Source organism: Neovison vison, chromosome 11, assembly GCF_020171115.1.
Source record: "Neovison vison isolate M4711 chromosome 11, ASM_NN_V1, whole genome shotgun sequence".
In the NCBI taxonomy this organism is placed as follows: domain Eukaryota; kingdom Metazoa; phylum Chordata; class Mammalia; order Carnivora; family Mustelidae; genus Neogale; species Neogale vison.
The window spans coordinates 134,916,523-135,060,701 of record NC_058101.1 but is presented as its reverse complement, the minus strand read 5'-3'; the positions used below and the strand labels follow the sequence as shown (position 1 = coordinate 135,060,701).

Sequence of the window (144,179 nt, the reverse complement as noted above, 5' to 3'; positions counted from 1 at the left end):
CAGCATCCAGGATATCACAGAGTCTTTACCCTGAGTCCTCTACAGAGCAGGAGCCAATGTCTAGTGAGACATTCAACCAATTAGTCATGGGTTAGAGACTTTCCCCTGAAACTACACAGGTCACAGCTCATGCCAGAATCTAGACACACAACTCATTCTAAGACCTGCAGTTAGGTCTAGACTGAGACACATGACCCACAACCACGTTAAAGAAGAGCTCAACCCTTTCTTCTATCCCTAAATGCCAATAATTATGAAAACATCTGACACAGGACAGTTAAATCTAGTCAGTTAAGCATCTGCCTTCCCCTCGGGTCATGATCTTAGGGTCCTGGGGATGAACCTCACATCTGGCTCACAGCACAGCCCTGAGAGCTCCTCCTCTTCCTGCCAATCAGTCGCATCTTGTCCATGCTTGGAGCGCCACACAGCACAATCTCTCTGTTTACCATGAGCTCTGAATCTGGCTCCCTTTATACTCATAATCCTATAGGGTGTTTCCTTTCCTTTGTCCTATTGGACAGACTCCAGATGCAATCAGCATCAGGGAACGACAGGCCCCTGATAATGTTTCCCATCTTCCTCTCGGCATCTTCTGCACAGGGGTGGGGGCAGGGCATGAGGGGTGGGGAAAGATTTGACTCACTGTCCCGTTGCCACTTCCAACTACTTCTCCAGTGAAACTCCTCTAATTTAATCAGAGGTCTGATTGCTGGGTCCCTGGAATACTTTGAAGAGAATGCGTCTTGTCTTTCTCAAGCGCTCAGATGCCGGGCTGGGTGACTAGCTTCAGCTTGTTCTTTCTCAGGCAGTTTTAATTTCTTTCTCAGGCAGCTTTTAATTGCTTCTGCCCTTTAAAGAAGGTGTTCCAGAATAAGTCCTTGCCTGTCTTCTGGATTCACAAGCTCATTCTTTTTTTTTTTTTTAAGATTTTATTTATTTATTTGACAGAGAGAGATCACAAGTAGGCAGAGAGGCAGGCAGAGAGAGAGGAAGGGAAGCAGGCCCCCTGCTGAGCAGAGAGCCGGATGCGGGACTCGATCCCAGAACCCTGAGATCATGACGCGAGTGGAAGACAGCGGCTTAACCCATTGAGCCACCCAGGCGCCCTCACAAGCTCATTCTATCCTCCCACCTAGGAGATAAGCTTCCAGGAGCAGCAGCATCTCCTTCCCCTGCTCCTTCTGGAGCTGGGGGCTTTGGAGGGGGTGTTGGGAAGGTGGGGGAGGGGCTGATGCTCGGGTGGTGCCAAAGCAGCTGTAGGACTAGGCTTCCCTGGGTGGACTGTATCAGGATTTTGCTTTGAAAGGCTTGGGCATTGAGTTTCAATAAGTCTCCTCGGTGACTCTGGCATTTCTGTAATATCCGTGGTAATCTCATTCACACCACATTTTTCCACCCTTTGTTTACCTCCAAACAACAGTAACCTATGTGTTCTAGTCTACAATTGACCATTTGTCATTTATTTTTGTCCTATATCACCATATATACTGATGCTACTTTAAAACATGTTGCCAAGGGGAGCGACTTGGGTTGCTCAGTTGTTTAAGTGTCTGCCTTCAGTTCAGGTCATTATCCCGGAGTCCTGGGATCGAGCCCTGCATTGGGCTCCTTGCTCAGAGGGGAGCCTGCTTACTCCCTTCCCCTTCTTGTGCTCTTTCTCTCTGTTGAATAAATTATAAAAATCTTAAAAAATTAAAAAAGAAATGTTCTCAAATTTAAGGAAGTCTGAATGGGAAATACTAAAACTAAGGTGGGTATTTTTTGAAGAACCTGTGAGCTCTCCATTCCTTTTTTTTTTTTTTTAAGATTTTTTTTTTTATTCATTTATTTGACAGACAGATCATAAGTAGGCAGAGAGGCAGGCAGAGAGAGAGAGAGAGAGAGAGAAAGCAGGCTCCCCACCTCAATCCCAGGACTCTGAGATCATGACCTTAGCCAAAGACAGAGACTTAACCCACTGAACCACCCAGGCGCCCATAAGCTCTCCATTCTTAAAGATTAGTGTTTCCCACAGTATATTTGGTCCTCTGGTTTGTTCCTCAAGAATAGATCTTGGAGTGGCTGGGTGGCTCAGTTGTTAAATGTCTGCCTTCAGCTCAGGTCATTATCTCAGGGTCCTGGGATCAAGCCCTGCATGGGGCTCTTTGCTCAGTGGAGAGACTGCTTCCCCCTCTCTCTCTGCCTGTCTCCCTGCCTGCTTGTGATCTCTTTCTCTCTCTGTCAAATAAATAAATAAAATCTTAAAAAAAAAAAAGAATAGCTTTCATTTGTGTAATTATTAACCATGTGATATGCACTGTGTGAAGTTCATCTAAACGTCTAATTGAATTTCCTCTTCACATCTGAGAGATCGTGATGATTACTTCCCATTTAAAGATCACATCAGTGTGTAATGGGAAAATGAGCGCTAGTATGAGTAATTCATCCAAAGGCACAGAATCCCTCCTTTGCATTCCCACAGCACCTTTTATATTGTTCATACAGTGATTGGGATTTTTCATTTTGGAATTTTTTTTTTAAAAGATTTTATTTATTTATTTGACAGACAGAGATCACAAGTAGGCTGAGAGGCAGGCAGAGAGAGAGAAGGAGGAAGCAGGCTCCCTGCCAAGCAGAGAGCCCGACGCGGGGCTCGATCCCAGGACCCTAGGATCACGACCTGAGCCAAAGGCAGAGGCTTTAACCCACTGAGCCACCCAGGTGCCCCACATTTTGGAATTTTTTAATGGTATTGGCAACTAAATTGGCAATTTTATATTTAAGATTATACCCCAAATTAATATTGTAATTCTGTTAGATTTTTTCAAATAGTACATGACTTTTGTATTTAAGAAATGACTTCAGGCTGGGGCGCCTGGGTGGCTCAGTGGATTAAGCTGCTGCCTTCGGCTCAGGTCATGATCTCAGTGTTCTGGGATCGAGCCCCGCATCGGGCTCTTTGCTTGGCGGGAGCCTGCTTCTCTCTCTCTCTCTCTCTCTCTGCCTGACTCACCGCCTGCTTGTGATCTCTCTCTCTCTGTCAAATAAATAAATAAAATCTTTAAAAAAAAAAAAAAGAAATGACTTCAGGCTGTATTTAAATTTTTTAATTTTTAAAATTTATTTTTATTATGGTAAAAAACCATAACATTAAATTTATCATTGTAAACATTTTAAAATGTACCGTTCAGTAGTATTAAATATATTCACATAACTGTGCAACAGGTCTCTAGTAATTTTTTTCACTTTGCAATATTGAAATTCTACATCTGTTAAACACTAATTCCCCAACCCTCTTTCCCTTAGCCCTTGGTAACCACCTTTCTACCTTCTGTTTCTATGATTCTATGATTTTGACTCTATATTCCATTTAAGTCGAACCATAAAATATTTGTTGTCTGTAACTGACTTCCTTTGTTTTGGCCCGACATCCTTGAGATTCATCCATACTGTAGTATGCGCTGGGATTTCTGTTTTGGACCTGTGCATCTGGAGACGCATTCGAAATCCAGATGGATGGTTCCATTAGATGTTGCATACAGAACGATGGTCCAGAAACGGGACAATCTACAGAAAAATTTTGAGCCATCAGCACAAAGATGTCTTAAATAGTGCTAAGAAGGGATGATACCTAGGGAAAGAAGTTAAAAATATAAAAAGAGTACTCTCTGCACAATCCCCTAGGTAGTACAAAGTAATGCGTGGACAGATACTGACACTTAGTGGCGAACATGGAAAACAGCTAATTCAAATGCACATTTCTTCCATCAGAGTAACAAAAATTAAACAGAACCTAAAAATCCAATTGGCGAGAACTGTGAGAAAAATCATACAGTCAGTAGAAATGCTAGGGGTTCAGACTTTCTTCTTTATGCTTTTTAAAAACAGAGGTAAAATGTACTTGCCCTTAACGGTTTACTGTGGTTACATGCAACATGACGGACTTAATATACAGAGATTGTCAATATTCCTCAGCGGAAATTCTCAGGACGTTTGACTCAGTAATTCAATTTCTAAGATTTATAGAAATGCTACAGAGAGGATTGTAGAAGCTGCCATTAATAACATAGTTAGAGGCTGGCTCTGTTTGTGGAGTATGGAACTCTTGATCTCAGGGTTATGAGTTTGAGTTCCATGTTGGGTATAGAGATTACTTAAAAATAAAGTCTTTTAAAAAATAACAGACTGTTTAAGTTACAGCGCATGACATCTTATAGGAGTGTTTAAAATGAAAGAGCTACTACGTAATGCACTTACAATGGTAACTTGATTGGAAACCTGGAGGCAGCTAATTTAGTCTTACTCTTTAGTTCAGACTACATTATCATCATTTCATGCAAGGCCACACTCTTGTTGTTTTTTTTGGGCTTTTTAAAAATTTTAGATATTATTTATTTATTTGAGAGAGAGGGGTGAGGAGCAGAGGGAGAAGCAGAATCCCCGTGAGCAGGGAGTCTGATGAGATGTGGGGCTCGATCCTGAGACTTGGGGATCATGACCTGAGCCAAAGGCAGGTGTTTGACTGAGCCACCCAGGCGCCCCTCTTAATTTTTTGTTTGTTTGTTTTTAAATTTCTCTCCTCTTTCTCTATCCTCACTCTTATTCTCCACACCCCCACTGAGGACCCACTTGATGCGTGTCATTTTTCCTTAAGTATGGATGTATTCTTGTAAAATATTAAGTACTGCTTTGTGTGTGTGTCTGTTTACTTTACTGATTACATATATCTTATCTGCATACAGCTGACCCTTGAAAAATATATGGATAGGGGCGCTGACCCCCGAGCAGTTGAAAATCCATGTATAACTTTTGCCTCCCCTAAAACTTAACTACTAATAGACTACTGTTGACCAGAAGCCTTTCTGATAACATAAACAGTAGATTAATGCAGATTTTGTAAATTATATGTATTATATACCATATTCTTATAATAAAGTAAACGAGAAAATGTTAAGAAAATCATAAGGAAGAGAAAATACATTTAGAGTACCTTACTGTATTTATTGAAAAAAAATTCATATGTGAGTATAGCTTAATATATAGACTTGTCAAATCGCTGTGCGGTACACCTGAAATTAATGTGTCAACTATACTTAAATCCAAAAAAAGAAACAAAATCCATGTATAAGTGGATGCATGAGTTCAAATTCATGCTGTTCAAGAGTCAACTGTATACAGCATAGAAATTGATTTAAATTTATTTTATATTGGCCCCTGATTTTTACTTACTGGTCTTCACTTATTTATTTTAGATTTTTAAAAAGATTTACTTATTCAATTCAGAGACAGAGAGAGAGAGAGCAGAGGGAGGGGCATAGGGAAAGGGAAAGGGAAGGGATCTTGAGCAGACGCCTCGCTGAGCTTGGAACCTTATGCAGGGCTTGATCTTGCAACCCCGAGATCACAGCCTGAGTCGAAATCAGAAGTCAGATGCTCAACTGACTGAGCCACCCGGGCACCCCACTGGTCTTACTTATATACAGCATTGGTATTATATATATATAATATTGGTATTATATATATATAATATATATAATTGGTATTATATATAAAATATATAATATAATTGGTTATATATAATATATATAATATAATTGGTTTTATATATATAATATATATATATAATATGGACATTCTAGAAAATGCTACATATATTTATATGTAATATATGTAGCATTTTCTAGAATGTCCCATACTTAGAATCATATAGTATGTGGCCTTCTCAGAATGATGGCCTTCACTTAGTAATATGCATTTAAGCTTCTTCCCCGTCTTGTCTTTTTTTTTTCCCCAAGATTTTATTTATTTATTTGACAGACAGAGATCACAAGTAGGCAGAGAGGCAGGCAGAGAGAGAGAGGAGGAAGCACAGCAGAGAGCCCGATGTGGGGCTTGATCCTAGGACCCTGAGATCATGACCTGAGCTGAAGGCAGAGACTTAACCTACTGAGACACCCAGGAACCCCTCCCCTGTCTTTTCATAGCTCGATAGCTCACTTCTTCTCAGCACTGAATAATATTCCATTTTCCAGATATTTCACAGTTTATTTACCTATGTACCCACTGAAGGATATCTTGGTTACTTCCAAGTATTAGCAACTGTGAATAAAGCTGCTGTAGACATGTGTGTCCAGGTTTTTGTGTGGACATCAGTTTTCAACTCCTTTGGGTAAAATACCAAAGAGCATGCTTGCTGGACTGTTATGTTAAAAGTAGGTTTAATTTTGTAAAAAGGCAGAAGTCTTAAAATTTGAGATCAGAACAAATGACAGTTTTACTTTAATGTACTAAGAACACTGGATATGAGGTCTATCTCCTTAACCAATTGTTGGGTGCACAATACTGTTTTGATAGCTATGACGTTGTACAGCAGATCTCTAGGACTTACTCATTTTGCATAGCTGAAGCTTTATACCCACTGAGGAGCAGCTGCACATTCTCCCGCCCCCCAGCCCCAGCAACCACCATTCTACTCTCCGCCTTTATGAGGTTGCCTATTTTAGATACTTCTTATACAGGGAATCATGTAGGACTTGTCCTTTTGCGACTGGCTTATTTCACTTAGTCTGACATCCTCAAGGTTCATCCTGTTGTCAAATATGGCAGAATCCTCCCCCCTTTTTAAAGGTCCAATAATATTCCACTGTGTGTACATGTTTTCTGTACCCATCCATCCACTGATAGTTATTTCCACATCTTGGGTACTACTACGAACAATCCTGTAATGAACATAGGAATGCTACTATCTCCTTGAGATCCTGATGTAAATGTTTAAAAATAAATACCCAGAAGTGGGGTTTTCAGGCCATGCAATAGTTTTGGTTTTAGTTTTTGAGGAATGTCCGTACTGTTTTCCATAATGGCTGCAACAAACTGATTTTTAAGGTGATTCTCAGAGTAGACTAAAAGCACAGTTCCAAGGATAAATTTGAGTGAAGCCAACACGACTTTGGGGATTGAGAGGTGTTGGAGAAGGTTACCTGAAGAGAGTGAAATGAAACAGATCAAGCCCATTTTGGAAGCACTTTGTAATAGGTGATACAGCTCAGAGGTTCAGGATCTGGATTCTGGCACCAGACTGTCTCTACCACTTATTGGCAATATAACTCTGGAACCTTTCCCATTCTGTACTTAGTTTTCTAAGCTCTAAGGTATGAGGCAAACGAGCATTTAACTCACAGGAGTTGACATGAGGATTACGTTAAATAAGAGAGCACAGACACAACAGTATTTTTATTACCCAAGGATAAGACCCTGAATATCTGCATTGACACTTCCCAGTGACTTGTTTGGCATCTCCAGGGGCCCTGTGGTATTGTTGGGGTGTTACGTATCATTTAAGTGTACTGTCCTTTACATCCAGAAATCCTGAGAGAGATGGATATAGATACATGTTTGATGAGGTACAGGTGTTGGTAATGGTACAGACGTAGGTATAGGTAGATATATAGATGTACATGTACTTGAAGGAACTCCAAGAGTATGTGGAAAGAGCTTGCCAGAGGTTAGAATTGATCAGATGAGGAGGCCCATGAGATAGCTGCTTAGGTTTCAAGTCAGCCTGATCTTTTTTTCTTTTCTAGAGAGTCTTTTTTTTTTTTTTTAAGATTTTATTTATTTATTTGACAGACAGAGATCACAAGTAGGCAGAGAGGCAGGCAGAGAGAGAGGAGGAAGCAGACTCCTGCTGAGCAGAGAGCCTGATGCAGGGCTTGATCCCAGGACCCTGGGATCACAACCTGAGCTGAAGGCAGAGGCTTTAACCCACTGAGCCACCCAGGTGCCCTTTTTTTTTTTTTTTTTAATTTAAAGATTTTGTTTATTTGTCAGGGAAAGAGAGAGAAAGAGAGAGAGCACAAGCAGTGGGGAGTGGCAGGCAGAGGGAGAAGCAGACTCCCCACTGAGCAGGGAGCCCGATGCAAGACTCGATCCCAGGATCCTGAGATCATGACCTGAGCTGAAGATAGACACTTGATGGACTGAGCCACCCAGACGTCCCCAAGCCAGCCTAATCCTCAGAAGCCACGGTGGCCTTTGAGACAATTGTGCGGTGGAATTTGAGTTGAATGGTGGCTGCACCGAAGTGCCAAAAGGTCCTTGTCCTAAAGGAGAAACAAAGAATGAGTTCACTCTTAGCCATGGTCACCACAAATGGCAGTCTTGAGCTCGAGAGGGTCAGAAGTCCCAAGTGAATATTTAAATTTGATGTGCTTCTAATCAAAAGTTTCCAAGAACTCCGATGAACTGATACTACAGTGTCTGTGGGAGAGTAATTGTCTAAGAAACATCAAGAGAATTCTAAACAAAAAAGACCAGGGACAGATGGTAGACTTCCTGTAGTTCATATCAGCTTATAAAGTCTTATTATTGACCTAAGAATAGATACACTATTGAAACAAAAAGCTCAGAGAACACATCTATTATTATTCAGGACACAAACACACCATTTCCACTGTTATGTCTTTGGTACAAGCCACCTAATTTGTTGCTTAAAATACTGCACGAACTTCCCGTTGGTCTCCTCACTTCCATTTCTGCATTCTTACCATCTGTCCCACACGCTACAAGAATGATCTTTTGCAAAAAGCTTATCAAATCATGTCATTTTTCTACTTCAAACTCTGATGGTTGCTAAGTGCACAAATGTTCAGTTTTACTTGGCATTGCCAAGTTTTAAAACAAAACTGTTCTTTTTACAGATTTATTTATTATTTTAGAGAAAGAGAGAACGTGGAGGGAACGGCAGAGGGAGAAGGAGGGAGAGACTCTCAGGCAGACTCTGGGGTGAGCCTGGAGCCTTACTTTGGGCTCAGTCCCATGACGGTGAGATCATGACCTGAGCTGAAATCAAGAGTCAGCTGTTTGCTGACTGAACCACCTAAGGGCCCCTAAAACAAAAGTTACTAAGTTGTTGAACCAATTTGCTCTTTCTTTATCTGGTTACATTGCCTCTTTTCCCTGTTCTCAGAGAAACTGCCTTTCTCTTAACTGTATCAAAACACCTATGGAGGGCACCTGGGTGACTCAGTCGGTTAAGCTGCTGCCTTTGGCTCAGGCCATGATCCCAGGGTCCTGGGATGGAGCTCTGCATTGGGTTCCTTGCTCAGCAGGAAGCCTGCTTCTCCCTCTCCCCCTCCCTCTGCTTGTGTTCTCTCTGTGCGTCTCTCTCTGCCAAATAAATACATAAATCTTAAAGAAACAAACAACAAGAACAACAACAACAAAACACCTATGGATCTAGATACTGATGACATTTTTTTCTGTGACTCTACATTTGAAAGTATATTCCAGTATTACATCAAGAAAAGGAATAAATGAGTGATACTCTCTCCTTTTAAAGGTGATGTTTATTTTTCCTTTTTAATAAATTAAACAGGTATTTTAAAAATGCAGTCATAACTTTTTAAAGATTTTATTTGAGAGAGAGAGAGAGAGTGTGTGTGCCCATGAGTGGGGGGAGGGGCAGAGAGGGAGGGAGAGGCAGACTCCCCACTGATGAGGGAGCCCAACGTGGGGCTCAATCCCAGGACGCCAGGATCATGACCTGAGTCAAAGGCAGCAAGGCAGCCAATTAACTGAACCACCCAGGCACCCATTTGATTAAGTATCATAAAGACAACATTCTCCTTGTAACCATTCCCCTATTAAAAAATACCATCTCTGGACCCCAGAAACCCCCCCCCCCGTGGCTATTCTCAATCACTACACTCCTTCCCAAAGAAAACCAACTGTTCTAACTTCTCATACTACAGATTAATTTAGCATATTTTGACCTTGATTCAATGAAAATTTACGCATTATCTTCTTGCTTCTATGCTCATTATGTGTGGGAAATTCTTATAGATTTTGTGTTTAGCAGTTCACTTTTCTTGCTGAATGGTAGTGCATTATCTAGACACACATTTGGGTTGTTTCTCTGCTTGTCAATTAAGAGTAATATTATTACAGGGGCACCTGGTGTCTCCGTCGGGAAGCACCTGACTCTTGGTTTCAGCTCAGGTCATGATCTCAAGGTCTTGGGATTGAGTCCCATGTTAGGCTCTGTACTCGGCTTGGATTTTTTCTCCCTCTCCCTCTGCCTCTCCCTGCCCCTCTCTAAAAATAAAATAAATAAATCTAAAAAAGTACTATTACCAAAAAAATTAATAATATTACTGCAACAATTCTTGTACATGTATTTTGGTAGACATGAGTATCCGTTTCCATTGGCTGAACACCTAGGAGTAGACTTGCTGAGTCATAGGGTATGTCCACATCCAACTTACCAGGTTGCACCAAAAAGGTTTTGAAGGTAGTTATACCAGTATCTATTACTAACTGCAAGGAAGGTTCTGTTTTTGACAAAGCTTCCCAGAAGATTCTTTTCTGAAGACCAATTTGAGAAACGTGGCTCTCACTGTTCTTTACCGGTAGTGTGGGGTGGGGCCATAGGGAGAAGATTAGAGCTAGCAAGGGCCTTCTTCTTATCTAGCATCTAGGTTAGTCCTCACCGTAATCTGCCACTTGCTGATAAGCAGACTGAAGGTCAAAGACACTAAGTTAACCCAACATTAAATGCCTAAAAAACACATCCCCGGAATGCAGCAGTTTAAACTACAAAGACATTCAACACCTGTTTAGTGAGGACCTACTGTGAGGTATATTGTGACAATGTACAAAGAAATGGGAAATGCCACCTGGGTTAAGTGTCACCACCTCCAAGTATAAACATGGAGAATTGAATATTCAGGAATGTCGGAGAAGACTTCCCATGGGAAGTGTAACCTGACAAGGGCAGGGTGGTGATACAGGCAGGTTTATATTTTGGCTAGAGAATGGGGAACAGATTAGCAGGCTTGGGTCAACTTTTATAGGAGATCTGTGGTTGTAGTGAGATCTGAGAAAAGAAAGGGGTTCCTAGGCTGGTGTATGTGCAGTAAAGAACTAAGCTTGCCTGAAGAAAGCCCTCTGCTTCTGGCTCCTGGGAGGCAAACTTTAAACCCTTCCAGTATTCTGCCTGAAAGTCCTATCTTTGCATAGCTGGGGGCCTTGTGCCAAGCCACAGAACCCAGGATAACAATGTCATTTATGATGTGATTCTGGGGCCATCTAGTATCACCTTGACCTCTGGAGGGGCTGGAGACCAAGGGTGAGTACGGAGGGCGGTTATCTGTGTCTTGTGAACAACCCGAGTAAAAACTCCAAACCCTGAGGCTCGGGGGAACCTCCCGGGTTGGTAAAAGTCATTGCAGGGAGAGCTAAGCACTGTTTACACAATTCGACGTGGAAAGGCTCAATGAATTCTCCCGGCCTGGTTCTTCCTCACACTGACCTCCTGTCACAGGTTTCATCCATGTCCTCTTGCTGTAATAAATGTACTGGTTAGTATAACACTCATGGTGGGTTTTGTGAGTCTGACTAAGCAAATGACTAAAACTAAGGGTGATCTTAAGGACTTCCTAAACCTGTAGGAGTGATTAGAAAGCCAGAGTTTTCTGGGGCGCCTGGGTGGCTCAGTAGTGTCGCTCTCGACCTGCAAGAACCACACGTAGCCTGGTCTCTTGTTAATGTTGCTTTTTTTAAATTCTCATACTACACTTGCTTATATGCAGTAAGGCACCCTATCAGAAGACAGATATTCTCAAGACATCCAATCACAGACCTGCTGCTAGGCTTCCCCTAGTTAGTCTATCCAGGGTCTGCTTTTCCTCCCCCACATGGGCTGCCGCTGATATTGACTTGTTTACGTGGAGGTCTGTTTTGGCACCTGGCCAGGCACCATCTTGCAATGGTGGGAACTTCCTTGGCCACAGGTGGTCCCCAACACAGTAGTTTGAGCGCTGCCTTCAGCTCAGGTCATGATCTCAGAGTCCTGGGATGGGGTCTTGCATTGGGCTCTCTGCTCAGCAAAGAGCCTGCTTCTCCCTCCCTCTCTGCTGGCCTCTCTGCCTACTTGTAATCTCTCTCTCTCTGTCAAATAAATAAACAAAATCTTAAAAAAAAAAAAAAAAAAAAGAAGTCCTGATTGACTGACTTGGGGCCTTAACCTAAGTGATGATATTTTAGGCCTGTGGTTTTCTTTTTTTTTTTTTAAAGATTTTATTTATTTGTCAGAGAGAGAGAGGGAGAGAGAGCGAGCACAGGCAGACAGAATGGCAGGCAGAGGCAGAGGGAGGAGCAGGCTCCCCGCCAAGCAAGGAGCCCGATGTGGGACTCGATCCCAGGACGCTGGGATCATGACCTGAGCCGAAGGCAGCTGCTTAACCAACTGAGCCACCCAGGCGTCCCAGGCCTGTGGTTTTCTTTTTAACACAGGTAATTAGAATCTCTTTTAAGATATCATTTTAAGTTTGTATCACATTCCAAGAGTGGACATACAGTAAATGTTGAGTTGGTAAGATATTTACACTTTTTTGCTATTGTATGTAATGATATGGTGAACGAGATGGCAGATAAAGCTTTTTACTTAAAAAAGATTATGTCTTGGGCACCTGGGTGGCTCAGTCGGTTAAGCCTCTGCCTTTGGCTCAGGTCAGGATCCCAGGGTCCTTGGATGGAGCCCCATGTTGGGCTCCCTGCTCAGTGGGGAGTTTGCTTCTCCCTCTCCCTCTGCCCCTCTCCCCCAGGGCTTGCTCTCTCTCACTCTCTCTCAAATAAATAAAATCTTAAAAAAAAAAAGATTATGTCTTTAGGAGAGAATTCTAAAACACAAGAAGAAATGTAATAGTTTGATTCATGCTTCCATATAATTCCCAGCGGGGTATGCTCACACCTTTCTTTTTTTTTTTTTAATATTTTATTTATTTATTTGACAGAGAGAGATCACAAGTAGCAGAGAGGCAGGCAGAGAGAGAGAGGGAAGCAGGCTCCCTGCTGAGCAGAGAGCCCGATGCGGGACTCGATCCCAGGACCCCGAGATCACAGCCCGAGACGAAGGCAGTGGCTTAACCCACTGAGCCACCCAGGCGCCCATGCTCACACCTTTCATCAGAGCTTATACCCTAAGGCGTCACCAGCTTCAGAATGTTCATCAGAAATAAAACCTAGCTAATTTAATTCAGCAAAATCAACAAAATGTCACTTCATTTTGCATTTTTTCCTTTACTGGAGGAGTTGGCAACTATTTTTCAGTTTTATTTCTCTTTTGGGAGCTGTTGAGTCACGGTTGTTGGTACCCTACCCCTTTTTTGGAGAAAAGGCTCCCTTTGTATGCACCCTTTAAAGTTGGAAAATATTATTTGTGGAAAATAGGATTCCTCCTCTGTCTTGTAAACTTGTAGGAGGTTTAAGTTTGGAGATAAGATTTTTGATCTTTCCCATTGTGATTTCTTTGTCTTCAGAGATGATCAGGAAATGATATTTTAAGCCACGTCTAAACCTTCAAGCCTCTGCCCACAGTCCAGTCCTCGATCCACCCTTTTCAATGAGGGAACGGCCACATGTGACCTCCATTGTACCACAGTCTTCAGCTCTAGGTCTCTGAGATTAGTGCAACTTCCCTCCTGAGTGGCAGAGCTTCAGATGGGGAACGGCTTCATTGCTGGACTGGAAAAGGCATTTGGCAGAGAAGCCAATCATTGGATAGTAACATGTTTGTGCACAAAACAGAGTGAAAATAGCGAATAAAGTGTTGGACTGATTACACGGGTGTAATTTTTAGAACTGGTTTCTTCTTGTTAAAATCTATAACCTTCCTCTCCTATAAAGTTGTTGTAATTTGAACCCCCCAGCCTCCATCCACGTTTCCTATGGTTAGGCTTCAAGGCTGGCCTTCACTCTGCATATCGGTGCCATCAGACTAGCAATTGTGGCTCTTTGGATTTCTCCTATGCGGTGACAAGGAGCAGAGAGACAGTATTTGTCCTTTATGTTTAACCTTCATTTCTAATAAAGATACACATGAAGATAAACCTTCCATTTTTCTGCTAGGCTTATTACAAACAACAGGTCTATGACTCCTGTAATCATTGCTAGTTTCTTTCTTTTTTTTTTTTTTTTAGAATAACAAAAAATATTTTACTAAAACATAAGATTTACAGAAGTTTCCAGACAAGCCATACAAAATGGTCACAAGCTTTTTCTTGAAGGAAGGATTCTACACTTGACAGCAAAGTCACAATGTTATTAGTGAGGGCTGTGATGTTTGTTTAATGTTCCCATTTTGGTTCAAACAATCAAACTTGTCCATCTACAGTGTCTAAATAAAGTTAGACTTGGCTAGAGAGCATATTCTAAAGAACTGGTTAGCTGCTTTTAACCAATGCAATTAGATCACCATAAAAAGGGGGAAAGGAGCCCATAAAATTAAAATAAAACTACCTCTCCCCCTCAAAAAAGTAATAAAGAAAAACACCCAAACCCCTGCAGCTAACCCTGACAACTACCTTCATTCATAGTGCTTAACCATGATGGGGGAAATGAATAAAAGCAGAGAAGAGCCGCTGCTTTTAAATGTTTCACAAGGGCACCTGGGTGGCTCAGTGGGTTAAGCCACTGCCTTCGGTTCAGGTCATGATCTCAGGGTCCTGGGATCGAGTCCCGCATCGGGCTCTCTGCTCAGCGGGGAGCCTGCTTCCTCCTCTGTCTCTGCCTGCCTCTCTGCCTACTTGTGATCTCTATGTGTCAAATAAATAAATAAAATCTTTAAAAAAAAAATAAATGTTTCACAATAATCCAGATGGTACTTCTAGCCTCTGCTCATGCTTTACAACAGTGAATCAGGACAAGACATAGATTTGCTAATGTGCATTTAATCACCAAAGGACTGAAGATGTCTGGGCTTTTATTCTGTAATGTTTCTAAGACTGTGTCCATTAAATGCGAACAAAAAAGGAAGAAGTCTTGGCAGAACAGGATAAGTGATGCACACTTGATGATCAGATCGATTTTAAATATTATTCATGGCATATAGCCTAGTCCATGCTCTAGCTGTTTCTATGGCTTGGGCCTTGTTGGTCTTCCACTGCTCTGCTACATCGTTTGCTAATGGATCATCCGGATTGGGAGCATTTAACAAAGCCTGGATCGATAGTAGAACTGTGCAGATCTGCAGTGCTGGGGACCACTTATCTTTCAAAATATCTAAACATATTCTTCCCAACTTGTCTACTTTAGGATGATAAATTTTGGTCATGAAACATACTTTAGGGGCTGCCATCGGGTATTCTTCTGGTAGGAATAGTTCAAGCTTAAAAGTCCCTCCCTCAAAGGGGGAATCCTGAGGGCCAGCAATGACCACATGAAAATAACGGGCGTTGCTCTCATCTGGTTCTGCTTTAATGCCAGGAACTGGTTCTGCCAGCAAACGCTGGGTTTCCTTGATAATCCTGTGGGGCAGCCCGGCCATCTTGTCAGATCCCGAGTTCCGCCTCTGGCCCCAACTCTGGCTCCGTTCGCCTCACGCACGAGTCTAGTTTCTTTTTTTGTTTGTTTATTTTTTATTTTTTAAATTAACATATAATGTGTTATTTGTTTCAGGGGGTACAGGTCTGTGACTCATCAGTCTTACATAATACTCAGTGCTCATTGCAACACATGCCCTCCCCAGTTTCCCCATCCCCCTCCTCCCCTCCCCTCCAGACACTCTCAGTTTGTTTCCTAAGATTAAGACTCTCTTATGGTTTGTCTCCCTCTCTGGTTTCATCTTGTTTCATTTTTTCCTCTCTTCCCCTATGGTCCTCTCCCTTGTTTCTTAAATTCCACATATGAGTGAGATTATATGGTAATTGTCCTTCTCTGACTGACTTATTTTCCATCCATGCAAGATTTCTTCTTCTTCTTTTTCTTCTTCTTTTTTTTTGGGGGGGTGGCTGCTTAATATGCCACTGTGTGTATATTTACCACATTTTCTTTTTTAAGATTTTATTTATTTATTTGACAGAGAGAAATCACAAGTAGACAGAGAGGCAGGCAGAGAGAGAGAGAGAGGGAAGCAGGCTCCCTGTTGAGCAGAGAGCCTGTTTCGGGTCTTGATCCCAGGACCCTGGGATCATGACCTGAGCTGAAGGCAGCGGCTTAACCCACTGAGCCACCCAGGCACCCCTATATACCACATTTTCTTTATCCATTCATCTGTTGATGGACATCTAGGTTCTTTCCACAGTTTGGCTATTGTGAACATTGCTGATATAAACATTCAGGCGCACGTGCCTCTTCAGATCACTACATTTGTATCTTTAGGGTAAATACCCAGTAGTGCGATTGTTGGGTCATAGGGTAGCTCTATTTTCAACCTTTTGAGGAACCTCCATGCTGTTTTTCAGAGTGGCTGCACCAGCTTGCATTCCCATCATTGCTAGTTTCCAAGAAGCAACCACTCTCCTGGTCTTCCTTTTCTTTCTCCCCTTCTTTCCTTCCTTGTGTTTATATTATTCCTAAACTATATCCAAAATTGTCTGGACACTCCCTTAATTCATTCACACACACCTGGCCTTCTAGTACTTGGGTCTTGCAGGAGCCCCATGGGGAGCCTCTGACCTGCTCTGATCCAGAGGAGCTGCTCCCTGGGCTGCTGCCCAGAGGTCATCTCGAAGAGTCCTTCGGTGTCTCCCTTGAGGTGCTTTCCCTTCCCCAGCTTCTCAGGTGCTTTTCCTTCAGAGGCCAGTCCCTTGCCCTAGTGGATTATATTTTTCAGCAGCTTCCAGGGGAATGAAGTGTGGTATAGAAAAGTTTGGAGTTCTTGCATGAATGCAAGTCTTCAGTCTATCCCTATGTTTAATGAAAAATTTGTGGAGATTAATTTAGAAGAATAACAGCAGTTTTTACAGTGGAGAGTCCTCTGGCAGGCATCGTCTTCACAAAGTGACCCCAGCTTCTGTTTCCTGTAGTGATGGTCACCAACAGCACGTGTCTTTTGATGTGGTTCACTAAGTATTTAGCATCACTTCTCTGCTAATCCTGCTAAGAGGCAGACCTGAACCAAATCGTGAGGGAACATCAGACAAACCTATCTGAAGGACAATCTACAAAATAACTACCCTCTGCTCTTCAAAGAGATCAATGTTATGAAACAGACAGATGGACTCGAAACTCTTCGAGATCAAAAGTGACTAAGGAGATGTGAAATACACTACTTGCTCTGGCTTTTCCAGCATTATAATCAAGGTTTTAGGGGCCACTGCCTGGCTCAGTCGGTGGAGCATGTGACTCCTGATGTCAGGGCCATGAGTTCAAGCCCCATGTTGGGTATAGAGCTTACTTAAAAAAAAATTAAAGAGAGGGGCACCTGGATGGCCCAGCCAGTTAAGCATCTGCCTTTGGCTCAGGTCATGATCTCAGGGTCCTGGGATCAAGTCCCACATGGGGCCCCCTGCTCAGCGGGGAGTCTGCTTCTCCCTCTGGCTCTGCTCCCCTGCTTGTACTCTCTCTCTCTCTTTCAAAAAAATAAATAAAATCTTTTTAAAAAATTAAAGAGAAATTACATTTTTAAAAAGTTCCTTCGGGGCTCCTGGGTGGCTCAGTGGGTTAAGCCACTGCCTTCCCAGGGTCCTGGGATTGAGCTCCTTGTCGGGCTCTCTGAGCAGCAGGGAGCCTGCTTCCTCCTCTCTCTCTGCCTGCCTCTCTGCCTGCCCGTGATCTCTCTCTGTCAAATAAATAAAATTAAAGAAAAAAAAAGAATTTATTTATTTATTTGACAGAGAGAGATCACAGGGCAGGCAGAGAAGGGCGGGAGGGGGGGGGAAGCAGGCCCCCTGCTGAGCAGAGAGCCCGATGCGGGGCTCGATCCCAAGACTCCAAGATCATGACCTGAGCGGAAGGCAGTGGCTTAACCCACTGAGCCCCACAGGCGTCCCAATAAATAAATTCTTTTTTTTTTTTTAAAGATTTTATTTATTTATTTGACAGACAGAGGTCACAAGTAGGTAGAGAGGCAGGCAGAGAGAGAGAGGGGGAAGCAGGCTCCTGCAGAGCAGAGAGCTTGAAGCGGGGCTCGATCCCAGGACCCTGGGGTCATGACCTGAGCCGAAGGCAGAGGCTTTAACCCATTGAGCCACCCAGGTGCCCCCCCAATAAATAAGTTCTTAAAAAAAAAAAATTTCCTTCAGTATTCCTCCACCAGTGTCTTTTGCATACATAAATAATACAAATAATCAAACGCTTTTTAGTTTGTATTTACACCAATGGAAGCAAGTTTGTACAGTATTCTGCATGTCACTTTTTTCACTGAACTATATCTGAAATTTTAAAATATCCATCTACATAGATTGATCTCATCTATTTTTCAAGCTCTCACTAGATCTTCCATCAAAAGCCTGAATGAGATTTAGATTTATGGTAGGTGTTCTTTGTGTTGTGTGGTTGTTGTTGAGTCTGAGTAATTATTTTAGAATTGCAAGATAGGGGTGCCTGGGTGGCTCAGTGGGTTAAGCCTCTGCCTTCGGCTCAGGTCATGATCCCAGGGTCCTGGGATCAAGCCCTGCATCGGGCTTTCTGCCCAGCAGGGAGCCTGCTTCCTCTTCTCTCTCTGCCTGCATCTCTGCCTTCTTGTGATTGCTCTCTCTCTCTGTCAAAAAAATAAATAAAATATTAAAAAAAAGAATCTAATAGAATTGCAAGATAATTTGTGTTGATTTCCAAACCTTCCTTATAAAATAGGCACAGTAAATACCATATTACAGTTATTTTTCTAGAAACAGAGTGATAAAAAGACTGTCTTCTGGTACTTGGGAAAAAATAACAAAAATTCCTTAGTGTTTAAACTGAGATTATACAACATCCTAAGTACGATTATAGCCAACACACTCAAGCTTTGGGCAAAATCCACCACATTACTGGTCCAAAGGTCAAGACCAATAATGTCACACAAACTAGGCTTGGAAAGGTTCCTTACTCACATAAGGAGACTTTGTGGAAGCAAGATGGCCACCTGGAAAGGCCCAAGTTGATTTCACAAAACAGGGAAAGAAGCATGGTGGCTAGAGGGTGGGGCTGTACTGTGGGTTCTAGGAGGACAAGTTTTGTTTTGTTTGAACCTCCCACCATGTCAAGGGAGGGAGCACCAAGGGTTACCTAACCAGCTTGCCCAGATATTGGAGGCTACGGCATGGTTGGAGTTGTGAATCAAACCAGGCCCTGACTTGTGTCTCCTTTAAAGTCCAGACGCCTTGATAAGGGGTTAAGAACAGGAAAGTTGAGTAACACTGAGGAAGGGTCTGTGCTCTGTATCGTGCACTCACCTATGTGACTTCCCACACGCTCTCCCTACAGAAGGGAACAATGTGGTCAGGGTCATGAATTCTTAGTTGGTCCTTGTTGTTCCTGTACTTCCCATAACCGGCTCCCTGGCTGATTGTAACTTCTTGTATCAATAGTAGCTAATGGCATTAGCAGAGACTACCTGGCATCACGACGTTTGCTTGTAGGTAATTGTTATAGAAATTTGCAGTCATCTGACTAGATATTGATGTATTACTCCTCCTATTGTGGTCTGCCTTATAAATGCTTGTAAGATGTAGAATAAAATTGGCACTCTTGGACCTCCTCCTCAGTGCTCTTCCTGCCCCCATCTCTTGGTCTCTTAATTTCTTTTCACCATCCTCTTACCCTCACGTTCCTGGTCGATTTGTCGCGAAGGGCCATGACACCCAGATGTGAGGCAAAGGAAGAAGAGAGGGGCGTGAGGTTTAAAGCTTAGCAGCACTCCAACATCAAAATGGAGTTGTACTTTTTATCAGAAGTACTATGAATGTAGGATTTATCTCTGGCTACATGGACTGCAACAGACTTCCAAGGAGATCCAATATGGAAGTAAGGCATAAGACTTCTGTAAACATATTACTGAGTGTAAACAAATATAATTTACCATTCAAATTATAAAATGCAAACTCTTCCATCTCATAATCCAGACAGCTCAGTCCATTTGCCTGGTGGCAGATCCTGTATACTGCCTGCATGAGTGATGATGGAATTGCCAACACCCATTCCTTGGGAATAGTGCTGTAGTAGCATTTCCAGGCAAAGATTCCTTACATATGCCAAAGGTCCATACACCTGTGCCTATTACAACCATCTGTCCGAAATGCCTGCAAGCCTCATATCCCTCAGAACCTAGGACTGTACTGAAAATTAAATGGACTGAAATTAGGAGGACAGTTTGTGTAAAGTTTTTTTCTGGTGAGATAAACACAACACCAGGCAAAGTGGGTGCAAGAAACACTCTCTGGCAAAGTTTCAGGGCTCAGGAGAAGGGGAGCCAGGAAAGTTGCACCAGGAGGAGGTGGGCACCCTCGGGCGAGGTTCCGCGACTCTGGAAAGCAGAGTGGCGAAAGTCGTGCCCAAGGCAGGGAGAAGGGGGCTTTTAAGGGGTCTTGAGGGGAGCTCAGGGGTCTTTTGGCAAGTTTCCCTTATTTGGATATTTCGCCTGCTCGTCGGGGTCCCATTGGTCCACTGGAGCCCGGGGCGGGAGGGTCTCAGATTCCTGCTTGGGCCTTTGTTCTCCTGTCCGAGCTCAGGTCTTGTGGCGGGAACTTTCGCCATCTTAAGTAGCCCTTTCTGCCAGCCCAACAGTTTGGTTTCCTCATATCAAATATCACACTTTTTCTACTTCTGGAACAGTAAGTTTGTGGTGGGCAGTTTTAGGATCTAGGGTCAAAATGCCTGAAATGTGCCAAACATTTTTTGCTGGTCTAAATATTGTAGAGGGAGACTGCAACTCTCTGTCTTTAATTCATGTAGAAAAGACCGGTGGGTTTTTCAAAAACTCTACTAAAAATTCAGCCATGTTTCCCTAACACAAAAGTAAAAGAAAAGAAAGTATAGAGGAATTCAGGGATTAAAGTAGATTTGAAAGCCATACTAAACCATTATTGTGTATTGACCTAATTTGGTAAATTTCAAAATAGATCATAATTCAATTTCAGATGTTGGATGTCTAATGATTAAAAAACATTAATGATAAATTATACTTGAATTTAAAAAATAAACTTAAAACGTAATAAAAAATAAACACTATTAAAAAATTAATGATGGGATGCTTGGGTGGCTCAGTGGGTTAAACATCTACCTTTGGCTCAGGTCATGATCCTGGGGTCCAGGGATCCTGCCTCAGCCGGGAGCCTGGTTCTCCCTCTCTCTCTGCCCCTCCCCCTCAGGCTCTCTCTCTCAAATAAATAAATAAAATCTTTAAGAAAAGTAATGATAATTATTTTATTTCTTTATAGTTAAGTAGGCTTCATGCCCAGTTTGGAGCCCAATGTGGGGCTTGAACTCACAACCCTGAGATCAAGACCTGAGTTGAAATCAAGAATTGAATGATTTTTTTTTTTTTTTAAGAGCTGGATGATTAACCAACTGTACCACCTAGGTCCCTAATGATAATTATTTAAAGTAGAGATAATTAATGGTACTAGAGATACATAAATTAAAAGAGTCTCTTTTAAAATACATAATAAAATGTTTACAAGTGAAATCATCATGTCTGAGCACTTCCTTCAAAATAATGGCAAGAAGAGGGCGCCTGGGTGGCTCAGTGAGTTAGGCCTCTGCCTTTGGCTCTGCTCGTGGTCTAGGGGTCCTGGGATCAACCCCTCATCGGGCTCTCTGCTCGGCGGGGAGCCTGCTTCCCCCTCCTCCTCTGCCTGCCTCTCTGGCAGCTTGTGATCTCTTTCTCTCTGTCAAATGAATAAATAAAATGTTTAAAAAAAATAATGGCAAGAAGAACGATAAAACTCCCAGTAAAGACTGGCAAAAATGTTACAATTATAGTGATTGGATTCTTGGTATAGTGGGGATGATTTTAATATTCTATTATTATGTATGACTTAAATATTTCATAATCTGAAAGAGACCTACTGTTGCAGGATTGCTTTTCCTTTAGTGCCCAAGGTTCTTGGTCACACCGCTTCAAAGAATAAAGAGGTAGACTGGATGAATGAAGAGTGGTAGACATCAAAGCAAGGTTTGTTGAGAGTAATATAGCTGGCAAGGAAATCTGGTTATTTCTGTGACACATGACACTTCAAGAGTCAGAACATCAAGTGGCGGCCTCATATCAAAACATATTAAAACTTTAGGAATTGCATATAACCTCTAGAATAGTTACAGAATTTATCAAAAAAAACTGAAGGTTTATTTAACAGTGTTTCCAGAGTAACTTAACATAACAAATCAAAAAGACTTCATTTACAATTTAAATCTTGGGGAAATTTGTTAAAGACCTCAGAGAATTATAAAGCACATGCCTAAATAGGATTACAGATCATTACAAATTTTTTTTTTTAAAGATTTTATTTATTTATTTGACAGAGAGAAATCACAAGTAGATGGAGAGGCAGGCAGAGAGAGAGAGGGAAGCAGGCTCCCTGCTGAGCAGAGAGCCCGATGCGGGACTCGATCCCAGGACTCTGAGATCATGACCTGAGCCGAAGGCAGCGGCTTAACCCACTGAGCCACTCAGGCGCCTGATCATTACAAAATTTAAAGCTTATTTATTTAACCAGTGTGGCAGTATGAGATTCCAAGGGCAAATATGCAGGGTTATATTATTGTTAGCAAAGCTTAGCTCCTTAGTATTGAGAAGTTTTAACTATCTTAAATAATCAAAGACCCGATAAAGACAAAACACAGAAACTTTGGTGTTCTGGGCAGACGAAAGAGAAAAAAAACCCTTGTTTACATTTTCTTCTCAAGAGCATACCAATAATCCAAGAAAACTTTGTTTTTCTTTGAAGAGAGAAAAAGAGAATTTCAATCTTATACTAGTGTACTTTTAAAATTCTTTCGTTTGGGGCACCTGAGTGGCTCAGCTGGTTAACCTTTGACTTGATTTCAGCTCGGGTCATGACTTTAGGATTGTGAGATGGAGTCTGGGTTGGGCTCCAAGCTAGGCATGAGGCCTGTTTGAGATGCTCTTTCTCTTTCTCTGCCCCTCCCTTCCTTCTCCCTCTACCTCTCTAAAACAAATAAACAAACAAATAAATCCTACTCATTTCAACTTTAGTCCTGACCACATATGAAATTCCTTTCCAAAGATTTCCCTTTACAAACCTTCTGCAACCTTTTAAATTCAGAGTTGCTTCCCTTATTTCCAGTCTTAATTACATTTAGCAGAAGAATTTTAACTCTTAGAAATCTTTGTCTCCAGTGAAAACTAAATAGCAACCAATTATGAGCTATCTTTTACACCAGAATTCTTTTTTTTTTTTTTAAAGGATTTTATTTGCTTACTTGAGAGAGACAGTGAGAGGGAGCATGAGAGGGGAGAAGGTCAGAGGGAGAAGCTGACTCCCCATGGAGCTGGGAGACTGATGCGAGACTCAGTCCTGGGACTCTGGGATCATGACCTGAGCTGAAGGCAGTTGCTTAACCAACTGAGCCATGCAGGCACCCCACCATAATTCTATTTTTTTTTTTTTAATTTTATTTATTTGACAAAGATCACAAGTAGGCAGAGAGGCAGGCAGAGAGAGAGAGAGGAGGAAGCAGGCTCTCCGCTGAGCAGAGAAAACCTGATGTGCGGCTCGATCCTAGGATTCTGGGATCGTGACCCGAGCCGAAAGCACAGGCTTTAACCCACTGAGCCACCCAAGTGCCCCCCCACCACAATTCTTTAGATGGTAATTTATGAATACATTTCATAATTTAAAAAAATCTATGTTTTTTATCAATAGTACACTCAAAGCACAAAGCACGTTTGCCAAGAGACCCAAGTATCCTCAGCTTCTCTACAATAGGAAACCAAAAGCACAAACCTATGTTTAGTAATCAATGCTTCAGAATTTTATCTCAGTTGGAAAAGACTTAGGTGTTCAATGAATTCAATCCAATCCATCATCCAAGTGAACCTTTAAAGTTCTAGGATACCAAAGACTTTGAACAATATCTTAACAATTACCCATGAAACTTTGAGACAGACAAAATTAACTGACCATTTTAAGTCACCTTTTTGCTGACAAACTACAACAGAGGTAACGTGAGCTTATTTATATATTTGTATAAAAATTTATATAAAAACCCCCCTGTAGTAAACCTTGGTAGGATAAAAGTTTTATATTTAATGCTGATAACTCTGAAGACATCTCTATCTTAATTAAACCAACAAACTTAAATTCATTTAAATACCAAATGTGTTCCACCTGGGTCCACTTAAAAGTCAGTCAATTTGTTCCTCATTGTCAGCTTTTGCCTGAGGAACTGGTGGGGAAGTCTGAAGTGGGTGGTATAAGTCCGGGTGTTTCAGCATTTATTTTCCTTTAGTGCCTGATGTTCTTGGTCACGTGGCTTTGAATAATGAAGAAGTAGACCAGAGAAGAGTGGGGGGCAGCAAAGCAAAGTTTATTGGATGATAGTACAAAGCTCCCAAAGAGGGAGGGGACCCAGGTTTGCCCTGGGAGTTTCTAAGTCTAGGAGTTTCTATGAGGTTGTTAGCAGCTCTTTTAATCTGATCAACCCTCCATGCGCCTGTCACCCAATCAGGTTTCTGTCCACGTGCTCATCTACCTATCAGGCAGTTGTTCATGTGGGAAAAGGTGAAGGGCTCCTTCTAGGGTGGTGTGAAATCCTCTTAGGTTGGGGCCCCCTGCCCCTGCCTACCTTTCTTCTGACTATCTTCCATTACAAGGGGGTGCTCTTTGCTCCTTGATAGCAAGTGTAGAAGAAAGGACCAATGGTGCTGGAAACACCAAGGATGACACAGGAGCCAGTCATGCAAGCCATGCCCAAGGTGGTGCGGAAATAGGAGTTGGGGGAGGGGAAGGCAGAAGAGGTGAGGCAGCACCACGTGAGGGAGCAGTTAAAAATCGGGTGGGCAGAGAAAGGGGACTCCTGGTCCTAAAGCTCATCAGCTCAGATAGAGGAAAAGATAGGTTTTCTCTCCACCAACAAATGAAATTAGGCAGTCATGCTTGGCCAGAGAAGATAGGGAGCTTTCCCGAAGCCAAAGGAGTTTCAGTAGCTGCTTGGGAATATTCCTTAAACAGACTAACTAGAGATAGACTAAACAGAGACAATGGCTTCAGTTATCATAGCTGTTAACTGGGAAATGAATGAGCGAGAAGTCCCCACATATGGCTAGAGTAACTTGGGTCTATTAGGAGGACCAGTGAGAGACTCAGGTATGGCCTGTTTCCTCAGTGATCTGGGTTTATCCAGAGGAAGCCTGTTTAGACAATCATCCAATATATCAGGAGGGGGTTACTAGACTGATTAGCAGCCAAACACATTCTACAGGAGGTCCTTAGGTTGGGGTCCTGATACAGGACCATGCAGGCCTGGACATAGGGTATCGCTCTCCATTTGCCCTGTTTCCTGCAGAAGACATCTAACTGATAGATCATACTGAAGCTTAATGTCCCATTAAGGGGCTGTTTTTCCTAGTCTCCTAAGGAGTACTGAGGCCATGCAGTGTTACAAAGGAAGATCAGCTTCCCCCCACCCCCTCAAATCTTACAATCTGAATTGTTTTTAGTGAGTTAAAAGGCATCCCATGAGAGAATCCCTGGGGACTGAAGAAGAGCCCATGCTTCTAGAAAAGTAGATAAGGCCCATTACCCAAAAAATCCCCCCAACTCCTGGATGGCATCCCACTTAGGATATGTCAGAGCTTCCTGGTGTCAAAGTGAAATGAGGTATCCCTCGAACAAAATTGCTATGATCACTGCCCTGCCCTAATAGTAGGGATGCTGGTGTCCCTCCACTGCCCCATTACATTCTAGACCACAAATGGGTGCCAGCATATGGACCAAGATAATGTGCCTTGCCTTGCCATGAAGAATCAGCCATTTTTAACCCATGGAAAACACTAGAAAAGTTTTACAAGGGGGAATTACACAATTTTATAACTGAAGTATTTAGTGGGGGATATTGACAGAAGACAGTGAAAACAAATCCATCATGATCTAACCAACATTCCAGCACATAGTCCTTACAGCCAACTTCTCTAGGAAATGGTCTCTGGTTGGGTTTGGTTCAACTGGATGCTGGTTTAGTCTGGTTCCAGATAGAGGTCTCACAGCCAGTAGTGGTTAGAAAAGGGATGTGGAGGAGATCACATTAGACCAATGAGGAGGAGACCTCACATGGGAGTTTTGAGATTGGCAGCCTCCTAGTGACTTAGATGACTGCCCTGTGCCGAAGAAGGACAACTTTGCATAAGAATAGGAATAAAGAGAGGACATTAACTTTTTGGGTCTTATTACCATCCCAGCCCAGGTAATAGCTTCTAGCCAAAAGGCAGGCTTTTACTTCCTTCCCTTGGGCCAGCCATGGGCTGGAGGAAGGCAGCCTGAGCAACTGACATGAAAGTGTTCCAATAAGGCCATACTCCTTGGAAAGTAATGTAAGTAAAGGAAGAGAAGAGGAAGTACTCAGGAAGTTTGCACCAAGTCTCAAGGTTCAGATGAGAAGACTTGGGTCTTATTATGCTAGGCACCAAATGATGTGATTTGATGTGAGGTTCAGAAGCCAATGGTTGGGGCACCTGGGTGGCTCAGTTGGTTATGCATCTGCCTTCGGCTCAGGTCATGACCCAGGTTCCTGGGATCGAGTACCTCATTGGGCTCCCTGCTCAAAAAATCTTTTTTTTTTTTAAAGATTTTATTTATTTATTTGACAGAGAGACATCACAAGTAGGCGTAGAGGCAGGCAGAGAGAGAGAGAGAGAGGAGGAAGCAGGCTCCCTGCCGAGCAGAGAGCCCGATGCGGGACTCGATCCCAGGACCCTGAGATCATGACCTGAGCTGAAGGCAGTGGCTTAACCCACTGAGCCACCCAGGTGCCCTAAATAAATAAAATCTTAAAAAAGAAGAAGAAGAAGAAGAAGCCAATGGTCAAGAAATGATCAAAAGGGGTGGTTTTATTAAAATGGGACCCACAGGCAGGAAGAGCTGCACTGGGATTATGAGGAGTAATTGATTATATATTTTTAAGTTGGGAGGGGAAGAAACAAAGGGAGTTTCTAAAATGATTTTGGGGGGTGGAGGGAGAGGGAGAAACACCCATCAAACCATCAAACCTTTAGTGTACTCAGTGTCCACGGACTCGGACAAGCAGGCGGGAACACAGGGCTAATAGTGCTCTCCCCACCAGCAGGCAGCCCCAGGGCAGATGGGAGAGGCATAAGGCACAGAATGAAGGCTTGGACCTTTGCATGAAGACATCCGTAAAGGCTTTCTTGAATCAGGAACACAAATGCCTGCACTCCAGAACGATCTTCCATAGAAGTTTTTCAGAGTAAAGTGATAACACTATTTTATAGAAGAACTTCCCCTGGTATGTCGGGGACCGCCTCCGGCTGGGAAAGTCCCTGCCATTACAAGATGGTGCTTGGCTCACTGCCAGCAAAATACGCTGCAAGTAAACAACCAACGTTCTGGTGAAGCCCGCCTAGAGGAGGACATAGTCATTGGCTGTTTCAAATTTAATCAGCATAGTAACAGGACTCTCATTGGCTCTCCCCATTGCTTGACCCCTTATTGGTCACCCTGCTCGCTGATTGGTCATGTAAACGTATATAAGTGTATAGACTTGCGGAAATAAAAAGAGGAGAGAAGATATATCTGAACCGGGGCTTCTTGTCGTCCTTGCGGGTCAAGGGTGACACTGGTAGAAGTGTTACATAGTGACTTCCTCTCCCCTATTTGCCTTTCTTTCTTTTTTTTTTTTTTTTTTAAAGATTTTATTTATTTATTTGACAGAGAGAGGTCACAAGTAGGCAGAGACAGAGACAGAGAGGGGGAGCAGAGAGCCTGACGTGGGCCTTGATCCCAGGACCCAGAGATCACGACCCGAGTTGAAGGCAGAGGCTCAACCCTCTGAGCCACCCAGGTGACCCCCATTTGTCTTTCTAGAGGAATCCCATTTAATGGCTTTTTGATGAACCTTCCCAAATAGCCTACACATACAAGAGCAAACATTTATATAATTTATATATTATGTGCATAGAACATTCTGCTTGTACATCTTCAAATGAGAGCAATCTATGTATTTTACAACTGTTTATATTTTACTTATTTTCGTTCTACATCAGCACATATATGTCATTGTTTTAAAATGTGTTGCCAGCATGAAGGAAAAGACTATATGGGAAATAGTTCGAATATAATAGATGTTTTCTGAAGAGTCTATAGGCTATCAACTCCTCTACATTAATACTTCCCACAGTGACTTGTCCCTCTAGTTAGCTCCCTTGAACATCGTTAAACAAAAAAATAAATGAAGTCATATTATATTATTACAGTAATGTCCTTGTAGATTATATTGGGGATTTCATTGAATCTGTGATCCAAATTGGAATGAAATGGTTTTCCAAACCATGAATGTGTACACTTTTACATTATAAAGGTCTTCTTTAATCTGTTTTACCAAATTTTTTATGATTTTTTTGCAAAACTTTTGCATTTCATGGTTTCATGATTTTGTTCAGAAAACCTTTGGATTTAGTAGTTAGATTCATTCCAGTTACTTTACATTTGATGCAATTGTAAACGATTTGCTTTAAACATTGTATTTTTCTCTTTGTTGCTCACATCTCGAAATACTTAAAACATATATATATTGATTTTTAATACAGTAATTTTGTTTAGATCCCCTTAAGTCTTCATAATTTCTCTTTATGTTCTTCAAGTTTTATAAAAGACAATCATACTGCCTGCAAATAATGACAATTACATTTCTTCCTTTCAGTGCTTAAGTCTTTTAGCATTTTAGTGCTAAAGGATCACCCAGCCCATCACCGTCTTAACCCACTGACCAATCACAGTATCGCTAAAGGGGAGCAGCCAGCCATGATGTGTACCTTTTATGATTCTGATACTGTATGAACTACACTGTGTCACCTACAAAGCCTTCCTGCCACACACACACACACAAAAGTTGATTCTGAATTCAACAAGCCTTTGTAGCTACCTTTCAATTTATGGCAAATACAGGGAGTAGGGGAGGAAAAAGTAATGACTACAAGAAAAAAACAACATATAAATGTGAAATTTTACAGGACAATGACCTAATCTCTTCAAAAAGTCAATGGGATTTCAGGGTGAAAAACAAAACAAAAACTTGAATATGAAAAAATTTCTAAATGTGAAATATGTAACTTCTTTGAATCCATATTTGAAAAAAACAACTTTAAAAAGGCATTTTTGAGGGGCGCCTGGGTGGCTCAGTGGGTTAAAGCCTCTGCCTTCGGCTCAGGTCATGATCCCAGGGTCCTGGGATTGAGCCTCGCATGGGGCTCTCTGCTCAGCAGGGAGCCTGCTTCCTCTCTCTCTGCCTGCCTCTCTGCCTACTTGTGATCTCCTCTGTGAAATAAATAAAATCTTAAATAAATAAATAAATAAATAAAAAGGCATTTACGAGACACTTGGGAATTTTGAGTATGTATTAGGTATTAAATGACACAGAGGAAGAATTATAAAGGTTGTAAGAAAATGTTCACATTTTCGGTACTGGGTATGAGGTCCATAGGAGTGAAAAGACTGTGATCAAAAGGAAAAGAGGAAAAAAGATGAATGAACAAAACCTTGGGAGATGTGGAATATAAACCGATTAAAAAATTTTTTTAGCATTTTCTCAATTGTGTAGTGAATTCGTTTTATTTATTTATTTATTTAGCAAGAGCATGTGAGCAGTGTGAGGCAGGGGTACAGAGGAGAGGAAGAGGGAGAATCCCAAGCAGTCCACTCCCAGTGCAGAGCCTCTCACAACCATGAGATCATGGCCTGAGCCAAAATCAAGAGTCAGATGCTTAAAAACCACTGGGCCGCTCAGGCACCATGGAAATATTTTTAATACGATTTTCTCTGCTCTGTATCTTCAAAATTTTTCATAATAATTATTTCTAGAGTAGATTGAAAGATTTACACTAACTTCAGCTGCATAAGGAAATGAGAATGAAGAATGCTTTGGGAGCATTTCAAAATTATCTGTAATACTTAACTTTTTCTTAATGTAAAGGTATTGAATCAAATTTTACAAAATTTTAATAGGCATTATTTCTACATGAATTAGTTATGCGTGAATTTGGTAAGAAAGCCTTTATGAAGGAAAAATCAATAATACTGATCCTATCTTTATATGACATTTTGACCTTTGTGTTCATGTATTTTTTGCATTAATTTTAAATTTTTTTACAGGTTTTATTTATTTATTTGTCAGAAAGAGAGCACAAAGCCGGGGGAGTGGCAGGTAAGGAGGGAGAAGCAGACTCCCCGCTGAGCAGGGAGCCCCAAGCAGTACTCGATTCCAGGACCCTGGGGTCACGACCCATGCCTAAGGCAGATGTGTAGCCGACTGAGCCACCCAGGTGTCCTGCATTAATTTTGATTTTTTAAAATATTGCTTTAAAATAGTATCTGTCTTCATTACTGAGCTTTTTGATGTCCCTTTCAATTTTTACCTAATTTGCAACTAAGGTGAGGATGTCCTGTCCCTCTCTGGGGTTCCTAACCCTGCCACTCAGTGCAGATATCAGAGCCGGAACTATGGCTTGAGAGCAGGGATTCTGGACTCATCAGGATCCTTGTAAACCACAGGCCCACCTCCCACGCCCCCTCCCACTAGCGTGAGAGAAGCCTGCCTCTGCCCTCTCTTCCCACCAGGTCTACCTCTCCTCTGTCTCTGTCAACACACTCTGTCGGAAGTGACCAGGACCACCCTTGCATTTGTGTGGTTGATTCATTACCTCAGTGAGGAACAACACACACCATGAAGAACCACGGAGCACTTCAGTGAGGTGGTGGTAGAAAGGATTTATTTTAGGGTTTGGGTTGTGTTAGGTGATTTGGAAGAGTTAAGGCAAGAGGACACTGCTCTGATGGGATGTTGTGAGGAAGAGGAGTAATTCGATGACTGGAGCCTTAGATCATGTGGATGGAGAAGACTGGACTGGGGCTGGCTCCGTGACGGGTGAAGTATCAGCTGTCACATTTGCCAGGAGATGCCAGTGTTTGGTCCTTTTTGGTCATGTGTGATCATGAATGGCCCGTTTTTTTCTGCATTCAGATCCAATAAGGGTCATCTTGTTTTTGTCTTGATACAGCAGAGTCACAGAGTGGCCCTGTCTGATGTTGCTGTTCTGTGAAGCTGTTTTGTTCAACAGGAAACAGCCCGTCCTAGCTGAGAGTGCCAGACCTGCTCCATGACGAGGGGTGAAGGGGGGCTTGGGGAGGCATTTCCCTGTCCAGTCCCCGCTCTCCTGAAGCTCACACAGCAGGGAAGGAGGAGCATATATGCTCTGCAGAATACCAGCCTTTGGGGACAGAAAACGGAGAGCCACTGACAGAAAGTGGAAGAGGTCCACAGGCACAGAAAGAAGGAAAAGGAAAGCAACTGTGAAGCAGCCCTTGAGAGAGCACTGAAACTGGTGGACAAAGTTCAGTTCCCGAGTCCGTAGGTAATAAAGTGGCCCATGGATTTGGAAAGAGAACCACCATGAAGAACAACTCGAGTAGAAAGGCAGAACTAAAGGCTTGATGATGTTAAACATTTTTTTTTTTAAAGATTTTATTTATTTATTTGACAGACAGAGATCACAAGTAGGCAGAGAGGCAGTCAGAGAGAGAAAGAAGGAAGCAGGCTCCCCACTGAACAGAGAGTCCAATGTGGGGCTCCATCCCATGACCCTAGGACCATGACCTGAGTCGAAGGCAGAGGCTTTAACCCACTGAGCCACCCAGGTGCCCTGATGTTAAACATTATTATTTTTTTTAAGATTTTATTTATTTATTTGACAGGCAGAGATCACAAGTAGGCAGAGAGGCAGGCTGAGAGCGAGGAAGGGAAGCAGGGCTCGATCCCAGGACCCTGAGTTCATGACCCGAGCCGAAGGCAGCGGCTCAACCCACTGAGCCACCCAGGCGCCCCTATTGTTATTATTTTAAGATTTTATTTATTTATTTGACAGAGAGAGTGAGAGAGCACAGGCAGGCAGAGCAGCAGAGGGAGAGGGAGAAGCAGGCTCCTTGCTAAGCAGGGAGCCCAATGTGGGGCTCAATCCCAGGACCCCGGAATCATGACCTGAACCAAAGGCAAATGCTTAACCCACTGAGCGACCCAGGTGCCCCTATTATTATTATTTTTTTTTTTTAATGAGGCTCAACACCCAACATGGGGCTTTAATTCATAACTCTGAGATCAAGAATTGTGTGCTCTACCGACTGAGTCTGCCCGGTGCTCCTGCAAGCCTGATGATGGAGGTGAAGGGGTTGATCGTGGGGAGCTGGACTGATAATTAGAACTCTCAGAGTCTGTATTCCAGAAATGGCATCAAAGTTGAACAACTGATTCTGTGAGTTCTCTGAGGTTGGGCAGCCACCCGCTCCTAGCCTGGAATTCGGAATTGTGCCCTGCCAGGGTTCCAGGGAATGAACTGCTGGCAGGGATTTAGAGAACAATTTAGTGAGGGATCTTACCTTAAAAACTGAACTAGAAATGTATTTCTAATTGTGTGAACACTGGGAGGGAATGACTCGCCTGCTGTGTTGAACATGTAACACTGATTTGTTGCTTTGGTAAAAGACAAGAAACTGGAAGAAATGACAAATGGGGCACTTAGAGAATCCAAAAGGTTATATGTGACGCCCTGTTACTGAACACCAACGGTTCTGAATGTACAGTCTCCTGAGCAACATCATTAGCACCACTGGGTGCTTATTAAAAATGCAGCTTCTAGAAAGAAAGAAAGAAAGAAAGAAAGAAAGAAAGAAAGAAAGAGAGAGAGAGGGAGGGAGGAAGGAAGGAAGGAAGAGAAAGAAATGCAGCTTCTTGCTCCTTCTCCCTTAAGACTACTAAATCAGAAACCTTGGGGTGGGGCCAAGCAGTCTGCGTTTTAATAAGCACTCCCATCCATTCTGATGCCTGCTAAAATTTACAAGTGCTCTACTTTGTAGTGGATCTCCCTCACTTGTGATGCTACAGTTAGCACCTATGTCCTGGAGATTCTTAACTCTGCACTGCTAGTTCAGATAATTCTCTCAAGCCCTGAGCCAGAAAGTCCAATTGCCTTTTGGTATTTCTAGATGCTTCGATGCTTCGTCCCAAATCACCAATACTTAGCTCTGCCTCTCATTGAATTCAATTTCTCCCAAGTGTGTTAAATTTACACGGTTCCCTATTTTAGTGAGTGCTTACTCCATCCACACCTGTCTGAACTACTTTTACCCAATTCTATTTCCATCTCCAAGTCAGGGGGTAGCAGCTCTCTCCTGGATCACTGCTCTGGTTTCTGGCATATTCTTTGCTCCCTGCCCCTCTCCCACCATCATTCTGTTCTCTGGAATGCATTTTTCTTTTCTTTTAATTAAAAAAATATATTTTTTTAAGATTTCTTTTTGAGAGAGAGAGAGAGCGTGAGCGAGCGCGCACGAGGGTGAGCCTGCGCACAAGCACCGGAAGGCAGGGCAGAGGGAGGGGGAAGCAGAGTCCAGGCCCGGCGTGGAGCCCAACACCAGGCTTGGGCTCCATCTCACTACTATGAGATCATGACCCGAGCCAAACCAAGAGTCTGACGCTTAATCTTCAGAGCCACCCAGGCCCTGGGGAAATACACTTTTCAAGGAAAGAAAAAAATCATCTCATTTTCCCTCTGCTTAAAAAAATCATCTCTTTTCATGGCTCTTAGGAAAAGTATCCTGACCCCAAGACTGGGGGCTGGTTAGGGGAGTTTGCTGGTAACATCTTTTTAAAAATCTAATGGTTATTTCAGAGCAGTGTTCTCTTTGTGATCATACATGAAGTTGTTCACAAATTTTGCATCCAGGAAACAAGTTAGCATCCAAGAAACAAGTGTTTTTTTGTTATTTATTTATTTATTTGACAGACAGTTCACAAACAGGCAGAGAAGCAGGCAGAGAGAGAGAGGAGGAAGCAGGCTCCCTGCCAAGCAGAGAGCCCGATGTGGGGCTCGATCCTAGGACCCCAAGATCATGACCTGAGCCGAAGGTAGAGGCTTTAACCCACTGAGCCACCCAGGCGCCCCTGTTTGTTTGTTTTTTAAAGACACAAACCAGTGTCAGGCCCTGTCACCCCTCCATATTGTCATCTTACATAAAGACCAGAAATGTCTATTTTTAGAAGCTGCTAGATCAAGAGGAAGCCCTTTCTCTAACTAGCACCTGAACACCATTATAGTCACCAATAAAGCGAACTGGATTTGAGATTCTTGGCCTCATCACAGCTGCGTGAACGTGCACCTGGCACCCAGCAGGGGCACAGCTGAGAAGTGGCAGAGCCAATTTCAGAAACCACCTTCACGGGGACCATATAGTCCAGACCTGAGATTCGCAGCATAGGCTGACTTCTAGCGGCTTCCGGAGCCATTCATACCTACGACCATCACAGAAAATACGTACATAGCTTCTGTGTCCCAGTGCTTGCTTCCCACTTCTCTCCACTCTCATTTCACGGGGGAGGAAACCGAGGCACACAGCAGTTAGTGAACCCATGCTGCCAAGCGTACAGCCAATAGCTGGTAGAGACAGGATTCGAACCCAGAGTCTTGACCCAGAGTCCACTCTCACGATGACCCCACTCTGTGGTCCTCTGAGCAAAGGGCAAAGGAGGTTTTGTAGGATAGAGAGGTTTGGCTGTACCAAAGCCTGGTGAGGCCCTACCCTGTGACATGTCAGTGGTCATGCCGCTGGCCGGTGAGTGACCAGGAATGGGAACTCAGTTTTGTCTTCCTATGCACTGAAGCCAGTCCTTTTCACCATGATTTCCAGTTGCTGACACAACAGGGGGCTTTATTACCATCACCAATATCTTGAGGTAAATACAGATTCCCTGGCATACCCATAAAGACAAATTAGCAGCTTTAAAAATAAATAAATAATAAACTTCTATTAATGTAGACACACAGACATAAAAACACAAACAGACATCATTTTGCCTGCCTTGATGAATGATTACAAAGAGAACAAAGCCTTGTAACCACCACCCAGGTCCAAAAATAGAAACATAATCCGCCCCCACTTTTGCCCCCTCCTGGCCATTCTCCATCATTACTGCCACTCTCCAAATATAACCCACAGACTGGTTTTTCATGTTTTATCTTCATACAAGGGAATCATACATTGTCGTTTATTTCTAGGCTCTTTAGCTCAAGATTACGTGTGGGGAATAAATCCATTTTTTTCCTATTTTTTCAAAACCTTTTTTGTCTTTTTAAAGATTTTATTTATTTATTTGAGAGAGAGAGAGAGAAAGAGTGAAAGAACACAAGCAGGGGAGCAGTTGAGGGAGAAGGAGAAGCAGACTCCCCACTGAGCAGAGAGCCGATGCGGGACTCAATCCCAGGACCCTGGGATCATGACCTGAGCCGAAAGCAGATGCTTAACCATCTGAGCCACCCAAGTGGCCCCAAACCTATTTCCTGATGGATTGTATTTCTTTTTAGGAACATAGTACAATTTTATTAATCTCTTCTGTTGTTATAAAACACTGGGTCGGCGGGCGCCTGGGTGGTTCAGTGGGTTAAGGCTTTATTTATGATCTCAGGGTCCTGGGATTGAGACCCGCATCAGGCTCTCTGCTCAGCGGGGAGCCTGCTTCCCCCTCTCTCTGTGCCTGCCTCTGACTAATTGTGATATCTCTCTCTGTCAAATAAATAAATAAAATCTTAAGAAAAAAAAGGAAAAACACTTGGTCGTTTCCACATTTTCTGTTAGGAATAGTGCTGCTATGAGCATTCTTGTACGTGTGTACACAGTTCTGCAAAGTCAATTAACAGGAGTGGAACTGCTGAGCCATAGGGAATGTGCTTACTCAGCTCATGCAGAAAGAGTCACAAAGGTTTTGAAGGCTGTTGCACCAATCTCCATTCTTATTTTTCTCTGTCAGCTGCATTATCTGATACTTGATGTTTGCAATGTATCAGAGGTTAGAAACTTTTTATAAAATTATTTATTTATTTTTAAAGATTTTATTTATTTATTTGACAGACAGAGATCACAAGTAGGCAGAGAGGCAGGCAGAGAGAGAGGAAGAAGCAGTCTCCCTGCTGAGTGGAGGGCTTGATCCCAGGACCTTGGGATCATGACCCGAGCCAAAGGTAGAGGCTTTAACCTACTGAGCCACACAGGTGCCCCAGAAACTTATTTTTTAAAAAAGATTTTGTTTATTTACTTGGCAGAGAGACACAGAGAGAGCACAAGTAGGCAGAGCAGCAGGCAGAGGAAGAGGGAGAAGCAGGATCTTGGCTGAGTAGGAGCCTGATGGAGGGCTTGATCCCAGGATTCTGGGATCATGACCTGAGCCAAAGGCAGATGCTCAACTGTCTGTGCCACCCATGTGCCCCAAGAAACCATGTTAAAAATGTTTCGTTAAAAGACCTCTAGGGACAGGACGCCTGGTTGGTTAAGCAGCTGCCTTCGGCTCAGGTCATGATCCCAGTGTCCTGGGATCGAGTCCCATATCGGGCTCCTTGCTCGGCAGGGAGCCTGCTTCTCCCTCTGCCTCTGCCTGCCATTCTGTCTGCCTGTGCTCACTCTCTCTCCCTCTCTCTGACAAATAAATAAAATCTTAAAAAAAAAAAAAGAAATTCTCAAACTGTTAAAAAAAAAAAAAAAAAAAGACCTCTAGGGACACCTGGGTGGGGAAGTTGGGTAAACTTCAGACTCTTGGTTTTGGCTCAGGTTATGATCTCTCGGTCCTGAGAGAGAGCCGTACATGGGGCTTCATGCTCAGCAGGAGATGTCTTGAGATTCTCCCTCTCCCTCTGGCCCTCCCCCCACTCTCTCTTTCTACAATAAATAAATAAATATTTAAGAAAATAAAATAAAATACCTATAGGCAGGAGTGTTATGTGTTTGTTTTCTGTCTGCCTTTCCAGGGGAGTAGGGACTCCTGGATCTCTGTCCTTTCTCAAACAGCAGAACTAGTGCCTGACACTTAGTTGCCAATCACTTCTCATATGACTTACATGTACACACACTAATAGGTATGTTGTGAGTACATAGTATACATAGTACAAAAAGATTTAAATTAAAAGCCTAGTAGGGGTGCCTGGGTGGCTCAGTGGGTTAAAGCCTCTGCCTTCCGCTCGGGTCATGATCCCTGGGTCCTGGGATGGAGCCCCTTGTCAGGCTCTCTGCTCAACAGGGAACCTGCTTCCCTTCCTCTCTCTCTGCCTGTTTCTCTGCCTACTTGTGATCTCTGTCAAACAAATAAATAAAATTAAAAAAAAAAAATTAAAAGCCTGGTAAGACAACTGGATCAGAAATTACACTCAGTATTTGTCACTTAAATTCAGTGTTTAAAGAAAGGTTCCGGGGATGCCTGGGTGGCTCAGTCAGTCAAGCGTCTGCCTTCGGCTCAGGTCATGATCCCAGGGTGCTGGGATTGAGTCCCATGGAAGCTCCCTGCTCAGCCGGAACTTGCTTCTCTCTTTCCTTCTACCCCTCTCCCTGCTCGTGCTCTCTCTCTCTCTCTCTCTCTCTCTCTCTGGAAATAAATAAATAAAATCTTAAAAGAAAAAAAAGTCTGGATGTCATTTGCCAATTATTCTCTAGTATTGTTAAATATCTTCAATATAATCACGAAAAACACCTTTTTTTTTTTAAGATTTTATTTATTTATTTGACAGACAGAGATCACAAGCAGGCAGAGAGGCAGGCAGAGAGAGAGGAAGGGAAGCAGGCTCCCTGCCGAGCAGAGAGCCCCATGCAGGGCTTGATCTAGAACCCTGGGATCATGACCTGAGCCCAAGGCAGAGGCTTTAACCCACTGAGCCACCCAGGTGCCCCAAAACACTGGTTTTGAGGATTAAATAACTTTACTGACATTGCCATTAGGGTGCCCATGATAGCTATTTTTTAAAAATTTTATTTATTTGACGGAGAGAGAGAGTGAGCACAAGCAGGCAGAGTACCAGGCAGAGGGAGAGGGAGAAGTAGGCTCCCTGTTGATCAAGAAGCCTGACAGGGGCTTGATCCATGGACCCTGGGATCATGAGCCAAAGCAGTTGCTTAACCAACTGAGCCACCCAGGTGCCCCTTACAATAGCTATTTTTATCCTTCTACTTGCCTGCCACCCATATGCTAGCTGCAAATAACCATCTTTCCTGAGGCATATGGCCAGGGAACACCACACCTGTCTTCAGATTTGAATGTACAGGAAATTTTGTCAAGAGCAGCTTCACTGTACACTGCCTGGACTCTATATCGTTGCAGCAACCCGTTAGCAGGGGTAGCTGAACCCAAGGGAGTTCTAACTGTGTGCACAGTGGCTCCCAACACTCAGGGCTGCTGGGAGAATGAGTGAACGGCATCCACCATATCTGGCCAACAGAAAATATAGAAGGTGGAGGAAAAAAAACAGTCTGAGGGCAAATCATGCAGGAAGACCAAAATAAAAATAAAACAGGAGCCTCACGTAAATGGCTTAACTAAGTCCACCTACTTCCGGGCACCTGTTGAAACCGTGCCTGATAGGTTTAATGAAGTTAAAACTAGCAGGAAATGTAAAACTTGTTTTTTGGAAAACTGTTTCTCCCTAATTATCTGTTGCTTCTTTTCAGGCCCCACTAACAAATATACTAGCTGTTTCTGCAGAAGCCTGGACTCAAGGTCAACAGACATGATTACAGCCTATGAACAAGCAAGGCCCCAAATTCCTTAACCCAAGTGGTCTTACCACAGAATAGTCCTAGACTATCTGCTAGTTTAGAACAAGAATTAGCCAGCCTAGGCCAGCCTAAACCAACCTGAACTCAACCACCAAGTCAGTGGCCTGCCTAGATAAGCCCAGAAGTGTCCAAGAGTTACCTCTCTTCATTATAACATTAAACTCTTCATCTTATGAAGAGTGCAAGCTTCATTAACACAGCATATGAGGCACGAATAGACATATTCTCTAAGTACACCTGTGCAACCTTATGTCCGCCCTTCCAAAACCTCCCTTTCTAAATATTCATCCTAAACCCTAAGTAAAAAGAACCTGCTCATTCCTGTTTGAGTAGTCAGGCTTTGGAAATTATTCCTCGTGATCTCTTTATTTGCTGCAAATAAAGATTAATTTGTGCGACAACTCTAAGAGTGTCATCTCTATCGGTCACTCACTAAGGAGTAGACTCCCATTAGTCCATTACACTAGCAACTTCCTCTCTTAACCCAGTAGGTTAAGGGTAGAAATAAATTCGGAGGTCAGAGATCTACCTTCAAAAGCCCGTGTGCTTTGGTAAACTGAGAAGTTATCAGTGACGTTTCTTCCTGGAACGGTGGCACAGAGAATTATCTTCCAGGAAGCAAGTGAGGGAAGCAGGGGATAGTTAGCATAAAGCCATGTTAAGAATTTGGGCTCTTGGGGTAGTTCTTGGGGTGCCTGCCTGACATGGCTGGTTAAGCATCCAACTCTTGGTTTTAGCTCTGGTCGTGAGCTCAGGATCCTAAGATTGAGCCCCGGGGCAGGCTCCACATTCCGCATGGAGTCTGCTTGAGATTCTCTCTCTCCCTCTGCCCCTGCCCCCCTCCCCATGTGTTCACTCTCTCTCTAAGAAATAAATAAATCTTAAAAAAAAAAAAAAGAATTTGGGGAACAGAGAGCAATGGGAACTAGCAGATTTTAAGCCTAGGGACGTATGATTTTGAAAAGGTATCTCTGCATTTTAGAGATCAGATTATGGAGTTGTGTGGATGAAGTGGGGTAAAACACAGCTGTCAGATTGGATGGTTAGGAGGCTCTTGCTAGAAATCATCGTTATCCTGAAGCAGGGTGGTGGGATGAGATCACCAAGGTGGGACAGAGATGGGGAAATGATGGGACCACGGGCAGCTACGGGGCTTAATGGGGGGTGGGTATTATAGTGCCTTATCACACAATCTTGAGGGACTTAATTCTCTTTTAGCACAGGATTCGCCTCTCTCTTTCCTTTATCATTGTGTGGGGCTTCATTCAGATGGAATCATTCAATAAGGTGGGAAGGATTGTTTACTTTGAATGTATAGGGGGAGGCAAGACTTACCCTGGACCCAACATGGTTTTTCTCTCGGAGTTATTTATTTTTATTTTTATTTTTTATTGTGTTATGTTAGTCACCATAAAATACCTGGGAGTAGTATTAGTTTTTGAGGCAGTGTTCCAAGATTCATTGTTTATGTATAACACTCAGCTGGGAGTTTTAAACAAAAAGGGGGGGGGCCTTGGTGGCTCCATGGGTTAAGCATCTGACTTCTGCTCAGGTCCTGACTCTGGACCCAGAGTCAGGCTCCCTGTTCAGTCAGCAGGGAATCTGCCTGCTTGTCCCTCTGTCTTCTCCCACCCCCACCCTGCTCATGCTCTCTCTCAAATAAATAAATAAAATCTTTAAAATATTTCTCATTTGAGAGAGAGCAAGAGCACGAACTGGGCTGCAGTGGGGGAAGACAGAGGGAGAAGCAGACTCCCCACTGAGCAGGGAGCCCGATAACCTGGGGCTGAAGATCCCAGGACCTGGAGATCAGAACCCAAGCTAAAGGCAGATGCTTACCTGCCTGAGCCATCCAGGTGCCTCTATAAATAAAATGTTTTAAAAAAATAAACAAAAAGATTAATAAGAGAAAAAACAGTTTATTATTTATTTATTTATTTTTTAAAAAAAGATTTTATTTATTTATTTGACAGATAGAGATCACAAGTAGGCAGAGACACAGGCAGAGAGGAGGCAGAGGAGGAAACAGGCCCCCTGCTGAGCAGGGAGCCCGATGTGGGGCTCAATCCGAGGACCCTGAGATCATGACCTGAGCTGAAGGCAGAGGATTAACCCACTGAGCCACCCAGGTGCCCTGGAAAAACAGTTTATTAAGGCATGCTGCGTCCTGCTAGCAGGAGAAACCTAAAGGAAAAGTTAACATGGTGGTTTATATCCAGCTGATGGAGTATCTTCAACAAAGAACAATATATTCATAGAGAAATGGGAGGACAAAAGAGTAGTTTGAGGTTTCCTAGGGTTGCAAAATGTGGGAAGTTAAATATATGGCCAGGAATTAACGGACTAGAGTTTGTTTGCGGATTCCTCTAGTGTCCTCTTTGAGCTGATTAGCAACTGTCTGCAGTTCAAGCGTTTATACACCATCTTTAGGCAGAAGAGAAGGAACCTATCTGGGTTTGCAGCTGCTTAATTGCCTTCAGCTCAAAATCACTTTAATGTCAAAGAGGCATATTTTGGGATGATACATTCTAGCTTCCTTCAGATGAATTTCCAGATGAAAGGTTCTCAAATTTTAGGATACACCAGAATCACTTGATAGGCTTTTAATAACATGGACTGGCTTCTGTAGAGGTCCCTTTTAGGAAACCAGGCTTGGGTGATGGAATGCAGAAAGGGTCCTCAGCGAGCCCAGGGCTGAATACAGACAGGTCCACCAGGCAACCCACCTCAAAATCGCCATGGGCTCTAAGGCTCTAAGCGATCCATGGGCTACTTACAACTAGGCAGTAACCAAAACCATTGTCCCCCTACCTCTGCACCTCCCCCCTTTTAAAACAGACTCTCCTCTGCAGTCCTGCCCACAGCTCCCTTAGGGTGTATTCAATACATTTCTTTGTTCCACCTCAGGTGAATTCTTCCCCTCCTGCCACTGCTTCCACCCAATCATCTCCTGACATTTGGGGGCCCCCATCTGACTGGAAGAGACATCCCATTTAGACATCGCAATTCCTCTGCTCTATCACCCATAACCCCTGATTTTCTGATTCATTCATTTTGAGGTGGGGCTCAAGAATTTTTATTTTTATTTTTTAACTTATTTGACAGAGAAAGAACACAAGCAGTCAGAGAGGGGAAAGCAGGCTCCCTGCTGAGCAGAGAGCCCGATGCGGGGCTTGGTCCAGGACCCTGAGACCATGACCTGAGCCAAAGGCAGAGGCTTAACCCACTGAGCCACCCAGGTGCCCAAGAATTTGTATTTTTAATAAATTCCTTTGTGGCCCTGATGCTGTTTTTCCAGAGAGCACACTTTGTGAATCATGGCTGCAGACCACTGCTTGAGGATCCACAGTGTGTCTTCTTCACAGCTTCACCCCACACTCCACTAGGAATTTTTTTAGAGGGGGAGGCACAAGGGGGAAAGGGAGAAAGAGAATCCCAAGAAGACTCCCTGCCTGAGTGCGGGGCCCATAGTGCCTTATCCCACAATCCTGAGATCATTACCTGATCTAAAATCGAGGGTTGGACACTCAACCGACTGAGCCATCCAGGTGCCCTTAGGGAGAGAGAGAATCTTAAGCAGATGCCACACCCAGTGTGAGCCCTACTCTGGGCTCCATCTCATGACCCTGAGATCATGACCTGAGCCAAAATCAAGAGTCAGATGCTTAACTGATGGAGCCACCCAGGCGCCTGCAGGATTGTTGTTAATACTTTCACTGAAGGAAGATCCAGGTTTCCAAGCCCATTCAGGTTTACTGCTTCTTCTTGCTCTGTTTAATGTTAGGAGAAAATTCTCTGTGGGTTTCTTGGGTTTCTGCATATCTCGTGAGCAGAGGCACTGACTGCCTTTTGGTTCTGGACTATTGTTTCAAGGGTGTATGCAGGAGGAAGTGCTTAGGAAGACAGATATAGAATTGCCCTCCAAAGAGTGAGGAATGATTTCTGTATAATATAATAAAAGATGATGCTTTCCTGTGGGGTGAAGTTTGGGCAGGTTTGCTTGCAGCCTGTTAGAGAAGACTAGGAGGTTCCCTGAAGTTGAACTTGAGGTTCCTTGACTGACATGCAAATTCACTGTGTGCACATCATTCATCTAGGTCCATCCCATGGGATGGGGGAGTAAGGGCTAAGGGACACCAATGCCAATGTAAAACTTATCATGAGTAAGAGTGTACTTTGTGTATGAGGGTGGTGTCTTCCGTGGGCATCTGTGAAAGAGGGGCAGGCTAACTTGTTAGCTCAAAAATAAGGTGAAATCTCAGATCCTTCATAATTCTGTCTTGTTCTGTTTTTAATCTTCATAGATCTTAAATGTACAATCTCAAAGGCTTCACATCAAACATTTAAAAGGGTTTACTCCCAGGGCTCCTGGCTGGCTTAGTTGGTGGAGCACACAACTCTTGATCTTGGGGTCATGAGTTCAAGTCTCACATCGGGTGCAGAGTCTACTTAAACAAAAAAAAAAAGTAACGTTTACTCCTCTAGATCTTGATTTTTAAATGTCCTTCACCAATCAAAGGAGGCAGGGTGTCATGGAGAAACGGCCAATTCTAGATGGGTATCAGGCAAGGGGAAGATGTGAATTCTCTTATGTCAGAGCAAGAATGTGCTCTGAGGACTTGTTACAATGTGAGGAATTGTTACAATGACACAAAAGTCAGTGTAAAGGGGCTCAGTTGGCCAAATGTGGAAGACTTTGAGCCTTAGAAACAAAAGTAATGGATTATAACACATTAGATAAAAAAGAATTTATGAGTCCAAAGGTGACTTTAAAGAGGTAGGGGGAGAGTCAGGGAGGTTAAATTCTTCTCTAGAGAAGAATACCCCAAGTAAATGTCGAAATTAGAGGACGACCATTTCTGTGCACAATGCGATCACTAATTTAAGCAAGAATCGTCACTGGTTAAAGACTTTATGAGAAAACATTGTTAGGGAATGGGGTATCCACTCCACAAATTACTTTTAATTATGAAGAGAAAGGGGCCTTCATTATGGAGACATTTGTAGACACCACCTGAACCAAGGGATCAAACTGACCTTATGTGTTCACTAGCGAGATTCAGTAGGAAGAACACCACACCAGCTATGCACTATTCCGCCAAAGTGTTTAACCCTGAATCTAATCACGAGGCAGCAATTAGGTTAATTTAGAGTGTGGAACACTCAACAGGACAATTGGCCTGAGTCTTTATAAATGTCATGAGACAAGGGGTGCATGGATGGCTCAGTTAAGTGTCCAATTCTTGAGTTCAGCTCAGGTCATGATCTCAGGGCTGGGAGATCAAGCCCCATGTCCAGCTCAGTGCTGGGCATGGAGTCTGCCTAAGATTCTCTCTCTCCTTCTATCTCAGCCCATCCCCACTGTGCATGCTCTTAAAAAAAAAAAAAAAAAAGGGAGGGAGGGTAGGACAGACAAGAGCACTGGTTTTTTTGTTTGTTTGTTTTTGTTTTGTTTTGCTTTATTTATTTTTTTTAAGATTTTTATTTATTTATTTGACAGACGGAGATCACAAGTAGGCAGAGAGGCAGGCAGAGAGAGAGAGAAGAGGAAGCAGGCTCCCTGCAGAGCAGACAGCCCGATGTGGGGCTCCATCCCAGGACCCTGGGATCACGACCCGAGCCGAAGGCAGAGGCTTTAACCCACTGAGCCACCCAGGACCCCCTGTTTTGTTTTGTTTTAAAGATTTTATTTACTTATCTGTTAGAGAGAGAGAGCAAGCACAAGCAGGCAGAGCCAGAGATGGAAGCAGGCTCCCCGCCAAGCAAGAAGCCTGATGTGGGACTCAATCCCAGGACCTTGGGATCATGACTGAGTGGAAAGCAGACACTTAACTGACTGAGCCACCCAGGTGTCCCAAGAGCACTGTTTTAGATTAATAATAACTTGGGGAGTGATGAGGACTTTCAATATTTTGATGATGATGTTGCTTTCATATGTCAGTCCCCACGAAACTGCATATACTGGCTTGAAGTTTATTCTTTTTTTTAAAAAGATTTTATTTGTTTATTTGACAGAGGGAGAGAGACCACAAGTAGAGCGGCAGACAGAGAAAGTGGGGAAGCAGGCTCTCTGCTGAGCAAAGAGCCCTATGCAGGGCTCGATCCCAGAGCCCTGAGATCATGACCTGAGTTTAAGGCAGAGGCTTAACCCACTGAGCCACCCAGGTGCCCCAATAAACTTATTTTTTAAAAAAGTCAAGGGAGTTTTTCTTGATTAAAAAAGACTGAAGCATGGGGCACCTGGGTGGCTCAGTCAGTTAAGCATCTGCTGCGGTTCAGGTCATTATTTCAGAGTCCTGAGATCAAGTTTTACGTCAGGTTCCCTGCTCATTGGGGAGTCTGCTTGCTTCTCTCTCCCTCTGCCCCTTTGCTTGTGCTCCCCTGCCAATAAATAAATAAATAAAATCTTTAAAAAAATAAGTGCTTTAGCAAAACAAATTAACAGATAAAATAGTTATATAGAGAAATAAAGCCATATGGCAAACATGTTCATTGGACCATCTAAGGGATTGGTGTATTGGTGTTAATTGTACTAAAAATTTTTCTATAGGTTTGAAATTTTTTAAAAAAGTGTGTAGAAAAATAGGAGTGTCTGTACCTAGAGGGATGGATTGGTGGAATTAAGTGAAATAGTGAGTTGGAAAAAGCTCAGAGACAGCCACTAAAAAAACAATTATACCCTCTCGTATTGTATATAAATTATCTTCTATAAGAAACTAATTAGGAAATATTTTTAAATTACACAGAACAATCTCCTTCCTATCTTTGCTTGCACTTTCCTCAAAATCAGAATATTAAAAAAGTGTTTACACTATGTCATGTCTGTGGATTGAGTAAAAATATGCCTAAGTTCTAGGCACTTCCATCAGTCTATAAAGCATAACATACTTAAAAAAATAAAAGGAAGTATGATTTTGCGGTCAATAATTGATACGTTCTCATTATGCTCTTGAGTTTGTTTATAATATACTACTGTCCTTACCTATTTGCTTGTTGTGGGATGCTGATCTAATGCTAATATCATATCAGTATTGTACCTATTACCAGAGTATCATACACACTCTTTTTGTTGTGAGCAACATCACTGTGACTTTCGGCTTAAATTTATTTGGCAAAAGAGGAAACAGTTTCAGAGGAATTAAGCAACTTTTCCTGAGGCACCTGGTCAGTTACTAACAGAGCCAAGATCACACTGATGTGGGCTGGCTGAGTCCGACGGCCCGGAGGGTTGTCTCGTAGGAGCAGCCGAGAGGGTCCTAGCTTCACGCAGGATAGAAATCAAGGGCAAGCAGAGACGAAGTGAGAGCAGAGTTTATTAAAGACATACAGAGGGTGGCTCAGTCGGTTAAGCGTCTGCCTTCAGCTCAGGTCATGATCCCAGGGTCCTGGGATTGAGCCCCACATGGGGCTCTTTGTTCAGTGGGGAGCCTGCTTCTCCCTCTGCCACACACACACACACTCTTTCTCTCTAATGAGTAAATACATTCTTAAAAAGAAAAAAAGATTCTGACTGTCTCTTTCTCCCTCTGCTCCCCTGCCCCCCCCCTTTCTAAATAAACAAATAAATAAATAAATAAAATCTTTAAAGAAAAAAAGAAAAAGAAAAAGAAAAAGACAGAGTATAGATACCGACAGAGTGTTAAAGAAAGAGTCTTATTTTTTCTGCTTGGGGCCTGGGGGTTTTTATTGAGGGCAGTGGTCTGGTGCACCTGAATTCTCTGTAATCCAGGAACAAAAACGGCTGTTTCGGTGCCCTCCATAAATCACTTGTGCCCTGGAGCCTGGGATCCTGATGAGTCAGTGGTCTGGGAAAACATTCCTGATGACCCTGCCCCACCATCCCTTAGATGTTATCTAGTGTGCTAGAAGACACAGAAGAAATCGTTAACTCCTTCATCTTTACAAAAAGAACATACATGATTCGTTCTCTAAGACGTGTATAAGGCCTGGGGTGTGGGTCCTAGCAAAAATAGAATCCAGAAAAGGAGCAAAAAAAGCAATTTTTCATCGGTCCCTATAGTTTCCTTGTCTCAACACCAAGGTTCAAACTCATTCTGTTTCTCCTGTTCGTGGTGTGTTTCTAATTTTTCCATTTGATAAATACTGCTTGCACGGAAATCTTATACATGATTTTCTTCTTCTTTGACTTTCTTTGGGGAGAGTATTCTCAAATCAGGAATTGCCAGGTCAAAGGGTTAAAAAAAAGTTACAGACCTATAAGCATTTTTGAAAGAGACAGACTGGTGGCAATGCAGAGAAGTGAGTTGCATCCCTGTGGCCCCAAGTCGGCGTCCTGAGTCTCCCTTTCCCCTTTTGCTTATGGGAGACAGTTCTTTCTATAATACAGAATTCTTGTGAAGCATCCATGGTATGTCTGAATAGAGCAGAGTCCCTAACCTAGTAATGTACCCAGTACATGTGGTTTTTATTGAAAATGAAAAGGTAGAAAAATAGTGGAGGAAACACTGATTTAGCAGGAAGGGTATCCTTTCTCTAGAAACTCTCTTTTTCTACCATGAATACATTTCCCATTTAGGCTTTTGCTCAAAGTTGACTCCAAAGAGTGAAATATCAGTGCTGATATGGGAAAAAAAAATTTTTTTTGTCTTCAGATTTATCCATTTACTTGAGAGAGAGAGCGCGAGTAAGCTAGAGAGTGCAAGTGCATATGTGGGGAAGCAGGGAGGGGCAGAGGAAGGGGGAACTAGCAGACTCCCCACTGAGCAGGGAACCAGACTTGGGACTCTATCCCAGGATTCTGGCATCATGATCTGCGGTGAAATCAAGGGTCGTTGGAGGTTTAACAAAGTAAGGCACTCAGGCGCCCCAATATGGGAACACTATATATATATATATATATATTCATATTTATATTTATATTTCTCTATCTATCAGAGACAGTGAGAGAGGGAATATAAGCAGGGAGAGGGAGAAGAAGCAGGCTTCCTGCTGAGCAGAGAGCCAGATGCTGGGCTCCATCCCAGGACTCTGGGATCACCACCTGAGCTACCCAGGCGTCGGGAGGAGCATTTTTATTTTTATTTTTATTTTTATTTCCTTTCTTTTTCTTTCTTTTCTTTTTCTTTCCTTTCCTTTTTTTTTTTTCTGTTATCTTCTCTCCTTCCTTCCAAAAGATTTTATGTATTTATTTGACAGAGATTACAAGTTGGCAGAGAGAGGCAGGCCAAAAGAGAGAGGGGGAAGCAGGCTCCCTGCTGAACAGACAGCCCCACGTGGGCCTGGATACCAGGACCCTGAGATCACAGCCTGAGCCAAATGCAGAGGCTTAACCCACTGAGCCACCCAGGCGCCCCAGGAGGAGCATTTCTAAGACCATATGTGAAGTGAACAAAAGAGGCAATGGAGAGGTTACAGAACACTTTTGCTCTCAGTAGTTAAAAGAAGGAATGCATATATACCTAAATGTGCACAGACCACTTCAAGAAAAACCAAGGGCTGGAAACTTTACAGTTCTAGGTCTTGGGCATCTGCTGCATAGTCCACTAGAGGATTCAATATCCCCACATTCTTTTTGAGATAATGTAAGTTTTAGAACCATAGGCCAGTGTGACTGTTCAAGATTTCCAGCAGATGGCGCTAGACTCCATTCAGCGCCCGAGTTTTGGGTTCCGGAAGAACAAAGCCTTACGCTGTCTCCCGAGGGGATGGTCATCCGCACAGAAACAGGGCCAAAAAAAAAAAAAAAAAAATCTGCGTTGCTTTTCTTCTCCCGGAATGGTCGGATGTCTGGTTTCCACGCTGGCTGTTGTCTCTGTGTTCTAGGATTCTAAGGATCTAGCAAAGCGAGCATTTACAGTCTGCTGAGTGGAGGGACAAACGGGCGGGCTGATGAAGAGATGACTGGGTCTATGGAGAAGACGGAGGCAAAGCGCACGGCTGACGGTCAACTCCTCAGAGGCTACTCTCCGGGTGTCAACTAAAAAGAGCAGTTTTTGCTTGAGATTACTCCATCTCAACACATCCAAAAAAATTTTTTTTTTAAATTTTATTTATTTATTTGTCAGAGAGAGAGAGAGAGCAAGCACAGGCAGACAGAGTGGCAGGCAGAGGCAGAGGGAGAAGTAGGCTCCCTGCGGAGCAAGGAGCCCGATGTGGGACTCGATCACAGGACGCTGGGATCATGACCTGAGCCGAAGGCAGCTGCTTAACCAACTGAGCCATCCAGGCGTCCCCATCCCAATGTTTTTAAAAACCACACACCCAGTTTCCACTAGTACAAAACTGCTATACACCCACCAGATAAATCGGATTCTACCCCTCCCTTTCCAGTACCGGCCACAGCGTCTCCCCTCCCCCTGACCCTCTACCAGGACCCCAGAAAAGGACATTCCTGCAGAGTTTTGAAGGGGAATTGGACTACTCCAATCTTTACAGTGATGGGGAGGTGGGTTCTTCCCACGAGGAAGAGGAAACACGTGAGCGCTGCAGGGAAGGGAGGGGTTCCTCAAGCCCAGGCGGTCACGACGGTGTGAGAGCTGCTCTTCGCGAGCAGAACTGGAAACCCGAGCAGAACCGAGCAGGTGAGCAGGCCGCTGCAGGTAAGCGAGGCCTCGGGAAGCTTTCCAGGCCTGCACGGATGCCAGCGGGGACGACTGCGCCAGCCGAGAGGCAGGGCTGGGAATGGGGTGTCCTGGCAAGGGCACTTGGCCACAGTTTCAGGGTTCACGTTAGGGTTCCTCAGTCATCTGAGTAACAGGGAGTGCAGGTCTCGGGGGCCCCCAGCCTCCGCGGGTTCTGGAATTCCTCCTCCATGGGCCAAAAATGCTGTACTGGGATCCTGTAGGCTAGACCAGACTCGGACTTACCCTGGGTAAGAGTTGGGGTCAGGGGCAGGGATTTAGACTTTATTGGAAGACTCAGAAGCACCTCATTCCCCTGCATTCCTTCTAGGAAGGAAGGAACTCTGGGCTCTAACAGGTTCTGATGATTGAACCGACCTAATCAGGGGGACCTGGTAAGCTTTATGTGCACATTGAAGGTTTGGGGAGAGAAAGATGAGACTGACCTTTAAAAGATCTTTAAAAGATTTGGCTTGCAGGGTGGATACTTAGTCTGATCCAGAAGGGATGCAATTCTGGAACAGCTGGGAGGGTTGTTCCATTTGTGGCTGTGGCTAGGTCCCCACATCTCTGTGTCCCCTACTAGACTGGACAATGAGTAAGGAGGGGATGGGAGGAAGGTGGGGTAGTGTGAGCTGCTCCTGAGTGGTGACTCCCCCACTTTGGGCTCTTGTTGCTGAACATTGTATCTGAGGCTATAGGTACAAATATATTATTATGTAAACATCCTTTTTATTATTTTACAGGACTTCAATCCTGTTGTGAGACGCTGGACAGATTATATAACCTCCTAGAATCTCTTCTCTTCCATACAACAGAGGCAATAATAGTACTACTTCCTGAGTCATTTTATTTCCTAAGTAGCCAGCATGTAGTAGTGAATTAATCAAATACTTAACCAGTGAATTAAGTATTCAGTGAATTAAATAAGTATTTGAGAAGAATCCATGGAAAGTGTTCAGGGAATGGCAAGGAGGCCAGAATGCTGGAGCAGAGAGGACCAGTGATAGAGAATTTGGAGGTGAAGACAAAAATGGTGGGGGAGGAATACATGTTGGGTCCCATAGGTCAACTTTACTGAGTCAAGTGGAAAACCACTGGAGGGTTTGGAGTGGTTTGGAGTGGAGGGATGACATGATCCATACATAATTTACCAGGAATGTCAGCTACTGTGTTGAAAATAGATGGAAAATAGAAAAATAGAAGGGATGCCTGGGTGGCTTAGTCAGTTAAGTGTTTGCCTTCAGCTCAGGTCATGATCCCAGGGTCCTAGGGCCAAACACCGGGTCAGGCTCCCACTCAGTGGCAAGTCTGCTTCTCCCTCTCACACTGTCCCTGCCTGTGCTCGCTTGCTCTCTCTCTCTCAAGTAAATAAATTTAAAAATCTTAAAAAAAGAGAGAAAGGAAGAAGCAGAGGAACCATTGGAAGTTACTTCATTAATTTGGGCAAGAAATGATGGAAGGTGGCTCAGAGCACGTGGGTGGTTATGGGAGTGATGAGAAGTGATTGATTTCTGGGTCCATTTTGGCAAGAACGTCTACAGGACTTGGTGATCCTGGGACATAAAAGAAGGATCACGGATGGCACGGATGTGTTTAGCCTGAGTAACTGCTAAAATGGAGAAAGCATTAACAGAAAGGAAGGCTACAGTGGGAGGTAGGTTACACAGGAATAACAGGAGTTCTGTTGAACAGGTTCGAGGTGGTGATGCCTGTTTGAGGTGTGAGTGGAGATATCAAGGAATGGTTGGATACATGGATCTGAAGTTAGGGAAGAGATCCAGGCTAGAGGCGAAATAACAAATGACTTTTTAGGATATGTATATCCCATGCGATATTTCAATTACAACAGTTTGTCCTGCATTTTTCTTTGCTAAATCCGGTGACTCTGGTTGTGGGGTACTTAGGAGGTAGTGATTAGGTTCTCTAGCAAAAGACACTGGAAAAATGGCCAAAAAGGAAAAACTTCTGGTGGTCTGAAAACCAGGACAAGAAGGAGTTTCAGGAACAGAGTCACCAGCTGTGTCGACTGCTGCTGATAGATCAAGTGTGTTCAGGACGGAAAATGACTACTGATTTGAACCAAGTAGATGTCATTGTTTAATTTTTGGAAAAGGGTATTCATGGAATTGGGACAAGGTAAACTTGCTTTCTAGTCGATTCAAGAGAGAAATGGAAAATAGAGAAAATTTTCACAAGGTTTGTTTTGTTTTGTTTCTTCTTCTTTTTTTTTTAAGGCTCATTTCATGACTGTGAGATCAAGACCTGAGCTGAGGTCAAGAATTGGACACTTAACTGACTGAGGCACCCACACACCCCACGCAAGGAGTTTTCAGTAAAAAGACCAGAGGAATGAGATGGAACTAGGAGGAGTGAAATCTGGAGAGGATTTCCTTTGGGGATGGGAGCAATGACCCCTCCTTTATATGCTGATAGGATGATGTAACATAAATTGATACAAGAGGAGAGGAAATACTGAAGGTAGTGAGTTAGAATAGGGAGGTAGTGAGTGAAGGTACACATACTGCATACACACATTATATATAAAAACAGAAACCTACTCCCCATGCAGACAATGTCCTTATTCCTTGAGAGATTAAAAAAAAAAAAAAAAAAAAAAAAAAGAGGCCAGTATGGGCTACGTTTGCTGTAGGATTTTGGCCTCTCAGGTCCTGACAGACTTCTTTGCTCTCCAGTGCCTTCTGTCAGTAGTTTTGTGTATCCTATTTACATTCTCAATGGAAGAGTTAGAACAAAAGTTTCAAAGATATTCAGAAATAGATGAATTAATAAATGAACCCCCATGAACCCATCGTTTAGCTGCAATAATTGCCAACACTTTGGTATCTTCTGTCATCTGTAGTCCACCCTCTTTCCTCCTTTTCCTCTTAATTATATTGAAGCAAATTCTAGACAATATTCCCCATACGTAATGTTGCATGTATATATTTGAGCTTTATCTTTAAAGGATAGGGACTGTCTTTTTTAAAAAGTTGCCTTATTATCGCACACATACAAAATTAATTAATTCTTTATTTTAATCACATATTTAGTCAGTATTCATATTTGCATGGTTTTCTTGTTGCACCGGATCATTAAAAAAAATTTTTTTTAAAGATTTTGTATTTATTTATTTGAGACAGAGCAAGAGAGAGCATGAGCAGGGTGGGAAGGGGGCAGGAGACAAAGGGAGGAGGAGGAGCAGGTTCCCTGCTAAGCAGGGAACCCAACTTGGGGGTTGATCCCTGGACCCTAGGATCATGACCTGAGCCAAAGGCAGAAGCTTAACCGACTGAGCCACGAAGAAGTGCCCCACATTAGGCAATTTTGAATAACAGAGTATTCTCATTCACAAGACTGTTGTAGGCCGTATTTATTAACAGAGCAGAAGTATATGGTAATGAACCAAAGCTGGCCAGCAAGTCAGTGTTAAACACCTTTCTTCAGTGGGAGTTCTCATCCCTCCCACCCACAGTCAGGTGACAAATCAGGATTAGCAGGACGAGACCCACAACTGGGGAAGTGGGAGAATCACTCAGATTGGTACAGTTTCCTATATATGGTACAGTTTCCGTGGTCCCTCAAAGGACATAACTAATTACAAGATCACCATACTCAACAAAGGCCAGAGCTATAGTACTCCCTTATGGTATTTATAGTATATTTTTAGTTCCTCCCAGTCCAGATGCAGTTTACCAACTAGAGGTCATTTTTGTCATAAGCAGTGTTGCCTGGCAACATAGGTGATAGACCACCTTATGAGCTTGCTAAAGGAACAGCTAGGAAGTTACTGAACTTACGTTTTAACTGAAGATCAAATATGTGTGCATAATAGGAAAGGGTTTTATCTTTCAACAAAAACAGCCATTTGAGGGATAGTTGACATAAAAGTAACTATAGGTTTTTGTAGTGTACAGTTTGGTAAATTTTGACAGGTACACATCCATGAATCCATTACCACATTCAAGATAGTGACTACTTATACACATATCAACCTCAGACATTTTCTCAATCCTCTTTTATAATCTTTCTCTACATTTTACAACTACCCCACCCCATCCCCAATGACAATTAATAGTTCATTCCTTTTTATTGCTGAATACTATTCCATTTTGAGGATACACCACAATTTTTTGATCCAGTCACCCATTTGATGGCCATTTGAGTTGTTTTTAGTTGCGGCTATTACTTTTATTGTTGTTATTGTCAACGACAAGCAAAATGTATACTTCTATATTTCCTACTGCCTTTTTTTCATTAAAAAATTGTATTTACTTAAAAGCAGTCAGAGTTTGCTCCCCCCCTGCACTGCACCAGGCCAGGTTAGTGGTTATCGAAAATACCACCAGGACAGGGCTGTCTAAAGACACATTCGTTAGTGTGTTAACTATGCCAAAAGACACTATAGGGAAAACAAATCTTACACAGCCTTAAGTTTCAATTTTTTCTTTGAAAGGACTGAGTTGTATACAGGGGGTTAAATGCTTGATAGACAAGAAAAAAAACTGCTCGAGAACCAACTTATCATCATTGTCATCTTCCTCATCTCCCTGGTCTTCCTTCTTTGTCTTGTGTCTTTTCAGCTTGTATGACTCCCTTTTTTGCCATCTCAGGCTTCCCTTGCATGTAGTGTGCAGCAATATTCTTTTCATTTTTTCCCTCAGCTGAGTGGCCTTTTCGTGAGGCTGCTTGTCATCTGCAGCAGTGCTGCTCCTCATCCTTCCCTGTCTTCTCCGCAACGTCACCAATGGATAGGGCAGGATGTTCTCCTTTGATTTTTAGTCGATGCTCAGAACAGAACAAGGAAGAGGCAGAAGGAAGCCAGTTGGGTGCATTGGGATCCTTGAGCTTCTTTTTGGCTTCCCCCGTAGGGGCATATAAGTTTTACTTTCTCAGGTTGCACCCAGGCAACTTCAACTAATTTCAATAGTGAAGCATCTGCCTTTGGCTCAGGTCATGATCCCGAGGTCCTGGAATTGAGCCCCTCATTGGGCTCCCTGCCCAGCGGGGAGCCTGCTTCTCCCTCTCTCCCTGCTTGTGTTCCCTTTCTCGCTTTCTCTCTGTCAAATAAATAAATAAGATCTTGAAACAAAAAGTTTTCATTTCTCTTTCATAATGGGCTTTGTCCACCTTTGCCATGTCTTCAAATTTTGCTTTCTCTTTGGCATACATGGTTTTCCACCTCTCCAAGCGCTTCTAAGAAAACTCTTGAGAGGTTGACAGAAGCATCCAGGTTCTTGTTCTTGTGCTCCTCTCCACAAGTTTGCACAGATGAATGCATATGATGACATGTTGTTTCTCAGCTTCTTAGGACCTTCTCTGCCCGTGATTAAGTATTTTCCTTAGCGAGGCACAGAATGACCAATGCCCGCCTGGCTCTCACTTACCTCGGGGCCATCTTTGTGGAGCTTAGTGTACTGCAATGGCCATCTTACTGCATTTCTTTCTTTCTTTCTTTTTTTTCTTTTTAAAAGATTTTTATTTATTTATTTATTCATTTATTTGACAGAGAGAGAGAGAGATCACAAGCAGGCAGAGCAGCAGGCAGAGAGAGAGAGAGAGGAGGAAGCAGGCTACCTGCGGAGCAGAGAGCCCAGTGCGGGGCTGGATCCCAAGACCCTGGGATCATGACCTGAGCCGAAGGCAGAGGCTTTAACCCACTGAGCCACCAGGTGCCCCACTACTGCATTCTTAACTAGAATGTATCTATGGGGAAAATTCCACCTCATCAACTTTTTGATTTCAGCTAAGGAGGGATTGTACTGGAAGGAAGGATCGCATTAATGCTCAGTGATCTTCAGTTTCAGATGAGTGTCTTCTTGCCCATAGGAATGAATTGGTGACGTGGATTATGGTTCTTTCCTGGCCAGCAGAATTCCATTGCTCTACTTCAGTTGGGCTGGGCACCAGAGGCAAGAGGAGGAAGTGCCAGGGTCATCACTACTTGGTATGTACTGTGACTTCTTATCGAAGCTCCCCCTGGGACTTAAGGGGATGAAGCAGTAGTTAAACGTGGGGGGTGTGGCTCCCTAGATGCTACCTGCCAGGAAGGAGGGTGAAGGCTGAGGAGCCCTCTCAGCCTCTCACTTTTCCTACTTCCAGGACAACCAAACATTTCTAAGGGAGTTTCCTCACACAGAAACCCTGACTATACAATGCCCTTTGCAGCATCCCTGGCTGAGCTCCAAGCCGAGGCCAGCTGCCCCATCTGCCTGGATTACCTGAGAGACCCAGTGACCACTGACTGTGGGCACAATTTCTGTAGCTCCTGCATCCACCAGCGCAGGGAAGACCTACAGGACATCCTCCCCTGTCCCGTCTGCTTCCACCACTGTCCTGACAGGACCTTTAAGAGGAACGTGCAGTTAGGTCATGTGACCGATTTGGTCCAGCAGCTTCCCGCCAGGAGGAGCAAGAGGAGACTGCAGGAAGGGAAAGCCCTGTGTGAGCAGCACAGTCAGCCTCTGACCCTGTTCTGTGAGAAGGACCTGGAGCTGCTGTGTCCCCGGTGCAAGGTCTCCTCCGGCCACCTGGGCCACCCCCTGACACCCATCGAGCGAGCTGTGGCTGACCACAGGAAGAAGCTCAAAAGCTACATCGAGCCCTTGAAGAAGCAGGTTGAAGATGATGAGAGGGGCTTAGAAATGCAAGTCTCAGAATCATTTGGATTTCGAATGAAGATAAGAAATCAAAGGAGAAATTACACTCTGATTTTAAACAATTTAAGAGTTTTTTTAAAGATTTTGTTTATTTATTTATTTTTAAAGATTTTATTTATTTATTTGACAGACAGAGATCACAAGCAGGCAGAGAGGCAGGCAGAGAGAGGGGAGGAAGCAGGCTCCCTGCCCAGCAGAGAGCCCGATGTGGGACTCGATCCTAGGACCCCAAGATCATGACCCGAGCCGAAGGCAGAGGCCCCAAACCACTGAGCCACCCAGGCGCCCCTATTTATTTATTTATTTTGGAGAGAGAGAGAGAGAGAGAGAGTGTGTGAGCACGAGAGGGGAGAAGGTCAGCGGGAGAAGCAGACTCCCTGCTGAGCTGGGAGACTGATGTGGGACTCCATCCCGGGATTCCAGGATCATGACCTGAGCCGAAGGCAGTCAAATTTAAGAGTTTTCTTAAAGAGCGGCTCCTGGGTAGCTCAGTGGATTGAGCCTCTGCCTTGGGCTCAGGTCATGATCTCAGGGTCCTGGGATGGATCCCTGCATGGGGCTCTCTGCACAACGAGGAGCCCGCTTCCCTTTCTCTCTCTCTCTGCCTCTCTACTTGTGATCTCTGTCAAATAAATAAAAACTTAAAAAAAAAAAAAGGGTTTTCTTAAAGAGAAGAATTAAAATTACAGATTGAAGAGAAAGCCATTCAAAAGAAACTGAAACTGAATGAGAACAAAGTAAAATTCTCACAGCATGTGAGCATTCTAAAAGGCCCCTGTTTGAAATAAAAGCAGATAGGTGTGTAGTCAGAACAGGAGTTGCTCCCAGGTTTTGAAACTATCTATAATTGGGGCACCTGGGGGGCCCAGTTGGTTAAGCATCTGCCTTCAGCTTAGGTCATGATTCCAGGGTCATTGGATGGAGCCTTGTGTCAGGCTCCTTGCTGGGAGCCTACTTCTCCCTTCCATGCCCCCCTCCTCTCTTGTGCTCAATCCCTCTCTCTTTCAAATAAATAATCTCTTAGAAAAAAGAAAGTACCTATAACGGGCACGAAAACCTAAATGAACCAGCCTTCTTTTCATATGAATTCAAGAAAAAATATATTGGTTCTCCTAAATAATATTTTAACCTACAGAAAATTACCAATCTGTTTAAGGCCAGTTTGACCCTAAATATTGAAATTGCTCACCCCAGTATTAGTATCTCAGAAGACAGAAAAAGTGCAACATTAGGAGAGGTGAAAACAAACTTTTCTTACAATCTCAGCAACTTTACTTTTTTACCAGCTGTCCTGAATCTCCAGAGGGTTGTTTCTGGCAGGCATTATTGGCAGGTGGAAGTAAGAGGAAATGGTCAATGGGTTGTAGCTGTCTGTAGGAATCTTTTCCCAGAAATGCAGTGACTTCCCCGTCCCCAAATGATGGATGCTAGTAAATCCAGTTCTGTCTGGTCCAATAAAGTCCAGGCGGATTGACATTTTTCTGGACTACGAGTTGGGGAAGGTTTAATTTGAGTAACAGTTCTCATATCTATACTTAACACTGATACATTTAGGGAAGAATTTAGGGCTTATGTCTTTTTTTTTTTTTTTTTAAATTTAGGGCTTATTTCTATATTGGACCTACTTCAGACCTTACAGTATAGTAACTCATGAATAAAGAAATACCTGGGGACATTCGCAGGTTGATATTTTTCTTTCTGTTATTCACACATGCCACTTGGAATGTTAATTATATAACTACTAATTGTTGGAATGATATGATCCCAAGAATTATGGTAATTTGGGCTTCGGTTGCATGTGGGTTTTACCTTTTTAAAAGTGTTCTATATTCACAGGAAATTGCAAAGATAGTGCAGTGTGTTGTTAATACCTAAAAGATAATCATCTCTCAGTGCCTCTCTCTTTCAGTAACTACGATGTATTACTTAGCACGAATACTTCATATAAATGGTGCAGGAAAGAAATGCAAAGTGCTTTTGTAATCCCAAAATCAAATATATAAAAATTACAGGTTTTGGGATGCGTGGCTGACTCAGTCCACAGTGCATGTGACTTGATCTCGAGGTTGTGAGTTCGAAGCTCAAGTTGAGGATAGAGTTTACTTAATAAAAAAAATTTTTACATTATCTTTTCAAATTTTCATAAGTGCATTTGCAACATTTATAATTTTACTATGTATTCTTCATTTCTAGAAATTTACCAGTTGATTGGATCAGTATTAAATTCTATGCTTTACAATATATTGAAGAAAATGGTCTTCTACTTTTGGTATTGTTAGATTTGGAAAAGCCTATTTTTTAATTTTACTTTATGTTACGTTATGTTATGTTATGTCATGTCATGTTATTTTACTTTATTTTTTTGAGAAGCCCATTTAATGCCAGAAGGTTTTAGAGCACTTTTGCAGAACCCGGTGTGTATAGACCTTATCTTACTAATTAGTGGCCAGGATTACAACCTAAGCAAATTTAGAAATACTCTTAAGGTACAAAAGTACAACAGTCAGTTTTTCATTTTGTCTTTGTTTATACAAAGTATTTACAGAATTCTGTTTATTTTGCCTTGTCTTGCATTTTTGAAAACCAGGTTTATATATAACCTCAAAACACCACATACTTGTGTTATATTACATTATGTTAAACTGTCAGTTTAGAAAATACTTATATTTGGAATCCTATATGTGTATTCTTTATAAATCTTGGTAATAAAGAGTTTTATTTTGTGGGGGGCCTGGGTGGCTCAGTCTGTTGGGCGTGGGACTCTTGATTTAGGCTTGGTTAGTGAGCTCAGGTGGGATGGAGCTCCCTTTCTGGCTCTGTGGTCAACATAGCATCTACTTGTCCTTTGGGGCCCCTCCCCCCACACTCTCTCTCTTCAAAAGAGAGAAGATCTGTGAAAAAATTTCATTTTATATATTTGTAGTTTATGTCTATAATTTGAGGAAGATGCTCAGGAGAGTTTTTGGAACCCCTTTCTCTTCTTTTTTTTTTTTTTTTAAAGATTTTATTTATTTGACAGAAAGAGACAGCAGGAGAGGGAACACAAGCAGGGGGAGTAGGAGAGGGGAGAGGGAGAGGCAGGTTGCCCACTGAGCAGGGAGCCCAATGCAGGTCTCTATCCCAGAACCCTGGGACCATGACCTGAGCCAAAGTTGCTTAACAACTGAAGCACTCAGGTGCCCCTGGATCCTTTTTGATGAGGTAGGAGGAAACCCTACATTGATCAGGACAGTGTGTAGTGCTTACCTCAGCCACTTGGCAAGATAAAACATCCTACTTTCATGTAAAGTGTGGATCTGAAGGGCACTGCTCTAGTACTTCACCCATCAATTTAACTATTATGCCACAATGGACGAGGTATACTATCTGTTCAACTGTCCCACCACTTGTATAGTTGGTCACAGCCCAGACAGCTTCCTTTTGTGTCTTAAAGTCTGCCTTAGAGAGAACACCAACGAGGAACGGGACTAATCCGTGATTCACAACTTGCTGTATCTGGTCCTGGAGGCCAGCTGTGATGTTTAACATTGTCCACGTGGCTTCCTTCTGAATATTAGTTTTGGGGTTTGTTAGCAGGCTGGGAAAGATAGCAAGCACTCCTGCGTCTATTACAACCTGAGTCTGTTCATCTGTACCAGTGACAATATTTCCTATGGCTCTTAGCGCAGGAGTCACAATGGGCAATTCTGTAGCTCCTAGAAGCTTCACAAGCTGGGCCACAACTCCTGTTTTCACGACCATTTCAATCCGTTTGTTTGGACCATCCGTCAGGTAGGAGATGGCCCAGCAGGTATCTGCCAAGACCTCTGGATCATCGTGATGCAGGAGACAAACTAAGTTAGGAAGAATCTGCTCGACGGCATCTAGCGGGGGTGCGGGGTTCTTGTTGCAACAAAGGTTTGAAAGTGTCCAAGTCAGGTTACGTAAGTAGCCACATGTTAACGATGGCATATCAGGAACCCCGAGGAGAGCCAGAAGCGGATCAACCGCACCGTACTTGATAACCAAGTCTCGAAAAATGGAACCGTCCCCTGCAATGTTTCCTAGAACCCACACAGCCTGTTCGCTGATGTGGGCGTGGGAAGATGCCAACAGGGAAATGAACGCTGGGATCGCGCCTCCATCGACCACAGCTTTGGTCTGTTCGGAGGTCCTGGAAGCAATGTTGGTGAGAGCCCAAGCGGAATCAAACTGAATGGGACCACAATCAGTTCTGCCCAAGAAGGACACAAATTTTGGAATCAAACCAGCCCGAATTATGTTGTCTATGGGGGGCTGCTTTTCCTGAGAAAGCAGTTTCCTAGCAGCTTGAGTAGCCTGGAGCTGGCTTTCTAATTGTTGCTATTTATGCCCTTGACAATGTCATCAACTGACCAATTTACAGTGCCCTGGTTGTTGTGGTTTTCCTGCAGTGGAGAGGTAGCATCATCGGGAAACGAGCTTATGTTTCTCCTTTTCAGCATCTGGTCATCCTTCTTCGCTTTCCTCAGCTCCACATTAACTTCTATTCGACGCCGCCTCATTTCTGTACTGTCTTTCCCCTTGTTCTTGAATCTGTTAAGGCGGGCAGCTGGTGAATTAGCATTCTTGTTGGTGGACATGGTTATGAGACAAAGGGAGAAAGACGGCCGGCTCAGGCTTCCACGGGAGGCGGTCCGGGACGCGCAGGCTGCAGGTCAGCTGCCCTCAAAACGTCCACCACGGATCACCCCAAAGACGGTGTGAGAATAGGTGATTTGATTTAAGAACTGATATCTTTGTATCCTCTTCAGACTGCAACCTCAAAACAAATGGCTATCAGGATTTATTACTCGGTTGACCCTTTTTCAGTGATTTCGTAAGTGATCTGGCAGCAAAGTCACTTGAATACTAGTCTGTGTTTATTTACTTTCCGTTGCTTATTCATTCTGTTCTTGACATTGAGATTGACAAGAATCAGCTGTGACTCTATACCAGTTTTTGGCTTGCCAGGGCTCATGATTCCCCCATTAAAATTCTGTGGTTTTAAAGGGGGATAGTAAGGAGGAGGGCATAAACGCAGAGGCCCTAAGCAAGATGGTGAGAAGACGCAGTGACATAGTTTCAAGCTAATGCCCATGGGACTTGCTTGATTGGTTGGGGTTAAGGAGTTAGAGGATTCAAACATGCTTCCAAGGATTTCTGCATTTGCTATTAGTCCAATGGAGGGTCCGCTACTGAGATGTGGAGATGAATAGTTTTCTGATGTAGCAGAGGAGCTTGGTGGTAAATCAAGTGACATTGTTTAAAAAATACTTTTATTTATTTATTTGACAGGCAGAGTCACAAGTAGGCAGAGTGCCTGGAAAAGAGAGAGGAGGAAGCAGGCTCCCCCCCTGAGCAGAGAGCCCGATGCAGGGCTCGATCCCAAGACCTTGGGATTACAACCTGAGTCGAAGGCAGAGGCTTTAACCCACTGAGCCACCCAGGCACCCCTGTTTTCACATTTGAGGGCAAATATTTTTAAAGACCCTAGGCAGGGCAGAGTGTGAGTGGCCGGAGCCAAGGCAGTGGGGATTGCTGTTCTCTAGTCCTGTATTTCCAGCTCCTATGATGGTGCCTGGTTACTAATAATTGCTCAATAAATATCTGAGGTATTTGTTTTTATTTATTTATTTCACATAATCTTTATGGCCAATGTGGGGCTCGAACACGACCCCGAGATCAAGGGGTCTACCAACTGAGCTAGCCAGGAACCGCTACTTGTGGTATTTGTCAAATAATTAGTTAATTATGGAATATATAAATCTCATACACCAAAATGGTACATTGCACACCTTACTAATTGATTTTGTCTTCCTGGTGTGACTTAGTCCCACATTTCCTCCTCCTTACTATAAGGGTTGATTCAGCTCTTAGCTGTCATTACAACAAAGAAACAGTAAAATCAGGGTGCCTGGGTGGCTCAGTTGTTAAGCGCCTGCCTTCGGCTCTGGTCATGATCCCAGTGTCCTGGGATCAAGTCGCACGTCGGGCTCCCTGCTCTGTGGGGAGTCTGCTTCTCCCTCTCCCGCTCCCCCTGCTTGTGTTCCGTCTCTCACTGTCTCTCTCTCGCTCTATCAAATAAATAAATACAATTAAAAAAAATAAACATGGGGCGCCTGGGTTTATGGCTCAGTGGGTTAAGCATCTGTCTTCGGCTCAGGTCATGATCTCAGAGTCCTGGAATGGAGCCCCGCATCAGGCTCTCTGCTCAGCAAGGAGCCTGCTTTCCCCTCTCTCTCTGCCTACCTCTCTGCCTACTTGTGATCTCTGTCAAATAAATAAATAAAATCTTAAAAAAAATTAACAGTAAAATTGTCACTTCTCTGCCAACCACTACCACCTCCCATCTCCAGGATAGATCTTATTTATCCAAAAGAGAATGTATTTACCATGTGAGGAAAAAAAAAAAACCCGTATTCATGAATACATATAAAAACATAATTCTTGGGAGTAATATGTAAAATCCACATGATGCACTGAGGAGAGGACCTGACATCACACATTTAGTATTCCTGCCTAAAATGCTTAACCTACACCTGAAGAATTCATCAGACAGTTCCAACTATGGGATGGTTCACAAATTTGAATTCTTCAAAAGTGTCAATATTACGAAAGATAAAGAAGAACTGAAGAACTCTTCCCAATCAAAGGAGAATAAAAACGGCAACTAAATGGAATTTGTGATCCTATATTGGGTCCTCGATCAGGGAAAAATATCTGTACAGAGCATTATTGGGACAACTCAGGAAATGTGAATAGGGACTCTATATTCGATTATGATTTAACAGATGGGATCAGTGCTAAATTTCTTACATGGTAACTGCACTCTGGTTGGCCAGGAGCACATCCTTATTCTTAGCACATAATCTATTGAAGCGTTTGTCTTCTCCAATGGTTCATAAAAGAAAAATAAAGCTCTGAATAAACAGAATGATAAAGGAGTGGGGCAAAATAAAAACAGGCCCATTTACAGGAAGAATATACTATGGTCACTAGACTCCTCTTGTAACATTTCTGTGGGTAGAAATCATCCAAAAATGAAAACTATCGGGATGCTTGGGTGGCTCAGTCAGTTAAGCGTCTGCTTTCAGCTCAGGTCATGATCCCAGGGTGCTGGGGTAGAGTCCTGTATCAGCCTCCTTGCTCAGCGGGGAGCTTGCTTCTGCCTGCTGTTCCCCCTCCTTGTGCTCTCCCTCTGACAAATAAAGAAATAAAATCTTAAAGAAAAAAAGACAAAATTAAAAATATTTTAGGAGTGAAAAAAATCCCAATCTTCCCTTTAACATGGGAAATACTTTCTTTTCAAAGACAACTGTAAAGGACAGGTAGGATATTAGGAATTAGCACAGTGGCATATATAATATCTGTGCATTGCTATGTCTTGAAAACCACATGCCATACACCTTATTTCTTCTGTGTTCATGTTGAGATTTTTGGTTTTTAGAATTTTTAAAAAAGATTTTATTTATCTAATTGACAGAGAGAGACACAGCGAGAGAGGAAACACAAGCAGGGGGAATGGGAGAGGGAGAAGCAGGCTTCCTGCTGAGCAGGGAGCCTAATGCCGGGCTTAATCCTAGGACCCTGATATCATGACCTGAGCTGAAGGCAGATGCTTAACGACTGGGCCACCCAGGTGCCCTGGGTTTTTTAAATTTTTTCAAATTATTTATTTATTTATTTGAAAGAGAGAGAGAGAGAGCATGAGCAAGTGGGAGGGGAGGAAGGAGAGGGAGAAGCAGGCTCCTGGCTCATCAGGGAGCCTTTTTTTTTTTTTTTAAAGATTTTATTTATTCATTCGACAGAGAGAGATCACAAGCAGGCAGAGAGAGAAAGGAGGAAGCAGGCTCCCCGCTGAGCAGAGAGCCCGATGCGGGACTCCATCCCAGGACCCTGAGATCATGACCTGAGCGGAAGGCAGCAGCTTAACCCACTGAGCCACCCAGGAGCCCTCATCAGGGAGCCTTATGCAGGGCTTGATCCCAGCTCTGAGCTGAAGGTAGATGCTTAATGGACTAAACCACCCAGGTGCCTGAGACTTCTGTTTTAGTGACAAATAACAACCTGGTTTCCATAAAACCTAAAATTATTGGTTTTCCATTCTTGCTTATAGTTTTGAATATTCTATTGGTGTGTAAAGTTGGTAGCAATTTAGAAAATTGCAGTGAAATAGTTTTTGGCTGTATGAGTGCCTAAATAAGCACGCATAATATTTAATACTTTAAAAAGGATAAACAAAAGCAAAACAAACAAGTGGGACTATGTCCAACTAAAAGAAAGCTTCTGTATGGCAAAGGAAACAACAAAATGAAAGGCAACCTATCGAATGGGAGAAAACATTTGCAAATCATATATCTGTTAAGGAGTTAATATCTAAAATATATAATGAAGTCACAAACTCAATCTGATTTTGGGCAGAGGAACTGAATAGACATGTTTCAAAGAAGATATCCAAATGGACAACAGGTACATGAAAAAATGCTCAACATCAGTAATCATCAGGGAAATGCAAATTGAAACCACAGTGAGATGGGGGCATCTGGGCAGCTCAGTTGGTTAGTGTCCAACTCTTGGTTTCCTCTCAGGTTGAGGTCTCAGCGTAGAGACTGATCCCCGAGACAGGCTCCTCACCCAACCCAGAGTCTGCTTAAGAATTTCCCTCCCTCTTCCTCTCCTCTGCACTTTCTCTCAAATAGATAAATAAATCTTTAAACAAACAAACCACAATGAGGTATCACCTCACACCTGTTAGCATGGTTATCAAGAAGACAAAAAGTGTTGGTAAGGATGTGGAGTAAAGGGAACTATGTGCACTATTGGTGGGAAGGTAAATTGGCTTTAGCCACCGTGGAAAACAGTATGGAGGTTCTTCCCCAAATTAAAAATAGATCTATGTGATCTAGTCATTAAATTCCTGCGTATTTATCTGAAGGAAATGAAATCACATTCTTTTTTTTTTTTTAAGATTTTTTTTAAGATTTTATTTATTTATTTGACAGAGAGAGATTACAAGTAGGCAGAGAGGCAGGCAGAGAGAGAGAGGAGGAAGCAGGCTCCCTGCTGAGCAGAGAGCCCGATGCAGGACTCCATCCCAGGACCCTGAGATCATGACCTGAGCCGAAGGCAGCAGCTTAACCCACTGAGCCACCCAGGCGCCCATGAAATCACATTCTTGAGGAGACATCTGCACTCCCACTTCCATTGTAGCATGATTTACAACAGCCGACACATGGAAAGAACTTAAGTGTCCATTAACAGGTAAACAGATAAAGAAAATGTGATATGTATGTATATATATATATATATATGTAAACACACACACACACACACACACACAATGAAATATTCAGCCAACAAAGGGGAAGGAAATCCTGTCATTTGCAACAACATGGTTAGATTTTGAGGGTATTATGCTTAATGAAATATGTCAGACAGGGAGCACCTGGGTGGCTCAGTAGGTTAAGTGTCTGCCTTTGGCTTGGGTCATGATCCTAGGCTCCTGAGATCGAGCCTGACTTTGGGCTGCCTGCTGAGCAGGGAGCCTGCCATCTCCCTCTTCCTCTTCCTCTGCCCCTCCTGTCCCCACCTATGCTCTCTCTGTCAAATAAATAAAATCTTTAAAAAAAATAAAACGAAATATGTCAGACAAAGACAAATATTGCATGATCTCACTTATTTGTGGAATCTAAACAAAGCAATACAAAACAAAACAAAACAAAAACCCCTCTAGTTACAGACAATAGATTGGCAATTGCTAGAAGTGGGAGGGGTGGGCAAAATGGATAAATGTGATCAACAGGTATACTGGGACGCCTGGGTGGCTCAGCTGGTTAAGCTGCTGCCTTCGGCTCAGGTCATGATCCCAGCGTCCTGGGATGGAGTCCCACATTGGGCTCCTTGCTCAGCAGGGAGCCTGCTTCTGCCTCTGCCTCTGCCTACCACTCTGTCTGCTTGTGCTCACTCTTGCTCCTCTCTCTCTGACAAATAAATAAATAATCTCAAAAAAAAAAAAAAAAGGTACAAACTTCCAGTTATAGGATAAACAAGTCCTGGGGATAATATATAGTAAGATGACTATAGTTAACTGTATTTTTTTTTAAAGATTTTATTTATTTATTTGACAGAGAGAGAGATCACAAGTAGGCAGAGAGGCAGGCAGAGAGAGAGAGAGAGAGAGGAGGGGAAGCAGGCTCCCTGCTGAGCAGAGAGCCTGATTCGGGGCTTGATCTCAGGACCCTGAGATCATGACCTGAGCCGAAGGCAGAGGCTTAACCCAATGAGCCACCCAGGTGCCCCATATAGTTAACTGTATTGTATATTTGAAAGTTAATAAAGCAGTAAATCTGAAAAGCTCTCATCTCACATACATTTGTAACCATGTGTACTGATGGATGTTGACTAAAACTTACTGTGGTAATCACAGCAATATATAAATATATCAAATCATTACGTTGTATACTGAAAATGAGTACAATATTACATACCAATTATATCTCCATAAAAAAATATAAAAAGCACAAGTCTAAGTTTAAAAACAAAAGCAAACCCATGAAATAACATATATAAGATCATCCCATCTCATTTATATGCATATACATATATACATATACATACATATAATGCAGATATATACATATAATACATATAATATAGATACATACATATAATATAGAAATATAGTTACATATTTAAATGTATAAAAACAAAAGATAGGGGGCCTGGCTGGCTCAGTCAGAGGAATATATGACTCTTGATCTTAAGATTATGAATTCAAGTTCACTTTGGGTTTAGAGTTTACTAAAAATAATAAAAGTAAAAAAAATGCAGAAACATACAGGAAAGATAATAGGAGCTAACACTGGGGAAGATGACACAATATTGTTTTAATCTTATACATTTCTGTATCATTTGAGTTTTTAAATATGCATACTTCAGTCTATGGTAAATTAAAAAAAATTTTTTTAAAGGTATTAGATTAACAAACTGACTTCCCACTCCATATGTATAGGATATCATTTCCACAGTTTTTGGTGCTCAGGAGAATGTTACTGAAACTCATTTAATTTTCTTGGTTGCTTCATTTTCGTTTGGTTGGTTGTGTGGGGGAACTTGCCAGCTCATTATATATGGTAATTCAGGAAAGGCTGATCTCTTAACTTTTAGTTTTCCCCTTTATCTTCATCTTCGGCTCACAGTCTCTCCCACCCAGGCACTCACACCAGTATACTTGATAAACAATTTTAAATATGTATGCATCCTGGTGAAATACAAAGTATTAATTTGTGTCACTATGGCTGCTTGGTGGCTACTGATTTTTACGGCTATGCTTGGTTTATCTATACATATCATTTAGGAATCATCCACGTATATTGTGGGGAGAGGCTTTTTTTAAAAAATATTTTATTTATTTATTTGACAGGCAGAGATCACAAGTAGGCAGAGAGGCAGGCAGAGAGAGAGGGGGAAGCAGGCTCCCCACCGAGCAGGGAGCCCAATGCAGGACTCAATCCCAGGACCCTGAGATCATGACCTGAGCCGAAGGCAGAGGCTTAACCCACTGAGCCACCCAGGCGCCCCAGGGAGAGGCTTTTTAAAAATTACTGAAATACAGGCCTATTAATGATTTTCTTTTTTTAGAGATTTTATTTTTAAGTGATCTCTACACCCCAAGTGGGGCTTGAATCCACAACTCTGAGACCAAGAGTTGTGCACTCCGCCAACTGAGTCAGCCAGGTGCCCCTAGGCCTATTATTTGTTTTTACAGTACAAAACATAAAATATATTTTGTTGTCTATGATCTATCAGTATTCACGAATGACAATGTTTCATTTTAAGTGGCCGATTTAATCATTTTTCCTGGTTTAGCAGCATAATACGGTTAAACCACAAGCAATGAATTCCTGCTGATTTCTAACATACAGAATCCTGTGTTCGAATGCAGAAAACGATCTATTTTCCCTACAAAATTATTTTAGAAGCACTTTCTATTCATTTTCCATACTAACCCTTGGAGCACTGACATGAGAGACACAGTCAAATGTAGAATGCCTATATGGGTGGTGATGGAGTGATTGTTAAGAAAGGACACAGGTCACTGGCCCCTGGGTGGCTGAGTTGGTTGACCATCTGCCTTCCGCTCAGGTCAAGGTTCCAGTGTTCTGAGGTCCAGCCCAGCATTAGGCTCCCTGCTCAGTGGGTCGCCTGTTTCTTCTTCTCCCTCTGACTTTCCCCCTGCTTGTGCTTTCTCTCGCTCTCTCTCTCTCTCAAATAAATAAATAAAATCTTAAAAAACAAACAAAAAAAGGACACAGGTCTCTCGAAACAGGAGGCGGGGTAGGGTGCAGGCTGTAACCTCAGGCTTATGCTCCTTGGGAAGGAAATGCACCCCCAGGGGGCTCCACTGGAAGTCCCGTCATTGCCCCTGTGGGTAGGGGTTGGGGCAGGATACATGGTAGCTGTGCTCTAGGATTCTGAGTTAGCCTTGACTGGGTTCTCACCCCTCTCCATCTCTTAACCTCTCTGGTCCTCAATGTTCCCATCTTTAAATTGGGAACCATAACTGCTGTAAGGGTTATGTGAGATTCAGAAACGTGTTTGGTTTGAGCAAGGACACATGTCATTTATTTCAGGTCACAGGCTGGGCCTCCTCCAGCGGCCGCCATTCCCAGAGCAGCTTCTCTCCCTGCCTCTGCCTCACGGCCCACTATGGGGAACCGTAGTCACTGTGTGGAGGAAGTCCCTATGATTCCATTCACTTTAGGAGAGGGCTAGCCACCCACCACCCAGCAAAGACCCATGAGCTTCGGACTTACTCCCCCAGGCAGCTGTGAGAAATGTGGAGGGGCGGGATGCCCTGTGGGAAGTGCTGGGTGGAGGTGCTGGCCTCAGACCAGGGCAAGCGCATGCTGCCAGACAAGGACTTGGTTGTTTACTGGAACAACGGAAGCAATTACCCACATAGGGACTAATGGGGCTGGCTTTCTCACCTTGGCTCCGCTTATGAAAAAGGCAGTTTCGGCCACAAGAGCGTCCAAGGCACAGGCTCAGACTCTGAGGGTTCTCAGGAGCTGCAGACCCGAAACCTGCTCCTGCAGGATGCTCCCCAGTCCTCGTGCTGCACAGTGCTGGACGACGTACTGCGAGGACAGGGTGCCACTCAGCACCTGAATTACATGCCTGGGTGGGGGGGGGGTGGCAGGCGGGGGAAATGAACTGGCCTCATTAATCTTTCAGATTCGGTTTCCTCATCAGCCAAAATGGGATTGGGGAGGACTGCAAAGGCACAAGTGAGATTATGCGTGTTAACACAGCCCTCTCCACCTGGTCTGATTCAATCACGGAAGATGCCCTCCCCACCAAACAGCACCTTGAAACTGCCTCACCCGTACCCTGGCCCCACCGTTCCTCTGTGGGGGAGGAGCGAGCAGACTGATGGGCGGGTCCCTAATAGCTCCACCCACCAAGCGGTGTATATATAGGGTGGTCACACACCGTTATGGGCAGTGGCTTCTTATGTGCAGTGGTTTCCGCCGCCCCTGAGTGTGAGCTTCTTGGGTGCAAGCCTCACAGACCCGTCCAGAGTCGCCTGTCCCAGGTAAGCAGGGAGTTGGGACAATGTAGGGACTGGGAGAGAGGGCTGGAGAGTGTGGTACGAGCTGTAGTCCCCTGAGCTCCTGCTCCTGCAGGGCCAGAAATCGCACCCTGCAAGGGAATCTCATCTTGGGTTTGGTTTCTTTTAACTGACTGAGCCACCCAGGCCTCCCTTGTTTTGGTTTCTCTTAAAAGACATTCCATTTCTTATGGTTACCAGTCCCTCAGTGAGCCTTGTCCTAAGTCACCTAAAAATACTGATAGTTCTTACGTTGTCTTATCCTAGAAGCAGAAAACAGGAAGACAACTATCTGTGTATGACAAAGCTCCCAGAGGGGCTGATCTGAAGCAGCATGTAGAATCCTCTTGCCGGAGGTCTCAGTGAGGGGCAGATTACCCGCAGGTGGGGAGTGGAGGGAATAGTGCTATGAGGCCAAGATCTCTGGTGCTCAGGTCCTGTGCAAGCTTGATCTTCCTTAATCTAAACACCTGCCTGCTTACAGATGCTCAGAGGGTATAAACGAGTTGCCCAAAGACACTCAGTTTTTAAGGGAGACCCAGAAACCTGGACAAGTTTAGTCTTTCAACAGCTTTAGCCAAGGATTGAGGAGATACTTGGTGATACAGTCATGGTGGTCATAGCATGGAGGTTATGGTTCTGTAGGGAAAGCAGATCTCCAGGACCTGTGTGAATTTACAACAGTCATGGACTCATAAGGCAAATTCATGATACTATCCTTACTGTTTTGTGACACCGTGTTAGGAGAGGTGACCCATCACAGAGTCAGGAAGGTCGGATCAAGAGGAAGTGACAAATGAATGAAGAGCTGGTGGCCGCATAGGAGACAACTAAGGGTTCTGCAGGTACAAGGGTGGTGAGGCCAGAGGGAGTTCATCCTGCTGGAAAAGGGAAGACAGGTGACAGCTGTGGAGAGCTTGGTGGTTGGAGAAGCTGGAGCTGAGGGGAAGGATGTGGCCCTCCAGATGGGAGGGTCCTCCTGTGGGAGAGGGTAATGATTAGATCCAAATGCATGGACAGCAGATGCATGGAGGCCCAAATGGGTGCTGGACTCAGTCAGAGATAGGTTCTGAGGGTCTTGAGTATGGAAAGTCTGGGGTATCATTAGTTGCCATTGGTCACTTTCTATGTGACCAAGGAACATTTTGTTGAAGGAGGTTTGTTTCCTCCTTCTCTGTAAATGCTCTTTGACTTATAAAAGATCTCGTGGTCTCCTTCTGGCTCCACTACCCTCTGTTTGAAGTCTTTCAAATCTCTGCCAATCTCATGAAATGCAAAGAATAATCTCTCTTGTTTTCATTCTCATGTCTCTACATTACTAGAACGATCTGCTTCAATTTCATGATTGGCCATTTGTTTATCTTCTTTGGCCATTTTTTAAAAAAGATTTTATTCATTTATTTGACAGAGAGAGATCACAAGTAGGCAGAAAGGCAGGCAGAGAGAGAGAGAGAGGAGGAAGCAGGCTCCCTGCTGAGCAGAGAGCCCGATGCGGGACTTGATTCCAGGACCCTGAGATCATGACCTGATCCGAAGGCAGCGGCTTAACCCACTGAGCCACCCAGGCGCCCCTTCTTTGGCCATTTTTATATCCAGATTATTCATATGTTTGTTTGAATTACTTGGTATAAGAGCTATTTATATGTTTTGGGGAAAAAAAGATTATTACCAGCACCCTAGAAATATTTCCAATGTTTTTCCCAATTACTAGCCTATCTCTCCTCCCCAAATACTTCGATTGTGCTGAGGTCTAACACCATTAAGTCATTTTTTCTACACACAGTCTATATTATTTTGTGACTGGTTTTTCTTCACACAACATATCTCTGTGACTCATCCAAGTTTTGGGGTGAAGAGGAGTTAGCGCCTTCCCATTGTTGATTAATGTTCCATTGTATGAATACACCACAATTCATTCATGCATTCTAATGTCAGATACTGGAATTATTTGAAGTTTGGGCTTGTGAAAAATGTTGTCATGAACCTTCATGTAGGTCTGTTGGTGCATGTATTTTGAAGCTGTTCTGGTTCATACTTCCAATGGTTATACAGCCTGAGTAGAATAACTGGGTCCCAAGATATGTGTAAGTTCCAAGTTGGTTACAATGCAAAACAGTTTTCTCAAGTGGTTATACCAACTCACATGCTCACCACCCGTGTATGGGTGTTTCAGTGACAGCACAGATCACCAAGACTTTATATTTTAATACCTTGAAATTCATTTTGGGAACTCTGACAATCAAGCAGAGATTGCCTTAAACCCATGAGGGTTTAAATCAGTGATTAAGTTGATTAAATCAATTTATTGCTTTAAATTGATGATTAAATCAATGAACTTTTTAAGGGGTGTTCTGTTCATGACTCTCTAGTGGGTAACACTTCACTGATACCAACTTAAAGTGTGGAGTATTTACTAGGACACATCCTCTGTGGGGTGCCCTATAGTCCACATTTGTTCCTTCAACCCTAAGAGTTGGCCTCAGCCTTTCAGCCTATATTTCACAATCAGTAACTGCTACTCAAGGAAAACTCCATGCCCTCTTCTGGGGAAATTGTCCCCACCAATCTTCACTAGTTGGTATCTCATCAGTGGTTATGGAGGGCAATTGTGTATATATGTGTGTGTTTCTTAGTATTTTCTCACATTGAATTCCTGATCTCCAATTTCATTCTATGCATCTTGTCAAAATCACAGCTTTCTGACTTGGCAGGGTCCTCAGAGTAAATCTAATCTAGTCCAAACCACTTATGTACACAGTTGGATGTATCCTGCAGTTGAGATGCTTAAGTGAAAAGTAAATTTTGACATACTATGATTTCAGTGCTGTGGTTTAAGAAATATCTGTGTTTTATTTATTTATTTTAAAGAACTTATTTATTTCTTTGACAGAGAGAGACACAGAGAGAGAGGGAACACAAGCAGGGGGAATGGGAGAGGGAGAAGCAGGCTTCCCACCGAGAGGGAGAAGCAGGCTTCCCACCGATTGAATGTGGGATTCAATCCCAGGACTCTGGGATCATGACCCAGGCTGAAGGCAGACACTTACGAAGTGAGCCACCCAGGCATCCCAGAAATATCTGTGTTTTAAACCAAAAATATACCAGGTTCTTTTATTGGATCTTTGACAAGATGGAAACGATTGAAGTTGGGATTTGTATCCTTATTTACTCGATTCTTTTAGAGATGAGGATGTCATTTATTTTCCCCAGATCCCCCAGATAATGAGTAAGGGGAAATCCTACTCAGGATGGATGCTCAATTTGCAAAGCCTTTAGCTTTCTGCAATGCCATGCAGCTCCCTGTGTTGGTGTGGGTGTAGGTAGAATCCTGGGGGTGGAGAGAAGAATTGGTGGTTGCCTCAAATGTGGCAGTGAACAGGGCCACAAATACGGTATATATTTTTTTTACATGAAACAATATTTTCTCCTCTCCAGGGATGAAGAGGCACTTTAAAGTTGTGTCTACATTCTGACCAAGAGAATTGCATAACGGTTTCACATCCTCCAAACTGCCAACGGCAGCTGATTGCCCACTAACCTGTGACTGACTGCAGCTTCCCTGGGCACCTATCTTTGTATTTGAGGCCATTTGCCTCAAAGGAATGAAACGTTCAAGATAGGAAGAACAGCAAGATCTGAGGGAGCGTCTGAGGCTTCTCAGTGGAAAGAGCCTTCAAAGCCCCAGCTCTTGAAGAAAACCCACCTCAGTCCAGGTCTTCCTTCATAGCCCAATGGCAGTCCCAGCAGCCCTGGCAGGGCTCCAGGCAGAAGCCAACTGTCCCGTCTGTCTGGATTACCTCAGAGACCCCGTCACCACCGAATGTGGACACAACTTCTGTCGCTGCTGCATCCAGCGGTCCTGGGCTGATCTCAAGGACAGGTTCCCGTGCCCCGTGTGCCGTCACGCATGCCAGGAGAGGCACTTGAGGAGCAACACCCAGCTGGGAAGGATGATTGACATTGCCAAGCTCCTCCACGTCACTACGACCAAGAAGAGGAGGCTGGAAGAGAAACATCTGTGTGAGAAGCACAACCAGGTCCTGACCCTCTTTTGTGAGGAGGACTTTGAGGTGTTGTGTCCCAAGTGCACACAGCCCCCTGACCACCAGGGCCACTTGGTGAGGCCCGTGGAGGAGGCCGCCTCTCATCACAGGCAGAGGCTCAGCTGTTACATCAGGCAGCTGAAGAGGCAGGTGGCAGATGTTCAGAAACTAGTAGCCACCCAAGATCGAAAACTCTTAGAACTGAGAGAGAAGGTGGAGTACCAGAGTCAGAAATTAACCTCTGAGTTTGAGCACCTGAACGAATGTGTAGACCGTGAGCAAGAGGCTGTTCTGGCACGGCTAGCGGAAGAAGAGAGAGACATTCAGCAGAAACTCTGTGTGAACATCACCGCCCTTTCAGACCATGTTTTCACTGTCCGACGCCTCCTAAACCAGGTGGCAGAGAGGAGTGTGATGTCGGAGGTGAAGCTGCTGACAGGTGTCAGGAGGATCCAGGACAGGTGTGCAGGCCTGAAGCCCCCAGCTCTCTATTCTTTCCAGTTAAGGACTGAAGGATGCAGTCTCCCTCCACAGTACTTGGCTCTGCAGAAAGTTATACAGAAGTTTAGACAAGAGGTTACTCTGGATCCTGAGACTGCACACCCGAATCTGCTTGTCTCTGAGGATAAAAAGTCAGTGACATTTGTGAGGAGAAAGCCAGGCATTCCTCAGAATCCAAAGAGATTTCTGGTCGTGCTGGGTTCTGAGGGCTTCGATGGTGGCCGACATTACTGGGAGGTGCAGGTCGGCGACAAGCGGGAGTGGGCAGTGGGGCTTTGTAAGGACCCCCTTTCCAGGAAGGGCAAGCGGCCCCCTTCTGGAGGGAACAGTTGCTGGACAATTCGGCTGCAGGAAGGTAGCTATGTCGCACAAGGGGCCGCTCCTGTCGCTCTTGCACTGAAGGAAAAGCCCAAAGGGGTTGGCATTTATCTGGACTATGAGTTGGGGGAGATTTCCTTTTACAGTTTGAACGACAGGTCTCATATCCATTCTTTCATGGATACATTTTCTGAAGTACTGAAGCCTTACTTCTGTGTGGGGCATGACTCCAAACCTCTCACGATCTGTGCAGTGAGGGATTATGAACTATGACTTGGCTTCATTTTCTGTCTGTAACTTACAGTGGGTGGAATATTGTACAACTGTCAGTGAATGTGGTGCCAATTTTTTAATACTTTTGTGACTTAAATACATTTTCTCATTTTGTTTTCTTTTTTTTTTAAATTTTGTTTGAATAGCTAAAGAAATGTGGGGATTAACTATTTCTGGAATTCTAAGATCAAAGTATATACATTATAATTTTATAGCTCCAATAGACTTTTTGGGCACATTTATGTATTTACATGTACATATATTGTATTAGATTTATTACACATTTTGTACACTTATAGTGTAGTCCCATATGTAAGTGCCATTTATATGCCAGGCAGGAGAAAAGACATAATTGTAGGGAGGCGATTCTCAGTGGGTCTGTCCTGTTTCTGGGTGGTAATAAGGTACTGACTGCTCCACATTATATGGTCAATGATGTTCTTATGGGGGACAGCCTTGGAAGATAGAGATGGTGTTTCCATCCAGACTATGTGAGTAATAAATCTCTTCAGATCTTTCTGGTGTGTGTAATGTCATCAGTCCATACAGCGAACAAAATTTTGGGTGAGGGTCCACCCTGGCTACAACCTGATCTTGAGGTTGGTGTTCTGAGCAGACTTCTAGAAATGTTAACTAACTTCTTCAGGGGTTTTCTCCTCTTTCTTTTTCTCTTTCTTTCTCCCTTTCTTTCTTCCTTCCTTCCTCCCTCCCTCCTTCCCTCCCGCTTCCTTCCTTTCTTCCTTTCTTTCTTTCTTTCTTTCTTTCTCTCTCTCTCCCTCTCTCTCTCTTTCTCTCTGCTGCCCAAAGAAATCATGCACTTAGAGCATTTATGCCTTTACATGCAAATCAGTGCACCTTTAATGGGGTCTCCTCCAAGAAAAGGCTCTAGAATCCAAGTCAGAAAGAAGGAAGGAAAGACTGGCATCAGGGAAAGGAAATGAAGCAGTAGAACAGAGGGCCACAATTTGACCTAATTGGCAAGTTGAAATTTACTAAAAGAATCTATAGAACAGGTGCCTGGGTGGCTCAGTAAGTTAAGCGTCTGACTTCGGCTCGGGTTGTGATCCCTGGGTCCTGGGATTTGGCCCGCATCAGACTCCCTGCTGAGCAGGGAGCCTGCTTCTCCCTCTGCCCCTCCCCATCCGACATGCTCCCCGTCTTGCTCACTCTCTGAAATAAAAATAAAATCTTTTTTAAAAAATCTATAGTACAGGCAAAATAAAAGGGTGAGAGTCTATTTTGTGCCTCCATAACCTAGATGCTCATTTAGTGGGATCCTACTAGAATGTTAATGATGCTACTGAAAATAAAAGAGACATCAAAGAGGTATGCCTCATCTTAGCTATCAGAATGGTTGCCTTGCCTAAATTCCCCATGGTCACAACCACATGTTCTCCTAACATGCCTAACAGAAGGCATGGATGAGCTGACCCAGTGAGTAGTAAAATTAAATCATTGACACAAATTGGCTTCACAAAATGGACCTGGATGAATGCCCTACTCCAATAGATCATATGACAAAACATTAGTTGAAGCGGCATTCAAGAATTGAAATATATTATTGAAGATCTATGTAGAGTAGAGGTTATCCCTACTGCTTCTCTGTTTAACATGCAGATTTTGCTATCTTTAACTTGAGAAGAATGGATAGCACCTCACAGTGAATCCCTATAACCTTAATGCCTCCCACCCAGTGTTGTCATAATTGATAATTCCATCCAATCAACAACTGGTAAATATCTGGCTATTATAGATTCGGCCAGTATATTAGATTTAGGGTTTATTTCAACAGCTTCCCAGCCATAACTTTCCTTCACCTCCAAAGGGCTATCATACACCTCTACCCAGCAATTCTAGCTACCTCAATAGTTTTTTTTTTTTTAAAGATTTTATTTATTTATTTGACAGAGAGAGATTACAAGTAGGCAGAGAGGCAGGTAGAGAGAGAAGGAGGAGGAAGCAGGCTTCCTGCTGAGCAGAGAGCCCGATGCGGGACTCGATCCCAGGTCCCCGAGATCATGACCTGAGCCGAAGGCAGCGGCTTAACCCACTGAGCCACCCAGGCGCCCTACCTCAATAGTTTTGTCTTGGCTTATAATCTTTGAGGCAAGATTTTTACTACATTCAACTTTCTCTAAATCATAAATGATTTATATTTATGACAAACTCCTCCAGAGGTCTCTGACTACAGTCTTGGTTAATTTCTTGAGAGTTACTTGGTAATGTGAGGGCACTTCTATCCCTGACACTGTCAAGGAATAGCTATGGACAGGGGCACCTCAGTGGCGGACAGTGGGCATCCAGCTCCTGGTTTTGGCTGAGGTCCTGGTCTCAGGCTCATGGGATCCTGTGCTCAGCCCAAGTCTGCTTGCGATTCTCTCTCCCTTTCCCTGTGCCCCTCCCACTCATGCTTTCTCTTTCTCTCTCAAACAAATAAATAAAATCCTTAAAAAAGAAAGAAAGAAAGAAAGAGCTATTGAGCCCTATCTCAAAAACCCACAACATGAAAACAAGCCCAACATCTTTTAGGCTTTTTTTGAGTTCTGGATGCAACTTACTCCTCATCTGTAAATTTTGCTTAAGGCCATTTATACTGTTACTTACAAATCAGACCACCTTTAAGGAGGCTGCTTCCAAGGAAGGGCTCTAGAATCTGTCTAAATAGGAATACATCAGGCATTCCTATTAGTGCCCCCAGAGACATCATTGTAGAGGCTGCAGCACCTTCCTCTCATGCTTGCTGGGACTCTGGACCAGCATGATGGCCATAAGCTGCACCCGGGCTTTCAGTGCAAGATCCTCAGCTCTATTCTGTAAGCCATTGTTAGACACAGACAATCCAACTTGCAATTTTTCAACTTTATGACAGTGTGAAAGTGATACACATTCAATAGAAACTTGCACTTCAAGGGCACCTGGGTGGCTCAGTTGGTTAAGCAATCGAATCTTGGTTTCAGCTCAGATTGTGATCTCAGGGTTGTGAGATCAAGCCCTACATGGGGCTCTGCGCTTTGTGTGGAGTCACTTGGGATTCTCCCTCCGTCTCCCAGTGCTGCTCCCCTTCTTCTTTCTTTAAAATAAATAAACAAATCTTAAACAAAACAAAACAAAACGAAACAAAACAAAAAACAACCCAAACCCTGTACTTTGAATTTTGAATTTCGATCTTTTCCTGGGCTAGCAACATGTGGTATGCTACTCTCTCATGATGCTGGGCTGTGGCAGTAAGCTGTAGCTCCCAGTCAGCCACGTGCCCATGAGGGTGAACAACCAATACATTTATAGCCATTGCTTTTCTCTTTCAGTACAGGATACAATGAAATATTCAACACTTTAGTATGAAATCGGCTTTGTGTTAGATGATTTTGCCCAACTGAGGCTAATGTAAGTGTTCTGAGACTATTTCAGGTAGACTAGGCTAAGCTATGCTGTTTGGTAGGTTATTTTGCAACATTATTAAAATATTTTCAATTTTTGATGGGATTATTGAAAAATGACCCCATCATGAGTCATGGAAGATCTGTACTGAGACTTCCTGGAAACAGAGGCTCTCCTAGGCCTTAAGTTTAAACCTGCAATACTCATCAGGCCAGTATGCCTTGGATCATGGGTACAGCATCCTGCTCACTCAGCATGGCTACTGAGGCCTTGCTACAGGATAGAGCCACACTTGGGCCCTCTGGTATCTCGCCTGCCTTCTCCGATCTCAGTCCCTTGCCATGTGCCATGGTGGGAAGTAGGGACTTGTAAGTGCATGGTATAAGATAGTGGCTTTTTGTCCCTCCCTCTTTTTAAAAATATTTTATTATTTGCCAGAGAAAGAGATCACAAGGAGGCAGAGAGGCAGGCGGGGTTGGGGGCGTGGGTGGGAAGCAGGTCCCCGCTGAGCAGAGCCCAACGTGAGCTCGATCCCAGGACTGTGAGATCATAACCTGAGTTCAAGGCAGAGGCTTAACCCACTGAGCCACCCAGGAGCCCCTGTCCCTCTTTTTCTATAGTTATTTATGCATTAGTTTGCTTGGTTTACTGTAACAAAATACTATAGACTGGGCGGCTGAAATAACAAAAGCTTATTTTTCTCACAGTTCTTTATTTTCTCACATAATTCTGTCCACAACAGTCTAACATTTTGTCACTCCCCATTTTTCACAGGGAACATGAGGGTATCTATGATAAATCCTGTGAAATTATAAATAAAACCTTTTATAAGAATAAAAAAGTACACTACTGGTTCTGCAAAATCTACCATAAATATAATCTATCACATTTGGCTTTAGATTGAAGAAGTAGTAAATGCTTTAAAAAAAAAAAAGAAAAGAAAAGTAACCTAGTCTATGTAGGTGGACATGAAATATGTCTAGATATATTTAAGGATTAAAAAAACCCATGTACAGAACACTACACATAGCATGTTCATGTTGTAAAAATAAACAAAAAAAATTCTGCTCTTTCATATGTGGATATAAATGGATGTTCCTGCAAAGATACAGGACAAACAAGAATGGTAATATTTGAGGGGTGCCAGGAGCCCTGGTGGCCTAGGATAAGAGAGCAATTTGTTTCTTTAGTGTACTCTACTTAACAAGTAAATTTTTTACTGAATTCATCTATATTTTTCATTTTAATAAGTTCATAACAAATAAACCTATATGGTGTTCATTGGAAAATTACGAGCTTTTGTTTTGCTGCTTAAAGAAAAACCTTTCTTATTGCTTGAGTAGACAGTCATCTTCATTGAAGAAGTCCATGAAACATATAGCTTACATCTCTCCCATTCTCTGAACTGTTCTCTCAAGGTGGGGACTCCAGATGGGATCTTTGCATTCCAGACTTCCGGTTTAGTTCCTCACATGCAGTGAGAGCTCATAAAAAGTCTCATGCATGAGTTATTAAATGAGATGCCTAACTGGGATTTATGAGACCAAGGTTAGATATGCAGATCTGGCAGTTTTCAGTCTTTGTGTGAATCAAGTCACCAGGAGCAATGGGTAGAACATATCAAGAGTTTTCTGTCTGTCCAAACCAAAACATTTTGCTTACTATTTAGCACACAGAGAAGCCTGGATCTGCTGCCATTTCCACACTGCTCTCTTGCCTATGAAATGCAGTGTGATAGAGGGTATAGCTATCCGGGGGGCCCTGTTATGCCTGGAAGCCTTGAGATGAGGAACCTAAGATGTCAACTGAGAAAAGAGCCAGAAGAGAAACTTGGGAATCACCCACTTCAGAAAAGTAATCTGTTTAACAGACTGAGAAGGTGCAGTCTGAGACCAAATTGCAGGATACAAGATCAGGGCTCAAATGCTTAGAAATCAGTTGTATTTCTATACACTAGCAATGAACAATTCTACAGAGAAATTAAAGAAATAATTCCAGTTACAGTAGCCTTAAAAAGAATAGGGGCACCTGGGTGGCTCAGTCCGTTAAGCTTTCAATTCTTGGTTTCAGCTCAGGTCATGATCTCATGGATCGTGGGATCGAGCCCTGTGTCAGGCTTCCTGCTCAGCTTGGAAGTCTGCTTGGGGATTCTCTTCCTCTGCCCCTCCTCCCACTTGCATGTGTGTGCTCTCTTTCTTTTTCGCAACTAAATAAACAAATCTTTAAAAAAATAATAAAACACTCAGGGATAAATTTAGCCAAGGAGATTCAAAATTTATACAGTGAAAGCTATAAAATACTGCTGAAAGAAATTACCAAAGACTGAAATAAATGGAAGTATATCTGATGTTCAAGATCGGAAGCCTGAATGTTGTTAAGATAGTAATACTGTCCAAAGCAATATATGGATTCAATGCAATCCTTGTTAAAACCCCAATGGCTTTTCGCTGAAATGAAAAATCTTACACTTTATATGGTATTGCAAGAGCCCCCTAATATATTGCCAAAATAATATTGAAAAAGAACAAAATAGAAAGCAAAATACAAGGTAAAGATGTTGTTTGTCAAATTTGACCAGGCTATGCTTCTATAATATGTAAACCCTGACCTCTCAATGACATTGCACCACAAAGTTTATGTCTGGTTCTTATGATGTCCAGGACTGAAACTGTGGCTCCACTGAGTGAGTCCAAGATCCATACTTTCTGACCTTGTTTTTTTTTTTTTTTTTTTAAGTTTATTTATTTATTTGACAGAGAGCACAAGTAGACAGAGCTGCAGGCAGAGGGAGAGGGAGAAGCAGGCTCTCTGCTGAGCAGGGAGCCTGATGTGGGGCTTGATCCCAGAATCCTGGGATCATGAACTGAGTCGGAGGCAGGCAGTCAACCAACCGCATCACCCAGGCACCCTTATGCTCTGACTTGTGGCAGCACCATTGGAGAGTTGTCTTAGAGAAGTCAGGAGAGCACTATGACCTGTTTCCAAGGAGGATGATGACTTGCTCCCAAGATTACAGCATGGAAAAGTAAGGGAGGAGATATAACTATACAGAGTAGAGATGCTTACAAACACTAGGAAGATGATCAAGGTTCCTATCATCAGTGATGTGCCATGTTGATACCAAGTGCCCTTGATATGATGTGATAAGAATGGCATGTCAGCACTATGGTCTTTCCTAAATTCACTGCTCTAGTCCAACTATAAGAATAGAAAATGAACTGAAACTGAGGTACATTTCCCCCAAATACCTGATATAATATTCCTCAAAACTGTCCAAGAAAGTCTAGGAAGCTCACAGACCAGAGGAACCTAAGGTTACAGATGATTAAATAATGTGGTATCATAGATGGGATCCTGGAACAGAAAAAGGGCAGCAGGGAAAAACTCATAAAATCTGCATAAAATGTGGAGTTTAATTAATAATGTATCAATACTGGTTCATTTATTGTGACAAAGGTACTAGAGTAATGTAGGGAAACGGAGTATGGAGTACACGAGTACTCTCTGAAGTATCCGTGCAACCTTGCTTAACATCTAAAATTATGCAAAAACAAAAAAATTACTTAAATATATGAAGGAGAGAGCATTGTGATGGCCTGTGGCTCTTCATGCCAGGCAGAAAGTAGCACTCATCATGTCTGCACTTACTTTGTTGATTAGAACTAGTAACACAGCCCCACTTATTTGCAAAGCGGTTGGGATCACTGGGAGTCATCTTGGAGGTAGGCTATCACACCCTGTGGAAGAAAAAGAGAAAGAAAAAGGAAAGGAAGGAAGCAAATAGTTTGTGGGGAGTTCCTCATATGAAGTGCACTCAGTCTGGCCAGATTGGGGATGGGTGGCAGAAAACTAACAAACCAACCAAACATCTGGTCTCTTAAGAATGCAAAGACATCTAGTCCATAGGACAACTCTGCGCCTCAAACCCCCTCCAGCTCCTACTGCCTCAGGTGCTACAGGGGGCATCAGCTCTTAAGAGTCTGGAAGGCAAGGGGTGGCCAGCCAAGTTGTGATTGGCAATGGTCATCGGGGGCTTCCGGGCCTCGGCTCCCAATGTGACAGGAGGAGGAGGTCAATCTTGGTTTTGGAGACCACCAGCAAGAAGAGGTGCCAGAAAGAGGGAAAGACATCATGTGTGAACAGAGAAGCTGTCCTCTTCTCCCAAGACCCAGCGCCTAGGGACCTGGCTGTGTAGGGTCATCTGAGTGAGCACGGGGTTCCCCGAGAGGGCGTGTCGGTTGTCCTGCAGAGCTCTCACTGAGATACACTACCTTCGCTGTTCCTGTTTCCTCACAGACCTGATGATGACTGTCCTGTCCAACCGCTGTCGCTCTTGCACCCATCAGTTGTAGAAACTAAATGCTTCCTCTTCCTGGCTTATCTGCCCCTCACTCTGCCAACCCAGGGAGCAGCCAAACAAGTGCAAATCAGAAGTAGCACAAGGAAAAGACAGGAAGAGAGATACTATCAGGTTCCCACCCCTTTTTTGTGAAGGACCTAGAGCATTTATGTCTGCACTGTAGTCTCCCACTGGGCTCACATGTTCCATAGAACAAGATGCCTCAAAGAAAAAGCAATAGCCATGTAAAGGAGAAAAACTTTATAGCTAGAGAAGATAGCTGAATATTAGAGGGAGAGATTAGATTCTGGTTTTGAGCAATGGAGGCTCTTATCGGAAAGTAACTAGCTACAGCCTAGAAAGTCTTAAAGTACAAAGAAGAAGATACTAGACACACATTAATTGATAACAAAACTGTCAGACCATGCTTTCATACTCACATCTCTAATATATTGAGATAGCAGATTTGCAATTACTAATTAATTAATATTGAAAGTATCCACAACAGGGTGCACATTTTGGCAGCACATACACTAAAACTAGGAGGATATGGAGATTAGCATGGCCCCCATGCAAGGATGACAGGTAAATTCATGAAGCGTTCTATTTTCTGTGTAGTTCCCCAGCATCCTGCCCCTCTTTGAAGATTAGGACACACACACACACACACACACACACACATTCACAACAGATATTAAATGATACAAATTCCAAGGCTTTTTCATTTTAATTAAAGAATGATGATTACAGACTTTCATCACAACATATGGCTCAGAAAACATTATCAATTTAAGATAAATCTGATTCTAGATCCTATAACAGTACAATCTGATCTTACTATTTTTAAGGAGAGAGGAGATATTGGGATTTCAAAAGACACCACAGAATTACAGTCCAAAATAGATCCTGTCACGATGGCATTACTAGGTGGAAGAGATGAAAGACAAAACCAAACAGGATATAAATGTTGCTAAGAATCCCAGGAAAAGGAGGAAGATGCCATTGTGACAAGATTCAGGCTATAGAATTCAGTTACAGAACAGGGATAGCTTTGCTGCAGGGCTTCTAGTAGTTACAGGAGCAATTCTTTTTCCACAAAAGTAAAATTCAGTAGGACTGGCATTCTTCTGAACTATGAAATTTGCACAGTTTAATTTTATAATTTGAATGCCTAGTCTTATATCTATTCAAGTGATATTTTACCAAAATACTTATACCTCATGTCATACTGGGTATGATTCCTAATCTCTTACAATCTGTATAAGTAATAGATTATGAACAATGAACTATTTAAAAACTATTGTGCATTCTGCTTTATTTTCTTATTTTACATATATAGGAGAGTAAGTACATGTAGTATAACTCAACCAGTGTGCCGTCTTTAAAATTCTGAATTGTGTTTACCACTTGTAAGTGGAAGAAAGATTTTTGTGTGTGTGATTTTTTTAAAGTGACATCTTTAAGGTGTAGAAAGAAAAAAACATGTGAATTCGTAGTTTTATACTTAATGAAAATACTTCTCAAAAGTGATAATGAAATGCCTACAAAAGTAAAACTGAGGGAATTCATTGCTATTCTTATACTACAAGGAATGGTAATCAAAGTTCTTCAGAACAAGCCAGAAATGTGTATTTATACAAAGAAACGAAGTACATAAAAAATGGAATCAATGAAGGTATTAGCTCTAAAAGATGACTGCTGCTTACAGCAATAATACTAACAAATGTATTAGCCTGTTTCTAGCATATATGTATGACCCTAAAAGCATAAAGGATTAACGAGAGAAGCTGATAATACACTTTTATAGGGGCTATCCCTTTCCCTTCCTGAAAAGGAAATGTTAATATTATTTGAAGATGACCTCAGATTATTTTATTTTATTTTTAAAAAATTTTAAAAGATTTTGTTTATTTATTTGACATACAGAGATCACAAGTAGACAGAGAGAGGCAGGCAGAGAGAGAGGGAGAAGCAGGCTCCCCGCTGAGCAGAGAGCCCAATGCAGGGCTTGATCCCAGGACCCTGAGATCAAGACCTGAGCTGAAAGCAGAGGCTTTAACCCACTGAGCCACATGTACACTATAAACCACAGGGGGAACAAATCAAAAGCAAGCAGAAGAATATAATAAAAACTATTATTTTTTTAGAAATTGCAAATCAAAGGTTTAAGTTCAGAAACTGAGTTCACCATTTATAATTACACTAAAACATAGTCAATGCAAATACAGATTAATAATAGGTACTTTAAAAACAAAAACAAAACCAAAATAACTTTTCTAAAAGGTCATGGCAAATGAGTGACTTGTTTCATCCAGAATATTTCATTGGTTGAAAGTAAGAAAATGAACCTTTTCCTTGATGTTGAAGCAAAAATTCTGAAGACAGGTCATTGTTAGAAGAATGCCAACTGATGCTTCCTTCTGCTGTTCTTGAATTTTTTTTTTAATTTTTAAATTTTTTTATAAACATATAATGTATTTTTTAAAAAATTTTTTTATTTTTTATAAACATATATTTTTATCCCCAGGGGTACAGGTCTGTGAACTGCCAGGTTTACACACTTCGCAGCACTCACCATAGCACATACCCTCCCCAATGTCCATAACCCCACCTGCCTCTCCCGATGCCCCTCCCCCCAGCACCCCTCAGTTTGTTTTGTGAGATTAAGAGTCACTTATGGTTTGTCTCCCTCCCGATCCCATCTTGTTTCATTTATTCTTTTCCTACCCCCCAAACTCCCGCATGCTACATCTCCACTTCCTCATATCAGGGAGATCATATGATAGTTGTCTTTCTCCAGTTGACTTATTTCACTAAGCATGATACTCTCTAGTTCCATCCACCTCATCGCAATGGCAAGATTTCATTTCTTTTGATGGCTGCATAGTATTCCATTGTGTATATATACCACATCTTCTTGATCCATTCATCTGTTGATGGACATCTAGGTTCTTTCCATAGTTTGGCTATTGTAGACATTGCTGCTATAAACATTCGGGTGCACGTGCCCCTTCGGATCACTACGTTTGTATCTTTAGGGTAAATACCCAGTAGTGCAATTGCTGGGTAATAGGGTAGCTCTGTTTTCAACATTTTGAGGACCCTCCATGCTGTTTTCCAGAGCGGTTGTACCAGCTTGCATTCCCACCAACAGTGTAGGAGGGTTACCCTTTCTCCACATCCTCACCAGCATCTTAAAGCAGTAATAATCAGCTTTGGATTCAGAATACATGCCAGTTCATCATTGACCTGTTCTTGAATTTTAAAACACTCCATTGATGGCTGAATCTTCCCTATTATATATATTAAGAGAAAAGAATCTGAATGCCTAAGGCTATTCTTGAAACTGTAATATAACGATTTCCTCCCTGTTAATGAGCCATCTCTTCTAAAAAGAATTTTATACATAATTTGATCAAATTGGGGTCAGTGGGGTCAGTGCACAAATTTCAAAAGATAGCTTCCTCGTGTGGAGATAGCAGGTCCGAGGCTGGGGGCGCACTCGGCAGGACTGTGAACAGGCTCCTCGTGTGCGGTGGGCTGGACAGCATGTGTCTGGGGGCTCATGGTCACGGTTGGGGCCTCTGCGTGAGTCAACCACGTAAAAGCAGAACGCAGAAGCACAGACCCAGAATGCTCTCTTAACCAAATTATTACGTAACTAACATTCCAAGGCACATCTACATTTAGTTTCATCTTCAAATATGAATAAACACCTATATTCCAGAATATTCTCTGTATTTGACATACTTTAGAGCCTGCAGTTAAAAACTGCTCAGCCAGGATTTCTTAAACTCCACCTCCTATTTACAGATTTCATTAAATAGCCACAAAAGTTGTTCTGTTGAATTAAAGCAATTTTTAACTAAAATACAGTACCTGATTTGTGGTTTTTACGTAACTGAATAAAAAGCCTATGTAATAAAATTTGTTTACATCTCCTCTGCCATTCTAGTGAAACAAATTAGTAACCCCCAACTTAAAAAAAAAAACAAAAACTTTACAGTTATGAATGAAACCCTAATCGTCCTCTTTCATCATGGGCAAGAGAGGCTCTTCTTAAGGGGCTGTGGGAACCCTTCAGTGATGTGGGGCCTGCAGGCCTGGGAATAAGGCACCTGGGTGACTTAAGTCGTTTTAGCATTTGCCTTTGGCTCCGGTCATGATCTCAGGGTTCTGGGATCAAGCCCCACATCAGGATATCTGCTCAGCGGAGAGTCCACTTCTGTCTCCCTCTGTGCTCTCTTTTAAGTAAATAAAAAAAATCTTTATTTAAAAATTTTAAATTTTAAGAAGATTTTTATTTATTTATTTATTTATTTGACAGAGAGAGAGAGAGAGATCACAAGTAGGCAGAGAGGCAGGCAGAGAGAGAAGGAGAAGCAGGCTCCCTGCTGAGCAGAGAGCCTGATGCAGGACTCCATCCCAGGACCCTGAGATCATGACCAGAGCTGAAGGCAGAGGCTTAAGCCACTGAGACACCCAGGTGCCCCAAATCTTTAAAAAAAATAAAAATAAAAATAAAAACTATTTTGAATAATAGATCAATAAAGCTGAAAGGGACTAATTAAAGTGAAAATTAGAAACAGTGGAAGACCATCCACAAACCTAAAGCTGATTTTTTGAAAAGATAAAAATCAAGGGGCAATAAATTGGTAATGAGTACAAATAGATCAACTTAGCTTGGGATTTAAATGTATGCTCTTTCCACTATTCCACTGCCTTATTTTGAGTGATGGGGAAGGTTTAGAAAAGGGACAATCAGGAACAAGCATGATGATGTCATGAAAATGGGCAAAAGAATATTATAGAGTTGGTTTCCTGGGTGACCATGTTGGTGGAGGAATATTAAGGAACCAGGAACTGGCAGGGACAGAGCAGGGCAAGGATGCTGGGAGTACACTACTGATTTTTCAAACAATAAATTCTTTTCTCACAGAAATGATTCTATGCTTTTGAATTGGGGCTGGTTTTCTTGGTTAAGGAAGCAGTGAGCTGAGCTTTCGAGAAGGGTAAAGGGGGAAAGACTGAGCTGTGACTGGCTGCGGGGTATGGGACTCCCCCGATTGCTCACTGCAATTATTGTTAATGGCAAAGACTTAATGGTAGTTCAAAAGCGGCCATTTGAGAGGTGTACCACTGAAACGCAAAGCAAGACAGTTTTTGGTTTTTGTCTTTTCTGCTTGGAATGAAACATCAATGCTTTATTCATAATGAAGAACTTACTCACTAAAGCTAGAATGAGACTACTACTAACCACCTCCATCACTGGTCCAAGCACCATTTCTTCTTTCCTGGATTATCCCAACAACCTCCTCATTTCTCTTCTTGGTTCTAAACTTGTTCCCTCCAGGCTACCCTCAACACAGCAGCCGGAGTGATTCTTAAAACATAATGTGCCGCTTTTCTGTTCCAAACCCACCATTGACTTCCTATCTCATTTAGTGGCCTTAGAATCATGTCCCACACTATTCAGGCCCATGCTGCTTCTTGATCTTATTTCTTATTATTCTCCCACGTATTTACTGTGCTCTAGTCATCCTGAATTCCTCGCTATTCCTACAGGCCAGTTACAATCTCTCCTAAAGTATTTGCACCGGCTATTCCTTCTGCTCTCTGTCAAATAAACAAATAAAATCTTTAAAATAAAATAAAATGCGGGGGCGCCTGGGTGGCTCAGTGGGTTAAGCCGCTGCCTTCGGCTCAGGTCATGATCTCAGGGTCCTGGGATCGAGTCCCACATTGGGCTCTCTGCTCGGCAGGGAGCCTGCTTCCCTCTCTCTCTACCTGCCTCTCCATCTACTTGTGATTTCTCTCTGTCAAATAAATAAATAAAATCTTTAAAAAAAAAAAATAAAAATAAAATGCGGGGCGCCCAGGTGGCTCAGTTGGTTAAGCTGCCTTCAGCTCGGGTCATGATTCCAGGGTCCTTGGATCGAGCCCCACATCAGGCTCCCTGCTCAGCAGAGAGCCTGCTTCTCTCTCTCCCCCTCTCCCTGAAGTTCTGCTTACTTGTGCTCTCTCTCTAACTCTGTCAAATAAATATTTTAAAAAAACAAAATAAAATAAAATGCTCCACAGAAACTATGTGCTAAAGTATGACTTTTAATCAATACTGTATACACAGTTAGTCTGTTTCTCTAACCAGGAATTCACATCCAAGGATGGTCAGGTGGCGTTCTAATGGCAAACTCAAGCTCCAAGTGCTACCATATTGCTTCATTTTATCTTAGTCCTTTTTTTGTTGTTGTAGGTTTCAGCATTTTATTATTTTTTAAAGATTTTATTTACTTATTTGAGAGAGAGAGAGAGATCATAAGCAGAGAGATCAGTAGAGGGAGAGGGAGAAGCAGACTCCCCTCTGAGCAGGGAGCTCAACGAAGGAGGGCTCAATCCCAGGACCCCGGGATTATGACCTGAGCCCAAGGCAGATGTTTAACTGACTGAGCCACCCAGGCGCCCTCTAGAACACATTTGAGATAGTCATTTACTTAGGAGGCAGACTCTGCACATTCATATAGCCTTGTTGGTAAACCAGTGTTCCCAGCATTCTGTTTAGGTGTTCTGATCTTACACCAATGGGTCACCTGAAGCAAACACAATTCCATAAAGCCAGAATTCATCTAACATTATACTTACTGTGAGGTCACCAGTGTCCTTAGAATCAATGGCCAGACAGTTTGGGAATTCCAGGCTCATTTTTCATTGGGTATAGACTACAGTGTTCCCTAGCATTATTGTCCTATCCATGCAAGAGTGTGAATAACTCCCATCTTTCAGTCAAATCATATACGTCCAATACCACTAATTTCATCAAACTCACCCCATTTTTTATGTCCATTATAACCCATTAGTTTAATTATAGTTTCAGAATATATGAGAAATGAAGATAACTGAAACAAATATGTATCTATATCTATATCTGAAGCAATGTTGCAGCACTTGGAGCTTGAGTTTGCTCTTGGAATGCCAACTGACCATCCTTGAATGTGAATTCCTGATTAGAGAAACTGACTAACTCTTATGCAGTATTGTCATGCTTTAGCACATTGTTTCTGTTAATGCATTTTATTTTATTTTATTTTAAAGAGGGAGAGAGAGAGAACCAGAGAGCAAAATCAGGGGAAATGGCAGAGGGAGAGGGAGAAACAGGCTCTACTGAGTAGGGAGCCTGATGTGGGACTCAATCCCAGGACCCTGGGATCATCCCCTGAGCTGAAGGCAGATGCTTAACTGACTGAGCCACCCAGGCACCCTCTGTTAATGTATTTTCAAACACATGTCAGACATCCTAACAGTATATTTCACAACAAAAAATGCTAGAAATATGTAACAATAAATTATTTCAAAACCAGAAACTGAGAAACTTTGTTAAATACCAGGCTTGACTAAACATACTTTCATACTTGAAAATCTCAAAAAGTGGTGCCTGGCTGGTTCACTTGGTGGAGCATGTAACTCTTGATCTTGAGGTTATGAGTTTTTAAACCCTCTGTTGGGTATAGAGATTACTTAAAAATGAAATATTTATTAAAAAATATTTATTTATTTGGGGCGCCTGGGTGGCTCAGTGGGTTGAGCCGCTGCCTTCGGCTCAGGTCATGATCTCAGGGTCCTGGGATCGAGTCCCGCATCGGGCTCTCTGCTCAGCAGGGAGCCTGCTTCCTCCTCTCTCTCTCTCTGCCTGCCTCTCTGCCTACTTGTGATCTCTCTCTGTCAAATAAATAAATAAAATCTTTAAAAAAAAATATTTATTTATTTGACATGGACAGAGAGCACAAGCAGGGGGAATGTCAGGCAGAGGAAGAGAGAGAAGCAGGCTCCTCGAGGAGCAAGGAGCCCAATGTGGGACTCAATCCCAGGACCCTGGGATCATGACCTGATCTGAAGGTAGATGCCCAACCTACTGAGCCACCCAGGTGCCTCTAAAATAAAATCCTTTTTAAAGTCTCAAAAAATTTATTTCCCATGGACCACTATTAGGAAGCTACTGAAGGGCCTTGTCAATGAAAAACAACCTTCAAATGGAAAACCATACGGAAACACAAAAATCAACTCAAGAGATGCCAATGGCATTCCCAAGATGTTATATGAGCAGCTGGCTTCGTGAACCAGTCTGCATTAGAAGTCACAGGGCTCCTTGAGAGTAGTTGGCAAAATCAAAGTGGTAGAAAGCTAAGGATGTTAAAATTGAGAAATTTGGAGAACTGTAGGGACAGTTTGGGGATGAACTAAGGATAAGGACATGGGAAACAAAGGCAATGAGAAATAGAACTGTTTTAACTATGACAAAGCAAAGTTGTAGAGAAACAAAATATTATTTCATAATATATGGCTAAGAGGTGAATGGCACTAACATAGTCAAAATATTGTAAACATCAGAAAACATTCTACAGAAAATGAAGAATGCTATTAGGAGAGGACCAAAGAGTGACAACTGCTCTAAATTCTCATCTTCCAAAGTAAGACATTAAATGATAATATCAAAAACTGAAAAATACACAAGTACTATTGTTAGCCTGTTATTTAGTGATTATAAACACCCTAAGGACAAGAGTTGAGAAGTGGTGGCCTCTGAGAAGCTGGCAATAGTGGCTGTAAAATAATCTTGTAAACAATACGAATAATTGAAACATTAAAACTAGATTTAAAAATAAAGGTGAGTCAAATCCCTTCTGTAAAGGAAATCAGATGAGCTCTTTTTTTATATTAAGATTATTTATTTATTTTACAGAAAGAGAGACACACACTATATACACAGCTAGAGACGGAACACAACCTGAGCCCAAGGCAGATGCTTAATGACTAAGCCCTTCAGGCGCCCCCAGGTGAGCTATTCTTCAAGTACAAAATGCTTCGCTTGGAGAACCTAAGTGGTGCAGCCCTTAAACGTCTACCTTTAAATATGTCTGCCTTTGGCTCACATCATGATCCCAGGGGCGAGGGAGTGAGCCCTACATTGGGCTCCCTTCTCAGCAGGAAGCCTGCTTCTCCCTATCCTAATAACCCTGCTCCTGTTCCCTTTCTCGCTCTGTCAAATAAATAAAATGCTTAGCTGAGCTGAGCTTGATAGGAGGAAGGGGAGACTACGCCTGTAGTCTTGGTATTACTGAGGGTGACAGCTGGGAACATTGTCTTTAATCAACCCTATAATGCAGATTATTTTTCAGTTTTAAAGATAAGGAAACTGGTTCTAAAACCTAACAAGTTTGAAGAATTTCAAAGCCCTTTTGGTGTATCTAGTATATGTGCTTCCTCCACAGACCACGTAACTCTTCAGTGCAATCTCCAGTCCATGAAACACACTCACTTGTCAGGTCAGTCACAAAATTTAATGGCTTCTTGAGATATGAAGTCAGTGCAGGTCTCTCATTTGCTCAAGGTCTCATTTAGTCCTACCTGAACCATCTCACAGGGAACCCAAAAGTGTTCTTGGGCTACTATGTGAACTAGAAGGGTTTTCATGGAAATGAAGCTACAGATACAAACTTGCTTAATATTCAGTATTCTGCTGAGTAATTTTGATGTCAGGAATAGCCCATGAAAGTCATGTGAGATAGAATGTTTAGTTTTCCCTAAGGCATCCCACTGGTGGATGTTGTAGTAGCTTTAAAGACTTAAAGAGATGTAGAGGCATACGTGGATTAAGCAATTCAATAAACGTGTCAGTTTTCTCAAACTTGATTTATAGCTTCAATACAATTTCAAATAAATCAAAATCTCCAAGTTATGGTGTGTATTTTTTTAAAAAGATTTTATTTATTTGACAGAGAGAGAGAGATCAGAAGTAGGCAGAGAGGCAGGCAGAGGGGGGAAGCAGGCTCCCTGCTGAGCAGAGACCGACGTGGGTCTCGATCCCTGGACCCTGAGATCATGACCTGAGCCAAAGGCAGAGGCATAACCCACTGAGCCACCCAGGAGCCCCAAGTTATGGTGTTTAATATGGCAAGCTAAAATTTGTATGGAAGAGGCCATGAATTGTCAAGGTAACCTTGAAGAGATGAAAACTGTCACCAGATACTAAGAATGAGAGAGCTGCAAGAGTATGGTATTGGGATAGACCAAGGATAGACCAAAAGACCAGTAGAACATATTAAATGTAGATGCAAGTGGTACTGCAAATAAGCTGGGGAAATTATGGACCTCTCAATAAATGGTGTTGTTACCATTTGTCATCCATACATTATGTATAGTTAATAAGCAGGACCCATCCCCAAAACAGAATCAACTTCCAAGTAGATGATTAGGTATACATACAGATTATTTAATGGCCCTGGAGTAGAGTAGGGGAGGATTTCCTGAAGAAACCAAACCTCTGGGGCACCTGGGTGGCTTAGTTAGGCATCTACCTTTGGCTCAAGTCATGATCCCACAGTCCTGGGATGGGGTCCCTTGTCAGGCTCCAAGCTCAGCAGAACATTTGCTTCTCCCTTTCCCTCTGCCCCTATTCATGCTTACTCTCTAATAAATAACATCTTTAAAAAGAATTCAAACCTCAAGAAGACTGAATCAAACTTTTGGCACAGTAAGAGTGAGATAAATTTTGAAGATACCTGCAGTGAATATAATTGCTACAGGACTAAAATCCAGGAAAATATAAAGAGCTCTTATAAATCAGTTAAGACACACTAACAGGAAAACAGGGTGGGGGGTTAACAGGTATTTGACAGAAGAAAAACTAATGATTATTAAACTACAAAAATATACTCTATTAGAGATCATGGGAATAATTAAGACTGGAGATAACATTTAACATACTGCAATTAGTAAAAAAAAAAAAAGTATGTGTATATATATAATTTAAATCAAGTACTCTTGAGGCAGAGCAATGAAAACATTTATACACTGTTGGAGGGGGGAGTATAAATTGGCACAACACTCTGGAAAATAATTTGCTATTATACAATAAAGATGAAAGTTTAGTAACTCACTCCCCAAAGAAACCAGATGCGTAATTTTCTCATAGCAGTTGTTTGTTGAAAGTTTCAAACTGAGTATCTATCAGAAGTAGAACGAAAACAAAGTACAACTTTAAGCAAAAACATGACAAATCAATTTCATGAACATGTTGAATGAAAAATATTCAAGACATGATTAATCAACTTTATGTAAAACTCAAATATATGTGAAACCAAAAAGTACACTTATGAGCTTTGAATAATGTACAGAATTGAGTAACTATACTGTGCACCTGAAATTAACACTGTGTTAACCATACATGTTGTAATTAACTATGTTAACTTAAAAAACATGTGGAACAAATTAACATATTGTTTGTGGATATAAACATACACAGTAAAAGGTCAGGAAACAACAGACTATCAAATTAAAAATAGCAGAGGTAACTAGACAGGACCAGGAAGTGAAGAGGTTGGGAATTGAAAAGGAGAATAAAGGAAACCTCAAAGGTGTTGGTAATGTTCTATTAACATTAGGGCCAAGGATACATGAGTTTTTTCTCATTATGTTCAATAGTCTTATTTTGTTAAAAGTATAAATATGTATAAATTGTACATTATTTACAGAAGATGAACTAATTAACATCAGTGGGGAAAAGATCAAAGAATACTGCATTGCCAGTATTAAGTAATTTTATGTAAAGACTGAGAGGTATCGTAAGTAATAAAAAAAGGGAGCGAAGAACATGGGGGTACAGAGTAACAGGGTGATGGTCATTAGGAACACGTGATGTAATGAGTCCTCTCTAATGGTGTTATATACAACTGATGAACAACAGAACTCTACCTCTGAAACTAACAATACTCTGAATTTAAATAAAACAGAAAAAGGTATGAAAATCATTGAGGAAATAGGAGCAGTAAAATGATGGGTAAAACCAATTATAAAATTCTAAGAATTAGCATTGTGCTGGAGGTCCTAGTCTGTGCAATTGGGGGGAGGGGTGGGGAAAGGAAGAAAAAGAAAAAAAAAGGAAAAGGACTTAAAGACTGTCAAGCAACTAAAATGTCTATTTGAAAATAACAAAATCATCTTTGTAAAAACCTAGTGGACTGTACTTGGGCATAAATCTGACAGGATGTTTTATCATGTACACTGAAAACTACAAACATTGCAGAGAGAAGTTATAGTCAAATAAATGGATACATGGATTAGAAGCCTCAATATTGTCGATGTGAATCTTATGCAAATTGATCTAGATTCAATACAACTTCAATCAGAGACTCAACAGTGTTTCTTTGTTGTTGATACAGGTCTAAATTTTGTTATCTACTGAGAGATTAAATTTTCAGAATAGAAAACGCCTAAGAAGGAAAACCTACAGGGCTCAAGCAATTAAGCATCAGACTTTGCCTCAAGCATGACCTGAGTCCTGGGTCTGCACCTAGTAGGAAATGTGCTGTCCCTTACCCTCTGCCTGTCCCCCACCCCCAGCTCACGCTCTCGCTCTCGCTCAAGTAACAAACTCTGAAAAAGAATGGTTTAGGCCTCTGCCTTCAGCTCGGGTCATGGTCTCGGGGTCCTGGGATCGAGCCCCGCATGGGGCTCTCTGCTCAGCGGGGAGCCTGCTTCCCCCCTCTCTCTGCCTACTTGTGATCTCTATCAAATAAATAAAAATGTTAAAAAAAAAATTAAAAAAAAAAAAAAAGAATGAATGAAAAAACGAACCTAGAAGATTTAATCAAAAGGGATTCTGAGAAGGAGGTCAGTCCCTAAAATGAAATGAAGGATGGTAGCTTAAGATAGCTACAGGTCCAGTGTCCAAACAGGAATAGAGGATTTTTTTTTCTTTTCTACTCCTACGTTCCTTCCCATTCTTTTTATTATTAACATAAGATTGTTTCAGGGGTACAGGTCTGTGATTCATCCGGCTTATACAACTCATAGCGCCCACAACACATTCTGCAATGTCTACCCGCGCCCCACCCCAGCAACACTGTGTCCTAAGATTAAGAGTCTCTTATGCGGGGCGCTTGGATGGCTCAGTGGGTTGGGCCTCTGCCTTCAGCTCAGGGTCATGGTCTCAGAGTCCTGGCATGGAGTCCTGCATTGGGCTCTGCTCGGAGGGGAGCCTGCTTCTCCCCTGCTCTCTGCTTACTTATGACCTGTCAATAAAATGTTAAAGAGTCTCTTATGGTTTGTCTCCCTTTCTGGTTTCTTCTTTTCTCCCGTTCCCTTATGATCCTCTGCCTTGTTTCTTAAATTCTGCATTATCAGAGGAAAGATGATTTACTGTGTTTACCTAATGTAATAATAAGTATATGCTGCATGTATATGGTGGGGGTATTACCTCATTTTCTATAATACTAAGTCAATACACAAGATAAAAACAACAAAACATGTTAGAGAAAATATTGAGGTAAACAGAATAAAGTGCAAAGGCGCTGCCTTTACAGAGCTCATAGTCCTGGAATGGTCACGTCTGACTTTCATAAAGTGTCTGTGTATGTGTGTATGTATATATATATATATATATATATATAGGCAAAATATGTATGCAATACAGAAAAAAATATGGACTTTTATTGACAATTACTCTCCAACTGATTCCGTAATGTGCCTATAGAACAGGCATTATAACCACATTTTCAAACATTTTTCATTTAAATTTAATTAAACAAATTTATTATTGGTTTCAGAGGTACAGACCTGATTCACCTGTCTTATATAATACCTAGTGCTCACTACACCATGTGTCCTCCTTATTATCAATCACCCAGTTACCCCATCCCTCCGCTCCCCTCCCACAACCCTGTTTGTTCCTATGATTTTAAGACTCCTATGACTTGTCTCCTTCTCTGGTTTCATCTTGTTTTTCCTCTCTTCCCCTATGATCCTCTGACTTGTTTCTCAAATTCCACTCCTCAGTGAGATGTATGATTACTATCTTTCTCTAATTGACTTATTTCGCTTACCAGAATACCCTCTAGTTCCATCCACTTTGCTCCAAATGGCAAGATTTCATTTTTTAAAATTTCATTCTTTTTGATGGCTGAGTCATAGTCCATCATACACACATACACACACACACTTCTTTATCCATTCATCTGTTGATGGGACATCTGGGCTCTTTCCATAGTTCAACTATTGCGGACACTGCTATGAACACTGGGGTGCAGGTGTCCCCTTTCTGTATCTTTGGGGTAAATACCCAGTAGTACAATTGTTGCCTCACAGAGTAGCTCTATTTTCAACTTTTTGGGGACCCTCCATACTGTATTCCAGAGTGGCTGCACCAACTTGCATTCCCACCAACGATGTAGGAGGGTTCCCCTTTCGCTATATCCTTGCCAACATCTGTCATTTCCTGACTTAATTTTAGCCATTCTGACTGGTGTGAGGCAGTATCTCATTGCAGTTTTGATTTGTATTTCACTGATGGTTAAGTGATGTTGAGAACATTTTCACATGAAATTGCTGCTGGCCACTTGGGTGTGTTCTGCCATTTCTTGTTTGGACTATTTGTTCTTTTGAGTGTTGAGGTTGGTTAAGTTCTTTGCAGATTCTGTATACCAGCCCTTTATCTGATCGTGTTATTTGCAAATACTTTCTCCCATTCTGTGTCTTTCGGTTTTGCTGTGGAAAAGCTTTTCAACTTGATGAAGTCCGAATAGTTCATTTTTGCCTTTGTTTCCCTTGCCTTTGGAGATGTGTCTAGCAAGAAGTTGCTGCAGCTGAGGTTGAAGAAGTTACTGCCAGTGTTCTCCTCTAGGATTTTGATGGGTTCCTGTCTCACACTGAGGTCTTTCATTTTGAGTTTACTTTTATGTATGGTGTAAGGAAATGGTACAGTTTTACTCTTCTGCATGTGACTGTCCAATTTTCCCAACACCATCTGTTTAAGAGTTTTTCCCACTGGATGTTCTTTCCTGCTTTGTTGAAGATAAGCTGACCATAGAGTTGAGGCTACATTTCTGGGCTCTCTGTTCTGTTCCGCTGATCTATGTGTCTATTCCTGTGCCAGTACCATACTGCCTTGATGATTACATCCTTGCAACAGTTTAAGTCTGGAATTGTGATGCCACCAATTTTGGTTTTCTTTTTTAACATTCCTTTGGCTATCTGGGGTCTTTCCTGGTTCCATACAAATTTTAGGATTATTTGTTCCAGCTCTGTGATAAAAGTTGATGGTATAAAAAAAAATAGTTTATGGTATTCTGACAGGGATTTAATTATACTGAATCTATAGATTGCCCCAGGTAGCACAGACATTTTAACAACATTTGTTCTTCCAATCCCTTATCATGGAACATTTTTCCACTTCTTTGTGTCTTCTTCAATTTCTTTTATGAGTGTTGCGTAGTTTTCTGAGTCAAGATCCTTTATCTCTATGGTTAGGTCTATTCCTAAGAATCTTAATGGCTTCCGGTGCAACTGCAAATGGGCATCAACTCCTTAATTTTTCTTTCTTCTGTCTCATTATAACCACATTTAAAAGAAAAAGTAAACTCTACCCGCAACATGGGGCTCAAACTCACAACCTGAGATCAAGAACTGCAAGTAGTACTGGCTGAGCCAGTACTCTATACTCGTATTTTTTAAGAAGCTGCTGAAATGAAAATAAAATCATTCTGGTTGTTTAAAGGGAAAACTAAAAGTAAACAAAACTAAAGCAAAAAGTCAACAACAAAAACCACAACAGAACTGTTGAGACTACATTCATTGGCTTAGTTTTATCTACCACCTGAAACAAACAAACAAACAAACAAAAGTTAAGAGTTTTACAATAATTCATCATTCAGAATCGGTCACTGTACAGATTTTAAGAGGTTTTGAGTCAGTTCCAGTATAGAAGTAAGGCCAAAGTGTTTCTGTAAAATAATAGTTAAAAATATAGAGAAGGGATCTATCACTCAAATTATAAAAAGAAATCTCACACAATTCACAGTCTAAAAAAATACCGATTTTTTTAGGTATTACTTTTGGCAGAAGATTAATTTTCTTAGGACCCAATGCAATATAATTACTCTGACTACATCGTCCAACACCCCATAATCCATCCTGTGCTAAAATTGGTTGCTTCTGATTCTTTCTCCTTCTGGGAAGAGAGTCTTTACACACACCCACGATCCATTCAGGCTTATCTTTCACTTTCACCTCCCAATACTGCCTGCCAGAATTATAACCCCTAGAACCCAGAACAGCTGGAGAGAGATAGAACCTCCTTGGGTTATGAGGTAAGTTATGCCTTTTATTTCCATACTGGACAGTTTTTCTATCTTCTGAGACAATAAGCTTACGATGTGCTGTTTCAGGATCGAGAATTAGATCCACCTGAAATCTGCTGATAATTTTATTTAGGCCAGAATATTGTGGAGCAAGATGGTAACCATATTCCTTTAATTGGAATGAAAAAGGCTCAGGGGCCTTTAAGGTTTTATACCTATGGTAGATGCTTTTAACATCTGTCAGTAATTCCAGCTCTGATTTAGTAGATTTACCCTCTATCTCCTTTGATAGATGTTTTAATGTGGAAAGATGACTTGAAAATGTTGCTAGGTTTTCATTTAGTTTTGTTAAAATATCTATTTCTTCATCTTGTAATTGCCGAAGAACAATCTCTTGCTCATTTTTGAGAAACAACAAAATTTGTTCAAATTCAGACTTTATTTCTTCTCTCCTACACTGTACCTTCTTCTTCAGCTCCAATGATTTTCTGCTCTGCATAGTTATCACCTTTTCAACTTGTTCTACTCTCTCCTTCCATGGTTCAATGCAATTCTGCAATCTTTTCCTATGATAAGGAGCAGCCTTCTCTATGGGCCAAATATAGTGACTCCGGTGATCAGTGGAGAAACTACACTGTGGACATAAAACTTCTAGGTCCTTCTGACAGAAAAATGTCAAAACCTGATTATGTTTTTCACATATAAGCTTCTCTTCCTTCCTCTTCCTCTTGCTTCTTCTTACCCGTAGTAGCTTAGCAATTTCAATCAAATTGCCTAATTGGGGATTGCTTGTGAATTTCCTTTCTGGAGAGCAGTAACGGCAAAAGGGGCAGGGGAAAGTACCATTTAGATCCTTCCAGAACATACTGATGCAGGAGAGACAGAAGTTGTGCCCACAGTTGATGGTCACTGGCTCTTTCAAGTAGTCTAGACAGATGGGACAGCTAGCCCCTGTTTGGAGGTCTGCCAGGGCTGTCATAAACTCCATTGAGCCGTGAGTAAAGGTGAAAGGTATGTCCTTTAGTAAAGCCTGGCTCTCTATCGCTCAAGATCCAGCTAACGAACAGTGGATGATATCCTCCCACAGACCTTGAAAACTGACCAGCTTCCAGTTTCACTGGATTGGCATGTTGATGATAGTCCATATAAACCTGTTTATCCCACTGCCCCTTAGCTCTAGAGTCTTTTGCCAAGAATACTCCACAGGCTGCAGTCTATTGCATACTAGAACGTATCAGCTGGGCTGCTGTTCTTCCCACTCAATGCTATAAAGTCAGGCTTAATGACTTTCCTGTTCAAGAAAGCAGCTGTAGCAGCCCTGAAACAAATAATACATTATATGTTAATAAAAAAGCAAGCAAGCAAGCAAGCATGTACCTGTAGGTCCAAGACTAGGAATCTTTGAAGTTAAAAATATGACACCACAATCCTCAATGTATTAAAACAGTCACATAAGACTCATCAGTAAATGCTAAAATCATTGAAAAATGATTGAAAAAAAAACAAAACAAAACAGGAATTCATAGTTATAGTCATTCATCTCACATATTTCAACAACAGCAACAAAACCTGTAAGATAGCCTTGCAAAAAAAAAAATTCCATCTCAATCCAGTCATAAGAAAACAAGTAGTCTAACTTAAATGGGGGGGCATTCTACAAGACAATCAGTATGTATTCTTCAAAATGTAAATGTCATGAAAAACAAAAAAGTTTCAGAAATATGACAGACAAAAATATAATACACAATACCTGATTGAGTCTGGGATCTTAAAAAATAAACCAGAAGAATATTTCTGGGATAAATGGGAAAATTTTACTTATGAACTACATTTCATATTCTATCAGTATTAAATCATGTTAACATATTAATTTACCATAGGTAAGAAGTAAAAACATCCTTGTTCTTAGGCAATATATACTTCGGTGGGCAGGGACACCATCTTGATGGTGGCAACTTACTTTCAGAAGTCTCAGTAATTTTAAGATGTGTAACAAAAAGTTAGAAACTGGTGCATCTAAGCAAAAGGTTTATCTAAAGGTTTTAAATGTTCGAAATAAAAAGAGTTAGGGAGAGAGGCACCTGCGTGGCTCAGACAGTTAAGTAATGGCCTTTCATCTCACAGTCCTGAGATTGAGCTCCATTTTGGGCTTCCTGGTCAGTGGGAAGTCTATTTCTCCCTCTCCCTGTGCTGCTCCCCAGTTTGTACACTCTCTTGCTTGTGCTCTCTCTCAAATAAACAAAATCTGGAAAGGAAAGAAAGAAGGAAGGAAAGAAAGAAAGAAAAGAAAGAAAAGCAAGAAAAGAAAGAAAAGAAAGAAAGAAAGAAAGAGTAGTGAGAAAATTTCCCGGCTTGTTTTTAAGATACCCAACACACCTGGAGCGCCTGAGTGACTCAGTCAGTTAAGCATCTGCCTTCAGCTTGGGTCATGGGATCGAGCCTTGCATTGGCCTCCCTGCTCAGCGGGAAGCCTGCATCTCCCTCTGCCTGCCTCTTTCCCTCCCTTCTTCTCCCCCCACAGTAAGTAAAAAAAAAAAAAAAAAGAAAAAAGTCTATTACATTTGAATCCTGGTTCAGCTACTTAGTGTATACTTCAGGAAAACCCATATAACTTTTAAAAATCCCATTTCTTTGATCTATAAAAATGGGGGTTGGGGGCACCTGGGTGGCTCAGTGGGTTAAGCCGCTGCCTTTGGCTCGGGTCATGATCTCAGGGTCCTGGGATCGAGTCCCACGTCGGCCTCTCTGCTCAGCGGGGAGCCTGCTTCCCTCTCTCTCTCTCTGCCTGCCTCTCCATCTACTTGTGATTTCTCTCTGTCAAATAAATACATAAAATCTTTTTTAAAAAAATGCAAACTATAAAAATGGGGATTGTAACATTTATTTACTTCCTTATTTATTTATGTTTTCCTTATTTGACAGAGAGAGCATGCACAAGCAGGGGGAGTGGCATACAGAGAGAGAGGGAGAAGCTCTTCACTGTGCAGGGAGCCTGATGCAGGGCTTAATCCCAAGGACCCTGAGATGATGACCCATGCCAAAGGCAGACGCTTAACTCAGGCTCCCCTATAACCCCCTTTTAAATAAGGAGATCACAAAAATGGCAGCCAACATATATACTATTCTTGGCCAATAAGCTATTTATTAAAGATTTTATTTTTCACATTACCCCAACATTGAACGTGGGGCTTGAACCTACAACCGGGAGATTAAAAGTCACATGCTCCACCTACTAAGTCAGCCAGGTGCCCCACCTTTCTATTTTACATTTATTTCAACCTGGATCCAAACAGGGCCCACATGTTACATTTACTTATTAGCACCCTTAAGTAACTTTCAATCTAGAATAGTGTCTTCTGCCTCTACCTTTGTCCTGGTGGACTCTCCCAAGTTCCACACTACCTACTGGTTTTTGCTATATAATTTTAACTTATCCCTCATACCATCACTGTTTAAACGATTAAACATTTCCTCTCAGTTAAACCTGTCAATAACTCACCAACAGTCAAGACAAAGCACTCCCCTTGGCTTACCATTCAGAGCCCTTCACCCTTCATACCTTATTATCTTTGTCTTCACCTGCCTATGGTCCCCGAAAGTAGTTTTTTTTCTTTTCTTTTTTTTTAAACAGAGATGTTATGTTCTCCTTCCTGCTTAAAATGACTCAACTGGTTATACATTACCTCTTCCTCCCTTCTTTCCTTGGGATTAAGTTCTGCTCCTTTTGGAGACTCCAAGACAAATTTTCTCTAAGACGGTTTAGTATGTATTAGGCACTAAGTTAGGATCTTTCATGTAGTCACTGATTGAATTAAACTCTCCGAACAACCCTATAAATTAGGAGCTACTATTATCCTCAATTAGAGCTGTAAAAAACGAGTCTGCAATAATCTGAGTACACTCATACAACATTGCATCAATTGGCACGATAATCACAAAGCTGTACTGTCCCTCCTTCACACTCCCACAGAATCCTATGCATCCCTCTACATCTATTTCAAAGCAACTTATATTTTTCATATTTGATATAGTCACAATTCTTCACATTTGATAACATATTCAAACACTTAGGAGGAAGGACAGGGCTTTATTGATTCTAACACTATCACAGCAAAAACAACACACAGCGAGAAGCAGCAATACCGAATAGAACTGGGTCTTCATCTAACTCTGCCACTTAAGTAGCTGTATGCCCTTGGCCAAATTAGTTTCTCTGAACTTCAGGGTTTTTTTTTTTCCCCACAAAGTAAGAAATAATAACTATCTCATATTGTAATTATTAAACATGAAAATAGAATTAACACACATGTCACAGTGCCTGCCGTTTAACAAAGGTGCAATAAAAAGTATTATAAGACAGCTCATAAAATCTCAAAAGCTCTCAGAAATCTAGCTCAAATCACATACTTCTACTACACATACAGGCATACCTTATTTTATCATGCTTTACAGGACTGTACTTTTCATATACCAAGGTTTTTTTTGGTTTGTTTTCACAAATTGTGGTTGAACGGATTAAGAGTTAATAGCTGCTTGGGGTGCCTGGTTGGCTCAGTGGGTTAGAGCCTCTGCCTTTAGCCCAGGTCCTGGTCCTGGGATCTAGCCCCGAATCGGGCTCTCTGCTCATCAGGGAGCCTGCTTCCTCCTCTCTCTCTCTGCCTACTTGTAATCTCTGTCTGTCAAATAAATAAATAAATAGATCTTTATTAAAAAAGAGTTAGTAGCTGCTTATGGACAAGGCGAAAAAAGTCGTTTCTTGAGATGCAACCCACTCCTGGTAAAGGTGCTATGAAGACTGTTGAAATGGATTTAGAATATGCCATAAACTCAGTTGACAGGGATGCCTGGGTGGCTCAGTTGGTTAAGCAGCTGCCTTCGGCTCAGGTCATGATCCCGGGATCCTGGGATCGAGTCCCACATTGGGCTCCTTGCTTGGCAGGGAGCCTGCTTCTCTCTCTGCCTGCCTCTCTGCCTATGCTCGCTCGCTCTCTCCCCCTCTGTCTCTGACAAATAAATAAATAAAATCTTTAAAAAAAAATAAAAATAATAAACTCAGTTGACAAAGCAGTAGCAAAGTTTGAGGATAGACTCCCAATTTTTAAATTTCTACTGTAACTAAAATGCTATCAAACGGTATTACATGTCAACAGAGAAATCATTCATGAAAGAAGAGTCAAAGTGGCAATTTCTACTGTCTCATTTTAAGAAACTGCCACAGTCACCGCAACCTTCAGTAACCACCACCCTGGTCAGTCACCAGCCATCAAACAGAAGCAAGATCCTCCACCAGCAAAAAGATTATAAGTCACTGGAAGTTCAAATGATGGTAAGCATTATTAGCATTAAATTATTTAAAGTATGTACACTGATTTTTTTAGACAGATGGTTATTGCTCACTAAAGTATAGGGCAAATGTAACTTTTATATGCAGTGAGAAACAAAATTCATTTGACTTGCTTTCTGACAGTGATCTGGAACTGATCCCACAGTATCTCTGAGTCGTGCACGTGCGCCTGTGTAGGCACGTAATATAAAAAGTACTGATATTAAGGGGCGCCTGGGTGGCTCAGTGGATTAAGCCACTGCCTTCGGCTTGGGTCATGATCTCAGGGTCCTGGGATCGAGCCCCGCATCGGGCTGTCTGCTCAGCGGGGAGCCTGCTTCCCCCTCCCTCTCTGCCTGCTTGTCATCTCTCTCTCTGTCAAGTAAATAAATAAAATCTTTAAAAAAAAAAAAAAAGCACTGATATTAAACCTAAAAAGTTGCTATGTCTCATATAGTTGCTAAGTCCTTCATGACTGGTAAAGGCATTAGCTTCCACCAGGTTCACTTAATAATGTGATGTAGGAAATTTTCTTGCACTGATTTTGGAGGCACAGGAGAGGAGCTTCAGAATTTTAAAATGAACTTTTAATTCTATATTAAAATACATTCAATTTGTAATAAATTCCAATAACACAGAACTACATAAATAAAGCATAGTCTCTTCCAAGCTACTCTTCCTACTCGTTCACATTATGTTATACCTAATGACTAAGGCTTCAGTGACTTCTCATTCTTGCCTAATACTTTCAAAATGGAGGGCACCTGAGTGGCTCAGTTGGTTAAGCATCTATCTGCCTTTGGCTCAGGTCGTGATCCCAGGGTCCCTGGATGGAGCCCCACATCAGGCTCCCTGTTTAGCAGGGAGCCTACTTCTCCCCCTGCATGTGCAGTCTCTCTTGCTCTCTGATAAATAAATAAAATCTTGAAAAACAAAAAAACAACTTTCAAAATGGGTACTTTTTTAAAAAAAGTTTTTTATTTAAGTAATCTCTACATCACACGTGGGGCTCAAATTCACAACCCCGAGATGAAGAACTACAGGCTCCTGAGCCCCCAAAACAGGTACTTCTGAGTAAGCTAAGATGTGGAGTCCATTGGGTTCAGGGTGAGGCTGCATAGAATGGTCAGAGATTAGAAAACGGGCTGAAGAAGTTTTAAGAATCTTGCCCAATAAAACAGCATACTGAATTGCAAAGGATAATGGGAAAATAAAAATCAAGAAAAAAAAAGTAACTTTTTAAAAAAGTATGTGCAAAAAAAGGGGACTCAGTAGGGTTCAAGAACATTAGATAGATACTCACTCCAGGAATCATTGTGCCCCACTTTTTCCAAGTGCACACACTGGTCAGTTTTCCCTACTTTCCAGAATAAAGCCATTAACAGACTATAAAGCCAAAAGAACCAGCTTTGTGGGAACAGACTGCTACCACCCCAGTTGACTGTCTTTTTCTCTCTTCCCACCATAGTAGGAGTCTCCTTTCTACTCCAAAACAGAATGGTGTTTCCAATCAATTCCCTAACTCTGTAGCTATACTGATCTTTCCAAATATAAATATAATCCTTTTATCTTCCACTTAAAACATTCCACTAGTCCTTTATTACTCTAAGAAAGTAGCTCTCAAACCTTAGATAGCATCAAGATTACCCAAACACCTTGGTAAAAAAGACTACTGGGCCAAATTCCTGGTTTCTGATTCAGTTGGCGTGTTTTATTTTTCTAAGTTCCCAGATGATGTTGCTGCTTAAGGGACCACAGTTTGTGAACTGCTGCTTTAAGAAAAATAAAGCTTTAAGACCCATCAAGATCTGGTCCTAGCCTGTTTGCTTAGCTCCCCACCCAATCATACATCGTAGTTCTGATTTGATTCTACAATAATTTTTGAAATTCCTTAGCAGGTATGTCCAATTCTTTCTGCCAGACTGTGAGCTTCTTGGTGGGAAAGTGTCTCCAGCTTTATTCTTATTCTTGGGGAATACAATGGGCGCTCAAGAAGTATTTAATGAGTAAAGAGAACCCGTGGTAGATTTCTAGCTCTCAGTTTCAACCACCACCACCTTGAAGGACTCTTAACATGCCTGAGCCTAAACCAGCTCATCTCAAGAGTGAAATGGTTCATTCCCAATGGTAAGATCTTTGTGAGTTAAAGGATATTTCAACTGGCCAGGAGGTGTACGCACTGCGGAGTAGTGGGTTTCTGAACGGTGGCTACCACTCCATCCTCTTAACTTCCCATCTCGCCTCCCTCCTCTCTTCCACCCAAGACGATATTCTTTGGCAGTAATCCAGCATTTTCACAATTCTCGTTCAAACCAACATCTTCTTGAAAATTTAACTGAAACATGGCTACCACTCCCATCCTGATTCCACATGTCTGAGAACACGGAGCTGACGTTTTCACAAGACCCTCGCCACACTGAGGAGACCCAGTGTTAAGACAAGCTATGACCCCGAGGTCTGGCGCCCAGCAGATGCTGAGGAGGCCCTTGCTCAGCTGACCCTCACGACACCCCACTCGGCTTACCTGGAACCGATGACGCACTCAGCACCTCTCAGACCAGAAATGCGGCGCCCCAGAGCCCGCTTCAGCATTCAACACGGAGCCCTCATCTGCGTGAATGGGCGGGTTCTCGCCAGAAGCGCACCCGCGACCGTTGCGGCGATTGGCTGTCGCTCCGGAAGTGGGTAGGTAATCGCCCGCTCAGGCTCCCTGTCCCTTAGTGACCAAGGAGATTGGGACGAGCTTTCAAGCGTTGCTGAGGACGTTTCCTTCAGTCATCAAGCAGCTGTTGTCATCAACTGATTTTTCTCAGTGGCAACCTTTTGTATAGTCTTATAATTTTTACTCCTGTGAGCAATTTGAAGATCACAGTAAGATTTCAGGTTGGTTTTAAAAAGAACACCTTCCTCGTCTCAGACACTAAGGGAAGGCAGAGTTCTAGTCAGACTTGGTCACTTTGGGATGGCGGGTGAGGAGAGCGTAAGCTTTGAAGTGAAAGAGAAGCCTTCGCCTTAATGGATCAATTTGCATCTCTGTGGGTTAGTGGGTGGGTCCGTCCCACCCTGTAGAACTATGCCCCACCTCAACTCTGACTCACCCAAAGTCCCTTCTGAGGAAGTGATATTTAAGGTGAAATTTAAGGCGTGGATTTGAGTTACTTCATATAAGTCTTTAATGCTGGAGGAAGAGCTAGTGAGGAGGCTGGTAACTGTAAAGAGCTCGGTGAATGAAAGATTCGGTACCCTCGGCTGGCACCTCAGGGGGGAAGTAGGGAGGGGTATGAAGCAGAAAAGAAGGAAAATGGCTTTTGGGAAGCCGAAGAGCTAGGCCAGAAAAGCTGCTGCAATACTTTTCAGGCAAAATGGAGAATTTGATCTTTATAAAGTCAATACGGTTTCATAGTGTAAAGAAAAGCCAGTGAAGCTTTCCTTTTCTTTCTTTTTTTTTTTTTAAAGTAATCCCTACACACAATATGGAACCTGAAATTAGGGAACCACCGAGGTGCCCTCTCCAGTGAAGCATTTTAAACCCTTACCATGATACAATAAAGTTTGAATTTTGAAAAGAGAATTGGCTACAATTCAGTGACTTAAGAATTTTGGGAAGTGGTGAGTGGTGGGAAGTAAAATACGGGTGTGAAGGCTCGGTCATTAAGCATCTGCCTTTGGCTCAGGTTATGATCCCAGGGTCCTGGGATTGAGCCCCGCATCAGGCTCCCTGCTCAGTGGGGAACCAGCGTCTCCCTCTCCCACTCCCACTCCCACTGCTTGTGTTCCCTCTCTCGCTCCGTCAAATAAATAAAATCTTAAAAAAAAAAAATACAGGTGTGAATTAGAGATTCCTCACCAAATATTGTTAGTGGTGCTTCCTAAACCTTTTGAATTGCTCGTGGTGAGAGCTTACCCTCTTTTCCTTTGTTCTTTTATTGTGGGATGAGCACATGGTTTTAATTTAAATACAGTGAGATAGAAAATTTGAGTTATTTCCTATCACAGTTCATGATGTAAAAAATTATTTATGATATTGGTATGACACCGAATCCTAAAAGGCTGGCCATGCTTTGTAGGGTACATCATAATCCAACCAGACAGGGCCAGCCTACTTGCTATATGCTAATGAAGGAGTTGATTGTTAGGCATTGGATTCTTCTTCTCAACGCATTGCTTTTAAGAATTATTTAAGGGGTGGGGGCGCCTGGGTGGCTCTGTGGGTTAAGCCGCTGCCTTCGGCTCGGGTCATGATCTCAGGGTCCTGGGATCGAGTCCCGCATCGGGCTCTCTGCTCAGCGGGGAGCCTGCTTCCCTCTCTCTCTCTCTCTGCCTGCCTCTCTGTCTACTTGTGATCTCTGTCAAATAAACAAATAAAATCTTTAAAAAAAAAAAAAATTATTTAAGGGGTGGCTGGGTGGCTCAGTCGGTTAAACATCTGCTTTCCATTTAGGTCATGATCCCAGAATCCAGATATCAAGCCCTGCATGGGTCTCCCTGTTGAGCAGGGAGCTTGCTTCTCCCTCTGCCTGCTGCTCCCCCAGTTTGTGCGCGCTCTCTCTCTGTCAAATAAAATGAATAAATTTTAAAAAACAATTATTTAACATCCCACAAGACTAGTTCAGAAGCAATCTGGCCTTCACCCTTAATCTTCCTGTGTAAGGCCTGAAACTCTTCCTAGTTGATCAGTGATCTGGTTTCTCAGCCAAAGATGATTTTTCATGCTTGTTATTCTCTGGATGCTTTGTATTCTTGGTCTCTGACTGCTCCATCTTGTTTTAGCAGCTTGCTCTTCCTCTGCCTGCCCTCATGCGTATAAGTAAAGGCCTGCAAGGGCCCGTGACCAAGTTTTAATATGTAGTATGAAACATATATGTATGTGTGTATGTATGGGTACACAGACGTGTATTTGTTTGCTTCTGCATGTAGAAAGGAAAAAGTGATGGTTAAGGTCTGGCTTTAGAACCAGGCTCACAGGAATGTAACACCAAGCACTGCTTTGTGTAACCTTTGGCAGTTTATCTTTTTGTACCTGTTTCTCATCTAGCACACAGAAAATGGGGGTGGGGCAGTAACAATATAGAGAATAGGATGTTTCACTCATGTCAAGCAATGACACAAACAGTCAGGGGTGTTGCAGCTGCCAGATAGCACTGAGACCAGCAGCAGTTGATGACACCCCAGAACTGATAAGCAGAAGCAAAGAAGGTTTGCAGGGGCCCAAGATTAATTAAATTCCTTTAAAAGGGGAAGATTTTGGCAGCAAACTGTCAGACTCTTCAGACATTGACCCCTCTATGTCTGGCCACTTAAAAAAAGGCAGCTGCCACCAAAGGCTCTGCCTGACTGATCTCTGAACAGAACCGAGATCCTTCACTGCTTGAACATAATAAGCAGTAAGTGCCAAGAGCTGACCTGGACCAGATCCAAGACTTACCTCAACTACACACCCACAGACTGACTTCCCGTTTGGTTCGTTAACTTCCTACCCTCTGTCTTGTTTGTTGTGTGACTTGTGTTGGGCTTTGTATGCCGTGTTAGTAGACAAATTAGTGCATGGTGAAATGTCATGGAGTTTGGAATCCTCAACCTGCTTTACAATTTTGTTAACCTTGCTTTATGACTGAATAAAGCTGACATTGTGGAAAGACACAAATGTGTGCGTCTTTATAGCATGCTCATGACACAGTACAATTTGACTTCTTGGAGACTAAGTAAGATTTTTTTTTTTAAAGATTTTATTTATTTATTTGACAGACAGAGATCACAACTAGGCAGAGAGGCAGGCAGAAAGAGAGGGGGAAGCAGGCTCTCTGCAGAAAGCCTGATGCGGGGCTCAATCTCAGGGCCCTGAGATCATGACCTGAGCTGAAGGTAGAAGCTTAACCCACTGAGCCACCCAGGCGCCCTGACTAAGTAAGATTTTTATGAACTAAAGCACTAACATCTGACGTGGCAAATGTAGTGTTAACCCTCCCCCCACACACACACACACGGCATCTAGCGTGGCTCAGTCGGTTAAGTATTTGCCTTCAGCTCTCATCATGATCTCCAGGCTGGAGATTGAGTCCTGTGTTAGGCTCTCTGTTCAGCAGGAAGTCTGCTTCTCCCTCTGCCCCCTCCACTTATACTCCTTCTTGCTCTCAAATGAATGAATAAAATCTTAAATATATGCACACACTATATAAATTCATCTGAAAATGACTAGTTCTGTTTCCCTGAAAGCAGAAATGAGATTTAGAAGCAGCAGGTATAAGTGGTCCATTTTGTTTTCTTTCATTTGAAAAGCTCTTTCTTTTTTCTTTCCTCTTCTTCTTCTTCTTTTTTTTTTTTCTTTCTTTGACTGAGCTAAGTGGCTTTATTGGGGGAAAATCTGGATTACAATGGATTTAAGAGTTGGCATTGGGGCCTTTTATCTTGCCAAAGGCGGGCACAACATTGACAGAGTGCCAGTTGTCCTGCATCTGCCGCTTAGTTCTGCCTGTCTTCTTTCTCTCCTGGTTGGCCACGTTGGGAGTCTTCCTTCTTCCTTTCCCAGTGCAGGCCAGGGAACCATGGACTTCGTCTCCAGGCACGCAGTGGGCTTCTTCAGGTGGTCAGAGCCACCACTTCACACTGATCGAGGGTAGCCTCAGCCTCTAGGTGTAGGCCTGCCAGGAGCTCAACCTGATCTTCTGGAGTGATATCCTCCAGCAAGGCTACATGAACCTTAATCTGGGCGACCATCTCTTGTCCAGTCACCTCCAGGGTGTGTCACTCTTGGGCACGGACAGAGAGTTGCATGTTCATGACTGAACCACAGCCACTGCAGCCACTACCTTGAAGATGGAGTTGAGAAAGAGCTGTATCATTTGTAAAGTTAAAAAACAAAACAGAAACAAACAAAAAAACTAAACTAAACTAAAATCTATGGGCCTGGGGTGCCTGGGTGGTTCAGTGGGGTAAGCCTCTGCCTTTGGCTCAGGTCATGATCCCAGGGTCCTCTCTGCTCAGCAGGGAGCCTGCCTCCTTCCCTCTCTCTCTGCCTGCCTCTCTGCCTACTTGTGATTTCCATCTGTCAAATAAGTAAAAAAATCTTTTAATAAAAAAATAAATAGTTAAAGCCAACAGAATGATTTTCAAGTTTCCTTGAAAGCGCAGAAGGACAGTTGAGAAGGAATTAATCCAAACTTTGTTGAATTAAGTATGAATCACATGGATGGACACACAGGACTCTGGCTAGGTAAGCTGAAGTAGTGACCACCACAGCGATCTGTCTCCAAGAGGGGGCAAAAATCTACACACTAGAAAATTTGCTCCAGTTTTCGGTGCAGGTCAGGAAACTACTTTTTATTCCATGTTATTATAAAATATGTGGCTTTGATAATTTAAAACTCCTTTTATATCCTAATACTTAGGAGCACATTTTGGAAGGCACTTGGATTTGCATTCCAGCTGTATCAGTTTGCTAGCTGTGTGATTTTAGTTTACTTCCATTTTTGAAGTTTCAGTTTCTTCATCTAAAAATGGGTGGGTGCCTCGGTGGTTCAGTTGATTAGGTGTCTGTCTTTGGCTCAGGTCTTCCCCTGCTGGTGCTCCTTCTCTGTCAAATAAATAAAATCTTTTAAATAATGGCAAAATAATGCTTAATCCAATAGAGTTATAGGGAGACTACTTTCCAAAAGTCTGAGTCCCTTCTTTCCTCCCTCCCTCCTCTCCCTTTTTAGCAAGTGCACTTTTTTTTTTTAAAAAGATTATTTATTTATTTATTTATTTGACGAGAAAGAGAGATCATAAGCAGGCAGAGAGGCAGGCAAAGAGAGAGAGAGAGAAGGAAGCAGACCCCTTGCCGAGCAAAGAGCCCAACTCGGGACTCCATCCCAGGACCCCGAGATCACGACGCGAGCTGAAGGCAGAGGCTTAACCCACTGAGCCACCCAGGCGCCCCATATTTGTTTATTTTTAAAAGAGTTTATTTACTTATTTGCTTGTCAGAGAGTGAGCAAGCGCACAAGCAGGGGGAATGGCAGCCAGAGCAGGCAGAGGGAGAAGCAGGCTCCCTGCTGATAAATCAGCCCAATGTGGGACTTGATCCTAGGATCCTGGGAACATAACCTAAGCTGAAGGCAAATGCTTAACCGACTAAGCTACCCTGTGGCTCACAGTTTTTTAAGTTTTTAAAGACGTGTTTATTTTTAGAGAGAGAGAGAGAAAGCGCATGCATCAGAGGGGTGGGGCAGACGAAAAGGTAAGGAGAGAGAATCTCAAGAATCTCAAGCAGATTCCCCACCAAGAGGAGAGCCTGATGCAGGGTCTATTCACAATCCTGAGATCATGACCTGAGCTGAAATCAAGAGTTGGATGCTTAACTGACTGAGCCACTCAGGTTCCCCTCAAGCGCACTTTTAAAATTAAATGGTAAACCTAAGTAATATGTATTATTATTATTTTTTTCTTTAGAGAGTAGGAAGGCAACTAGGGAGTTAGGAGAGAGGGCTTAAGTAGGCTTCAGGCCCAGTGCAGAGCTTGATCTCACAACCCTGAGATCATGACCTGAGCTGAAATCAAGACTGAGCCACCCTAGTTCCCCTCCTAAATTAATACTTTTTAAAAAGAGGCTCAGACACTCTGAAAACAACATGGACAACAATCATCTACAATCTCATTACAGGGAGGGCTATTTTAACAGAAGGCACCCTGTTTGGCGTTGTTTTTTTTCTAAAGATTTTATTTATTTATTTATTTGACAGAAAGAGAGATCACAAGTAGGCAGAGAGGCAGGCAGAGAGAGAAGGGGAAGCAGGTTCCCCGCTGAGCAGAGAGCCTGATGCGGGGCTCTATTCCAAGACCCTGAGATCGTGACCTGAGTGGAAGACAGAGGCTTTAGCCCACTGAGCCACCCCGGCACCCCTGTTGTTTTTGTTTGTTATCACATTACAAATTTGGAAGTTTTTTATTTTTCAAAGCTAATATTATTAAAATATCTTACCAAATACTAAAGAATTAGAAATATTTTTGTTTTGGTTTACTTGTATTTGTATTTGAACTTTCCATGATACTTACAGTTCAGTTTATACAAGTTGTACTTAGTTAAGCGTAACTATTTGAGTTATGAAACACAAAAATTTTATTAACACCTCAATGGAAGAAAAAATAGTATGGAAACTAATACAGTAACACATGCTCCCAGGACATGTTACATTAAAAATAGAAAAATGGATACATACCAAAATATTCTTTACTTTTACCCATTACCAAAGTAAAAACTTTTGAGAATATTCTATAGCCACTTACTACATAGCAAGTGACACAAAGCGGTTGATATACGGTACTATGAGAACTTGTAAAAACTGAGTTTTGTAATATTCCTAAATATGTAGTGAGATGGCGGCATAGATAGTTCTTGTGGATTCCCAGCGTACAATCAAATAACAAACTTCCAGATAAGGCTGAGGACTTTTCTGCAGAGCAGTTGACAGGGACGAGCCTCAAGCCAACCTCACCACCACTTACTGAGACTCCTTGGAATCCAGTTATGATTTTATAGTAGGATGAGAGCTTAGATGTAAAAAGATGCCACAGCTAGTATCCAATGTTCTTTCCATGAACATTCTGGCCGGGTGGAAGCCAAGAATGGAAAATGGGATACAGACCTAGGGTTTACAGAATGAGGTCATTTTGGGAAGTGAGAACAAAGAGAAAAAACAAAGCCTGGAATGCGACTTTAATATGCTAAAATAAGGTTCTTCTTACTGAATTAGAATTACTCATTTTTTCCCTTTGCTTCAGGCTCTTAACATGGCTTGGTTGATCCTGTCTTTATTTAAAAAATTGATATTTTGTTCATCAGGCATTTCTTTTGGTGTTTTTTTCTTAAATATGGTGTTAAACCATTACTTGTTTAGTGAGGTTTTGAGCACGCCCTTAAGTTTTTTTTTTTTTAAAGATTTTATTTATTTATTTGATAGAGAGAGATCACAAGTAGGCATAGAGGCAAGCAGAGAGAGAGAGGAGGAAGCAGGCTCCCTGCTGAGCAGAGAGCCCGATGCGGGACTGGATCCCAGGACCCTGAGATCATGACCTGAGCCGAAGGCAGCGGCTTAACCCACTGAGCCACCCAGGCGCCCACGCCCTTAAATTTTGTGTCCACATATTCTAGTCCTGGCTCTGGGAAGGAATAAAAATAGTGCAAAAATAGAACCAAAGACTGCACTGATTTCAGTTTGGAAGGAACTAAGCCTAGAGGGAAGGATCAACTCTTATTTGGTCCACGCGTTGCCATCTGCTCCACTTCCCTGACTCACCTCATGGCCCCAAATAGGGGTGGCACCATTACTTCTGATCCCCTTAAGCATCTTGATTATACTATGTAAAATCTATTTTCCTTTGTGTTCTGAAAATGTTAGCAATTACAAAGAACTTTTATAAAAAATAATAAAACAAACATCAAATCATAGGGGAAGTTAGGTTTGAAGTATACATATTTGACGTCCTCTGGTCTTCCCCTCCATCTCATCAGCGACTAAATTTGACTCAATTAACATGGATTTGTTCTAGTATGCCACTTCCAGCGTACATGTGACTGGTTGTTGAGTTTTTATAGATTTTGAAACAATCTTTGCCCTTACCCTGGTAATCCTGAATTAAGTAATAAAAAAAGCTTGCAGTGGCAGGGTATGTATCGAGGATGTGTAACCTTAAATGCCACAACTGAAAGCAATAAAAAATGAAAATAAAGACAAATATCAGAAGCATTTCTGCCATGCTGTGCTCAACACTCTGAACATTTCTTATACAAAATGAAGACAACTAGACACTTGAATGTTTATTGAAAACTTACAGTTGTTTGGGCAGAAATCGGCAACCACTTAATTACAATGATATGGCTAGTTTTTAGCTTTGTGAATGTGAGTCTGTACTTGAAAAAGTGTTGGCTTGTATTCAATAAGATAGTATCTGAACTGTAGTATTTATTTAGTTATTAATTTTTATTTACTTTTAATTATTTATTAAGATTTTATTTATTTATTTGACAGAGATCACAAATACGCAGAGAAGCAGGCAGGCAGAAAGAGGAGGAAGCAGGCTCCCTGCTGAGCAGAGAGCCTGATACGGGGCTCGATCCCAGGACCAGGACCTGAGCCAAAGGCAGAGGCTTTAACCCACTGAGCCACCCAGGAACCCCTGAACTGAACTGTTTTTTTGTTGGTACAAAATATATAAAAACGTATATGTTTTATTTATTTATTTATTTAAAACAAGTACATGTTTTAAACATAAATATAACTGATAACAGCTTCTGTTTCTACTGAAATGCACTTGTGTAAAGGATTACAATTTATCCAGAAAATTATTTAGAATTTCCCCCAAAGTACCCAATTTAAATGAGGTAATACATTTCATAAGACATCTTTTGTGTTTAAAGTTAATTACAGTGTTTTACTTTCTATTCCAAAAGATACCATTAATTAACTATGAAAGGGAGACAAACTGTGATTTCAGAATTTCTATCTCAAATTCTTTATAGTATAACAATCCCAAACTTTTATTTTTTTTTTGTTAAAGATTTTTATTTATTTATTTGACAGACAGAGATCACAAGTAGGCAGAGAGAGAGGAAGGGAAGCAGGCTCCCGCTGTGCAGAGAGCCTGGGGTGGAGGTGAGGGTGTGCACAATGGGGATGGACCTCGATCCCAGGACCCTGAGATCATGACCTAAGCCGAAGGCAGAGGCTTAACAGACTGAGCCACCCAGGTGCCCCCAAGCTTCCATTTTATCAAAATAAGGGTTAATGGTTTATTGTTTCTTCTACTCTACAATGTTTATAAGCAAAATTTCTAATCAAGATTTCATAAATTTCATACCTGGAATTAACTTACAGTAAAATAAAAACTTTATGGCATTGAGCTAACTTTAGTCTTTTAATAAATACAAATTAAGAGTGTATTTAACAACTTGGGAAGACCTCACACTGGGAAGGAAATAAAGCACTGGCTTATTATAATTACATGATGAGAGACAGATTCAGAAATTAACATCTTAGTATTTCAAACTTTCCTTTATGACTTTATGGGTATTGTTCAAAATAAAAAAATACTTTCATAAACATTAAAGCCTATAATATAAAATTGATAGCAATTAATAGCTTCTTTCTTAGTTTCACTATATAAATAATCAATGAACCAATTAATGTATGCTTATTCTGTAAAGCCACACGGTCAAAGCATTTGATTAGACATTTAGCATTTTTGGAAAAAAATCACTCAAACATATACAAACGTACACAAACATTTTAATACTTGTGGGAATTACAGAATTATGAAAGAAAAATTTTAATTCTTGTACTAAGACATTAAAAAGTGTTTTTATTTTAACTCCTCTAGGAATAGTAATGTGCAGGAAAAAATGAGAGATTTTTAATATACAAGCAAATAATTGTGCTTCAGACTGGAATTGCTTTTGAATTTGTTATTTTCCCCTCTAAAGAGAAACCAGGAAGAGAATCCTGTAAGACTAATAAACCATCCCAGGTGCTTTCAAATGATTCCTTTATGTAGAGGAACTTCTAAGCAATCACACTATGGTGTGGGTGAGTATCTTTCCTTCATTCCTCTTCTGGTAGACCAGGTTTCGATTATCTAGAGAAGGTCCACACTGGGAAGGCAAAGGAGAAAGAAACACAATAAGAAATGCTATCCAGCAGACTAATTTACCCATGCTTAATTTTTTTAAACAGATAATGAGTTATGAAAATTTACCAATGTTTTTCTGTACTGAGAGTTAACTCTCAGTATACTTTGTATTTTCGTACCTTTTAATATAGAAAAAGTACCTCTATTTCTTCAAGTCTGAATTTATGTTATTAAAGAGATTTTTTTTCATTGAATTATTTTTCGCCTAATCTCTGTTTGCTCAGTGACCCACATGAGCAGTCCCAGCTATTTTTCTTAGTATTTTGGATTTTGACTCTTGGTATTTATACTGCTAAGACAATTTATGTGGAGCAGGGCCACAAAAACATATCAGAAACAGTATCTTTTTTCAAGTAGGCTCCATGCCCAACCTGGAGCTTGAACTCACAAACCCTAAGTCAAGAGTCACATGTCTGGGGTGCCTGGATGGCTCAGCAAGTTAAGTGTCTGCCTTCAGCTCAGGTCATAATACAGGGTTTTGAGACAGAGCCCAGGATCAGGCAGGCTCCTTTCTCAGTGAGGAGTCTGCTTCCTCTCCCTCCACCTGCCACTGCCTCTGCTCCCGATCTCTTTTTTTCACTGTCAAATAAATAAATAAAATCTTAAAAAAAAAAAAAAAAAGAGTCAAATTTCTACTGACTGAAGCAGTCAGGCACCCTCAGAACCAGTATCTTAATTTGGGGTATTTTAATAGATAAAACGGTCCCTAGAAATCTTTTAATGTTATGAAACAATTTAAATTAATACTTAGCAATAACTTTTAAATATATGGTAGGGCAACATGTAACTAATAATTAAAAAGAAAAATGGATCTTTTACAGGAAGACAATCATTGGTATCAAGGTTTCCCTAGACAATTCGTTTTGGCCCCCTCATGAAGACATGAGGCACTCTCTTGGTTCATTTTTGGAAGCTTCCACATCCTTAACATTTCACTTTCCTGACAGTCACAGTGAGGTGTCAACTTTAATGAATAGCAGTAAAAAATGCAGGCATGCCTCTTCTAGAAATCACCTCAGACTGCCTAAATTTGGAACATAAAATGAGGTGGGTTTCTTGCTTATCAGCTTAGAAAAGATTAAAAACACTGATAGCACCCAGTGTTGGCAAAACTGTGTAGAATAAGCCCTCTTACAACTTGCTATTGGAAATGTAAGGTGGCGTAGCTTTTCTACAGAGCAATTTACTACTAGGTATCCATGTTTAAAACACACACAGCCTAGAGGCACCTGGCTGGCTTAGTTGGTAGAGTGAACTCCTCCTGATTTCTTGGGGATCATGAGTTCAAACCCCACAGTAGGTGTAGAGCTTACTTTAAAGACAAAAAAGTGCAATCCTACAGGGTTCTTAAATGAGGGTACAAGGAGCTCTGTGACCCTTCCTCCTGATGAAACAATCTTAGCTGGTGAAAAAAAAATTGTTTCTAAGTTAGTTTGTTTGTTTATAATCTCTACACCCAATATAAGGCTCAAACTCACAACCCCAAGATCAAGAGTCATATACTCTTCCGATTGAACCATTTTCTTTAAAAAAAATTATTTAAAGGAGTGCCGCTCCTTTAAATAATTAGTTGGTTCAGTTGGTTAAGCATTGGACTCTTGACAGCTCAGGTCCTGATCTAGGGTTTTGAGTTCAAGCCCCATGTTGGGTTCCACATTGAGTATGGAGCCTGCTTTAAAAAAAAAAAAAAAAGGTCTTTGAAGTCTCTGGAAATTGAGGGAATAGAGAAAATGGAAACATTGATTCAAGTGGTATAAATTAAATGTTTGTGTGCCCCCCAAATTCAGGTATTTAAATCTAATTTGCAATGTGATGGTATTTGGAGGTAGGGCCTTTGGGAAGTGACTAAACTATGAGGTAGAGCCTTCATGGCTGGGATTAGTGCCCTTACCAAGTAGAAACCAGAGAGCTCCTTAGCGCCTTCCACCATGTGAGAAGATGGAGATCTATGAAATCAGCCTCCAGAACTGGGAGAAATACCACCTAGCCTATGGTACTTTCCTATAGCACCCTGAATAGACGAAGACATCAGAAAAATCCACTAATGACAAGAACTGGAAATGGTAAATAAGAAGGCTAATATATTAACTCTATTATAAACATGTATTTCTTCTTCCTTCTCTCAGCCTTAAGGGACCTAAAATTGTAGAAAGTAATGATTTTAACAAATTTGTATGTGTAACATATACAGATGTGTATAACTGTACTGAAATTAAAGAGGAAGAGAATACAGCTATACAGGTATTTCTGTATCTCTTGGACTTAAAAAAATAGCATAATCTGAGGAAGATGCTGATAAATTAGTATACTGTTTAAGTCCTAGGGCAACTGCTAAAAAGTAAAATATCAGATATACAGTTGATCCTTGAACAACATGGGTTTGAACTACACAGGTCCACTTATACACAGATTCTTTTTTGATATGATTCTATAAATCTATTTTCTATTCCTTACGATTTTTTAAAATATTTTTATTTATTTTTTGAGAGCGAGAGCAGGCAGTGGTGGGGAAGAGCAGAGGCAGAGGGATAAGCAGACTCTGTGCTGAGTGTGGATCCAGAAGTGGGTCTCAATCTCAAAATCCACGAGGTCATCACCTAAACCAACAAACATGAAGAGCCAGATGCTCAACCACCTGAGTGACTCAGTTGCCCCTTATGATTTTCTTAATAACATTTGTTTTTATCTAGCTTACTTTACTGTAAGGATACAATATGAAATTCCAGGTTGTTCAAGTGTCAACTGTATATCCAACTATATCAGTAATAACATTAAATGTGAATTTGGGTAGCTTGGCTGGCTCAGTCAGGAGAGCATAAGGTTTTGTTTTTTTTTTTTTTTTTTTTTTAAGAAGCAGGCTCCCCGCTGAGCAGAGAGCCCCATGCGGGGCTTGATCCCAGGACCCTGGGATCATGACCTGAGCCGAAGACAGAGGCTTTAACCCGCTGAGCCACCCAGGCACCCCAGCATGCGATTTTTTGATCTTAGGGTCATGAGTTCAAGCTCCACACTGGGTGTGGAGCGTACTTAAAAAAAAAAAAAAAAAAAAAAAAAGGCACAATCACCGAACAATCTATTCAAAAGGCCAATCTTGTCAGACTGGGTAAAACGAAACAAGATGAACTTTTAATCTAACTATATAAAAAACACACATATATTCAAAGGTCACAAATCGGTTAAAAGGATAGAAAAAGATATGCAAACTGCAACCGTAAGACAGTTGAAGCAGATATACTAATGTCAGATAAACTCTAAGACCAAAAGTTATTAGATACAAAGACATTTTATAATGATAAAAGGAGTCAACTGAGGAAGATATAGGAATTATGAAGATACATGCACCTAACAACAGAGCCCCCAAAATACATGGAAGCAAAAACTGACCGAATTAAAAGGACAAGTAGATGATTCAACAACAGGATGAAGTTAGAAATCAAGAACAAATAAATTTGAAAAATTCACAAATATGTGGGAATAGACCACATGCTGCTTAACAACCAATGGATCAAAGAAGAAATCATAAAGGAAGTAAGCAAATACTTTGAGTTGGGGGCTCCTGGGTGGCCCAGTCATTCATTGGGTGTCTGCCTTCAGCTCAGGTCATGACCCCAAGGTCATGGGATCCCTGCTGGGCAGGAAGCCTGCTTCTCCCTCTTCCTCTCCCCGCACCCGTTCCCCCCCCACACCCCGCTGTGTTCCCTCTCTCTCTCTCTCTCTCTCTCTCTGACAAATAAATAAATAAATACAATCTTAAAACAAAATACTTTGAGATGAATATGAAAACTTATGGGATGTACCTAAACAATACTTAGAAGGAAATTTGTAGCTCTAAACATCTGTATCAAAAGAAGACAGATCTCTATCAGCAAGGTAACAGTTCACCTTAACACACTAAAAAAAGAGCAAATGAAACCTAAAGCAAGCAGAAAAAAGTAAGGATTAAAATAGAAATAAATGACAGAGAATGGATAAACTATAACGAAAAAGAACAAACCCAAAAGCTGGTCCTTGAAGAGATCAATAAAACTAATGAACCTTATGTAGACTGACCAAGAATAAAGAAAAATTCAAATTACTAAACTCAGAAATGAACGCAAAAACATCACTATTGACCTTACAGTAACATTTTTATAAGATTATAAGGAAATATTCTGAAGAACTGTGTACCAAAAAATTGGGTAACTTAGATGAAAGAACAAGTTCCTAAAAAGATACAAGCTACCGGGGCACCTGGGGGGCTCAGTGGGTTAAGGCCTCTGCCTTTGGCTCAGGTCGTGGTCCTGGGGTCCTGGGATCGAGTCCCTCATTGGGCTCTCTGCTCGGCGGGGAGCCTGCTCCCCCCACCCCCGTCTCTGCCTGCCTCTCTGCCTACTTGTGATCTCTCTATTAAATAAACAAAATCTTAAAAAAAAAAAAAAAAAGATACAAGCTACCAAAATTGCTTAAGAAGAAACTTAAACTTTTTTTTTTTGGAAGTATGCTCTACACCCAACGTGGAGCTTGAACTCATGACCCCAAGATCAAGAGTTACATGCTCTACTGATTGAACCAGCCCGGCGCCCCAGAAATAGAAAATCTAATTGGGCCCATGACAAATAAAAATGACTGCATTAGCAATTTACTTCCCACAAAGTAAAAACTTCCCACAAAGAAAAGTCCTACGTATGATTTCACTCATATATGGGAATTTAAGAAACAAAACAGATGAATATAGGGGAAGGGAAGGAGAAAAAAAAAAAGACAAAAACAGAAAGGAAAAAAAAACCCTAAGAGACTCTTAACTATGGGAAACAAACAGGGTTGCTGGAGGGGAGGTTGGTGGGGGGATGGGGTTATTGGGTGATGGGAAAAGCACTTGCAGTACCTAAGGAGGGCACTTGCAATAATGAGCACTGGGTGTTGTATGCAACTGATGAATCACTGAACTCTACCTCAAAACTAATAATACAGTTAGGTTAAATTAAACTTAAATAAAAAACTTAAAAAAAGAAAGAAAGAAAGAAAAGCCCTAGGCCAGATGGCTCCACTGGTGAATTTTACGAAATTTTTAATTTTTTCCCCAACCATTTAATATTTCAACGTCACACATAATTTCAATAGAACAAAAGACAAAAAAAGCATGATAATCTCAACAGATATAGAGGGAAAAAAAAAGTTAAAACTCAACACTCTTCTTTCACGATAACAATTTTCAACGAAGATTAAAGGGAACTTCTTCAAACTGATAAAGGACAAATACAAAGACCTACAGTTAACATACTTAATGATGAGAGACTGAAAGCTTTCCATCTAAAATCAAGTAACAAAGATTACTGTTTTCACCAATTCTATACAACATTGTACTAGAGATTCTAATTAGGGCAATTAGGCAAGGAAAGAAGATAAAAGACATCCAGACTAGAAAGAAAGAAATAGGGGCGCCTGGCTGACTCAGTCAGTAGAGCATGTTCTTCTTGGTCCTGGGGTTTTGAGTTCAAGGCCCAAGCTGGGTATAGAGATGATTTAAAAATAAAATCTTAAAAAAAAAAAAAAAAGGAAAAAGAAAAAAGAAAGAAGTGTAAGTATCTATCTGCTGCTGACAGGAGTTTATACATAATAGAGCCTAAGGAACCTACTAAAAATTAAGAGAATGAATAAAAAATTTCACCAAGTTTACAAGATATAGGATCAATAAACAAAAATCAAATTATATTTTTATATATTATCAATGAATAAAAATGAAATTAAGAAGATTCCATTTACAATGGCATCAAAGAATAAAATACTTAAGAATGCCTGGGTGGCTCAGTGGGTTGAGCCGCTGCCTTCGGCTCGGGTCATGATCGGGAGTCCTGGGATCGAGTCCCGCATCGGGCTCTCTGCTCAGCGGGGAGCCTGCTTCCCTCTCTCTCTCTCTCTGCCTGCCTCTCTGTCTACTTGTGATTTCTCTCTGTCAAATAAATAAATAAATAATCTTCAAAAAAAAAAAAAAAAAAAAGAATAAATTAGACAAAATAAGTGAAGGGGTGCCTGTCTGGCTCAGTCAGTAGAGTGTGAGACTCTTAATCTTGGGGTTATGAGTTGAAGCCCCACACTGTGGAGATTACTCAAAGAAAAGAAATAAACTTTAAGAAACAAAGTAAGTGTAAAACTCATATTCTAAAACCTACAAAACATTGATTAAAAAAAATTAAATTAAATCTGACTAGATGGAAATACATTCCATGGTCTTGGGTTGGAAAACTTAATTGTCAAGATGGCAATACTTCCCATATTGATCTATAGATTCAATAATCCTTTCCGTATCTCAGATAGCTCTTTGCAGAAACCCATAAGCAGATTTTAAACTTCATATAGAAATTCAAGACAACCAGAATAACCACCCCCCCCACACAAAAACCTACCAAAAAACCACACAAAACCTACCAAACAAACAAAAAACCTTGAAGAACTACAAAGTTGGAGGATTCACACATCCTTATTTAAAAGCTTGCTATAGGGGGTGCCCAAGTGGCTCAGATGATTGGGCATCTGCCTTTGGCTCAGATTGTGACCTCCAGGTACTAGAATCGAGCCCCATGGTAGGCTCCCAGCTCAGTGGAGAGCCTGCTTCTCCTCTCCCTCTGCTGGTGCTCTCTGTTTCTCTCCCTCAAATGAATAATAATAAAAAAATGTCATAGTATATACATATATATATACGCTTGCTATAGGGCACTTAGGTAACTTAATCAATTAAAGTGTCTGCCTTTAGCTCAGGTTGTGATCCCAGAGTCCTGGGATCCAGGCCCATGCAGGCTCCTTGCTCAGCTTGCTTCTCCCTCTCCCTCTGCCCCCCACTTGTGCTTGCTCTCCCTCTAGTGCTCTCTGTCAAATAAATAGATAAAATCTTAAAAAAAAAAAAACCAACAACAAAACTTGCTATAATACTACAATAATCATGAAAGAACAGTATTAGCACAAGGAATGACATATAGATCAATGAAATAGAATCGAGAGCCCACAAATAAACCCTTGCATTTATGGTCAATTGATTTTTGACAATGGTGCCTGCATAATTAAATGGGGGAAAAGAATAGGGTTTTCAAACAAATGGTGCTAGAACTGGATGACCACAGAAATAGGAGGTTGGACCCTCACACACACACCACATATAAAACTGAACTCAAAATGGATCTTAGTCAGGGGCTCCAGGCTGGCTCAGTTAGTAGAATATGTGACTCATAATCTTAAAGTAGTGAGTTCGAGCCCCATGTTCAGGCAGACTTTATTTAAAAAAATAAAGAAAAAGAATTAAAAAAAAAAAAATGGATCACAGCCATAAACCTAAGTGATAAAACTACAGACTCTCTTAGAAGAAAACATAGATGTAAATTGTATTTGTAACCTCGGATTAGTCAGTGGTTTTATTTTTTATTTTTATTTTTTAATTTAATTTATTTGTCAGAGATAGAAAGAAAGACTATAAGCAGGGGGAATGGCAGAGGAAGAGGGAGAAGCAGGCTCCTCGCTGAGCAAGGAACCCAATGTGGGACTCAGTTCCGGGACGCTAGGATCATGACCTCAGCTGAAGGCAGATGCTTAACCAACTAAACCACCCAGGTGCTACTTGTCAGTGGTTTTAAAACATGATGCCTAAAGCACAAGCAATGGAAGAAAAAACAGGCAAATCGGACTTTAACAAAACTAACAATTTTTGTGTTCAAGAATAACACTCAGAAAGTGAAAAGACAACCCACAGAATGGGAGAAAATAATTGCAAATGAAGTACTTGTATTCCGAGTATAAAGAACGCTTATAACTCAACAATAAAGATAAGTAAGCCAACTGAAAAATGGGCAAAGAATTTGAAAAGACATTTCTCCAAAGAGAGACAAATGGCCAGAAGTACATGAAAAGATGCTCAACATCATTAGTCATTAGGGAAATGCAAATCAAAATCACAATGAGCTACAGTAGTCCCCTCTTAGCCTGAGGGATGTATTCCAAGCCTCCTAGTGAATACCTGAAACCATGGATAGTGCCAAGCCCTATGTAGACTATGTTTTTTCCTATTGTTACACATCTATGATAAAATTTAACTTGCAAATTAGGCACAGTAAGAAATCAACAACGACTAGTAAAATAGAATAATTATACCAATAAACCAATTAACAGTTATGTGAATATGATCTCTCTCTTTCAAAATACCTTATCTTACTATACTCACCCTCTCTTGTGGTAATGTGAGATGACACAATGCCTACATGATGAGATAAAGTGAGGGGAATGACGCAGGCGCCGCCATACAATGTTAGGCAACCACTGACCTTCTGAAGACAGGTCAGGAGGATCATCTGCTTCAGAACCACAGTTCACAGCAGGTTAACAGAAACCATGGACAACAAAATCATGGATAAGGGTTGCGGGGGGACTACTGTACTAACCCCAGGACTGTTAAAGTAAAAAATGTTGGTGAGGATGTGGAGAATATATATACTGCTGTTAGGAATGTCAAATACTGCAGCCACTATGGAAAATAGCTTGGCAGTTCCTCAGTAAGTTAAATAGAGAATAACCATATAACCCAGCAATTTCACTCTTAGGTGTATACCCAAGAGAATTGAAAACATCTGTTCAAACAAAAATTTTATAAACTAGGGGCGCCTGGCTGGCTCAGTCACTAGAGCATTTAAGTCTTCATCTCAGGGTCATGAGTTCAAGCTCCATGTTGGGTGTAGAGATTATAAATAAACTTAAAGAAATTATAAATGAATGTTCAGAGGAGAATTATCCCTAATAACCAAATAGTGAAAATAATAATGACTGGATAAACAAAATGTTTCTATGCAATTTTATTTCATCTTTAAAAATGAACAAAGTACTAATATCTGCTACTATATGGATGGGTCTTGAAAACATTAAGCTAAGTGAAATAAGCCAATCATACAAGAAAAAATCCTAAGAATATTTATAAAAAATGTCCAGAATAGCAAATCTATAGGGAGAGAAAATAGTTTAGTAGTTGTCTAGGATCAGAGAGCTGGGGAGAAATGGGAAGTGCCTGCTAATGGGTATGAATACTTCATTATAGGGTGGCATGAAAATGTTCTAAAATGAATTATCATGATGTCACAGAACTACTTAAGTATAGTAAAACCCATTAAACAGTACAACTTAAAATAGGTAAATTATACACTATATAAATATTTCAAAAAATTAAAAAATATGCATGTCCTAGTGATGCTTTTAGAAATGTTTTGTAAGTAAATGCACAAGTGTTCTAAGATGAGTGCATACATGTTCATTGCGCTGTTCAAAATAACATAAATACATTAATATCCATCAATAGCCAGGTTAAATAAATTAAGGCTGTCCATACAAAGAAACTGAAGAGTGGTTCAAGAGGACCGTCTTTCAGGGTGCCTGGCTGGCTCAGCTTGTAGAGCTTGCAACTCTTCATCTTGAGGTTATGAGTCTGAGCCCCATGCTCGGTGTAGAGCTTACTTACAAAAATAAAATCTTAAAAAAAAAAAAAAAAAGGCTGTCTCCAGATCTACAAATAAATACAACTAAATTTAGCAACCTAAAGAGGCAATTACATGTGTTTAAATTACGTGTATATATATATACAGTTTTTGTATATATAAAAATATTAGTAGAGAAAAAATGAGTACACATAAAGTTGAAAGCTCTAACACAATTTCTTTCTTCTTCTTTTTAATGATTTTATTTATCTGAGAGAGAGCACGAGCAGGGGATGGTGGGGGATGGGGGGGAGAAGGAGAAGTAGGCTCCCTGTTGAGCAGGGAGCACAACGTAGGGATCAATCACAGAACCCTTGGGACCATGACCTGGGCTGAAGACAGATGCATAACCAACTGAGCCACCCAGGCACCCATGGTTTTTTTTTAGATTTTATTTTTAAGTAATCTCCACACCCAATGTGGGGCTTGAACTCACAACCCCGAGATCCAGTCACATGCGCTACTTGCTGAGCCAGCCAGCCAGCCAGCCAGCGTGCGTGCACACACACACACACACACAAGTGAAGTGACATTTGATCAAAGTTCTTGACTGAGTAGGAATAAACTAGGTGAAGGGAAGGGCCAGAACATCCTAATCTTAGGTCCAGAGAAACAATGTGTGAAAGCTCTGAAGTGAAAAAAGGACAGATACAGTTAGTGAGTCAGGTCAGATAGGGTGGAAGACAGAGCAGTGCTTGATCATGCGGTTTTGTGGGCTACATTAAGAATTTTATTTTGGGGGGGCACCTGGGTGGCTCAGTGGGTTAAGCCTCTGCCTTCAGCTCAGGTCATGATCTTGGAGTCCTGGTGTGGAGTCCCACATCAGGCTCCCTGCAGCAGGGAGCCTGCTTCCCCTTCTCCCTTTGCTGCTCCCTCTGCATGTGCAATCTCTCCTTCTCTCACTCTGTCAAATTAAAAAAAAAAAAAAAAATTCCAAGAAAAAAAGTTTATTTTGGGGTACCAGGCTCAGTCAGTGGAGCATACAACTCTTGGTCTTGGGGTTGTAAATTCAAGCCCCGTGCTGAGCACAGAGATTAATTAAAAATATAATCTTTAAAAAATTTGATTTTAATCTTAATAGTAATGAGAAATCACTAAAGGGTCTTGAATGGTATGAAGCTATGAATATGAAGAATGGGTAAGAGACGCAAAAGTAGGTATGAGGCAGCTGGTACAAGGCAGACAGCAGTGAGGTTTGGGTCATGTGAACTAGAGAGGAAGTAAGTTTGGAACGGAGAGACTGAACATATAAATGGACAATGGCCATGGCCAGACTATATAAAGACCATAAAACAGAACTCTGACCTGCAAATGCTGTAGCAACCAGCTGAGGAAGCCCAACCATGACCTGTGTAGCAACTGGCCTCAAATAGTCAATAGTCTCTCAATAACTACCAGGTTCCCTAATTTTGCCCTTCTTTACTCTGATGCCAATTCAGGACTAAGGAGAGAAAGCCATATATGCACCCCAAGCCAATCCCATAGGAAGCCTCATTTCTAGATAGCCTGACTCCAGCTTCCCCATACCAACAACTTCCAATCAGATCACACCTCAAAGCCTTCTCTTTTTTTCACTATAAAACTTTCCAACTCCTCTGCTTATCTCTTGTCCTCAGCCAAAAACAAATGACAGCGGCTGAATCCCTCGTTCAAGCCAAGCTCTGAATAAATAGGCTTTACTGGTTTTCATTTGGATGGTCTTCTCCCCTCTCCAGTATTATCAGTCAGTGTAAAGAAGAGATTTAGGCCAAAGGAATGGGTGAAACACACTGTGTTTTAAGTACATTTCAATTAAAATGAAAAACCAGAATGGGGCACCTGGATGGCTCAGTTGGTTAAGCGTCTGCCTTTGGCTCAGGTCATGATCCTAGTGATCCAGCCCCTGGGGTAGAGCCCCATGTCCTACTCTCTGCTCAGTGGGGAGCCTACTTCTCCCTCTCCGTCTGCTGCTTCCCCTTCTTGTGCTTTCTCTCAGATAAATAAATAAAATATTTTTTGGTAAATATTTTTTCTTAGGCTGAAATGGAGTAGAAGAGGGTAGAGGAAAACTAGAGCTTGCAAGCCTTTTAGGTATGATTACTCCTACCTAGGAGACAGAGGGTTAGCTGAGAACTTGATGGAAAAGCAGTCTAGTGTCAGAAATCTAAGGTAAGGGATTTTTGCAGACATAGTTGTTAAAGTTCTGAAAAATAAAAAGGAAGAATAAAACGACCTTAATTTAGAAAGCTGAAGGTGACTGAAGGCTATTTTATTTTAGCTTAAAGATTTATTTATTTATTTATTTGAGAGAGAGAGAGAGAGAGAGAGAGAGAGAGAACATGAATCTCAAGCAAGACTGGGCTGAGCTCGGAGCCTGAGGGTGGGGCTCAATCCCAGGACCTCGAAATCATGGCCTGAACAGAAATTAAGAGTCAGCCACTTCACCAACCGAGCTGCCCAGGTGCCCCAATGGCTATATTAAAAAAAAGGTGTAAAAGGATTAGAGTGGCTTGAGGTGTGAATGGAAAATAATGGATCAGACAGGGTGCCTGGCTGGGTTAGTCAACAGAGGATGCAGCTCTCGATCCCAGGGTCATGATGAAGGATAGCTGCAAGGCAGGCAGAGACTATGCTCCCCTTCCCCCACATCCCTCCCCAAAAGGAAACCACCCTTAAAGGGATTTTATACCACCCTGGAAGGAGCCCTCCACCCTTTCCCACGTGGCAAAAACCTGGTTGGATGACAGGTGCAGGGAGGGTTAATCAGATTAAAACAGCCCGCCCAGGAGCCAGGTTAAACCCTAAGACTTAGAAATTCCACTGGCAAGCCTCTTGGGTCCCCTCCCTTCTTGGGAGTTAGTACTATGACTTTGCTATCGCCCAATAAACCTTGGTTTGCTGCCCATCAGTCTATCTGGTCTAACTCTTCATTCTTCAAAGTGGCATGACTGAAAACAGGGCACTGTGAGCACTGATGGAGGAAGAAAATCCTGTAACAAACGGAGTTTGGACATTTACAATTAAATATAAGTATTGAAAAAGAAAACAAGGGACGCCTGGGTGGCTCAGTTGGTTGGACGACTGCCTTTGGCTCAGGTCATGATCCCGGAGTCCGGGGATCAAGTCCCCGCATCAGGCTCCCAGCTCCATGGGGAGTCTGCTTCTCTCTCTGACCTTCTCGCTCATGCTCTCTCTCACTGTCTCTCTCTCAAATAAAATCTTTAAAAAAAAAAAGGAAAAAAAAGAAAACAAAATAGTGGATCAGAAATGAGGAGTACAAAAGACTGGCTTGAGAGCATTCACACAGAAGTGCCCGGGCTGTGTGTTGTCTATTTTAATATGTAATCTTATCAGCATTTTTTTTTAATTTTACGGATTTTATTTATTTGCGAGACAGTGCATGCACAAGCAGGGGGGAGGTGCAGGCAGAGGGGAGAAGCAGGCTCCCTGATCAGTTCGATGTGGGACTTGATCCCAGGACCTCAGGATCATGACCTGGTCCACTGGCAGACTAGACCCTCAGCCGACTGAGCCACTCACACAAGCCATCTCACCATGTTTACATCTCCATGTTGTTACATAATCCAGAGATCGAGGAGAATGAAGAGAATGTTTAAGGGACAGTTTCAGATTCCCGATAAAGTGGGAAGGGATGGGGAGGGGACCCACAACAGAGAAGAAGGAATGGCCTCGTTTTCTCAGGCGGTGGGAGGGCAGAGGAGGATTGGGGTGAGCAGGGTGGAAATCGGATTAGATGGGATTCTAGTTTGGTGCAGGAAGTTGAGGGATACACCATGTGAAGACTTTGCTTTGTAATGTGAAGAGGCAAGGTCAGATGCTAAAAATGCAAAGAAGGGCCTAAAACCAGAGGTTTTAAGAAAAATTAAGTACTAGTGATTATGAAGCATGAGGCAGCAAGCTGAGCACAGAAATGCAGCAGGAGCCTGCCAGACGATAAGGGAGAGATGATGAATTTAAAGGTGGTTCCAGGGGGTGCCTGGGTGGCTCAGTGGGTTAAGCCATGATCAGGTCATGATCTCAGGGTCCTGGGATTAAGCCCTCCATTGGGCTCCCGGCTCATCAGAGAGTCTGCTTCCCCCTCCCACTCTGCCTACTTGTGATCTGTCAAATAAATAAATAAATAAATAAATATTTTTTAAAAAAAGATTTTATTTAATTGACACGGAGATATCGTAAGTAGGCCTAGGGGCAGACAGAGAGAGAGGAAGGGAAGCAGGCTCCCCTCTGAGCAGAGAGCCTGAGGCGGGGCTTGATCTCAGGACCCTGGGATCATGACTTGAGCAGAAGGCAGAGGCTTACTGAGCCACCCACGTGCCCCTAAATAAAAATCTGTAATAAATAAATAAATAAATAAATAAATAAATAAATAAATAAATAAAAGTGGTTCCAGTCTGGCTTCTTGTGTATCCTCCAGCAGCGGGAACATGACTGGATGGAGACGTCAGGATTCTTCCAGAACAGTGTGATGAAGACAGAGCAACAAAGGGTGACCTATGATGCTGGCAGCAATTATGGAAATAATGAATTAGAGAATCTTAGCTGGAGGATGGAAAGACTCAGGAGGACTGGTGGGCCTGGAGAAGAACGGTCAGTACTCTGGTGGAACACCTGATGAGGTGCCAGTGACCGCTACTCAGAGTTCAGTTTGTCAGTTAGTATTAGGAAATAAAGCGGAAAATGTGTGTTAGGATCTCATTGTAGTTAAGTCTTAACTGCTAAGATAAAAACTCAAAGTTACATTTCACTTCTGTTAGCAACATTTATGGACTGCCTCGCTGTATTCAGGGACATTTTCATCGGCTAATGATAGGAAGATCAACCCAACCCAGTGTGGAGAGGTTCGCTTAGCCACTCCATGGCACTGCCGCCTCCAGATCCAGATTTTTGTGACCAAGCAGCCAGCAGGGGTCCTGCGCTGACACCAGCCCCTCCGGCAAGCTCCTGTGGAGCGCAGCTGCAAACCACCAGCAAAGTAGCAAAGAAATGGAAATTCAGGTATCACTTCCCCAACAGCCCTTGTGATCAAATCTCCCCTGCCTCCCAGGGCCTCTGTATTTTCAATAGCCCTTAGATATGAACCCTTGTGGGGGGGCAAACACCCCACCTTGGGTCTGAATTGACCTGATCAAGACCCCAACCCAGGAATCCCAAAGCACTCCACCCAGTCTGAAATATTGGCAAGTGCCCTGGGGCTGGTCTCTAGGTCAGCGTTCTCCCTTGACCTCCCCCAGGTGACCCCTCCAGTCATGTTGTGCACTTTCTCCACGACCTATGAATCATGAAGTTCCCCATTTCCAATCACCTGTGCGCCAGCTTTTGAACTAAGGTTCATTGTTCCACTTAACAAATGTTAACGTAACAAAGCAGAACACCCACCCTCTGCCTTCAGGGAATTTACATCCTAAGGGAGGAAGGGAGGGAGGAGTACAGGCAATTAAGGTGTTACAATGCAGTGAGGCCAAGTACTTTGACAGAATTATGGAAATAGGGTTAGGGAAAATGTAGACATCTAATACAATTTGTAGGGACATCAACCTTGGGGAAGCTTTCCTGAAGGATGAATGAACAGGGAGGAAAAGCGTCAAGTAAGGACACTGCAGGCAGAAGTATACTTTGAGGAACAGCCAAAAGGTGAAGAACACGAATTCGAAAGTCATATTAATAATAAACTCTGGCTCCTATCAATTCAGCAGCTACCCCGTGCCAGGTAGGGTATGGCCAAGTTAACACCATTACTAGCTCCAACTTACAGGTCTAGAAGCTAAGAGGATCTTAAGCCAGAAAAGTGACTTACCAGTGACCACCAGTGAGTCAGCTTGTGGTCAGAGTTCGAATCCACAGAGGCTGGTGTTAATTCTTTCTTATCCATTCTAGAGAGGGAAGGTGAAGAGGTGACAGGATGCTGGAGAGGTGTTATTTCCTAAGGTCTCATTTCTTTTCTTTCTTTTTTTTTTTTTTAAAGATTTTATTTATTTATTTGACAGAGAGAGATCACAAGTAGGCAGAGAGGCAGGCAGAGAGAGAGGAGGAAGCAGGCTCCCTGCTGAGCAGAGAGCCCGATGCGGGACTCGATCCCAGGACCCTGAGATCATGACCTGAGCCCAAGGCAGCGGCTTAACCCACTGAGCCACCCAGGCGCCCCCCTAAGGTCTCATTTCTTAAACTGTGGAAGTTCTCACTGTCCTGAAGGCTACAGGAACAATCACTTAATTAAGATGTGACATGGCTAGATTTATAGCTTAGGAAGAATCAATTGATAAAAGAATAAAAGAAAAAAAAAAAAAGGATTTTCCAAAACTGGAGGCTGGAATGATGAGTTAAGGAGTTGAAGTTATGCCGGAAAGCTCTAACAGATACTAAAATAGTGGTAACAGATATGAAGGGGGAGCAGATTTTTAAAAATATTTCAAGGTAGAAATGACAGGCCTGGAAGACCAACCAGAACTGATTACTACAGTACGGGCAGCTCAAAAAACACTGAGGGATGCCGGGTGGCTCAGTGGGTTAAGTCTCTGCCTTTGGCTCAGGTCATGATCCCTGGGTCCTGGGATTGGGCCCACATCAGGCTCCCTGCTTGGTAAAGAGCCTGCTTCTCCCTCTCCCCCTGCTTGTGCTCTCTCTTGCTATCTCTCTCTCTTTCCGACAAATAAATACAACCTTTAAAAAATTTTTTTAAAGATTTACACTGTCAAGGTAAAATGTATATTTCATAGCACAGAGCTTGATACATAGTAAACGTCTAATATATGATAGCTCTATAATTATTCTCCAGATTCCGAGACATATCTGAGTGGAAGAAATTGAAGACTTTACTTTTAAGTGTGCATTCATTCGTTCACCAGGTATTTCTGTGGAGCTTACGGCAGTCACTGGGTGTATAGCTGTCATCAAAGTCTCTGTTCTTATGGAACTCACATTCTAATGAAGAGAGGCAGATACTAAACAGTAACAAAGTCAGATGGCAGGTGTCATGGAGAAAAACAAACCATGAACAAGGAAAAGAAAACAGAGTTACCTTGGGTGGAATGAGGTACTACTTTTTTTTTTTAAAGATTTTATTTATTTATTTGTCAGACAGAGATCACAAGTAGGCAGAGAGGTGGGCAGAGAGGCGAAGGGCAGCAGGCTCCCTGCTGAGCAGAGAGCCAGATGTGGGCTCTCTCCCCTAGGACGCTGGGATCATGACCAGAGCCGAAGGCAAAGGCCACCCACTGAGCCACCCAGGCGCCCCTGAGGTACTGCTTTCTTACATAAGTTTATTTTTGCATTGTGTATTTATTTTAAAGATTTATTTATTTATCTGAGAGACAGAGAAAGAGAGAGAAGCCACCGGGTGAAGGGACAGAGAAGAGAGAAACTTAAGCAGACTTACACAGAGCACTGAGCCTCATGTGGGGCTCAATCTCAGGACCCTGAGATCATAACCTGAGCAGAAATCAAGAGTCAGACGCCTGACTGTGCCAACTAGGCGCCCCAGTGTTGCAGGGAACAGATGCAGGGAAGTCCTTCTTGATGACATCTACGATATTGGAACAGAGAACTGAGTTACAAGAATAAGCTATGGGTATGCAGAGGTCATGGCAGAGATTTCCGAATGCACTGCAGGCATGAACTTGAAGTGACTGAGAACAGCTAAGTGATTTCAAGTAGGCAGTTGGACACTGTGTGCAGGTACTAAAAAGAATAGTGATTTGTTTCAAAGACAATAAAAATGGAGCATGGTATCATCAAAACCAAGGACAATCTATTCGTTATCTGACCTATAGCAAGATAACTGAGACCAGAATCAAAATGTGTTCACTGGATTGAGAAGTCACAGTTTATCTTTCCTAGAATGCAGCAGGGAGCAGATGGTAAGAAAGGAAACTGCCACCTTTTCAAGAAATTTGGCTACGCAGAGAAGAACCTGGGCTAGTCACTAGAGAGCACCATGGGGTCAGTGGTGCACGTGTTTTTCTCTTCTTAAAAGAGGAAACAAACAAGTTTTGACATACTGAACCATCTGAGTAAGAAAGGGACTGTTAGATCAAGGTTCTTGAGGTGTAGAGAGATAGAGAAATTAACCATACCCAGGAGAGGAAAAGAAAACACAAGTTGTAGCAGATGTAAATGTAGTCTGAGGGCAGTCTAATTTTAAAGCTTGATGATCTCCATTTTCTCTGGAATAGAAATCTCTTGTGAATTGGAAAAGTTTCAGAAGTTTAAGGAAACTAGAGGTCATTAGAGGTTTAAATGTAGGCAAATGGGAATCAGAGGTGCCTAAAAGTAAGTAGGAGTTCTTCTCAGGGGCACCTGGCTAGCACACTCAGAAGAACATGCCACTCTTGATCTTGGGGTTGTGAGTTCAAGCCCTACATTGAGTGTAGAGTTTACGGGAAAAAAAAAAAAAAAAAGTTTTTCTCAGAAAGTCCTGCTAACATGAAAGATAAAATGCTTCACAAAAGTAGAGATTCTGTGCTTTAGAGAATTGGCTTTCACAGTTCAGTCAAAGAGGCAGCATGCATTGAGAAGGGCCAAGACAATAAATAGTGCAATTGCAGGAAGAACTGGCAGGCAGGGCTAGAGGACTGGTCAAAGGAGTGGGAAGCCTGTAACTGTGAGGGGGTAAGAATAAGGCAGGAAATAGAGAATATACAAGTACTTACCATTTTGAATGGTAGTCAGACTGAGTGACAAGAGAATATTAGCTGGTCTCAATTTAAAATAATGTATTAAAATGTACCTTTACCAGGGTGCCTGGGTGGCTCAGTCAGTTAAGCATCCATCTCTTGGTTTCAGCTCAGGTCAAGATCTCCCTGTATGAGATCCACCCACCCCCCACCTCCACCTTGGTGCTCAGCCCCAGTCTGCTTGAAATTCTTCCTCTCCTTCTCCTTCCTCCGCACCCCCACCCTCCCACAGCCCTGCTCAGGAGCTCTCTCTCTAAAATAAATAAATCTTTTTTCAATTAAAAAAAAAAATTAAATCTACTTTACCAAAAACCCTTTCATAGCCATTGCCTCTGGGAAATGAAGGGCCAAAGGTTAGACTAGGAGACTTTTTATTTGTGACTTTATATTCTTTCATACTGTTAGGAAAAGATTTTACAACAGGAACATATGTCACAATTATTTAAAAGCCAGACCGGGGTCCCTGGCTGGCTCCATCACTGGAGCATATGACTCTTAAATCTCAGGGTTGTAAATCCAAGCACCATGTTGGATGTAGAGATTATATTTAAAAAGTTTGATAGAGTATGTATGAATAGTTATGTAGTTATCTAGAGTATTTATTTTAAAGGTAGATTTATTTATTTGACAGACAGAGATCACAAGTAGGCAGAGAGGCAGGCAGAGAGAGAGAGAGAGGAGGAAGCAGGCTCCCTGCTAGGCAGAGAGCCTGATGCAGGGCTCGATCCCAGAACCCTGGGATCATGATCTGAGCCAAAGGCAGAAGCTTTAGCCCACTGAGCCACCCAGGCACCCTGAGTATCTATTTATTTTTAAGATTTTATTTATTTGAGAGAGAGAGAAAGAGAGAGAGCAGGAGCTGGGGTAAGAGAGGGAAAGGGAGAAGCAGACTCCCTGCTGAACAGGGAGCCCAACTCGGGGTTGCATCCCTCATGACCTGAGCCAAACGTAGACGTTTAACTGAATGAGCTGCCCAGCTGCCCCCTAGAGTACGTATTTATAAAGAAAAGCATTGATATAGTGAGATTTTATGGGTGAATGAGGAAAATCATTAGAATCGAAGGATCCTACCTCATTTTCCACTCTAACACTCTCTCATTAGCCTGTAAACTTGGATTTCCTGACACCCTTTTTCTTGTTTTCCTACATTCTAATTCACTTAGGGGTGAACCTGATGCCAACTTATTCCAGCAAGAAAAAACGTTTATCAAGAGAATGAATTTTAGGGGTGTCTGGGTAGCTCATTCAGTTAAGTGTCTGCCTTCGGCACGAGTCATTATCCCAGGGTCCTGGGATTGAGCCCCACATCGGGCTCAGGGAGCCTGCTTCTCCCTCTCCCTCTTCCTGCCGCTCTGCCTACTTGTGCTGTGTCAAATAAATAAAATCTTCAAAGAATGAACTAAACACAGCATAGATTTCTCTATTGAATTAACTCAGTTGTACAGTTTGGAAAATGTCTCTGAGGATCATGGAGGACTCAAGGAGCTGGTAAAATTTACATAGCAATGATAACAGGACATTCTTATTGAGGGAGCTAAAAGTCTAAGCTACTTCAAAGGTTAGTCTGGACAACTTCCAAAGTCAACTGTTTACCTTACCTATCCTTTTCCAGCCTTACATGACCCTAGCTGTAACCATGTGTGATTTTTATCTAAAACATGCAGAAAACAGGAGTGCCTGGCTGGCTCAGCCAGCAGAGCACAGAAACTCTTGATCTCTGGGTCATGAGTTCAAGCCCCATGATGGGTGTAAAGCTTACATAAAAAATAATAAACAAACAAAACATGGAGAAAACAGAGGGGGGATAAGTGAACGGGAGGTTCAGCCTTTAGAGTTCCACACCTAGGTCTCTAGTGATTTATCCAGCGGTCAAGTTGTTGTGTTGCAGAACATGTAAAAAAGTGTTCAAGTATTTGGACAAATGAGGATTACGCTTTCACATCTGAAGGTGGTGCTTGTTACTACAGCATTGTTGAGCAAGATCCTGGAGAAGTATCTTAATATTTAATCCATGTTGGCTCTTACGCTATCACTGGATTTCAAAATGGGAGTTTTATACATTCTTCGAAGAACTTTAATTGGAATGCAGGGCTGGTCTAATCTAAACAGAAATGAGAAAATCGATACTGTAACCTGAGCGGTTGTTTACACCAATCAGCCAAATTTGGTCAAGGACTGCTCTTATTAAACGGTTGACGTGGCCTTTCTTTAGATTGCCCTTTGGTTTACAAAGTTTTCCTTAACTTTGACAATTCAAATTTCACCGCTCTATCTTATTTACTTGTGACCCTTGTTTTTAGGGCAGGTGGTTTGTGCAGAAAGCTCATACAACCTGGGGCTGCCGGCAAGGCTTTTATTTGCGTTCCGCAAGGTATCTTCCTCAGTATATGCAGGAATTCCCTTGCTACTGTGGACCGCCTCCTCTCCCCTTTGTTATTTGTGGAGGAGTGCTGGGAAAGTCTTGAACTTCTCCACTCCTCCTAAGCACAGATTTTACCGCTATTTGTACGTGGGACTGAAATGCATTATCGACACATGCCAAAGGATTTTTTAGCATCGAAAATGTTTTAGCCCCTACTAATTGGCTTCTCAGGAATTTCTTAGTGTATCTTTCTGGATTTTTCCACTAGACCTGTTTTTCATTTTGATTGCAAAGGGTAATTTGTTACAGATACAGGTGTAGAAAACTTGGCTTTTTGTCTTAGCCTCTTGATAAATGATTACTCATTTGCTCCTTCGTTTAATGTCCCACTCTGGGACTTTCAGCAGGTTTGGAAAGCGTGTATTACTGAACAAGAGGCACGGCAACCATGAATGAATGCCTTGAATGAATAGTGCCATAAACACACCAGTCTACAGACCAACTGAATAAGCTAATTTAGCAATTGCCTCTGTATGCTAACCAGCTGAGGGCTATTTCAATGGCATTTTTTTAAAGGATGATGTATTTTAGGAGAATTAAAGAGCTTAAAATAATTACAATGGAATGCCAAGTCATTTATTTTTTAGTATGAAGAAATACACACTTGGGCAGTGTTTGAAGTTAATTGATTCAAGCAATGTTACTGGTAGTGGTGGTGGATAAAATCATTGGCCTTTCAGTGAATGTAAGGAAAAAAAGGGGGGAAGAGAGGAGCAAAATTCTATTCAGAATTTATCCTTAAAGACGCAGCAACCATCAAGACCAACTCTATGAGTTGGTATCAATACTAAATTGGTTTTGTACATTCAAAGAAATACTACCAAGAAAAAGAAACTGGTTTAATAAATAGAATATCGAGGATGGTACATCGTTTATATGGTGTCATTGGGCAAATATCTCCAAATGCTTTCCAAGGACACAATGGTCTTAGGGAGAAATGTGCCTGTTCTGGACACAATGGTCTTAGGGAGAAATGTGTCTGTTCTGGATGGCACACAGAGCTATTCAGTGTTTTTTTTAAAGCATATGTTTAACTGCTCAGTCTTGCCATTGACAGCATAGCCATCAAGAGTCTGTAAATGACTGAATGTGGCCATGTTCAAATAAATGTTTATGGACAATGTGATTTGAATATCAAAAAAAAAAATAAAGCATATGTTTAAAGATACTCTCATAATTACATTCTCTTGGTACCTGATTTTTCAATTATGAAATTGCTAAACAAAAACCACAGTAGTAATCCCCATACTATAACTCACAATCAACAATTATCAAGATTTTCCCACATTTACTTTATCTCATTGAACAACTAAAGCAATTCTCACATATGGTGTCATTCACTGTTTGTCAGTCAGTATGCGTCCCTTGAAATAGTATCACCTTAAAGGTATTATCGCATATTACAAAATATAAATGGACCTTCCTTGATATATCTCATCTGGAACATTGCCTAAATGTAGTAAAATAATTTTCTGTCAGAAATACCTCAGGGGAAGGGCACCCGTGAATGGAGAGGCACACATCTCCTCTGAAGGCAGTTGTGTCTGTGCAATTTTCTTCTCACAGCCAAATTAGCTGAGAAAAAAAAGGGGGGGAAATATTAGGAGCAGTTTTCAGAAAATGAATTATTGTTTAATCTGGAGAATGTAAAGGAATATTTTGGATCCAAGCTGTGGATCCAAATACTGTGGTTATTTGCTACTTGTTCAGATGTGACTGTGACCTGAAAATTACTGTGAATCAAAAACATGGAATGTATTCCTAACAGCTCATGTTCATAGCAGGATCTAGTTGTAGTAACCTCCTCCTTCCACAGGACTTCCTCCTCAGTGCTCTTGGACCTTTCGTCCTCTGAAATGAATCAATCACAGATGTAATTTTACACGAACATGTCCAAGATGTTCCGTAGTTCAGAAAAGTTTGATTAGCAATTGCTATAAACTGTAAGAAGGGGTAAGTTGCTTTCTGAACTGCTGACCCACATTTTCTCTTATTTATGTAAAAGGGCAAACTAGGGGATGTCATCTGAAATAATCTCAGCAATCAGACTTCTGATTAACTAAAAAGGAGAGACTGAATTTTTATCCAGCTATGTACTCTTTTCTGCTCTAAATGGAGAAGTATATTACCAACTGAATAACCTAATGTATTTGGAATAAATATGACGCCCCTCTATTTGAATATTTTTCCTGAGTCAGAAAACCTTCTAATTTTTTTTACTTGCCAAAGTGCTTTGAAATCTTGGATATTTGGTTTTGAAGTAAAAGCCCATTAGACTAACTCTGCTTACTAATTCCTGTTGGTTAAGAACGACGCAGCATGCATCATCTTTGAAAAATGTGTCGTCAATTAATGCTATCTTGACCATAAATATTTCTGACATTTTTGGCTCCATTAGCACAATACTACTAAAATTGCATTTTTAAGTGAGACATCTAATTATATAACTAGAAATAACAGCTATCATAACCTGTTTTAAGATTTCATCTGCAACCTGTTACATGATTTTTGTTGTTAATTCAAATTAGTAACATTGCCCCCACTCCAGCCAGCAACATGTTCTTCTAATCAACTGCTTTGGATTTTGTATTTCACCTAAAAATCTGTCCAAGTTTGTTGACCTCTGTCGTGAATATACCAAACAGTTCTTTTTTTTCTTTCTTTTTTTTTTTTTTTACTTATAAGGACAACATATCTAAAATAGCTAAGGAATAAATTTTCTTTGAATTTAAAAAAATAGTGGCAAAATATTTATCATTTTTAAATCCACCTACTTTTTAAAAAAGCATTCAAATACTGGACCTACTAGGATAGATAACATTCTCCTGAAATCTTACACATTTACCGGTACCTCAAGCACCACTAAGTGATTTTCATCAGGAACATGATCCTGCTCCCTCCCACCTACGAGCCCAAACAGGCAGAAACAAGTTACTCGGTCCACACACATCAAAGTCCTACCTGGTCTCTGTCCGTTGATAAGAAGAAGACTCATCACGAAAAGCAGAAAGGCAAAAAGGAATTGTTGCAACCTCATTTTCCTGCCCCCCTGAAGTAGAGCAACAGCTCCCAACGTAAACCAGTCTTGAATAGTCTGTGTGGTATCTGTGAGGCTCCCCTCACATTCTACTGACGAGCCTCAGACAACGGCCAGCTGCTTTTTCCAGAAAGGTTAATGATCACATCAGACAAGGTTACTGGTGCTGTGGTCGAGCCTCCCTCTGTCGCAAACCCCTCCTCCCCTCCTCCCCCTCCCCCACCCCGACACTCCCCTTTATTTCCATAAGCAAATATTGGTGAAGTAAACCATTCAAGCGTGCTGTAACTTAGTGGCAGTCTGCTGTGGAAGCTTCTAGGGAAGACTTAAACTCAATCTGGAGGTGGAGAAATATGTAAAACGAGGCAGGGCTTTGCCCCCTCCCCTCATCATTTGCATCTGTTTAAACTTTGCATTGCCCATATTGGTCCCACATGCAGAAACCAATAGAAATGACAGGAAGTCTCTCTTTTGTCCTCTTCAGAAGGAATTCTGCCGCTCTGATTTAAGACTCCCAAATACTTTGTGGCAGAACATGTGCTGAAATACTTTCTCTTTACCAAACCCACGGCCAAGTGGTGCCTTTTTACTCCAAATCTCTAAATTGCTTAATCTCTGTGGTTTTCTATCAGTATCAACATTCCTGGGGTTTTAGAATGAATGTTCTGAAGTAAATTTTCCGAAATGTTTATATTTTTATTTCACAAAGTGCAGTTGAAAAAAGTAATGGAGATCACTTTCATCTGCAATACCATCCAGGATTTTTTAAAAAGGAAGTTCAGGAAAGCCACAAACTCATGAAATCTGTGTTCCGTTAAAAATTTTATATGTAGTGGAATACCAGGCTAACATATCACAGGCACAGAAATGAGACGTGGACAAACGAGTTCTCAGTTCATCTTCCACTGAATTCAGAAGACGCAGGAACAGCCTGCTTTGTCGCTCCCACACATGCGCTGGGATCTTTTCTGAAGCATTTCCTTGTCATATGTAGCTGTTGTAAACAGAAACCACTGTATTTACCTATAAAGCGAGCCAAAAGGATGGTATAGATACACTCTAGAATACAGGTAGAGCCTAAATACCAAATCTAAAGCATGTGCAACTTGTTACAAGTGGCCATTCTAGGGCATTTTAAATAAAATAAATAAATAAAAGATTTAAATAAATCTTCTCAAGGTTCAGGGAGTTGATGAACAACCTTGGGCTTCCAGAGATTTGAAATTAACGCATAATTTGTCCTAATGTTATGAATCTGTGAAATTCCCTGCCTGCCTAATTATGCCTGCACTTTATAACAGGCAATAGCATACAGAAATTCTTCAAGTCACTTAAAACCAATGACTATTTGCCCATTTGATGACTGCAAACATAATGTCAAAGAGTACTACATTCTTGTGCTATATTAGTACATTGCTCCACAAAATCAATGGAATACAAGAATTTGGACTCATGATATAAAAATGCACCAGAAGGGGGCGCCAGGGTGGTTCAGTCAGTTAAGCATCTGCGTTCAGCTCAGGTCATGATCCCAGGGTCCTGGGATCCAGCCCTGCCTTGGGCTCCCTGCTCAGCGGGAAGCCTGCTTCCCCCTCTCCCTCTGCTACTCCCCCTGCTTGTGCTCTCTCCCTCAAGTAAATAAAATCTTAAAAAAAAAAATCCATCGGGGAGTCTGGCTGGCTCAGTCAGATGAGCTGCAGCTCTTGATCTTTGGGTTGTGAGTTCGAGCCCCACACTGGGTGTGGAGATTACTTGAAAATAAATAAACTTTAAAAAAGTAGTAAAAAATAGGGGTGCCTGGGTAGCTCAGTGGGCTAAGCCTCCGCCTTCGGCTCAGGTCATGATCCCAGGGTCCTCGGATCAAGCCCCACATTGGTCTTTCTGCCCGGCGGGGAACCTGCTTCCCCTCCTCGCTCTCTCTCTCTCTGCCTGCCTCTCTGCCTACTTGTGATCTCGCTCTCTCTGTCAAATAAATAAATAAAATATTTTTAAAAAGTAGTAAAAAATAAAAAAAGCAAAAGTGCATCATGAGTAACAAAGGGTTGGTTCAAATTGTCACTTTCCCTTCAAACTTCCCATTATAGCATATTGGAAAACAGCAAGCTAACAAAAGTGAGTGCTAACAAACCAGATTTTGACAATATTACTTCAGGCCAACTTTTAAGTATATTCAGAGACAGAATACTGAGTTTTCTTTAGGATAAAATAGTGATGGCCACAGACTGCTTATATTAAGATTGTTTATTTTTCATTACCAGATGATAAACAATGAACACCTAGAATACAAACAGTAAAAGCCAAGCACTGTGGAAGATATAGAACATCTCTACTGATCAGTATACAATGAAGTGTTGCATTTGTCATCTAGACTTTGGGTTGTCTGGCTGGCTCAAGTCGGTAGAGCATTTGACTCTTGATCTCAGGGTTGTACGGTCAAGGTCCAGGTTGGGTGTAGAGATTATTTCAAAAACAAAACAAAACAAAAACTCTGTCATGTAACTACTTTGAACATCAATTTTCTTATAAAAAATGGTATAAAATACCAGGTTTTCCACCTGTAAGAGTTATAAGATAATGTATTAAAATTTACAAAACTTAAGGCATTATTTATTTATATATTTAAATAGTATTCTTGCCAAATTTAAGCAGTTGTTTTGGGGAAGGGATTCAGCAAGAAAGTATTATGAAGTCGACGGGCAAACTGAAGTGCTAGACATTGAAGGACAATGATACGTGATCCAGCATTTCTAAGGAATGCGGGTTACCAATGGTGGTAAATCATTCATGTTCGTATTGAACAACCAGACATGGAGAAATCTCACTAGCAAAATGATTAGTGAAAACAATGCACATGGCTCTGCAAACAGTGCTTGTAGCCTGGAGCTAGATGAAAAGGATGAATCATCTTTGTTTATGTGAACATAAAACCCCACTTCACCCCGCCTACAGCACTGGTCAGGCTCCTTTGAGTGAACCGAGCCCTGTCCTTCTGGGCCAGGTACCAGACTAAGTGTGTTGCTTGCATTACTCCACTTAATCTTCCCCCAAACACTGTGAAGTACTACTCCCTGTTTATTAGATGAGAACATGATCAGCTGAAGAGGGTGTGGCCTCCAACGCTATACAACTGGGAAGAGGAATCCATGGAGTTAAAAGTTCATGAACAGAGCTCCCAGCCATTTTGCTTTCTTCCCTCTTAGGCCCAAATCCTAGTTCTTACAATAAAGGCCTCTTGAAGACATTACAAAAGTCAGGATAAGTTAGGAACATACTTCTTGTACCGGATTGAATATTGTCCCCCCAAAATTCATGTCAACCTGGAGCGTCAGAACATGACCTTGTTTGGAAAGAGGGTCTTTGCATACGTAAGTCATTAAGATTGAGATCGTACTGGAGTAGGGGGGCTCTAAATCCAACATGACTGGTGGGAGTCCTTACAAGAGAGGAGGAGAGACAGAGGAACACACAGGGACACACAGGGAGAAGGCCATGTTGCCCCAGAGGCAGAGATTGGATTTATGCTGCTACAAGCCTAGGAACACCAAGGATTGCCAGCAACTGCCAGAAGTTAGGAAAGAGGCATAGAACATACTCTCCCTCTGATCCCCCAAGAAGGAACCAAACCTGCTGGCACTTTGGTTTTGGACTTCCGGCCTCCTGAATGGTGAGATAATAGATTTCTGTTGTTTTGAGCCACCCAGTTTGTGGTACTTTGTTAGAGTTGCCCTAGGGAACTGGGATGCCTGGGTGGCTGAGTCGGTTAAAAAGCCGACTCCTGATTTCGGCTCAGGTCAGGATCTCAGGCTCCTGAGATGGAGCCCGGCGTCAGGCTCCGTGCTCAGCGGGGAGACTGCTTGAGTTTCTCTCTCTCCTCTGTCCCTTCCCTGGCTTCGCCCTCTATTTCTTTCTCTCTGTCCCTCTAAAATAAATAAATAAACCTAAAAAAAAAAAAAAAAAGAAGAAGAAGAAGAACTATAGAAGTCCTAGAAAGCTAATACACATCTATATTCAGTATTCTGTGAGTAGGTGTATTGTCTGTATGATTCCACCAAAAAGATACTTATTTTAATTAATTCACCCACTATGTATTTAAAGATTATTTTTACTTGTTTGTCAGAGATAGAGAGGGAGAACACAAGCAGGCAGAGCGGCAGGCAGCAGGCAGAGGGAGAGAGAGAAGCAGGCTCCCTGCTGAGCAAGGAGCCCCATGCAGGACTCCATTCCAGGACCCTGGAATCATGAC

General features: G+C 41.9%; 5 protein-coding genes, 2 non-coding genes and 3 pseudogenes across 7 annotated transcripts; 3 read left to right on the top strand and 7 right to left on the bottom strand.

The window, feature by feature from the left end:
- Nucleotides 1–14,616: 14,616 nt before the first annotated feature.
- LOC122919070 (ubiquitin-conjugating enzyme E2 N-like) lies at nt 14,617–15,345 on the bottom strand. Its single transcript, XM_044267838.1, has one exon. It carries the CDS (start codon nt 15,305–15,307, stop codon nt 14,849–14,851), a length of 459 nt encoding a protein of 152 aa, XP_044123773.1. The 5' UTR covers nt 15,308–15,345; the 3' UTR covers nt 14,617–14,848.
- Nucleotides 15,346–53,523: 38,178 nt separating this feature from the next.
- On the bottom strand, nt 53,524–54,491 carry LOC122890308 (annotated as a pseudogene).
- Nucleotides 54,492–55,248: 757 nt separating this feature from the next.
- On the top strand, nt 55,249–58,991 carry LOC122890307 (putative tripartite motif-containing protein 61). Its single transcript, XM_044225969.1, has 2 exons — nt 55,249–55,739; nt 58,958–58,991. Exons 1-2 carry the CDS (start codon nt 55,249–55,251, stop codon nt 58,989–58,991), a joined length of 525 nt encoding a protein of 174 aa, XP_044081904.1.
- A 40-nt stretch (nt 58,992–59,031) lies between these two features.
- LOC122890306 lies at nt 59,032–60,468 on the bottom strand (annotated as a pseudogene).
- Nucleotides 60,469–73,060: 12,592 nt separating this feature from the next.
- LOC122919067 (putative tripartite motif-containing protein 75) lies at nt 73,061–74,599 on the top strand. Its single transcript, XM_044267834.1, has one exon. The coding sequence runs from the start codon at nt 73,096–73,098 to the stop codon at nt 74,497–74,499; it is 1,404 nt and encodes a 467-aa protein (XP_044123769.1). The 5' UTR covers nt 73,061–73,095; the 3' UTR covers nt 74,500–74,599.
- Nucleotides 74,600–82,725: 8,126 nt separating this feature from the next.
- On the top strand, nt 82,726–82,829 carry LOC122890760. Its single transcript, XR_006381185.1, has one exon. It is a non-coding gene; the product is annotated as a U6 spliceosomal RNA (small nuclear RNA).
- A 2,573-nt stretch (nt 82,830–85,402) lies between these two features.
- LOC122890813 lies at nt 85,403–85,466 on the bottom strand. The gene has a single exon (XR_006381234.1). It is a non-coding gene; the product is annotated as a small nucleolar RNA SNORD45 (small nucleolar RNA).
- A 12,322-nt stretch (nt 85,467–97,788) lies between these two features.
- On the bottom strand, nt 97,789–106,639 carry LOC122889550 (tripartite motif-containing protein 60-like). The gene is made up of 2 exons (XM_044224790.1): nt 106,191–106,639; nt 97,789–99,661 (listed from the first exon to the last, which is right to left on the bottom strand). The coding sequence occupies exon 2, from the start codon at nt 99,329–99,331 to the stop codon at nt 97,910–97,912; it is 1,422 nt and encodes a 473-aa protein (XP_044080725.1). The 5' UTR covers nt 99,332–99,661; nt 106,191–106,639; the 3' UTR covers nt 97,789–97,909.
- A 3,149-nt stretch (nt 106,640–109,788) lies between these two features.
- Nucleotides 109,789–110,477, bottom strand: LOC122919065 (annotated as a pseudogene).
- Nucleotides 110,478–115,665: 5,188 nt separating this feature from the next.
- Nucleotides 115,666–140,107, bottom strand: APELA (apelin receptor early endogenous ligand). Its single transcript, XM_044224788.1, has 3 exons — nt 139,861–140,107; nt 138,385–138,474; nt 115,666–116,288 (listed from the first exon to the last, which is right to left on the bottom strand). Exons 1-2 carry the CDS (start codon nt 139,934–139,936, stop codon nt 138,386–138,388), a joined length of 165 nt encoding a protein of 54 aa, XP_044080723.1. The 5' UTR covers nt 139,937–140,107; the 3' UTR covers nt 115,666–116,288; nt 138,385.
- Nucleotides 140,108–144,179: the final 4,072 nt, after the last annotated feature.

What these genes read in the sequence shown, in the direction of transcription:
- LOC122919070 (XM_044267838.1), bottom strand. Translation starts at nt 15,307, where the DNA reads ATGGCCGGGCTGCCCCACAGGATTATCAAGGAAACCCAGCGTTTGCTG.
- LOC122890307 (XM_044225969.1), top strand. Translation starts at nt 55,249, where the DNA reads ATGCCCTTTGCAGCATCCCTGGCTGAGCTCCAAGCCGAGGCCAGCTGC. An exon ending in GATGAGAGGGGCTTAGAAAT is followed by an intron (nt 55,740 to 58,957) that starts GCAAGTCTCAGA and finishes TTGATGAGGTAG; the next exon opens with GAGGAAACCCTACATTGATC.
- LOC122919067 (XM_044267834.1), top strand. Translation starts at nt 73,096, where the DNA reads ATGGCAGTCCCAGCAGCCCTGGCAGGGCTCCAGGCAGAAGCCAACTGT.
- LOC122889550 (XM_044224790.1), bottom strand. Translation starts at nt 99,331, where the DNA reads ATGGAGTTTATGACAGCCCTGGCAGACCTCCAAACAGGGGCTAGCTGT.
- APELA (XM_044224788.1), bottom strand. Translation starts at nt 139,936, where the DNA reads ATGAGGTTGCAACAATTCCTTTTTGCCTTTCTGCTTTTCGTGATGAGT. An exon ending in TATCAACGGACAGAGACCAG is followed by an intron (nt 138,475 to 139,860) that starts GTAGGACTTTGA and finishes TTTTTTTCTCAG; the next exon opens with CTAATTTGGCTGTGAGAAGA.